We start from the raw sequence: 137,493 nt of genomic DNA on the forward strand, positions 1-137,493 counted from the left end.
CATTGAGGGGTGAGGAGCCAGGAACAAACAGCAGACATTTGGGACATTTGCCTCTTTAACGCTGACATTTGCTTCTTTTGAAAAGGCCCGATCACCTTGTTAAGAAAGGGGCGGATAGTGGGAAGGATGGGAAGTGGTTGGGATCCAAAGTCACTGACATCGTTCGGGGAGACTGAAGCAGAGGGTTTTTGATTCTGAGACCGAAGTGAAAGCTAGAAGTTGAGTCTACTAAAGAAAAGTGTCAAGAGTTGAGACCGGGGTTAGAGTCTTATATATTCTTCTTTCTAAATCTTAGCTTTCCTAAATCTGTCCAGACTAAAAACCTGCTCTGCCACCCCAGCCAGTGTCTCCATTCAGTTTCTCCAGCTCACAACACCTTGTTTCCCACGTCATAATTCCGTCCGTTCCCACGTTCTAAGCGACGCGACAGGTCTTGGTAATTGTTGTCTTCTGCACAGTGCAGAACGTTGAGACGATACTCCTCCAATTCCCGACCATTCCCCCTCACACCCACCATGGAATGCGCTGGGGATCTGGAAATGTGATGGGGAGTCTGGATGTGAATCTATAGTGAGATTGAAAGTGGGTCCACTTGAAGGAAAGTCAGACAGAAGAACCTTCATGCAGAAGCAGCAACAGAACTAGCAGAACCAAGAACTGAAACTTCAAAAGAAACACTTAGAAGTTAGCAAACCTACCTACTTCCTGCCTTTTGGTGGGGGGTGTGGTGGCCACTGGGACTGCAGCTGGCTTTCATGGGATCCATTTGAGCTATGTGGGTGAGACTATGTATATCTTAAAGACACCTCTTCTGTATAGAAAGACACTTTTCTGCCTTGACATATAGCTGATCTGCCAGTAGTTAAGTCAAAACTGGCGGACATGGTTAACATGAGATTTAGCGTCTGGGAGAAAATCAGTATGTCATCCAGACAACAAAATCTGATTCCCACAGATTACCTCATTCACATTCACACAAAAAACAACAAAAGCATGTGCATTGCAAAAATGCAAAACAAGTACCAATTACTATAGTGACATTTCAGTGTACCTTCCAGTCTCCCCTTGTTTTCCAACCTTTCTTCCTTTTGGCCTCTAAATCCAATTCAATAGCAATTGATATGTTCAAAAGAAAAGCAGTTCAAATGAGGTGATGTTTGAAGCAGTTCAAAGCAGATGACATAGTAGCAGAGGATAGTTCTCTCAGTTCTATGTCACCCGTTGGAGAAGTAGTTTAAGAGCTCATCTCAGAGAGACGCTGAAGGTCAAGAAGAGGAGATTCCCGGCTGGAGAAGGCTAAGGACGTCTAATCCCCTGATCTGAGAGAGTAAAAATCCCTAAGGGGGCCCTGCTGGAATGGGAGATCAATAAGAAGTCAATCCAGTCGAGGAGATGGGACAAGGAAGGAGACAAACAGACAGTCAAATTTCTTTAGTCTTTAGTGAGGGGGTAAATAGGTCATTTGGACTCTTAGTGATCTATAATGATCTTCTAGAGTCTGGATGTACTAGATTCTGTTCAGGCATTACAAGGTTCTTTACACACACCTCTCCCCCTTTAACTCTCCCTCTGAGGCCAGTCTCTATTTGTGGATTGTCCCTCAGCCAAACCCCAAAATAATCCACAAAAATGAATCGATCAAAAATATGAAAATAAATAATCGTATGGTCCTTATTTATATAAAATACCGGGAAATCAGTGCAATGTGGGTAACCACATGGGGGTACCGCCTAAGGCAAAAGTGCAAAATAACTACTTGGCGTAACAGGGATTTTATTTATTTTGGCAGTTTAGGCCCCAGTCTATAAGGCTTAAGGACTCCCTTGTTTGTCAAACACACTGTCTACAACCTGGTTATCATTAGCCCACAAATTACACTGATCAACCTGAGGTCGAGGAGTGGGTTGAATACAAATGTCTACTTGACTAACAGGCCCTGACTGGAAAGAACGATAACTTGCTCCTTAGTAGGCCATGAACGAGTTGATGACCCGCACTTTCCGCCGGCATGAGAACTCCGAACAAATTAGTGTTAAATTGGAATGATTGCTGGATAGCGGGTATGTGCCTTTAGAAATGAATCACACTAATCCATACGGCAGACATATGAATCTCCTATTATAACCCATAACACATGATATAGTTTATCCTTCCACAGAAAATATTATTCACAGTAAAGTCATGTTCTGTTTGTGTGTGTGTGTGTGCGGGGGGGGGGGGGGGGGAGGTTGTGTGTGTGTGTCTCTGTGTGTATATGTGTGCGCGCGTATACAAATTACTCATCGGTGATGATACGGGAGATGACGTCACTTACAAGAGCCAAACTGACAATTCAGACTATAAATCACTGGACTGGATAGCCTGATGAGGATGACATCACACAATAGGACAATCTGGTCCTTTATGAAAAAATGACGAATGCAAACCATATACTTTGTCACGTCATGCATGTTCTTTCGTTCCTATTGGTAAAGTTTTGAGGAAATGCTTTTCTGAAATTCATCCTAAACATCCTACTGTTGCACCATTTCATTTTAAAATGTCAGAATCTAATTGTAGGTGTCTGATAGCAGGATTTCCAAGTGTGTCTGTCCTTGGCAAACAGTGGCAAACCTGCAGGGCTATATTGTGAGGATGATATTATTTCGGATAATCCGCTGATGACGTTGTGATTCCGTCCTTTTCCAGTTGAGGATATGGCTGCCGCCGCTGGTGCTGTGTAACAGCCCTGTGTACGGGAGCCATCCTTATGAGAGAGGAGGGAGGGAGAGAGAGAGAGAGAGAGAGAGAGAGGGGCGTGGTAGAGATGCAAGCAATAGGGGGAGGGGTGGAAAAAAGAGAGGAGTGTGATCGTGTGTGTGTGGATGTATGAATAGTAGCCTACCACCGGGCTGTGCCGACGAGAGTGCGCGCACACACACACACACACACACATCCCCCCCCCCCCCCCCCCCCACACACACGCACACACACTCGGGAGGTATAGTGTGTGAGCCAGCCAGTCAGTCAGTGTGAGTGTGTAAGCCATGTTGAATATGAATGAACGGGAGGAGAGATGCTGCTGCCGCGCCGCTCCTAACGCTCAGACCTCCAGCTCCACTGACCACAGCGGATAGATGCCAACTCTCCAGGCCGACGGAGAGACGGGGGAGCCTGGGGGAAGGTGTCGGGCGGTGCCGGCGGTCCGAGGGAGAGAGAAGTAACGGAGAGAAGGGAAGACGCACTCGAGAGAGAGAGAGAGAAGGAGAGAATAGGAAGTGGTGGAAGAGGGAGAGAACGAGAAAGGAAGAGACTAAATGGCTGCACCGCTACCGGGCTTCACCCCGCTCCTGCTTTCTTCTCTGGCACTCCACCTGCTTCTCCTCGGCCCTTTGTTCGCCCTAACCCCGGGGACTGGGAATACAGGAAGGGCTTCTAACCGATGGACCCCCGGTCTCTGTTACCGAGAAGCCGGTAAAGTGAGCCAGCAGCAACAGCAGCGCGAGGAAGCAGGGGAGTCGCCGAGGGGCAGCTGGAATATACGCCCAAGCAGGTGGACCGTAGAGCGGATACAGACCGAGGGATGCTCTGGAGTGCAGCGCACAGGGGGGACGCTGGGAAGACATCACCAGAATGTGGCGAGGGGGACACGGAAGGAGAGAGTCAAAGGAGTCGGGACGTTTTGGAGGTGTGAAAACGGCCCTCCGGCACCATCATCACCCCCTCCTCCTCTCAACCCAGGTATTAGGAGCAGGTCGAGCTCTGATGGCGTCGGCGCAGGACAGGGGGTGGATAGAAGGAGGATGATGAGGAAGGGCGTTGTTTCTCCTCCCGCTTCACCTGCTTTCACCTCCTCGCCGGTTCAAAACGACAAAAAACGGGCAGTACAAAGGACTAGAGCATGCGCGCAACGGTGGCCGGCATCGAGACCACACCTCACCAAACGTGGCGCCGCCGGAGCCTTTGTGCACGCCTCTGGCCTGAGCATGGCACCCGGAAGTGGAGATACGAGAGAGAGAGGGGCGTGCGAGAGGGCTCGTGAGGTGAGGAGGCTATTTACATGTTGCTCCATGACACCCGGTTATCTTTACCGGTCAAGCCCCGACAAACAAGCAATCTTCCCGGCCAACAACCCATCTCTTGGCCCCTTGCCAACCGGTTGCTCTTGTTGCATGTGTCCTCTTTCTGGATACAATTCACCACACAGTAAGGCTTTAAACTACACTTTCAAATTTCATCCCCGTTTCACCAAGAATTCAAACTATATCGAGGGCTCACATTTGGACTACGTTTGTCCTTTTTTAACTTATTCCTCAGCGAACGGCCACACAGATCAAATTCAGCCGCATCTTTACGGAAACAGCAACAATGCCTGGGGTGCTGATGGGGGCTCATCCAGCGTGGACAGGGGGGTTGTTAATTGTTTTCATTTGGGAAGGCACAATGTTAGCGATCTCAGCAGCAACAGAGAGGGGGGTGATGATAGCTGTTGGACTGGGTGCAATAGGTGCAGGGAGAGGGGGGCGAGGAGTGGGGGAGATGATAAGGGGGGGAAGGAAGCTTACAGATGTAGCGCACCGGTCGTGATTAACCCTTGCACCTGGGCGCACCTAAAGCAGTGTGGACCCCCTGTTCGTGAGGAGAAAGCAAGGTATTACCAAATCAGAATTATGGATAAGAAGGGGCAGAGGGCTGAGAGGAGAGAGGGAAACAACAGACGAGGGGTGAACCGAGGCAACAAATACATTAATTTATCTAATTATCCGGATAATGATTTGGTGTGTCCGATTCTGACGCTCCTATGTAGGGCTGATAATAAGCCTCCGCAGGGGAAATCAGCAACAGCAACCGGAGGGCAGGGCAGCCAAACCCGGGAAGTAAGCAGAGAGGTTCCAGGCGGTCGCTTTGGTTGTTTGGACAGAATAGAAATGGGGGATGGATATAGAGTAGAGTTTATGATCCCTGAGGGAGACATAGCTCTGAGGAAGCCCCCTCTCCAATATACCCCCAGCAGCATCACAGTGATGCCCGACCAACGTTTTCTATCCAGCAAAAGCGCATCAATTGCATCAAGGCATCCCGGCCTGGTGCTCAATACGCCCCCTCAAACACAAACAGGCGGTTATGCAGAAAGTGAAAAGCTATTCAAACCGATCTGTTTATCTGCTGAGAAACGAAATGAAACTTCAGAGACAGAGTCTGCCAGTGACTCAGGCTTTTTCTCGCCTGCAAAGTTCCCTGTTAAATCTCCAGGCGGTGTGTCAGACACGTCTCGCTCTGCAACAACGATCAATTCACGTCTCCTCAATCAGCCCGATGACACCCACCGCTCGTTCTTCTCAGAAATAAAGCTGCCCACGTGGCAGAATTACTCTGGGCATTCACTTCACTCACCCTCCGTAAAGGACGACATTTTAGCACCACGGACAGCTCCCCGAGACTCCCAGCATGTGTTTTTGTGGAGACAATGCAACAGTAACAGTAATAACAACAACAACAACAACAATGAGGGGGGAAGCAAGGACATGAATGGATATAGTCCTGACTCTGAAATAGAAAACCCGCCTCGGCATGCTCAGACACAGGAACAGGACTTATGGGAGACCGCACTGCAAGAGATGGTCAAGGCAGGGTGCGCTGACAGTATTTCCACTGACTGTTCAGCCACCGAGCAGGGCGACCATGCACACATGCAATTAAAATCCGGTAAGCAAGTGCCATTAGAGCCCGAAGGTTTCAGACAGTCAGATAGGTGGCAGATGGGGGCTGAGGGAGAAAGGGAGAGGGATGAAGAGAGGGAGGGAGAGGGGTCTGCTGCTGTTGCTGCCGCTGTTGGGGGAGGAAAATTACAGGTGGGGGAGGGCGAGAGAGAGGCACGGCTGATGGGAGGGAGAGAACCAGGGAGAGAAGAGCAAGAGGAGGAGTGGGAGTGGGAGAGGGAAATAAAAATAACAAAGGCAAGCCAGGCAGAGGAGAGAGAGGCAAAGGGAGGAAAGGGTCAGAATAGGGGCAGTAGCACCACCACCATCACACGGCCCAAAAGCAAAAGAGGGAAGAGAGAGAGGGAGGCAGATGAAAGCCATGAGGTTGGAGAGGGGAATGAGAGGGGGGAAGGTGAGGAGCAGGAGAGGCACAGTGCAAGGGGAGAGAGGAGCCTGGAACGGCTGATAATAGCAGATGATGAAATCTCAAAGGGAGAAAGGGGGAGGAAGATGTTGATGCCCTGGCCTCGCTCTCGACGGGCTGCCAACCGACATCCCCATTTCCCCCAGTATAACTTCCAGGTTCAAGTAGCCGAGAACCAGCCACCCGCCACCTCAGTCATTATCATGTCCGCCTCAGACCCAGACGCAGGGGATGCAGGCAGGGTGAGCTACACCATGGCCCCGTTGATGAACAGCCGATCATCTGACTACTTCCACATCCACCCAGACACAGGTCTCATCAGCACCACTCAGATCCTAGACAGAGAACACATGGATTTGCATTACTTCCGGGTCACTGCGACCGATCACGCCTCCTCTCGCCTCTCTGGCACCACAATGGTGGCCATTACCATTTCAGACCGGAACGATCATTCTCCTATATTTGAGCAGACGGAGTACAGAGAGGCGATCAGGGAGAACGTAGAGGAGGGGTATCCCATCTTACAGCTGAGAGCGACAGACTTAGACTCCCCATCCAATGCCAATATCCGTTACCGCTTTGTCGGTGACTCGGCTGCAATTGCACGAGGAGCCTTTGAGATTGACCCGCGCTCTGGGCTCATCACAACCCGTGGAGCGGTGGACCGGGAAATCAACGAGCACTACACTCTACAGGTGGACGCCAGTGACCAGGGGAAGGAGCCGGGGCCCCGCTCCGCGACTGTTAAAGTTTTCATCGCTGTTCTGGATGAAAATGACAATGTGCCACAGTTCAGCAAAAAGCGCTATGTTGTAGCAGTGAAGGAGGATGTACGGCCTCACTCTGAGATCCTCCGTGTGAGCGCCACAGACCGGGACAAGGACAGCAACGCTGCTGTTCACTATAACATCATCAGTGGTAACAGCCGAGGACAATTTTCCATCGACAGTGTCACTGGGGAGATCCATGTTGTGGCACCGCTAGACTATGAGTCTGAACGGGAGTATACGCTCCGTGTTCGTGCACAGGACAATGGCCGGCCGCCTCTCTCCAACAACACCGGTATTGTAAGTGTACAAGTGACGGATGTCAATGACAACCCACCGATCTTTGTCTCCACGCCCTTCCAGGCGTCTGTGCTCGAGAGTGCACCAGTTGGTAGTTCCATCCTCCACATTCAGGCCATAGATACCGATTCTAGTGATAATGCTCGTCTGGAGTACAGGTTAACTGGCACCAGCTCTGACACACCGTTTGTTATCAATTCTGCTACAGGCTGGGTCACAGTAAGCTCAATTCTTGACCGAGAATCTGTGGAGCACTATTTCTTTGGCGTGGAGGCCAGGGATTATGGCATGCCGCCTCTTTCTGTGACAGCCAGCATTACAATAACTGTAATGGATGTGAATGACAACCGCCCGGAGTTCCTCCAAAAGGAGTACTACTCTCGCTTGAATGAGGATGCGGCAGTTGGTACCAGTGTAGGGACCGTCACGGCTGTGGACCGAGATGTCAACAGTGCTGTGACCTATCAGATAACAGGAGGAAACACCCGAAACCGCTTTTCCATCAGCACAGCAGGAGGGTCTGGAATGCTTTCATTAGCTCTCCCTTTGGACTACAAACAGGAGCGCCGCTACGTACTAACAGTCACTGCCTCAGACCGCACACTCCACGACACCTGTCAGGTGCACATCAACATCACGGATGCCAACACTCATCGGCCTGTTTTCCAGAGCGCCCACTACTCTATTAGCGTGAATGAGGATCAACCACCTGGAAGCACTGTCGTTGTGATCAGTGCCACAGATGACGACGTCGGTGAGAATGCTCGAATCACGTACTTCCTCGAGGACAATATCCCACAATTCCGCATCGACACTGCCACGGGGGCTATAACACTCCAGGCAGAGCTCGACTATGAGGACCAGATGACCTACACTTTGGCTATAACAGCTAAAGACAACGGCATACCACAGAAAGCAGACACCACATATGTTGAGGTGAACGTGAATGATGTGAATGACAATGCCCCTCAGTTCGTCAGCCCCAGATATCAGGGGACAGTGAGCGAAGACGCCCCTCCCTTTACCAGTGTCCTCCAAATCTCAGCCACTGACCGTGACTCACACGCCAACGGCCGCGTTCAGTACACCTTCCAAAATGGCGAGGACGGGGATGGAGACTTTACCATTGAACCTACATCTGGCATTGTCCGAACTGTACGCCGTTTGGACCGTGAGAGCGTGCCATTCTATGAGCTGACGGCCTATGCCGTTGATCGAGGCGTTCCCCCTCAGCGAACCCCCGTCCACATCCAGGTGACAGTCTTGGATGTCAACGACAATGCCCCTGTTTTCCCCGCTGATGACTTTGAGGTTCTCGTGAAGGAAAACAGCGCAGTGGGCTCTGCGGTAGCCCAGATCACAGCCACCGACCCGGACGAGGGCGCCAACGCTCAGATCATGTACCAAATCGTGGAGGGCAACATTCCTGAGATCTTCCAGATGGACATCTTTTCAGGGGAGCTCACTTCACTCATTGATCTTGATTATGAGGCCCATAATGAGTATGTCATCGTAGTCCAGGCCACCTCGGCACCTCTAGTCAGCCGGGCAACTGTTCGCATCCGACTGTTGGACCAGAATGACAACCGGCCCACTCTGCAGGACTTTCAAATCATTTTCAACAACTTTGTATCCAATCGGTCCAACAGTTTCCCCAGCGGCGTAATTGGTAGAGTACCCGCTCACGACCCTGATGTGTCAGACAGGCTGTACTACACCATCGACCGAGGGAACGAGCTCCACCTGCTGCTCTTGAATCACACCAGCGGGGAGATCCGACTGAGCCGAAAACTGGATAACAACCGGCCGCTGGTGGCTCCCATGCTGATCACCGTGACAGGTAAGAGAGCATGCAGGGCAAAATGGGAGGGAGGGTGTGCGTGTGTGTGGGTGTGTGTGTGTGTGTGTGTGTGTGTGTGTGTGTGTGTGTGTGTGGGGGGGGGGGTAGTCAGTTTAGATTTCCCTGAAGCTTTCTTAACTGTAACAAATCCTGTAAAGATAAGGACCCAGACTCAACAGGTTTAAATGTGAGTGTGAAAGCGGAGTGATAAGACTGGGTAACATTTGGTTGAGTTTTGAGCATTGCTTCTCCCTTTTTCTTTTGTCTCTTTGTCTGGACTTGTGTGCATGGTGGGCTGAGGAAATAACTGAAATCCACAGCTGTGGATTAAACATGTGGGAGGGGGAGAAAGCAAGAAAAGTAGATGTGTCACATGTGTCTCAGGCATCTGCCACATGTACCCAAGTCCCTGAGGGAAAAGGCTGTGGGGAGAAAGTGTGTGTTTGTGAGAGAAACACAGACAATGACAGAGCTAGATTTACCGGAGAGCATGGGAGGTAAACATTTAGCAGATTGACGCTAGTCGGTTTAGCAGAGTTTCCCTTTCGTGGAAGAGGTGAGCAGTGTGACAGAAAAGGATGACGAGAGAAAAAGTGTGTGCGATGCCGAGTGTGGAATTTGTGTGAGGAGACGAGGAAGCAGATATCGCGGAAGGGAGAAAATGTGTGTGAAGGGATAAATATTTGAAGGCACTCCTGTCAATGTGAGATAACTATAGACTATAATTATTAGTAAGCTACTCACATCAACTTGCATCAGTCTGGATGTTGTCAGTTTATGAGATATGCTATGCTATGCAAGCAACTGGTGTAAGGCAGGTTTATTGCTAGCATGGTGGGACATTTTTGCTGTTGGATATATAACTGTGTTATGAGTTATGATCAGTGATCAGTTTACCTAAGTTGTTTGATTAAAAAGTGATTTTAGTGCAGTCCAAGTAAAATTAAAGAATATGTAGTCGGGAAACAAGGAAGCAGACACGTCTGACTGGCAAAGACAAATGCGGCCACTTGCTGTTAAATGGTATCAATACTTTTTTAATTTGAGTTATCAATTGATGAAATAGGACAGTGAGTGGTCAATCTTCAGAGTAAACCCACGGTCTATTAGTTTAAAAAGAAACACGTTTCGATTTCCCAGGAAAATAGCCACTTAACTGACAGGCTTTCTGACCATCCCTTATGCTGCTCACATCATGCAGTCAGTACTTATGTTTACAGTACGGATATTGCTTTATTGAATTACTATTTTTAACTGCTTTGTCTAACACACAGTAATAATCATATTTGGTTGAAATCCCATGGATACAGTATATTATTAGAGAAAAAAGTCAATTTTATTCAAATGTGTTTATATTTTTGATGTTTGTTATTGGTTTGCCTTTCTAAAGATAAAAGCGAGGCACAGGCTTCTTTGCTGCCAGTGATCAAAGCTACAGAAACCGAATAAGGAAAAGAAACGAGAGCGATGTCTTCGCTTTGACGGCCTGTCTAGTACTGTGTTTGTATTCTGGCTTGGGAGTGTGTGTGACCTGCTACCCTATTTACAAAGCAGGCTTGTACGTATTCCGTTTGGAGTCATTTGTGAGTGAGTGAGCAAATGTTTACCTTTGTGACCGAATGAGTAACCTGCGAGTGAGTTGTTTGAGACCATTATCAAGGGAGTAAATGAGTGAATGAAAGCACTGGTGACTGATAATGTGAGTGAGTAAGTGAGTGGGTGAATGATAGAGGAAGTGACTTAGTAAATGAGCAAAATGAAGAGTTACTGAGTAATTGAATGGATTGAGAAAATGAGTGGGGTTAAATATTAGAGTGTACAATGAGCGAGCGAGTGAGTGAGCGAGTGAGTGAGAGAGTGAGTGAGCGGGTGAGTGAAGGAAAGAGCAATCAGGCACTAGTATGTGTGTTCAACAAGCGGTTTGTATGTATGTGCCAGCCTTCAATGTGCATTCAGTTCGATTCAACCAGACGTGAATATTAATGTCCAATTTTCTCGCTGTTTCATTCTCACTATGAAAGTATTCTTCTCTCTCTCTCTCTCTCCCTCTCTCTCTCCATCGCTCCAGGATTTTACAGTTATGAGATTATAATGAAACAACAGCCAACCAGAGTCATGCTCGGAGCAGAGCTGTCACTTTCTTTGTGTGCTTCGTGTTATCTGTGACTACCCGTCCCTCCTCTTCCCATCACTTTCTTCCTCTCCTTTATTCTCACCATCCTTAAATGTATGGATGGATTCTTGGCAGTCATTTTCACTCCTTGTGTTTCTCACTCTTCTTTTTCATCATGCTTCTTTCCATTTGTTTCTTTCCCCTTCTACTATTTCTGGTCCCGTAGCTCATTTTCCACTTACTTCTTCCCTCTTCTTCTTTTCTCCAGCTCCTCAGTTTTTACCGTTGTGGAGGCTATTATTTCTCTATGCTGTGTCTCTACTCTCTCCCTCTCTTTTCTCTTCTTTCCCTTCTTCTGTATTCAGTAATTCCATCCTCCTGTCCTCCAACTCTCCACTTTCTCCTCACCCCTTTACTTTAATCCTCACATAACTCGCATGGGGTGTGTCTCTTCCATGGCATATTCTTTTCAACTCTGCTCCTCCTCTCCTCTTTTTCTGCTTTCTTCCATCCTTGTTTTCTGTGTGTGTGTGTATATATATATATATATATATATATATATATATATATATATATATATATACACACATATATATGTCTGCTCCAGTGCCTGAATGTATTATGTGGGTTTGGTCCTGATTTTCACTCATGTGCGTGTTTGAACAATATTTGTGTGTGTTTGTGTGTGTACATATATGTGTGTGTGTGTGTGTGTGTATGTGTGTACTTTCAGGTGGCTCAAAGCATTGCACTTGAGAGTGTATTCATGCCTTTTCAATGAATAATATCTACGCATGCCAGAGAGTGCCGGGACTACACTTCTTTATGTCTTGCTTACTTACTCGATCTTTCACACTTTGTCGTCTCTCTTTCTCTTCTCTCCCATTTCCCTCCCTCTCTCCTACTCTCTATTTCTTTCCTATTCTCGACGCTCCAGCCTATTGGTTCTCAGGATAGTTCCCATGTTCATGGTGCACAGAGATTAGTTCATCCATGCTTGTGTTGCCAGCAGTTTAAGCAGGCACACACATTTGTATCAATGAAACTGGGTTTAGGGTCAGTTGGTTGAGGAAAGTGATGAAAGAAATCTAATTTCAGCTTGGCACCCCGAACAGCATCAGTTCAAAGTGCCCTCGAGCAAAGCAACCCCCAACTGATCTGGTGGCCAGCAGCATAGACTGGTTTGACTTGGCAGACTCCCAGTTGTGAATGTATGTAGCGGGTTAAATGAGGAGCAGGGCTTCGCTGGGAAAGAAATTACTAGCAACACTAACATGACCCGAAACTGCAATTTCGAACACAGTGTTAAATTGGCCTTTTCTAACAGCGGACATATTGACGTGACAGCAGGAGAAGTGCAGGTGTGAATGATAAAAGGAACGATGGCTGATATACAATGAGCTGCTTTCGTTTCAGGGTCCTGGTATTGTGCACACTGTCAAGACTTACTGGGACACAATCATTATTGTTAGTAGCAACTGTGTGTTGTGAAAAAAAGTCCTGTGTCGTTTGAAAGAAAAACGTATTCGGTGTCAAGACTTTTGTTTGCCGTTTGAAAAAAAAGGATTTATCGTTGAGAGTAGCTAAATAATCTATGCTACACATCCCAGTCATATTAGTTTTGAATACTATAAATGTCCACCACAAATACAATTCAACCTGTGTGGATCTCTGCTCAAGCAGAAGAACCCTTTGACTTGTGACAGATACACCTAATTAGTCATTATCCTGATGGGACACACCTGTGTAGCAGTGCGTCCTGATTATGACGAGGTGGATGTTTTAGTTAAAGATGCTTAACTTACATGTTTGGACCACATGGGAGAAGAAGATATGGAGCAACATTTGGATGAATTAATGAAAATGTTTTTTTTCTCCATTTCTCTCTGGTTTGGTCATCACTAAATCCTTCGAACAATATCTATAAAATGTTTCACGTTGTTCAACTTCCTGCTGTATGTTGGTGGCCAGGAAGGGTACAGTGGGTTCATTAGAGCTTGTTTTCGTTGAAAAGTGCTGTGTCGGAAACAAGGTTGATGAGAGCTCTGAAACAAAACCAAGCGCTGACCACTCTGCAAGGAATAAAACAATGTAGTTAGTGAAAGAGGCTATAAAGCTCCGTAGAGCTGCATAGTTGGTGATACATGTTTGTGTTTTTGTCGCCGTGAGCTGAACCAGATGTATTAACTTTGGCAAAATTAAAAATGCGGCAGCTTTTTCCTTCACTGACCTAGGTTTAATGGCTTCTCGTGTTGAGAAAAAGGACACATCAGCAATACATTAACACACCGGGTTACTGAATGCTGTAAGTTTTGAGGCTTACTCTGACTTAGGTCAGTGCACCATAAATACACTTACAGTGCATATAGGTCACTGCACTGATGTTAACCAGAACCCCTGCATTATGGGTGAGTACGCTGATGCTGTGTGTGCGTCAGGCAGCTAAAGCCTTTACATTTGGAACAGCTCAGAAAGGGCAACACCCGAGAGCACAATGCTCTGAATTATTTCAGACAATAACCTTTTTATTTTACCCAATATTGTGTGTTAATTTCTGGTTTTATGGCCACAGCCGATGTCATGCTGAGAAACAATCGTTTGTGTTTTTCTATTTATTTATTCCCTTTATTTTAAATTCCCATGTATTTATTGTCTACAGAAAAGAAAGAGATAAAAAAGATGCAGAAAAAGAAAATACAGCTAAACATGTATGTCAAGAACCACTTTTAATGGTTCGCCACCTGAACCCTCAGGAAGCCTCACAGGCTTCAATACCAAAACAATGTGGTTTTTACATAATTGCACACTAAAATGTGCCATCTGTTTTTACCACCCGTCTACTATTGATTGGACTTGTCAGAGGTTAGAAAGCTTGTCTCAGCTTTAGAGAGAGAGAGAGAGACAAATAACTTCAGTCTTTTTAGCCAGTGGTGATGATACAAATTAATTCACACATTTTACAGGCCACAACACAATGCTTAGCATTCTACAGCCTGTATATTGTTTGGTCTAATGAATATATGCCTTATTATCTAACAACATCTACAACTAACTTTTGCATCATCTCTATAATGTTTCTACAGCTATTACATACATCCAACAATTAACATAACTTTCCAAACCTGACAAACTGACATTGTTTGTGGAGGTGAGAAAGAAAAAAAGGCTTGAACCTGTCTAGCTTTTTTTTGTTCTTCTTTACAGACATTTGTAGGTCACTATTCACATGTACAACTAAGTGTTACCCTATGAATGCCTTCCAGGAACATCTGTCTGAAAATGCGTGGCAATTTTAAACAATTATCGCCTCTTGCTCATGTCTCTATCTGGACTGGATTTGCCCTAGAGTCAGGGGTTTTGTAACAGCTCTAAGCGATTTGAGGGGGAATGAGGAGGGATGCTATACTCCGTCTTAGCAAAATGATCAAAATGCAACCCCTCTCGTTAGCCTGCCAATCTCTCCTCTCAATCCCCCTCGTAGCAGAGAGCGTGTGCAGAGGCATGAGGGGTGGATGAGTTGTCTGACTGAGCTTGGTGGCTTGGTGCGAGTTATCATCTTAGGCCTTGACCACTGCTCTGAAATATGAGAAGCCGACCTGTGCTGTGTGTTGATAAATCCATTGCACCGTCTGTGGTGCTGAAGTAGCAGACGGATTTGCGCTTACAACTTTGTTGGCTTCCAATGTGGTTTTCTAGCATAACCCGAACCTTACTACTTCCTCTATGGACATTCCCGAGAATGCAACGCACTTTATTTAGCAACCACGATGACCTACACAGTACATACTGGCCAACCACAATGTATTGAAACTTTTACCCGGCCATTAGAATCCATTACACATACTCTCTACATCTTCGGCCAGTCAGAGTCACAATGCATCTACCACCCGTCAGGAGCTAAATGGTTTAGAATCGAGCAGAGAAGGTTGTGGAGTTTGACACAGTTGGACACAGACAGCCAGACAGCGGGTTCCTTTATTGGGTGTCCTGCCATTACACCGATTCTGGGAGCCAACCTGTGACTTGCAAAGGTGCTAACCAGTTATTGTCATCTTTTTATGTTTTAAAAGGTATCTGTGTAGCAGATAATGAGCAACAAAGGGTTTGTATTATATTTAAATGTTGTATGTCACCAGACCCAGTGTCTGTTCAAAGCGATCTGTTCAAGGACGTTCATCTGATTTTCTTCAGAGGATTTTAGCTCACCGAAGGCCAGAGATGTTAGGTGGTGAATGGTTTGGGGGCCATGTCTGTCTAATACTGTAACGCCATCACATCGTTAAGTGCTTGACAAGTCAAAGCTTGTGTTAAAAGGAAAGTGGTTCCTCCCCACAGCTTAAGTACATGGCTTCTGATATTTCATGCAAATCTGAAAGGCAATTATCTTTTTTTTCTGGGACTTATAGAGAGGAATTAGATTGACAGCTTCGGATAAAGTGTCTGTTTCCCAGCTTCCATTAATCCAAGTTTTGTTGGATTCGCACTCAGGTCTCTTTTTACTGCACATGCTAAGTTACCTTGCATTCACACAGCGGTGCACATCCCCTGTAAAATACGGTCCTTTTGACATGTCTCAAGAAGGTGTGGTTTGAGTGGCAGGATAACTGCTTTCAGCATTATGCACAGGTCAAAGCCATAACGGGGAAAATTCAGACATGGTGGGCTCCTATGAGTGAACTTAGTTGTGTTTAAAAAGCTGAATACGGTATTTGATGTGATGATATATAATGCAATAAACTCAGGGGGAGGTTCAAGAAGTCAAACTCTTGACAGCAGGAAGTTACAGAGTTTCAATACGATTTATCTCTGTACCATTTGCTGGAATAGTCCCCTTTAATGAATTTGTGTTAGGAAATAAAAACTGAATAATTAAATGTCACAATGAATGCATCTTTCCCTCCACTGTCTACCTCTGCTACGCTCCAGCACCTTGAATGTCTTTGTACTTTGCCCGTGTCTTTAATTAGGAAAGGCTGACAGCTTTTCAAAGGGTAAAATTCAAAATTCAAACAGACACAACGACACCAAATGTGGAGAAATCCTTCTTCTGCAACACACTCATGCAATTAGGCATTATGACACAAGGACATTATTCACATTTAATACAAATAAAAGTCAGTTTTTATCTTTAATTATCAAAACAGCCTGGGGACAACGAGGGACATTTGATCAAAATTCAGCACAACTTTATCTGCAGGCAAAACTTATTGTATCATGTCATAGTAATATGAATTGCTTTACAGTAATCCAAAAGAAGAAAAGAAACACATTACAATATCTCCTAACCTTTCAGACATCAAAGAGACTGATGCTGAATGGCAAACGGAAATATAAGTGTTCATAAATAGCATTTCAGTGCTTTGTTTGTGAGAGTCTGAAGCTAAATGAAAATGGATTTTGTCCAAATTAGCCACCAGGGAGGACTGAGAGGCACAAGGTATGAACATGAGGAAAGATCTTCAACAGACTGGAACTTCCCTGCTATGTTTATCGCTGTGTCATCGATAAATCTTTACAACATTAACATGATTACTGTAAACCCCGGAGTCCTTTTGACTTCACGTCTCATGGGGTCATCGGACCCTATGAGACGGCATAGATCCTATCTGCCTGATGGATCATCGAGGTCTGGGTCGTGGAATTCCTGCTACCGACGACGCCACTGTCCTGTTGAGACTCCGCCCACTGTTGAGACTCCGTCCACTCTGCCTCCCCACCGCCATCTGCCTGATGGATCGTGGAGGTCTCCATCGTGGAATAAGCCTACTATGAACTATTCATACACTCTGTCATATTCATTGAATGTATTTTAACTCTAAATCTGTCCTTCTGGACACATTACATCTATTGCATCTGTCCATCCTGGAGAGGGATCCTCCTCTGTTGCTCTCCTGAAGGTTTCTTCCCTTTTTCCCCCTGAAGGGTTATTTGGGAGTTTTTACTGATCCGTCTCTCTTTAGGTCAACCCGGGTCGACTATATTTGGGGTCGGGTCTAATTATCCTCAGACTTTTTTGGATCGGATCTGACTCATTTTTGCTACTTTTCTTTTTCTTGTTTTGAATTGGGCCCAAACGTCCCTATTGTGGAAAAAACGGTTTACTTTACTTTACTGCTGCGCTATTATACTGCCCCACAGGAGCAATTATGAGTACCCAATCTTTTCAGGGGCCCTCGCAGTGATAGGAGCGATGCAAACATCTACACAGCCTGCCTCAGGTGCTAGAGTGTGAATGATGTACAACAGAGAATGATCAGCCCACAATATAATGCCCCAGAATGCCAAATTATTTAAATGAAAAACAACGTCCGCAGAAAAGGTGGAGCCCTATTTATGGTGCCTTTTGGCCAAAAGCATTTCTTTTTATGCATGAAAAATAAGTAAAAGTGTAGCTCTGCTTTTATCCCCTCACAAACATAATGTCTCTGCGGTTGTACATTTGAGAGAAAATGCTCAAAGCAGCAACAGCACAAACAAAGACGGATGCAAGATGGAGGAGCATAGCTGCTGCTGCTGCACACAGCGCAAACAGATGTCAAACAGGACAGAGTGTGGATTTGGGTTATTTATCCGTACAATAGACATGAGGGTGTGTTTAAATGTGATACGAGTCTTTGCATGAGAGTATGCTTCTTTTGTTCAGTGTGTGCGTGGAAGTTATCTGGTTTAACGTAAAGGATTAGTGCTTCTGTAAAAGAGTGGTTTAAACCATTATGTTGCTCTGGCTGCTGCTGCTGTGTGTGTGTGTGTTTGTGTGTGTGTATGTGTGTGTGTGTGTGTGTGTGTGTGTGTGTGTGTGACAGAGCTTTTTTTTAACTCTGTTCTCCTTTTACACTGAGTATAATGAGTGTCCAGTCCTCAGGGGTGGAAAGGCTTTAAAAAACAAACTGAGCACAGCAATCAGCTGGGCCTGGGTTGTGTGTGTATCTGTGTGTATGTGTAGGTGTGTGTATGTGTGTGTGTATGTGTCTGTGCTTTGCAATGATTCATTCACATAATTGTTAATGCTTGTGTTATTCTCCTGGGATTAATTAATGGCCTGCCTCTCTCTGCAGTTATCCTTTTATTCACTTACTCGTACTATTTTTTTTAAAGGGCAACGTTTGTTCAGGTCTCTACTGTACCGATTGGTTTTCCTGACCCGCGGGCAATTTACACTACTGGAAACGTAAAACTCATCAAACTTTTTGTTCCTGTTATTTGGAAATCCAACATGCTCATGTATCTTATGAGGGCTTTTAGAGCACGATGAACACAGAGGAGAAGCAAGAAAAAGGCCAAACAAAAGGGTGTGAAAAGGGATTTAAAACCATGTGATTGTGGCAGCACGGAGTGTGAGCTAATGGGCTAAAGGCACCATGACGGTCTTTAGTGTGTTTCAGAGTAGCAACATACAGCTTTTGTCCAGTCTAAATCCATTTAGACTGTTTGGGGTTTTTGCATGCTAGTTGAAATATATCTCCCCCTTTGGGCTTAAAAAACACATACAGTTTAAAGTTTTTTTTTTTACCCATGTCAAGACCATGTGTGAATTCCTGAACTCTTTAGGGATTTTAGCCACTGACCACAGCAGTGTACACAGAGATGATAATAATAATAATAGAAAATACATGCCCAAATGATGCTCATACAAAACACATTTTAAATCGACAAGAATCCCTTGTGTTAAGATATGAACTGTGATTAATGCAACACTTTCTCAGTGGATATTCAAGCTTTTCCTCCCACAGTAACAGTGTAAGGAATTTTAACATGGGAGACATTTGAAAGATATACTTGAATGGATTAAAGAGCAGGTTCATTTTACTTTAACAGCAAGCTGCACATCCTCTGAGGCCTCGAGTCGAATGTCTTGTGACTGACTCGGATAGTTTTATCTAAGTCTGAATCTGAAACATTATGTTATTGATGACACGATAGAACATCTTAAAACCCCAGATGTGTTGCTACAGCTATGGTGGGCAATTTATTTTAGAAACATTTGTTGACAATCTCTTCACATCCGGACAGCAAATAACTCAAATGCTCTGGAAAAAAAAGATCTGGAATCTGTGGCTGCCCAGCTTTAAGTCCGTCCTCTTTCCAAACTCAATGTCAGCCAACAGGCTACAGTATGACCGACACAATAATTAGGATAGTATACTGCTGCTTTATCATTTCGTACCAACAGAAAATAATACAATATGCGCACCAAACTGCAACAATGGAAAGCCACTGCCAATCAAACTTCAGAAAGGAAAAGTTTTTCTTAAAAAATCCTTTTCTTAAAGCTTCACGAATATGGAGCCTAATCCAGGCCAATAGTTTTGTTTGTTTGAAAAAAAGATTTCAACCTGAAAATTCAAGTTTTATTCTTGAACTTTGAAAAATTCAACAATGTATTCGAAACAAAAATAAGTGAATGAAAAATGTTGTTCGTTAAAATATAATTTGGATTCCGTTATGTTTTTTTCCCAACAAAACAATTTTTCCAACAAAACTATAGGCCTGGATTTGGCTCCCTATGGATTTGGCTTCATACACTAACCACCTGAGCAGTATCTCCAGACTTTGCTTGCTTTGCTTTGTGACTTTATTCCTTAAAGGAAAATGCCGGGGCTCTGCCCCGTGACCCCTCCTCCTGCCCTGTATTGCAGCTTTTAAAATGTTTCTGGGGCTGTTTTCAGCTCCAGCTGTGGGCTCGTTGTACGCCGCTTTGCAGACTATTTCTGTCTGGATTATCAGGAAGCGAGCTTGGGATGCTCTGACATTCAAGAAGCTTTGAGTGTGCTATTAGTCAGGCTACCTGGCGCAGGGAGATAGCACTGAACTCCTACAACCCTTTGAAACGCTGGGGACCGTGTACCCACAAAGCATCTTAGAGCCGGAGCACTGATCTGAGGCCAGCCTCTCTCTCAGGGCGTGCTGATGTTCACGCGGCCATGGGACCTCGCTGATGATTCCAGACCAGTGTGTTTATTCTTAGAGGCTTCATGCACGCCAGCTTCGAGTTCTCCTTCGTCTTTGAAGTGCGGACACAGAAAGGAGGAAAATGTTGGCTCGAGGCCCACAGGAGCCGTGAAAGCTCCTCTCCAAATTGTTATTTACGAAAACGCTTTGTTTTCCCGTGGTGCTGAAGACCCGAAAATAACCTTCCATTCGTGGGGTGTGGAGTTTGGAGGTTATTAATGTTTTATTGTTTCCATGCACGCTGAAGCAGAGTGCCATCGAGAAAGGGAGATGAATTAGTTATGACTTCCTGGCTTATTGGGAAGTTACGGACAAGATCATGGTTACTCACCTCTCACCAGCATTCAAAAAGTAATTCACAATTGCTCCACGTCTTTATATTCAACTAAGATAAACCTGCTGTATCTTGATTTAGTTCTTGAGTGAAGGCTTTGTATCCAAAATGATGGCTCAGACGTTTTATAGGTGTGATATATTGTCAAACAAAAAAGATTGACACCTGAGAATCCAATAAACTGGTAGGGATTTATAAGATAGTTAGTGAGTCCAGTCCTTTCACTCTCTTTATTCAGTGTCAGGATTAGACCTCGGCTTAACCCTATTTAGATCAATATCTTATTAGAAGTCTTATTTTACTCCTGTGAAATGGCGAGTGAGGGTCTACATGTATTCATTCATTAAATACAAATTTCTTCAACTGGTGAATTATTTGACTTATTTTCCATAAAATACAGGGATGCAGGCTGACCGGTCGTCTGACTTTTTGTTGCAAAAGTCTTTGGGTGGAAGAGGGTCAGAAGCATCGTTTTTAGTTAAAGATGGGAATCTGATACAACAACTAAAGGTTAGATCTAAAAATGACATCATGTGTCCAGGCAAATCACAATGCCTTTGTTTTAGTGCTGTGACGTCAAACTTAAGTGGAAGTAAGGAATCCCTTCATACCGTTTCTAACCAAGATGTGCTTTTTAACACAGCAGGAAACATTATAATTAGGCCGGATCTTTCCTGAGAACTAATGCTGCAACGACAATCTTCTGTTGGCTAACTTATAATAAAAAAGGTAAAAAGCTACTGTGCAGAAATTTGGTGAAAAGGGCCTTTATATTTTTGCAGACTTATTGGTTATGGCTTTCCTGTTTTCAGCAGAGCTGTTAATAGTATGTCCGGGCATGTGCTTGTGTTAGATGTGTAGCTGTTCTCACAGGAGGAGGTGGGTGAGTCATCGACCCGCTCACAGGGAGTGGACAAACTTTGGTGGTTCTAATTGCTGAAATGGCCTTTTTCTTCTTTTCTATTTCAATCCACCAATTGACCTCATATATGGAGGCATGAGTGAAAAGCCCCGTGCCGATGCTGGTTGGCCAAATTAGCTGGATAGTAAAGGGAAATCCAATGAAGATATTTTACCTGTGTGTGCCAGGTTTACTGAAAGAATTGAATGGCTGCTTGGGGCGAGAATTTCCCTGAAGGCCGATGAAATCGTATAAACTGTCAGGCCCTGATACTTACACCATTTTTTTATTTTAGCCTTTTAAATATTTTGTCGAGTTGTTATATATTCTTTTTGGAAATGTCAATGTTGTTCCACCAGAGAGGATTTCTGAGAGCCTGTGACTCAGACAGAAAACGTTCAGTGGGCTTTGCAGAGGAAACAAAAATAGTTACGCCCAGTCTGGAGGAGTCCAACATGACAATTGCACACAAGACCTTATCAACAAAACAATACATTACGTTGGTGCAGACGGATTTGTTGGAGGCAAATTGGAGAACAACAGCACCATCTTCCAGCAATTGGAACAAAGCGTGTATGAATGTGTTGGAGTGGAGTGGAGTGGTTTACCATCCTTCTGAAAATAAACCTCTTAGACACACTGCACACATGCAGTGTGTACTTGCCAATACGATGAAAAGAAAGTCACAAGTGTGTTTAAATTTTTTTATTATATGGTATTGGTCTACTCATCTCACTCTTGACAAGAAAGCAAATAAGCGTATGTCCTAAAATGTCTGACTACTCCTTTAATGCTTCTAAATCTAAATGTTCGAGATAGGGGCCAGGGAACGCTTTGTGTCAATGGTGGCTGTATATAAGGGAATACATGGATGTGCAAACTTTAATGGATGTGTGTGTGTGTGTGTGTGTGTGCGCGCGTGAGTGTGTGTGTGTGTAAAAGAGATTGGGTCCGACTACAGCAGATTATGGGGTCTTTTCATAGATCTCTGTCTCATTTGAATGACAATGGGAGATCAGCGTCAATTACTGCTCCGTCTTTGCATCATGATCCAGAGAGCTGATAATAAAGGTGGCTTTTAGCCCCAGAAGAAGAGGTAACATTTAATACTGCTATTTATATCTATCTATCTATCTATTTATATATATATATATCTATATATATATCTATTTATATATCTATCTATATATCTATCTACCTACCCATCTGTCTACCTATCTATTTGTTTATGATTTGTATGCATCTATTTCTACAAATTACTATATTAATATGTTCCTTGTTCCTTCCTCTGTCCCTTCATGATGCCACTCCTCTCTCTGTCTATTCATTTATTACGAAGGACTCTGGATTTTGGTGTGTGTGTGTGTGTGTGTGTGTGTTCGAGGTCAGTAGGGAGTCTCCTCATAATCCGGTAATCAAACCAGCTGCCGCCCAACCCAACCCCCATCCCCTCCACCACTCTCTCTTCTGCCTCTCCATCTCTCTCTATCTCTTTCTCTATTTATTCAGGTTTTCTTGCTGATTTGTTTTGTCTTTATATTTTTGTCTACATCGTGCACTTTTTCTGGAGTGTTTTTGTGTGTACCCTTCCTTCTCTAAAAGGACTTATTTTCTCTCTCTTTCCCTTCATGCCTTCATTTTTTTTTAGCTTCCTTCCTTTCTGTCTGTTTGTGTCAACAACAAATGAGGTTGACATTTTTTAAATTCACTTAAAACTCCCTTTTATTCACAACAACTTTTACCAATTAACCAATTCAATAACCTTTCAAATGATATTTTACAGTATTGTCAAAGGGAAAGAAGTAAACAATCGATAATTAATCAATTATTTACAGCAATTGTAAATCAGTATTGATTGTGGGTTACCACAATAATAATAATAATAATAATCAAGTGCCCAAGCTCTTTTCTTTTCATGAATAAAAGCCCTCGTTCCCTTTCTCATTTCTCTTCTCTTGCCCTCCTCCATCATCTCCTTTGCTTCCTCCAGTTTTTAATAAACCTCCTTCACGCTCCGTCGCCTCTGTATGTCAACATCCTCCCTCTCTCTCTCTCTCTCTCTCTCTCTGTCTCTCTCTTTCAAGCCTCTCGCTCACTCCATTGCACTCTTTGCTTTCCTTTTGACTTCTCACCACTTGCCTTGTCCTTTCTGCAACGAGACCCCTCAGGTTTTGCTTCCTTACCCGTTTCGTCCTGTCTTACCTCCGCAGCGCAGCACAGAAGATTGCCTCCACATACCGGTGTGGTCATGTGCATTTGTGTTCTTTTGCAGCCTATTAGCCGGCTTGTCGAACCAAATTGGTTTAGGATACACAATGCAGCACAGCGCTGGATTGTGTCGGTATCCAGTGTAGATGAAATGTGTCGTGTCAGCTGTTGAAACAGGTATAGCTGTAAGAGGTTGTGACCTGCTGTGATTCGTATGAGCTCATCGCTTTCAGAGGAAAGGAGCGATCTCTCTCTCTCTTGGCAGCTTGTTTAATTAAGGCTTCAAACCAACTCCCTGGCTCACAAGGAAGTGTAGAATTCAGAGGATCGGTTTTCTCTCTCATACTAGAACATAAGGTCAAATAATGTAATTATCTTTGCTGACAATGACCATGCATGACCATGCCCATAAATAGCATATCATGACTCTCCACTGGATAAACAGCTTCTTGAATAGTTTGACATAAATAATATCAAACCATGGTTTTTTTCGGCACGAAGAATACTGAAAGTCATTCAATACAATAAATAAACTGATACATGTTAATGTCCTATATTTAGAGTGTGCCTAACATCATCTAATAAAGAAAGAGCCACTGAGTCTATATATATATATATATACAGGACTGTCTCAGAAAATTAGAATATTGTGATAAAGTTCTTTATTTTCTGTAATGCAATTAAAAAAACAAAAATGTCATGCATTCTGGATTCATTACAAATCAACTGAAATATTGCAAGCCTTTTATTCTTTTAATATTGCTGATTATGGCTTACAGCTTAAGAAAACTCTAAAATCCTATCTCATAAAATTTTAATATTTCCTCAGACCAAGTAAAAAAAAAAGATTTATAACAGCTGAGTGTTTGTCAAGGCTCAGGAAACCCTTGCAGGTGTTTCGAGTTAATTAGACAATTCAAGTGATTTGTTTAATACCCTACTAGTATACTTTTTCATGATATTCTAATATTTAGAGATAGGATATTTGAGTTTTCTTAAGCTGTAAACCATAATCAGCAATAAATCAGAATAAAAGGCTTGCAATATTTCAGTTGATTTGTAATGAATCCAGAATGCATGACATTTTTGTTTTTTTAATTGCATTACAGAAAATAAAGAACTTCATCACAATATTCTAATTTTCTGAGACAGTCCTGTATATATATATATGTAAGAATCCGGGGAAAAGAGTCAGAGTATGTCCATTCCTTGTATGTGCAAGCTGTGAAACATGTCTCTCTCGAAAATGAAATGTAAAATAATTTTGTTCACTTCAGCAGCAAAATAATGATTTATTTATTTCCCCAAAGAACAGGTTAACATTGGGTGATGATCCCAGTCAGCAAGCCAGTTTACCATCACCACCCAGGTCAAGATCAAAGAACAGGTTTTACCACAACAGCTTAGACTCACAGTCAGTGTTTCCCCTACCATTATAACAGGGTGGTGCCCCGCCACCCTGAAATTTTCTCTATTGATCGTCTACCTACTATTGAAGTCACCTTACCCCCCGTCAACACTGCTCGCCGTCTCAGGGGGGGCATCGTGAAGGAGTTAAGCTTAGGGCACCAACATGGCTAGCAGTGGCACTAGTCCCGCCCTCCTGGAGCTGTAAACCTAGGGGAAACACTGACAGTCATGTAGCACATGCAGACACAATATACTTTGGAGTCAGCTTATTATTAATGTATTACACTCTCTATCCATGATAGGTCCCATTTACAGTAAAATGTCATGATCACAAAGCATATTTTGAAAATTACCCTGAATCTATTCATCTCTAACGGTATCTTTATGGTTCTTGTATGTGTGTAGATGTGAATGTGCTTGTACGATGCATCATAACATATGAGACAGAGTCATGTGGTCCAAGCTGCATATATCCTGATATTGTTGTGACCTCCTCACCTTTTTCTCTTCCCCTTTGTCATCCTTCCTCTCTGACTCCAAATAATTTATCTCTGTCTCTTTACCTCTGTCTCTCCGCTCTTTGCTGTTTATCCCTGTCGCCCCCGACCCGTCTCCCTCGTGCCTCCCCCTTCATCTATCTCTCTCTTCTTACTCCTCCACCTGTTCACACCGATATATCACTCTGTCTTCCAACCCTCTCCGTCTTTATCTTGCTTTATCTCCTGCTCCGTCACCTCATAACCCTGTTGTCCATCCTCTGTACACCTCATGAATAAGCACATTCATTCACCTTTCCTGTTTCTTTCCCTACTCTGGTCTCCTCTTATCTCTTCAGATGGCGTCCACAGCATTTCTGCCCAGTGTATTCTCCGCGTCCTCATCATCACCGAGGACATGCTGGGCAGCAGCGTCACCGTCCGCCTCCAGAACATGTCCCAGGAGCATTTCCTGTCGCCGCTGCTGGGTAACTTCCTGGAGGGCGTGTCAGCGGTGCTCTCGGTGCCTGTCGAGGATGTTTTCATCTTCAACATCCAACCGGACCTGGATGCGGCGCCGGGAGGGATCCTGAATGTCAGCTTCTCTGCTGCGTTGCCCGGTGGACTCTTCTTCCCTTCCGAGACGCTGGAGGAACAGCTGTACCTGAACAGGCCGAGGCTGACGTCACTTACACAGATGGAGGTCAATACCCATTTACAAATACAAGTTCAAACATAAGAAGCTGCATTTAAAAAAAAAATTCTATGTAAGAAAAGTTGGTTGCATGCAGCAGCAACTTGAAATCAGGGTTACCTGCAGTAAGTGGTGAGACCCATTGTGCCAAACAGATGCATCTCGAGACACTTCAGCATATTGCATGTGACTGATAATAATAGCATACAGATGCCAAGCCAGCACAGACATATGGCTTCATCAGCAATACGCTGACATGTCCACTAAACGCTTTCATGCATGAAATCACACACACAGCATGCACACCAGTTACACAGAAGCACACACTGCCTCAGAGCATAGCTGTACATGAGAGAGATGTTTCGACAGAAAGAAGAACAAGTTAAACACAAAGGAGTAAAGATTTATGATGGGAAAAGAGAGATAGTTTAAGGCTGAACGTATACAACATTCTCTCAACAGGCACAGTCTCACAAACACACATCAACACATACCAACCGAATTAACACTATATCCTCTCACTGTCTAAGAAGACACACTCTCGCGGTGGCAGCTGTTCCTCTGCAAAGTAAATGGTACAACACAGCAGAATCAGAATCAATATATTAACTTCAAGTCGTAAAAAAATAAAATAAAAGAAGACACGTAGTGTTAGTGTGATCGGGCTTGTACGCCAATTCTTAAGGCAAACCATTTTGAGAGAATTTAACTTCATAATGACTGACACCTAAGACGTTTTTGATCCAAGAACATGTGGCAAGACAAAGGGAAGAGTAAATTCCAACAAATAATTACATTGTATCAAATGAGATTAGGGTCATCTTGACGTGCTCTTTAATATATATATACAGGACTGTATATATATATATATATATATATATATATATATATATATATATATATATATATAGACTGTTATATGCATATTTATATATAGACTGTATATAAATTGTATTTCATATATATATATTACAGATTATGTGCCTATCAGAATATATCAGAATATATATGAAGGATTTGAAGGAGAGTGATTTGAAAGCTTTGATTTTAAAAGTATAAAATAGAGTTTGGGCTCTTTGTAGCCTGAGAGACACAACCCAGGGCAGAGCATGAGCAGCCTATCACTATTGTAATCACTCAGCTTCTTTCATGTGACTAATGGCGGCTTGAGAGTTTCTAGAGAGATTGAAATAAGTAAATCAAAATTGATGATTGAACGTACCCTGAGGGATATGACGTCCAAGGTAACTGGTATTTTAGTATTGACACGATGACACCCAGCTAACCTAATTACCGTAACTGAGGTGTAACGTGACAACGCCTGCCAACATGAGCGCGACAACATTCGCGCTAAATGAGGATAGTTAGCGGTTCAGATCATTGCAGTGACTTTTGTTTCATTAAGTTACAGAGAGCTGTAATATCGTATTGTTACTAATCCACTCAGTTTCCTTCGGTTTCACCAGTCTCACTGTTTTTTTTCTAAAAAAGTGAAATATTTCTATTCATGTTATAATTTAACCTAGTGTTAAATAGGTGACTAAAGTTACATGTTATTTAAACTTGAACAACTTCTCAATGTAACAGATAAAGACTATCGGTTAATTAATTTGTTAACATTATATTTACACCCCCCACCGACTGTGGAGATCTCTCAGATCCCGACTCCAAATCTCTGTCCATTACACTTTTCTTCTTCAGCACAGCTCTGCTGCATATCGTTTACTTTATTTCATGGCGGACATTTTGACATGAAAAGGGAAGGACTGGTGTAATCAATAACCTGAATTTAGGTTGCTGTCAAGTGAGGTGCTCCACTTTCACGGCTCTGCATTCTGGCAAACAAGTAGCCTACATTTATTCATTGTACATTTCATTTGAGGCTACTTTACACTTGTCCTTACCTACATTTAAGAGAGAAACATTACACTTTTTACTATTACTATTTTTATCTGACAGCTAAAGTTCCTGGTTACTTTTTACATTTTACCTTCAAAGGAATCGTGAATAAAGAGGTGTCGTTGTGGATTGAAACTTAAAAGTATATAAAGTAGTTAAAACAAGCTCAGTTTGAACAGCTGCCACATCACTCATGGTCCACTTTTACTTGGATACTTGAAGTACATTATGGTGATGATACTTATGGACTTTCACTGAGGTAGTATATTTATTGATGGAATTTGACAAGTAATGGAGAATATATGTTCATTGTTGAATTAGTACTTGAGTTTAATACATTTCCACTACTGTTTGAATGGCTTACTAGAACACCTACATTGAAGAGAGACAACTTTAGTGAGGGTAGTTGCACATGTACTTTTACTTCTATTATGAGTCAGACTGTGCGTGGTAAGAAAAAGCTTATTGTGTGTTTCAGCGAGGTTGAAAGAATGATAAAAAGAAAGCATGATCAGCAGTGAAACCCAGTGTAACAGAAGCTAATCTGAATTGGGACACCATCTGGAACATCTGCAGCAGCAAACTGCTTTTCACTTGTTAACACAGCAATAACGTTCCAACATCTTTCCTCTCCCATCACTCCAGGTTCTCCCGTTCGATGACAACGTGTGTCTGCGTGAGCCGTGCCAGAACTACATGAAGTGTATCTCAGTGCTGCGTTTCAACAGCTCCGCTCCCTTCATCTCGTCCCCGTCCATCTTGTTCCGGCCCATCCACCCCATCGCTGGCCTGCGCTGCCGCTGCCCTGTTGGCTTCACGGGGGATTACTGCGAGACGGAGATCAACCTGTGTTACTCCAACCCCTGCCTGAACGGAGGGGTGTGCGCCCGCAGAGAGGGAGGGTACACCTGCATCTGCCGTGAAGACTACACCGGTAAGTGTGGTGTGCTGTAAGTGATGAGGGATCGTACTTGTGCTGCTGTGGCTAGGGTGAGGTTATGAAACATGTCTTTAATTTAGCTGATTTTGTTGGTTCTTTATAAGTATGTGTGTTTTTGCGCTCATAGGATACACAAGTAAGAGTTGAAATGTGTTTGGATGTGGTCGGGATAGTAGTGGTATAGACATGTTGATTAGGAATTGTAGTACAAGTATGTTCACTTATGTTTGTTTAAAGTAAGTGGAAAATAAACCCAACTTTTTTCATCCAAGTAAAAAAAATAAAAAATGTAACAATTGAATTAATGCTAATGCCCTAAGTGTACAGTTTAAACTCAACTGTAACCATTTGATCTGATATTATAGCTTTAATTAAGGTTAATTCAGTTCAAAATAAAGAGAGCAAAATAACAATGGTGCAAGTAAAACAAGAATATAAAGTTCTACAAGAAAGAACACACAAGACACGCAATACTACGCTTCACACAATAGCACATCCCAAAGGAATGTTTGTCATAAAGTAGGATCAAATTCAAGGTCAGTGACTGCAGAGCTGAGTCGCTTTCAACATGCTTTTTAGGTTGATTTAGTTAAAGTTCAAAAGAATCTCAAGCTGCCCGTGCTTGGAAGAAGAAGTCCCGAATCCAGAGATATATAAGATTATATATATATATATATATATATATATATATATATATATATATATATATATATAATAATAATATAAAGGATCATATGAAGGATCATAAGTGTATATTTAGTCCTGGCCGGGCGTGCTCACGTGGTTACAAGGCCACAGTCTACAAGCAGCTCTCTGCTGTTTGTCGTATCCCCGTGAGAGAACCATCTCGTGCTTTACAAAGGGATTTATTCTCAATTCAAACACTGAGTTTATGACTTCCAATAGTTTTTTACGATGTCCAAGGGAAACCTCCCAATTTAACTATGGCTCCCATAATCAATACATTTCATTCATACCTGAGTCATAATAGTTATAATAACCATAAGCTTGTTATAATCAGTACACAGTTACAATAATAATACTCATACAGTGATCATACTTATACAGTGACAGTGACTTTCTCCTATGTTACATTCTTCAGAATATCCCTTATTAATAATCATATCTTTCTTATGTATTAATTTAAAACATAGACTTTCTTATTTACATGTGCAAGTATTTATTAAAAAAAGTTCAACTCTACAATTTGGAAAGTGCTGATGTAGCTGCAGCTCCTCACATCATCAGCGGTGTGCCACTGATTTTTCAGAAAATGCTGATTGCCCAATACACAACATACATCAGTTCCTCATGTATTCTTTAATTTGGTACAGTTTACAGTGCATCGCTTGAATGTGAAACAAATGTCACTAATTTAGTTGATAGTATGAAGAGTAGTGTGTTTGTTTGTGTGTATGCTGTGCCTTGGTGTAGTCTTCAACTCTAGACTGGTAAAACTAAAACTGACTGTCTGTGTCTTTGTTCATGTCCCACGTTGGCTTCCTTTTTGATAACTCTGTTGTCGTGTTGAGCTGAACAACATGAACACAGGCCCTCTGCCGCCTGGGAGAACACCCACACACCCACACCCCCACACAACCACACACCCACACCCACACACGCAGACACACACACACACACACACACACAAACAGAGTGACATTAAATAATGTATTATCTTTTAGACTAATTTAGGTTCTAGGACTCTCTCTCTTTCTCTCCCTCTCTGCCTCCCTTCCATACTGCTGCATTGCCTAAGTCTCCGAGCCTCTGAGTAGAAAGATGCTATGAATGTCAGTGTGTGTGTCAGGAGGATATTTTACAGTGGCTTTTATTTCAAATGAAAAGGAGAGCTGGGGGAGTGAAGCAACACTTTTCTTTGATAAGAGAGACTGAGTGTTTTCCAGCGAGATGGAAAGGGGAAAGAAGCAAAGGAGAAATGAAGGTAGAAAGGGACAAAGAGCGAGGGGGTGGGCGAGAGAAAGATAGAGAATAGAGTATGATGGAAATAAAATGAAAGAGAGATGGAGAGAGTTGGCAAATTTTGACAAATGGAGAAAAAGACGGAAAGTAGCAAGGTAACATGAAGGAGAAGAGGAAATCACTTTTTGATTTTGGGCGATACCAGTGAAGAGTTGATAATCAAGAAAGAAAGTGGTTGGCTAGGTTGACTTCTTTGGCACCACCGCACAGAACTTATCCTAAAAGACAATGTGGCACTTTTCTGGTGGTTCATCTGGTGGTTTGACAGTTGAGTTTCCATGAAAACAAAATGATGACTGGTGTGTTAAAATGCATGCCAAAGGAAGCAGGGCACACAGGACTAAGTTACCTCCAAAGTAATCATATGGAATATGGAATTTTTTAGGAAATTCTCTAAAAGTAGTCCACATAAAATGTACTTCCCAGAAGACAATTAGGGCCAAACGGCATGACAGATGATCGAGCTCAGGCCGAAACACCAAAACTATCAGCCCATTTGGTTGGTTTGTAGTGTGACATGCAATTGACATGCAAGATAGCTGCTCGCACAGGATGTGTCAGGGCCCGAGGACGGAGACAGAGTAGGCAGAGCGGATAAAAGATAGTGGTGATGGAAGTTGTAAAGGAGGACAGAAAAACTGTGAGAATAGGAGGGCAGAAGAGGGAAAAATAGAAAGAAAGTTAAAGATGGGACAGAACAAGGAGAGAGTGCAAAGAGCAGAGCATGAGAGATGAAGGAGAGGACAGAGAAGAGGCGGGCCTGACAGCATTATGGGAGACGAGGGATGAATTCACAGAGAATAACATGAAAAGAAGGGCTTCAGGGGGGGAAGTGGGGCAAGATACTTCTGGGAGCAATGAGTAAGAGAGAGCGAGAGAATGAGAGAGGGGATGGAAATCAGATGGGTTCTGGGTAGCCAGTGTTGTGCCTTTCCTGCGTAGGCGTCGGGTGTTGCGGTTTCTTGTCTATGCCCAGGGCTAGTGGGAGGAAGAGGACAAGGAGGAGGACTAAACTGGGACGAATTGATTCTGCAACACACAGGAATCTCCAGACATCTCCCAACCAAGTTTGCTCTCTACAACATTCCTTTTATTTTTCATTTCTCCAGCCAATCTGCCTTCATCCATCCTCTCAATTGCTTTTTTCCTGAAACTCTATGGATTTCTCTCACAGGCGTGAGCTTTTTCACTGAGGGAAATATATTTCTGACACTAGATGTATGAGGTGTGATTTGTTAACAAATCTCTTTGGTGTTTCTTCACTCAAGCCAGATGTTTATGTCAAAATAGTTTCATCTCCTTAAATCAGAAAATGTGAAATGGGCAGTACAATCTCCTTTGACTGGGAGTGAAGTCCGGTCTTGCTGGCTCAAATTAATATGGTTTAGTGAGCTGGTAGCATTTTTGTAAAAACTTTTTTTTACAACATTTAAAAATAAAAATCCTAATGACTTCATTGAAAGCTATAAATGAAAACCAACAATAATTAAATCAAATGGAAAACCTTAGAAAACATGACCAGATAAGAAATAAAATGAAGTAAAATGGACAAATTGTATCTAAGATCAAATATAAAACTAAATATAATAATACAAGAATATTTATTAATAAAGAGAAAATGCTGATACTGACTCAACCAGCTTGATTTCTGTTCAGCTTTGGGGCTCAGTGCCAAGCAGCAGGTTCATCCAGATACAACTCGACTTTTTGAGGAGCCTCTTCCCTTCTTCCGCCAAACAGAGACAAAGACAAAAGATTAAAAAACAGAGATTCCACAATACATGTAGCCTCAGGCTAACCCATCTCTAAACCACACTGGGATAAGACAGGTTTGACACTGAACAAGGTTTACGAATACTTTGTACACACTATGAGCTTGCTGTGAAGAAAGAGTTACTCCCTTTATGGTGACAACCCCAGAGATGTGGAATCGTGTGAAACACTGCATCAGCAGGGTTCATACATCGTCTGCACTGAATACCCAACCTGAGCCCATGCATGTTTAAATGAAACTGAGATGTTGTCACAAAACAAGGGCTAACATTACGATTCTACTTAATTTAAGTGTGACAACTGTGTTATTGGACCTCTAAAGTTCTCAAATCCATGAATTGAATTCAATAAATAATTGACTGAGTACAGTGCAGCTTTGATCTGCTGGTTCTGCTTTCAGGCTATTATTTGAAAATGATATTCTCTCTTGCCGTTGCAGTGAAAGCACTGGTGTTACTACGTAATAACAATAACACATCAGATGTGAGTTATCTCAAATATCGAATGACTCTTTTGAGTAATTTTGGTAATATTAATGGTGCAAATAAATAATAATAATTTTAAACGAAGACAGCTGTATTTTTTCTTCAAATCTCAAACAGTTGAGTGACTAATGAAATACATTTCCTTTGAAATCCAACTGTTAGATATGGACTTGTTTATTAGGCTCAGGTTATCCCTTTTAGACTTGAAATGATTAATCAGAACTCTTAAACTTGTCTGTGAATCAAGTATAGTTTTAGGACATGTAATAAAAGGGCCAATCTATATTAAGTATGGATTAATAAACTGCTGCTGCTCTATTACACCTCTCTATTTCTAGGGTGCGTGAAATTTATAGTATATTGTTTTATCAATTGGATGGAAGCTACAGTCACAACTCCTGCAGCTACAATTGCTTAAACTCAGCTGAAGCTCTGCAATTTGCATTCATACGAATTAAAATATTTCTAACCTCAAGCGCTTATTTATCTCGGAAGCATGTTAAGCTTGCAGCGCTGACGCGAATGTGTAACAGTCATTACCCGTGGAAAAAAAAGAGAAGGAAAATACCTCAGCAGTAGAAAGAGAAGTTATCAGTGGCCAGTACACATGGAGATAACATTAGATACAGAAAGGCTGATCGGTTTTACAAACTGAAAGAACATAGACACAGAAGTGATGAATAGAGATGTACATTATGCATATTACAGTAACATATAATATGAGGGATACATCTTGGAGAGCCAAGAGATGCAAAGAGGAGATTAGAGAGAAAGAGATGAGGATGAGAAAGAGAGAGAGAGACTAAATTAGTTTGTGAGAAGATAATATGGGGAGCCGGGAGGACAGGTAGAAATCAAATGGCTTTGTTGCGTGAAGCAAGAGAACGACACGGAGAAGACATGCGGTAGGCAGAGAGGTGAGATTAGTTTAGGATGTGATAAAGCAGATATGCATGTTACACTGAGAAATTTAATCCAGCGGATCTAGAGGGAAACAGATCACACATGCAGAGCAAATTAGCTGGAGGAGGCTAGACTATGTGAGGCGTTTGAGAAATAATGCTAAGCGAGTTCTAACCTTCTGAGGATGGTGTTGACTGCGAGGAGTAATGAGCCACAGAGAAGGAGAGAATTCAGAAATGTAGTTGAGGTGAGATGGAAGTGAAGACTGTGAGACTGAATTAGTTTGGTAAATGCAAGATGGAGAGAACGAAGTTAGAAGTGTATTAACTGGGGTGGGGGTGGGGGGGGGGGTAAAGGAGTGAGGTGGGTGATGAATGCAGAGTAAGAGGAGACTAAATTATGCCTGGCAAGATAAATTGGGATGTATAGAGGTGGTATAGAGGGAACATGAATAAGGAACTGGCAGGAACAGTGTGTGTGTGTGTGTGTGTGTGTGTGTGTGTGTGTGTGTGTGTGTGTGTGTGTGTGTGTCTGTGACTGAGTGACGTTATCACCCACAAGGAAGTTGTGCATGAACATAATATTTGACACAAATAAAAATGTGCAGGAATCGAACAACTAGAATCTCAGTCCACAGCCTTCATGGTTAATTGTTCCCTCAGTGGTGCTCACCTCGAAGGTCTGTGATAAAGCAGAAATAATGTTCAGCGTATTTAATACATGCACAATGGCAAAACTGAGTCATGAAATCAGAGCTAATTATTAAGATAATCCGTGCCAATTATGTACGTAGCAATTTACAACTCTCACATGAAGCCAATACAATTCATGTTTTGGAGTTTTAGATTCACTGTTGGATTTTAACTGCATGTTTCCATTTTATTTTATTCATTTATACATTTGTTAATTAACCAAAGCTCTTCGTTGTACAAAAGATTTGACCAAAAATGCCTCATTATTGCTGGTGGCATTTAAAATAGCATAAGGATCATTCAAGATAACAGTTGTATTTTTTTTTAATCATGAATTTGAGTATTGAGCAGGTGGACTCAAGTGCAGAGACACAGCAACTCTTTCATCAATAGCCAGGATGCAAGATTCAACAAAGGAGACTCCTGTCCTCCCATAAGATAATAAACAATTAACTGTAGATTAGAAAGAGTATGAAATACATCAACAGACTGAGTACAAGTTTATTTATGGGCAACATTGAATATAAATATCTGATATAAAAATTTATTATTTAGACTTCTTATTTCCACTTTGTTGAGATATACATGCAAAGTGAGCCTCCCTTTAATTTAAAGTTGAAATTGGACTTAAATTCAAACAATTTCAAAAAGTAGGTATAGAAAACAAGATCAAGCAAATGCAACAAAATAAAGAATAAAGAAATAGAGAGAGAGAGAGAGAGAGAGAGAGAGAGAGAGAACGAAAGAAAGGCTGCAGGGTGAATAGAGAGAGCCAAAAAGAATTGAAAATAAATGTTGAAGGTGAGTTCTTATTAATATCTGAGATCTGATCTTTTGGAAGAGGCAACAAAAAAAAGCAGAAGACGATCGTGAGGGAGGTCGAGGAAGATTAAAGTGGAGATGGGGTAAAGTGCATATCAAGAATTAGGAAAGTGTGAGCAAAAGGAAAAAGAGGCAGGAGATGGGAAAAACGGTAGAGAGTCTTTGAAGCAAAAAAAGAGACTTGAATGGACGAAAAATACAGCGAAAATGAAACGGCTGTGTAGAAAGGAAACTTAGCAGACAGGAGATACACAAGAAAAGTGTGTTGGAGATATAAATAAATGACATAATGCCACAACTAGAGCTGATTGATTAAGATGAGGTGTAAAGAGAGCTCTGGAAGGAGAAAATAAACAAAAGGGGAGTACCGGTAATATAAAAGGGAGAGGAGGGAAGAGAGGGAAAATAAGCAAAGAAGGAAAGGAAAAAAAATTAAAGGGGAAGTTTAAACAGAGTGCTGCACGGACAGCACAAAATATAGAAAGCAAGACGAGGGAGCAGTACAAAAGGTTAAAATACAAGTGAATAAGTCAAGAACTAACAGTAAAGAAATAACAGAAAAAAGGGAATCCAATTACTGCATCATGCTGAAATGGATAGATCATCATTAAAAAGTAGAATGGGAGCCAGAGCCTTTAGTTATCAAGCTCCTCTTTTATGGAACCAGCGTAGACTTAAGACCTTCCTCGCTTATAGCTACCGGGGACGTTTTAGGATGCAATTGAGTACCCTCTCCTTTTTTTCTCTTGATGAATTTTCATCTCTCAATCACACGTTACTAACTCTGCTTTTCTCCCCGAGTTTTTTTGACTTTTCGTCATGGGGGTCGGGACCCTATGGACATAATAGATCCTATCTGCCTGATGGATCGTCTGGGTCGTGGAATTCCTGCTCATGACTACGCCACTGTTCAAGATTCAAGATTCAAGATGTTTTATTTGTCACATACACACACAGGGTGTGCAGTGAAATGAAAGTGGCAATGCTCAGCAGGAATGTGCAAGGGCAACAAGTACACACTATTTACAATAAAAAACAACACAATATTTACAGTAAGTGTGTGTGTGTGTGTGTGTGTGTGTGTGTGTGTGTGTGTGCCTAAGAGGGGCAGTTGTGTGGGTCTATGTGGGGTCCTGGTGAGGTCGGAGTTCACAGTCCTGATGGCCTGAGGAAAGAAACTCCGCTCAGTCTCTCTGTTCAAACAGTCTGTTGTTGGGGTGGTGAGGATCCTTCATGATCCTGCCGCTCTGGTTCTGCACCTCCTGGTGTACAAGTCCTGCAGGGTGGGAGTGTAGTTCATAGTCGCTCAGCCGAACGCACTTTCTCTCTCTGCCTTCCTGTCCTGAGCGGAGCAGTTGCCAACCAGGCTGTGATGCTTCCTGTCAGGACGCCTCTACAGCTCCAGAGTAAGGACTGAAGGATCCTCTGGGAAACTTTAAATTTCCTCAGCTGCCTGAGGTGGTAGAGGCGCTGCTGCCTTTCTCACCAGAGTGTCTGTGTTTGTTGACCATGTCAGATCCTCGGTGATGTGGACTCCCAGTGGTGAGTACGTGCTCTGTTGTTGTACCCTCCTAAAGTCCACAATCAGCTCCTTAGTTTTGGTGACATTCATGATGAGGCTGTTGTCCTGGCACCAGAGTGACAGATCAGCAACTTCCTCCAGGTAGGCCTTTGTTCTGCGGGTTGTGGAGATCAGGCCCACCACCACTGTGTCATCCGCAAACTTGATGATGGTGTTGAGCTGAACCTGGCCACACAGTCATGTGTGTACAGGGAGTACAGTAGGGGCTGAGGACGCACAGGGGATCCTGTGTTCAGGGTGAGGGATTTCCTGACCACCTGTGGCCTGGCGGTCAGGGAGTCCAGGCTCCAAGCACACAGGGGTGTTCAGACCCAGCTCAATCAGCATGGCGGCCAGTCAGCAGTGGACTCTGGAGTTGAAAGCAGAACTATAATCAATGAACAGCAGTCTCACATAGCCCTCCCTCTGGCTGTCCAGATGAGAGAGTGTGGTGTGCAGTACCTGGGAGACAGCATCATCTGTGGATCTGTTTGGGCGATAAGCAAACTGCAGCGGGTCCATGGAGGAAGGGAGGAAGGCGCAGATGTAGTCCTTTATCAGCCTCTCAAAGCATTTCATGACCACCGAGGTGAGTCATTCATACATGCTGGAGAAGCATTCTTGGGCACAGGGACAATAGTGGATCTCTTGAAGCAGGCGGGGACCACGGACTCAGCCAGGAGAGGTTGAATATTGTGGTGAACACTGGAGCTAGCTGGTTTTCAGTACTCGCCCAGATATGCCATCTGGACCTGCAGCTTTCCTGGTGTTCACCTCAACAGAGCCCTCCTCACACTGTGCTCGGTCACAGAGAGTGTGTGTTCATCCCCAGCGGTAGAACTCACTCGGCTACGCTTACGTGTTGTTGTTAGCCGCGAGCTAGCGCTGTTGTTGCTAGCCTCAAACCGTGCATAAAATGAGTTCAGGTCGTCCGCTAGGGATCTGCGCACCATAGCGGGGTCTGCTCTGGTAGTCTGTGATAGTGCGTAGCGCCTGCCATAGGGGCCTGCTGTCGCGCTGCTCCATCTGTGATTCCCTCCTCAGTCCATAGACCGCTGCCTTGTACTCATGTTGCGGATACAAGACCGGAGTTATAGGCAGCAGTGGCAGCTCACAGCTTCACGGATGGATCTATGAACCCACGGCTTTTGGTTAGGAAGGAGCCTAACTTTTACCATGGGGACGATGGTGTCCCGTAGCGTTGCTTGAGGCTCATTGCTACTTCCGCCAAACGCGCTGGAACTGGATTGGATCATGTCCCAGTCGGCGAACGCAGAGCGCGCTGTAGCTCAGCCTCTGATTGGTCAGACCACCGCTTCCGTTCTCGTCACTACCGCTTCCCGCGATCTTTTTTTTGCCCGGAAGCAGAAAAATGGCGGCATGGTCTGATTTTCGAGCGGAGAGAGACAGCCTTGTAGCCTCTCTTGAATGGCGTATAGCAGTGGTCCAACGTTCTTTCCCTCTGGTAGCACCACGTAATGTGCTGGTGAAAATCGGCATGACTTTTTAGGTTAGCCTATTTAAAACCCCAGCCACCACCACAGCCGCCGGGGGGATGTTCTGATGCCGACATAACACATCATGTAGGTCCGATAGTGCTACGGTGTCCGCTTGTGGTGGTATGTAGGCGGCTGTGGTGATGTCCGGGCTGAACTCCCGCTGCAGGTAGAATGGAGGGCATCGGATCGGGAGATGTTACAGGTTCAAGCAGCAGGAACGAAAGAGTCTTAATGTTCTTCATGTTGTTAGTTATCTCCACCCTTAGATTTACCAGACTCTTCCGTTCTGTCTGCACGGAAAACAGAGAAGGACTCGTTGGGCATATGACTCGATCCGCACCAGCGGGCAGCCATGTTTCCATCAGACAAAAGATATTACAGTCCTCATGTCCCGTTGGAATCTGATCCTTGCCTAACATCATCCATCTTATTTTCCAGAGACTGGACGTTAGCAAGAAGGATGCTGGGCAGAGGTGGGCTTGAACTCTCAGTCTGTTCCGAATCGCGCGTTTCCCTCGATGTTTCGTCGTCTCCCGTAGTAGCGGCTCCACTGTTGTTGATGTGGTTCGCTCGTCGATCTCTGCCGCCACGCTGGATCGATGGAAAAAGTGGACAAAAACCCTTGTTTTGCGCAAAGTTTATGTCCAAAAGTGTGCTGTGCTGTTAGTGCCGATGTGTTTGTGGCAAAAACATTAAAATAAACACAAAAACTAAAAGAGCGACAATCTCCGGCGAACTACCTCGTGCTCGGTCTGGACACAGCCAACACTGTCCTGTTGAGACTCCTCCTCCCCACCGCCATCTGCCTGATGGATCCTACTATGAACTATTCATACACTCTGTCATATTCATTGAATGTATTTTAACTCTAAATCTGTCCTTCTGTACACATTACATCTATTGCATCTGTCCATCCTAGGAGAGGGAGCCTCCTCTGTTGCTCTCCTCCAGGTTTCTTCCCTTTTTTTCCCCCTGAAGGGTTATTTGGGAGTTTTTCCTGGTCCGATGTGAGGTTTTGGGGCAGGGATGTCTATGTGTACAGATTGTAAAGCACTGCGAGAAAATTTGTAAAATAAACTGAATTGAATCACATCACACTTTAAAGCTGTAATCTACTCCAGAATCAAACACATCAAACTCAAAGTAGAGCCCTTGAAGCCACTTCTGCACCAAAAAGCGTGAGCGAGACCTAGCGAGGGAGGAGAAGAGGTAAGCAACTGGGAGTGGAGTGGCTTCTAGGGATGTACCATGGGTTGGTGGTGGAGGAGAGGGGCGATGGGGTGGGTGGTAGGGCGGAGCAAACTAAGATGCTGGAGGAGGGGGGTGTTGAAGAATCCTAGCTTTGATGAATACAATATTCGCAGAAATGAAGGGGTGGTGTGAATGCATCAAGCCACTCATAGAAGAGGAAGACCGGATGAAAAGAGAGAATGAATTGGCAAGATATGAGAGGAAGGAGATGAGAACAGTAGAGTGTGGAGCTTTTTATATCTAGAGATGTTACTTGGGGGGTAGGAAAGGAAGGAAGGATGTAGGGGTGAATGGAAAAAGCATGTCTCCTTTAAAAAAAAGTGTGAACCGAAAAAAGTTGTCTGTGTGTGTGTGCTTCTTTGTTTGACTGTGTCGATGCAGCACTGTCTTGTGTGTTTGCATACGTGTGTGTGTGTGTTTCCATTCTGGTGAGTTTATTTATAAACATCTGTGTTTGTGTGTTTGTGAGGAATTTTAAAGTGCTGTCTTGCAAACAAACTCTCAGCGTTTAGTAATAGCTTGACCTTTGCGTCTCCACGTGAGTCCAGATGCTGAGCAGAATGAGGACGCTCACCGTCCGAGCCTCACCGTCCCGCTCGATGTGTGAGTGTGTGTGTTTATTCCCATCACTGCTGGTCAGTGTAAGTCTCCTCGTTGAGTCGCTCAGAGGCTCTGCTTGGCTTTATTTTTTCAAATTATTGCCCGTAGTGTTTCTGTTTGCAGTTTTTCATGCTGTACGGGTGCAAATATTGTGTTTTCTGTTTAGTCTTGTCGGTCATCGTTCAATTTATTTCCTGCCCGTCTGTCTAACTGTGAGCAACTGGGTGTGTGCAGAATGAACAACCGTGTGTTTAAGTCTCATAATTCATGAGTATTAATGTCTATTTATTTTCCTTTTAATATTAATGAGGAGGGTCTGTACGGATGAATGGGCGCAACAGCAGAGGCGGGGACATTGTGCCGTGTTAGAGTGCATGTGTGTGTGTGTATGTGTGTTTCCCTATCTAATTGGTTCCCTGTTGTGTTCATTTACATTACGGTATATATAAGTTTTAATGTGAGAGGGGATAGGAGGATGAAAGAAAGCTAAACAAGGACAGAAACATGTGATCATTCCAATGTCCTTGGGCTATTGTTAGCTGAGCTGGGTGTGTGACCGGGTCTCTCTCTTTCTCTCTATGTGTGTGTGTGTGTGTGTGTGTGTGTGTGTGTGTGTGTGTGTGCGACCTCAGGGTTATTCAGTGTTGTGAAAGCGTATGTCTGTCAGACAATAACTGGCAGATATGAGCTGCCCGGTGGCGAAATGGAGTGGGGAAGACTGACGAATGAATAAACAGTTGCAGAGAGAACAATTGATTGATGCAAAGGAAAGAAAAAAAAAGGAGACAATAACATTGATCAGGAAAACTGTATTGCTCAAGCACATAACACGAAAGCACCAAGCAATCAGCCACGAAAGGTGTTGTGCAGTGACACACTTGTAGCAGCGGATGAAATAAAAAAACATTGTTGTCAGTTTGCAGCCTGACAGGAGGTAATACAAGCAGTTCATACCTTTGATTCTCCGACAAGCTCTAAGTGTGTCACCACTAAATGCATCATTCCGCGGGGCTCAGTCTATGTTGCATGTGTCACAGATAGTCAGGGTCAGAGTGTGAGCTTGTGTGTTTTGACCGTGTGTTGGAGAAATTGTCTGTGTGTATCCACGTCTGGTGTATGTCCGATTATATTTGTGTACAAACGAATGTGAGGAAATGAGAAGGTTTTATTGACTTATAGACTTGACAGAAGTGCTGTGTGTGCATGTGTGTGTGTGTGTGTGTGTGTGTGTGTGCGCGTGTGTGTGTTGATTAGGATGTGTGGACTCTCTGCCCGTGGGTACTTTGGCAACTAAAAGCAGCACAAACAAAGTACCAACAGAAACAGCTCCATGATAAAAACCCAACAACCTCGAGGGCAGTGATCTGTGTGTGTGTGTGTGTGTGTGTGTGTGTGTGAGAAAAAGAGAGAGAAGAAGAAGATGAAGAAGAACATGATAAATATGAGAGGAAGATTGATTTAAGAAAAATAAACTCTATTATTATATAGTATTCAGTTTATTTGTATAGCCCAATTTCACAAATTACAAATTTTTCTCGGAGTGCTTTACACATAGACATCCCTGCCCCAAAACCTCACATCGGATCAGGAAAAACTCCCAAATAACCCTTCAGGGGGATAAAAGGGAAGAAACCTTCAGGAGAGCAACAGAGGAGGATCCCTCTCCAGGATGGACAGGTGCAATAGATGTAATGTGTACAGAAGGACAGATTTAGAGTTAAAACACATTCAATGAATATGACAGAGTGTATGAATAGTTCATAGTAGGCATATTCCACGATGGAGACCTCCACGATCCATCAGGCAGATGGAGGTAGAGAGGAGGAGTGGGCGGAGTCTCAACAGGGCAGTGGCGTAGTTGGTAGCAGGAATTCCACGACCCAGACCTCGATGATCCATCAGGCAGATAGGATCTATGCCGTTTCATAGGGTCCGATGACCCCATGAGACGTGAAGTCAAAAGGACTCCGGGGAGAAAGCAGAGTTAGTAACGTGTGATTGAGAGATGAAAATTCATCCCTAAGGAGAGAAAAAAGAGGAGATAGGTGCTCAGTGCATCCTAAAATGTCCCCTGGCAGCTATAAGCCTATAGCAGCATATCAAGGGGCTGGACCAGGTGAACCTGATTCAGCCCTAACTATAAGCTCTGTCAAAGAGGAAAGTCTTCAGTCTAATCTTAAGCGAGGTGACTGTGTCTGCCTCCCGGACTGAAAGTGGAAGCTGGTTCCATAAAAGAGGAGCTTGATAACTAAAGGCTCTGGCTCCCATTCTACTTTTTAAGACTCTGGGAACTACAAGTAGTCCCGCATTTAGTGATCGTAGCTCTCTAGTGGGGCAATATGGTACTACAAGCTCCTTAAGATATGATGGTGCATCACTAATCAAGATTTTGTACGTTAAGAGAAGAATTTTACTGGGAGCCAGTGCAGAGCAGCTAGTGCAGGAGTGATGTGATCTCTTTTCTTAGTTTTAGTGAGAATACGAGCTGCAGCATTCTGGATCAACTGGAGGGACCTAAGAGACTTATTAGAGCAGCCTGATAATAAGGAGTTGCAGTAATCCAGTCTCGAAGTAACGAACGCGTGAACCAATTTTTCTGCATCTTTTTGAGACGAGATGTGCCTGATTACATCTATTATTATAGATAATTATATTATTTTAATCTGTGTTATTATATATATTATAGATAGATTTATATTACATCTATTATGGATGTGTATGCGCTTTGTTTGTTTATTTTGTATTTGTATTTTTTGCTCAAGTGCGTGGGCCAGCCAGCAGGTTCTAAAATGGGTCCTGAAGGAGCCGTCTGTCTTCAGGCTACTTCCAACCCCTGTCTGCTCTGTTTAGTTGGAGGGCGCTGGACGTGGGTGTTTTTGTGTGCGGCTGCTAAATGTCAGACAGTGTGTATGTGTGTGGGATTATGTCCAAATATGCTCAAGGTAAGGTGAAAACCAAAGGGAAAGAGCTAACTCTTCCCTCATACCTTTTGATTGTGTGTATACGTGTGTGTATTGTGTGGGTGTCCCTGCTTCTTGAGACTCTACAGACCGGTGTTTGTTTGACTGGCAGTGACATCTGTGTTTAATCTCGTCTGCAGATTTGTTTGTGTTGTTTTTTGGGGGCGTTTACGACCCCCACACACACCTTTTCTCCTGCAGACATACACTTTGAAATACCATACACTGAGTATTTCATTTCAGCTCTAATTTGGTTGTAGTCTTTATTGTGTTCATATGACGGTTGGTAAAGGGTTAGTCCTATAGCTGTTGCTCTTTCTCCTGCTCCTCAGGAATCAGCACCCTGCTGCTTCCACCGTTTATTCAAGTACTGATTTACATCTAAAGCGGCTGGCGAATGCAGTTCACTGCCAGAAAGAAAAGCAGCAGCACTCCGTTGAGCTGTTGACACGGAAAAAGACCCACAGTTATATAAATTGGGGCAATTTCAAGACTCTCGTGTCAAGTATCCTTCGTCGAAACCTACAGAAGGCTCTCAAGTGACACAACACAACCTTTCAATGTCTGATGAATAGCTGATTGCATTGTATAACTTCTGTTTCAAAATAAGTGAAAAGGAATGGCCAACTTCTCTGCTTGTTTTATGCATTGCCCATTTCACAATGCTCTTTGTGAACACATTGAATCGCTCCTTTTCCTTGAGGGTCTTCCTTTCGAGTTCTTGTCAGGGCTTGACTCAATTATAAATGAATTCACATAAATTCAGTAGTTAAGCTCAACTGCTGTAAGCTCGTTCAGCAGTTATCAGGACAGAGTTTTGAGCCTCTATTCATTTAATAATATTCAGCTACAATGAGGAGATTAGGGAAGCAATGCCAGAGAGGAAGATAATATAAACATTCATGAAATATACTATAAATACAGTATACGCTTCTTCTAAGTTAACTAAAAGTATGTCATGCACGTAGCGTATTGAGTACAATAATAAAATCATGACAATATCTTCGTTCAACCGTAGTTCAAACTCATGATGAACCTCTGGACCTCGAGTGGGATTCAAAGTAAAGTACTGTGGGGTTGCACAGCGCATGGGATGGACGAGTGAAGTGAGGTCAGAGCTTATGAAACGTAATTACCTGAAGTCTCAGTGGAACAAGCAACACAATGGTAAAGCTGTCCACACACTGATGGGGAAAATCTGCCTTTTTTAGTTTGTTATCCTTTTATATTTATACAATAAAGATTCCTGGAAATGTTAGCTCCAAACATGTATCTTTCTGTTAATCTGTTGCATGGCAAGTGTACATCATATCCGAAGACTGTGACTGTAATGACACCATGTGATTTAGAAATGTTCGTTGCGACAGAGTGTCCTTGAAACAAAATTTTTCGTCTTTCATCTCGACAGTGCTGTTGCAATTCCCACTGACGTTCAACTATAGGTTGAGATAATAAATGACTTTCCTTGTTAATCCCCAGGTGACCGGTGTGAGTTTGACCGGCGGCAGGGCAGGTGTGTGCCGGGTTTGTGTCGAAATGGAGGGACGTGTCGGGAGCTTTCAGGGGGCGGATTCCGCTGCGAGTGTCCTGCAGGAGGCTACGAGCGTCCATACTGCACAGTCACTGCCCGATCCTTCCCACCAAAGTCCTTCGCCATGTTCCGGGGCCTCAGACAGAGGTTTCACCTGTCCATCTCGTTAACGTGAGTAGATTGAGTGAATTAGATTTTTTCTTTTGCTATCTTCCTTGCTTCCTTTTTTATCAGCTTCCATCTCTCGCCTTCCAGCAGCACTCAGACAGAGATCCATAACAACTCCTCTTTGATTCTCAGTTATCTGCCTCTTACAGAGTCTCTCTTCTCTTTGCTTTAATCTATTTATTTCATCTCCGCGATCGATCCTATTATTCATGGTTTCTCTCTCTGCTGGCTCCACTTTCCTCCAAACTAAGAAGGTGAAGTTCTTCCTCTCTCTCCTCTTTCATCCATCAATTTACTGGTTTTAGTAACATCTTCTTTGCTTTCTCTTCCTCTCTCATATCTTACATCTTATCACCCCTGTGCGCTCCTCTTTCACTCTTTTCTGTTTCAGCAAAGGCTCCAATGGAAAATGCTGCACTTCTGGTGACCCTATGCTCTTTGTGTGAAGGGCTAAAAACTCTTAGGTTTTCAAGAAATTCAATCTCCCAGTTAGATAAAAAATTGTCTGCAGCTTTTTCAATTAAAAAGAAGAAAATAATTGAAGTGATTGAGTTGTACAGTTGTTGCCTGCCAAACAATGTTGGCTCTCAGACCTTTTGTCAAGACTTTTAACATTCTCTGACTATTTGATCATTTGATGGGTCTGACCTACATCTAACCTGCAGAGCCACGTGAGTGAGATCAGTTATGCATATGTGTCTTTTAAACTTTGCTTGGTGCACTACACAGTTGGTGGATTTCACATGTATCAGTATGATTCCGCAGAGGTCAGTGATCGCCTCCTCCTTGAGGTCCTTTGTCTTTTTCCTGCTCGCCCACCATCACCGTTTCCCCGCTGCTTCCTTCGACTCTCGACATATGAGTGGTTGTCTTTGGGAGATCTGAAGTGGTTCTTAAGAGTGGTGAGGCAGGGTTACGAATTGGTTTCCATAGGTGATGTCGTCTAATGATTGTTGCTAAGGTGACATTGCCCATGGGGTTGTAGCCAGGTGGATGTGGCCTCCCACTGTGTAGTGGTTGCGAAAAGACATTTTGATCATAATATTGCTGCTAAATGAGGTTTTGTGCCTTATTGGGGCTTCACGGCATGTGAATTGTTTCATTGATTTGTGACCACCAGTTGGGCAGTGATAAGTGGTAAGTCAAGGAATAAAATGTAATGTTGCTTTATGAGCATTGAAGAGCTGTGCAGCAGATAGCCTTCCTCCACTGATGTTGGTTGTTTTAGTTAGTGTTGTGTTTGCTGTCAGCTGTTTCACACCAGCGCAACAGAACTCAACCATTATTCATGCCACTCAATGTCTCCCACTTCCAACGTATTATTTCACCCCTGCAAGATATATTTTTCACTGTTCACCCAAAAGCTGCTTCCTCAAAAGCTGTGATGGTACAGATGTCAGCATAGACCTGTCCCAACTGCAAAATGATAATGTTTGTCAATCATGTAGTGGAGAATTTGTGAATGAGAGTGCTGCGGCTTTGTTTGAAGTTGTCCGTAGCTGCTGAGCTGAAAGAATTGGAGTAATAATAATGCCTTTATGAGGTTTACTGCTTTGAAGAGAAACAATCATCATATTGTAAATGTATGGTATTTATTCACCAAATGCAGATATTTGGTCTTTCAAATAGTCAATTTCACAAACATCCCACTTATTTATGCCTTCATCCTTTATTCATGTTAGCTTCACTGATTCCTCTTACAGTCGTGAAATGTAGATTAATTAGTAAGAATAAGGAGGCAGTAATATTGTTCGTCAAGGGAACATGAGTTTAAGACACCACTTATTAAAAAAAAAAGTTTAAGACGAGATGAAAGCCGTGGTAATCGTTCTGCAATCTTGTTACCAGGGGGGAAGATTTGACATCTGTGCTGTAGTATCAAAAGCCTAAACAGTTCTTTTGATCAGGATGGGTTAACATGGCAGCGCTGGCCACTGCTCTGGAAAATAGACTGAGCAGCTGGAGGGACTGGAGTTTGCAGCAATATGGTTTTAAACAGCAACAGTTGTTTTGGTTTTGACAAGTGAAATTAGGTGTCTTATAGCTCGCTGCTTTAGGACACGTCTTGCATTAACCAGAGTTAAATATCTAATCTAAAAATGTGTGTCATACAGAATTGCTTGATTTATTTGAGCTGCATATTTTCCGGATAAAAAAACATGCAAGATATACTGTAGAACTATAATACAACTGCACACACTATATTCATTAATAAACATATTAAGGACGTGGTTTTCTATGTGTGTGCCTTTTTCTAGTTTTGCCACCCTGGAGAACAGTGGCCTTCTCTTCTACAATGGACGCTTCAATGAGAAACATGACTTCATTGCCTTGGAGATCCAAGAAGGACAAGTGGTGCTCAAATATTCCACAGGTACGATATGTCTTTATGTGTGAGTGGGCTTTTTGAATTATAGTATTTCCCTATTTATACACATACTATATATCTCCAAGGGGAAAGAGAGATGTAGTTTGGTTCTCAAAGGTCAGTATGGGATTTATTTAGGTGTAGGATTAGAATCAGGATTAGATTAGGATACAGATTTGACATAAATATGGTTGGTTTTACAAAATATTCGAGGTCAGACAAGCACTATCGACAAAGTTACATTTGGTGCTGTGAGAAAACCTCACTGGGATGTGAGGTATTTTACACACTGCAGACATGGAGAATCACCACCACCATTTAAGATGTTTAAAAAAAAATATATTGTTTCCAATACAAAGTGACACTGATCCCGCTTTAGGAGAAGTTTTTGTTTTCTTTTATGTTGTCAAAAAACTTTACATCTAACCATTGACACTTGGTCTCAGGGAGTCAAAACCTCTTAAACTAAATGATAAGTTGCAGTTATTTACACATTCATTACCTTCGCATTGAAAATGCGGAAGGTAATGTTTTGATCGCCGTGTATTTATTTATTTATTTGTATGCGTGTTATTCGCATAAGTAAAAAAGTATTAAACCGAATTGCATGAAATTTGGTGGGATGATTGGTTATTATCCGGGGACCATTTGATTCGATTTTGGGATCGATCGGGTCAAAGGTCATGGTCAAGGTCATGAAAAGGTCAACATCTTCTTTTTACCATAGCGCGGTCAATTTATATCCAATTGGCATGCAAATAATGCCAAAATGTTCATAATTCAATACCCAATCTTGTGATATGCGAAGTATGCGCTCTACCGAGTGCCCATCCATTCTAGTTTCAATTGATCTCGTATCGTCCAAAATAATAAATCACGAATTTGCCTCAGAACGCTTAACAATTTGTACTACAATAGATGTCATACATACAGAATGAACAACAAAACAGAGTTTATTCAATAATCCAGTCACAATATGTCATGTTACAACCTGCTGATGTTTTGACACAAACTTCATTTGACTACCTTCAGGTGAATCGTCCACTCAGGTGAGTCCGTTCCTACCCGGCGGTGTGAGTGACGGCAACTGGCATACTGTTCACATTCACTACTACAATAAGGTGCGTTCACTTCCGTAACATTTCACTGATGGTTGTTTGTGCCGTACTGCTGCTGCGTCGGCAGAATAGTTTCTTAGCCTCCTTGTTGACAAAGCACTTGGAACTGAGATGACGCGTTTGTGTGTGAGGCCGTTCGCTTGTCACCATTTCATTCATGCATATTCGCCACACATCTTCTTTAATTTTCCTCATGTTCTTTAATTTTCCTCAGCCAGCTACACGCTATGTGAGTATGAGTGTCAGGGTGCACATACATTCCTTCTTCTCCTACTTCTTTTCCTTTCTTCTGTTCCTTCCTCTGTCTTTTTTCATTCACTGGGAGACAGTAAATGAAGAGTGAATGTGTCTATCTGCATTTACGCCATTATTTTCCCACCCATATACAGTGTCTGTTGGTTCCTCCTCTTACTAACTCGAGTGTTTCCCTTTTCCTTCGAACACGGAGTACAGTAGCGGGGTAGATACTGAATACAGTCGGATGTGTTGTAACTAGGGCTGTCAGCGTTAACGCGTTAATCTATGCGATTAATTTGGCCGCGTTAACGCACTAAAATATTTTAACGCAATTTATTTTTTATTTTTTATTTTTTAAAACCGCGGCAGTACGGTTTGACACTGTTTCCGTTTTTAAAACAATCATTTCTCCGCGAAAATAAGGAGCAGAAATCAGTTTAACTCGTGGATGAATCAGTCTGGTTTCCTCCTGCTCCTCCTTCCTCCCGTCTCCCCCTCTGATACACAGAGGAACGAAGGGGCGACGTGTCGGGTGACGCGGCGCGGAAAGAACGCGACACACGAAACCTTCAACGTGATTGGTCAATCCGTTTGTCTGTCAACATTTCGGGGAAAAAAAAACCAATGAACACACAGTAAATCACAAAGGACCTCCCACCTCACAGGTCAGGCTCATTGAGCAGCCTGTCAGTCAGAGAACCAGAGCACACGGCGCGAGGACAATGAGGCTCATTTCAGAGCTGAGATTGTTCTGGAATGTTTGATGTATAACACGTGGGGGTGTGTCACATGCAAAAGACTTTAAACGGTGAATTTAATTTATTTTGTAAAATGTATAAAATGAGCCCAGCCTCCAGAGGGTTAACGTGACATATTTGAATGTCAGTCAGTTACCAAGGCCACTGGTTCTGCTGCTGTTCAATGTTAAAGATGACAGGACCAATGGGGTCTCAATATACTTTTTTTTTTTTACTAATCTGATGTTTCACTGAAGAAACAATTTATCATCCACGATATTAAATACCTCGCTGGCACTGTATACAGGACTGTCTCAGAAAATTAGAATATTGTGATAAAGTTCTTTATTTTCTGTAATGCAATTAAAAAAACAAAAATGTCATGCATTCTGGATTCATTACAAATCAACTGAAATATTGCAAGCCTTTTATTTTTTTAAATATTGCTGATTATGGCTTACAGTTTAAGAAAACTCTAAAATCCTATCTCATAACATTTTAATATTTCCTCAGACCAAGTAAAAAAAAGATTTATAACAGCTGAGTGTTTGTCAAGGCTCAGGAAACCCTTGCAGGTGTTTCGAGTTAATTAGACAATTCAAGTGATTTGTTTAATACCCTACTAGTATACTTTTTCATGATATTCTAATATTTAGAGATAGGATATTTGAGTTTTCTTAAGCTGTAAGCCATAATCAGCAATAAATCAGAATAAAAGGCGTGCAATATTTCAGTTGATTTGTAATGAATCCAGAATGCATGACATTTTTGTTTTTTAATTGCATTACAGAAAATAAAGAACTTCATCACAATATTCTAATTTTCTGAGACAGTCCTGTATGTAGGAGCCTCTTTGAAAACACAGCTCTGTGTGAAGTTTTGTCTTTAAAAAGAAGGGAAACACTTTTAACCCTTGTGTTGCCTTCGGGTCATTTTGACCCGATTAAATATTTAACCCTCCCCCGCCTTTGGGTCATTTTGACCCGATTCAATGTTTCACCCTCCTGTTACCTTTATATTTACTAACATATTTTACCCTTTGGGTTCAATTTGACGCCAGCAATTAAAACCTCCAGAAAATTATTAGAATTAATATTGTTTTCCAAGTTTAAGTGTGAGGCACTTTATGTTTGTTTGTTGACTACCGAAGAACACCGACATTAAACATTGAATGGGGTCAAATTAACCCGAAGGCGGCAGGAGGGTGTAATATTGATTCGGGTCAAAATGACCCGAAGGCAACACAAGGGTTAAACGGTGAATTTAATTTTTTTTGTAAAATGTATAAAATGAGCCCAGCCTCCAGAGGGTTAACGTGACATATTTGAATGTCAGTCAGTTACCAAGGCCACTGGTTCTGCTGTGTTCAATGTTAAAGATGACAGGACCAATGGGGTCTCAATATATATTTTTTTTACTAATCTGATGTTTCACTGAAGAAACAATTTATCATCCACGATATTAAATACCTCGCTGGCACTGTATATGTAGGAGCCTCTTTGAAAACACAGCTCTGTGTGAAGTTTTGTCTTTAAAAAGAATGAACTTTTAACTTTTAACTTTTAATTGCAATTAATCGCGATTAATTAATCGCAATTTCAAAATGTGCGATTAATTAGTTAATTTTTTTTAATCGATTGACAGCCCTAGTTGTAACTGTTATTTTGTAGTCTACGACTGCAGCGATATAAACTCTAGATTTAATCAATGATGTTGTTTTTCTTGCACGTTGTCGATTGTCATGGTGTCTCTTGTTTTTTGTATCCTTGGGACTCTATTTTCAATCTTGTGTGTGTGTGTGTGTGTGTGTGTGTGTGTGTGTGTGTGTTCAGCCCAAACGCAGTATGAGTGGCGAGGCCCAGGGTCCCTCAGATGAGAAGATTGCTGTTGTGAGCGTTGACAACTGTGATACAGCGTTGTCGCTTCGCTTTGGTACACAGCTCGGAAATTACAGCTGTGCTGCGCAGGGCAAACAGACCAGCAGCAAGAAGTGAGTTCACCTTTTTTTTTTTACAGCTCTCCATCTTTTGTTTTTATGTATTTAAACTAGTTGTTTCCTTACATTTGGTAACTTGAAGGCATTTAAAAGATGATTCCCATAAATAAAGAAGATAGCATGAAAGGCAATGTTATACTGTGTAATATATATATATATATATATATAAAGTATATATATGTATATATAATATATGTAAGATAACACAATCGAGTCATAGCTATCATAGCACTGTGTGTGTAATTCATCATTAAATGAAATCCCGTAGTCTCATTTTTGACATTTATGAAAAAAAGATGACTCAATATTCAGCTAAATTCTTCCATCCCTATACCTCCAGCACAGCAACTGATTGACTCTGAATAGTCATTGACCCTGAGCGGTGGGTGGTGTTTGCACAGGATGTGCCAGCTCCTTTGCAAAGACAACTTTCATTAAACATCATCTGTGACTGATTGGAGGCTTAGCAGATATTCAAAGGCCATTTTCACTTAGTAGAAAACCAATGAAGTTGTCAGTGTGAGTCGTGGCACACCGGCCAGCTGGCAGGTGTTGGTACGCCGTTTGCTGGATTACAGGTATTAAAAGGAAAATAATGTTACATTACATTACATTTAGCTGACACTTTTATCCAAAGCGACTTACAATCATGATACATTTATACACCGTAGATACAGCTACAGGGAGCAATTCAGGTCTAAGTGTTTTACTCAAGGACACATCAACAAGGGCCAACTCCCTGATTGAAAGACGGACCTGCATTTTGTTTACCACACACAATTCTCAAGATGAGACAGTATACATATGTATAAAAACAGTTGCTTGCCATTGCGTACTAATACATTAGTATTAATGTGGACCAAAGAGAAAGTTCTGTTCTAATTATTGAAACTTGTTTTAAATACTTAGATTCACAGATTCATAATATGACAGCTTCAGCGTGGTTCAAAAAAACGTATAAACTGATCACAATTTTGCAATGAAAAGAAGGCATTTGGGAGTTTTTCCTGATCCAATGTGAGGTCCTGGGAAAGGGATGTTGTATGTGTACAGATTGTAAAGCCCTCTGAGGCAAATTTGTAATTTGTGATAATGGGCTATACAAAATAAACTGAATTGAATTGAATTGAAAAAGGCGTAACACACCATTTAATGCAGATTTGAGCAGTTTGATCTGTTAAACTCAACCCTTTTAAAAGTCTCCCGTTCTCTTTGACCTTGTCAACGTGTTTTAGTGTTCTTGTGGTGTGTGTGTGCGTATCTACCAAACTAAATGTCTACATGTGCGTCACCAACACGGGCATATTCACACATGCACTCAAGAAGCAGCCTGTCATGGTGTTGATGTCTGGCCTTGCCTCTGTAAGCTGACATCAAGGTGGTGTGTGTTCTGTCAGCGCTCTGTGAGGCTAAGGAAAGAGAAGGCAGATCAGAGAGGAAGGCCAAAGCCGAGCGCTTCGACTCTTTTCCTTCTCCATTACCAGCTCGTCCTCCTCTTACACTATCTCAGCATCCTCTTCTAATCACGCTCTCTGTTAATATTTGCTAGAACTCGCACTTAATCTCTTGTTTGTTTGACTCCGGCGCCTTCTGTCTCTCTGGGTTCACTCATATTTCCCTGCAATTATTCGTTTAGCATGTGACGCGTCGCCTTTGCCAGCTTAAAAGAAGAAGAAAAAAAATTTGAAAGCAGAATGTCTCTTCACATTTTTTTTCCAGCTCACGCGTTTCCCTAAGTGCGGTTGTGCCCTACATCGTCCTCTTTACATATACCCCAAATTTTTTCCTCCACCAGCCTTCCATCTGTCTTGGCATCATCTCTCTTGATATTTACTATTACTCACACGTAATCTCTTTTTTGTTCATAGCAGTCGTTGACGTCCCCTCACATCCACCTCTGTTCTACCTCCTTTGGTGCCTCTTGTCTCTGTTCCCCCTCTGCCTTGTCATACAGCTCTACCTTTTCTCTCTTGATATTTGCTGTATATTAGATTTAATCTCCTGTTAGATCACTGCCTCCCCCTTTTCTTTCTCATCTTTTCAGTTTCTCTCATCCCCCGCTGTTCCCACTTTTACCCTCAACAACATCATTGTCATCTCCTTTCTCCTCAACACCAACTGTTTTTTTTTTGTGGACATTTACCTCTGATGACACATTTAATCTCTGTTTAAAAAAACCAACGAGTTTTTCCTCTCTCATAGCGTCTTTTCATGTTTTTCCCTTTCTTACCCTCACTTCATACATCCCTCCCCTCACCTCCATCCTTAAGGGGATAATCCACCATCCCTTTCTTATTCCCATTTCCTCGCCACCTTATTTACTGGTCGTCCTCTTTATTCTCTCCTCTCTCAGGTCTCTGGACCTGACTGGTCCATTGTTTCTGGGCGGAGTTCCCAACGTACCAGACAACTTCCCATTTGGCACCAGGGAGTTTATCGGCTGCATGAAGGAGCTGCACATTGACAGCAAGCCACTGGACTTGGCTGGGTTTATCGCTAACAATGGAACTCTCCCCGGTCAGCACGGCTAAGCTTTCCTCTTTTAATAAGCATGAGCAATGGCACATTTACAATGTCCATGAATGACATCTGGCACTTGTTTTTTTTATTTATAAATGGATCCAAATCATTAAAATTGACACACAAGTGTAATTGTGTTGATTTATTGTTGGATTAACAGAAAATGACAAAACTTTAATATCCTATCTTTGCTTATTGTTATGTACTCAAGGTTGTGTGTGATATACTATTTAAAAATTTAGAATGTGGATTTCAAAAAATCCATTTGAATCTTGAGATCCCACGACAGAATGCATTTGGAAAAGATTAACTCTAAATATGCACATTGGTTAATGAAAATACTTTCATTGAGCTAAAAATGTGAGGCCTTTTATTTCATGCAGGCACATTTTTGTGATGCCTTTTTAGAAACTTGATTGGTTATGTAGTGTCTTTATTGCCTTTCATAGGCTGCAGCGCCAAGCTTCCCTTCTGTAAGTCCAACCCCTGTCAGAACGGAGGAACCTGCAGGGTGAGCTGGGAGACTTTTTCCTGCGACTGTCCCCTCGGGTACGGAGGGAAGGACTGCAGCCACGGTGAGGGGATACTAGAGTTTATTTTTCATTCCAACATTTTCAACCATCAGCAAAGAAATATTTGGTGATAAATAATGAGACATAATTGCTAGTTTTTGTCTGACCTTTAGTGGACTTTAAATGTCAGCAGTAGTTATACTAACGCCACTTTAATTTGTGAATAATTTTTTTATGTTAAAATAAGGTTTTCTGGAAATCGCAGCGATTAGAATGTGAGCTGGTTTTATATATAGATGTAAATGTCTGGCTTTATTTCCTGTATATAATTGGACCTAGATAAACCTGGTGTGGTTTCCAACATTTAAGTGGACCTTCTGTAGCCCAGGTGGACTCAAGATGAGAGCTTTATCATTCATATCTGTCTTAGATGAGCACAGACTGTTAGCCCCAAGAGGAAATCATGTTGCAAAATTCTCTTGTGGGAAGACATTAGGTTTTGTATCTGTAATCTCAAGTGTTCAAGTTATTAGACTTATTTTGTGCTTGTCAACACAATCAGCTGCCTAAATTTGTGGGGCATTGTATGCTTTCATTTAGTCATAGACAGCAGACAGTCACAGAAATATGAGGGAGAGAGATTCGAAATGCCTGGGACTCTGGTGCCGCCAACGGAGTCAAGAATTTCTCCTCAGCGGCAATTGTTTAGAGTGCAGTTAGCAATTTGAGATGTGAGAATGGAGTTGGAGTCATGTACAGCTGGATTATTTCACAAGTAACCAGTTTACAGACTAATTTAAAACAAATGAAAAACAAAACAATAGCCCCAGAGGGTTCTCAGATTGTATCTCGACCAATGGTTTCCATCTCTTTTGCTCAACCAAAGCCTACTTGAGTGCGATTGGGCATTACTACTCGCACCACAAACGGAACCAGATTGCTTCCAATACCAAAAAGGTTGTCCCTTTGCTGACATAAACTGAACATGAATACTCAATAGAGATCATTCAGCTCCTGATCAATGACATCTTGAGGCTGTTCTAAGTTAACAGAGTAGTTCCGCGACACTTTTTATTCACTGTCTTTCTCTCAACCGCTATGCCAGTGATGCCACACCCCCATCGCTTCCTGGGTAACAGCGCCCTCTGGTGGGACCTGAAGAACGACGTAACTATCTCGACGCCCTGGTACCTCGGCCTGGTGTTCAGGACCCGAGCGCGAGAGGGGACGCTGCTGCAGGCTCAGGCTGGCCAGTACACCAGTCTGCTGTTCCAGGTGTGTGTGCACACAGACACACCCTGACTCTCCATTTCCCTTATTGTTAATCTGTACTAGAACATATTTCAACATTGAAATATCCCTGAAAATAATATTGTTTTGTTTTAATTTTTACCATAATTGTTGACTTCCAATGTCACGTCAGGCTTGAGAAAACAAGACCACATTTCCCAACCTGTTTATTCCTGTAGTAAAGCAGTTTCTGGCTGGAGGTTTTTCGTTCTGGCTCTGCTGAAGAGGATAAATAGATGTTTTTTCCTTTTACCGTTGGCAGAAGTTCCGAAAGGTTTAGCTGCATTTTTGCTAAAACCGAAATGGCGGCAGCATCATTTCCCACTTTTATTATTGTGGGATATTGTGTTTTAAATCAATGCTACATTTCCTACATTTCTACACCCCAAGACAGTATTGAACGAGCAGCCTCTTGGCAGGAGAGCAGCCAAGAGGCTGGATTTCAATTTCACACACGCTCGCTCGCACACACACACGCACACGCAGGGATGGATTAACCAACGGGCCTACCGGGCCCAGGCCCAGGGGCCCATGAGCTCAGGGGGCCCCTAAACCAGAGCCTCCGCGCGTGACGTCGCTGTTATTAACATTGTATTGATATGAATATGATGATATGACACGATGCGCCGTAGCCGGTATATGCTAGGCTTAAGTCATTCATGTCATGGTCATATAATTCGCGTTATGTTGTCTGCTCAGCTCCGGTATCGTTGTTCCATACGGACTGTTTTGTTAGCGATGTTTTAAAAAAAAGTAAAAAAATGTTGTTGCTTTTCTAACCCTTTTTTGCGGGGGGGCCTTGATACGTCCAGGCCCAGGGGCCCGTGGTTTCTTAATCCGTCCATGCGCACACACACACATATTCCATTCAATTCAGTTGATTTTGTATAGCCCAATATCACAAATTACAAATTTGTCTCAGAGGTCTTTACAATCTGTACACATACGACATCCCTGTCCCAGGACCTCACATCGGATCAGAAAAAACTCCCGAAAAATAGAAAAAACCCTTTCACGGAAGAAAAAAACAACAAAAAAACAAATATATGCAAACAGTCCTCTCTCAGTCTCCTCTATGGTATTCCTTTACGGTCTTTTCCTTTTTTCTTCTGGCCTTTGACTCTCTGTGTGTGTGTGTGTGTGTGTGTGTGTGCTCCCAGGTTATAAATGGTCAGTTGGTGTTCTCAGTGTCCCGTGGATCGACCAGACTGGTGCGTTTGCGGTTGGATCAGGTCCAGGTCTCAGATGGCCGGTGGCACGACCTCCAACTGGAGCTGCGAGACGTTCGCAGCGGCCGCGAGACGCGCTACGTTGCGACGCTACGGCTCGACTTTGGACTCTATCAGGTAATAAACAGGATTCAATCATTGAATGGAAGATTTTCAGGACAAACTGATTGTTCCAGCAACTTCGGATGAATAGATTTTATTTTTAGCCTTGAAAAGTATAAAATACTGTGAATGCAGTTACACAGTTTTCCTTATTCCTACTTCACTAAATCAAAAGGGTTTAATTTCCCATGACGATACATTTTGTGGTGCCTTTTTTTATTATGTCTATACTTAATGGATTCACAACCTTAATTGACTGTTAATTTGTAAATAGGCATTTTTTCCCCGGCTCTAATTCTTTGATTGATAAAAAAGAACGTGTCTAATGCATGTCTAATACATAAAAAACTCTCATTGGAATTATGAAGCATTTAATAGAAAGGAAGACAACAAATCTTTTTAATATCCTTTAATCAAAAATATCTCCATATTTTTCTCACTTCCTGTTATGGGCCAATACAGTGCAGGATTACACTGCTAAATATATTAGGAACACCTTTACATTTGATCTCAGTCTTAAAATCAAAGCAGGAAAGATTAAATAATTTCTCAGCATGGTTTTCAGAAATGTTCCATACATTTATTGAAACAAGATCAATCTTGCACAAAATAAACCTGTTGTCCTTTGCAGTTGTCTTGTACACAAATAATGTATCTTTACTCAGACGCTCTCACCTGTGATAGAAGTAGACTGGAATGTTGCGAAAAAAGAGACGACAAGGTTTACTGCACGTCCACGCTTTATCAACCTTTTCTATTTACAGTCGTTGATCAAGTTATCTCAGAACCTTTTTTCATTTATCATGCCCCACCCACCATGTATACACACACACACACACACGTACACACACGTACACACACACACACACACACACACGTACACATATTTTCTAACCCTGGATGGCCTCAGTCTCTCTGAAATATGAGTTGATGATCCTAGTTTCCCTAATTTGTCGTGGATTAATATGTCAAACTGTCTGTTTGATCACACGCATCTGTGTTTATTTATATGAGGTTTGTACATATGTGACAGACGCATTAACACTGAAAAGCAAACCCACTGTACTATTGTCATCTTTTGCTTTGTTTACACAAAGCGACAAGTTCTGTTTTTATGGGGATTTGATTCTTAAATGATTCAACAAATTATGCCGTTCATCTTTTCTTACTGTCGTCCACCAGGCTATTCTTCAAAGTGCATCAAGTGATGCACAGAGTAAATGGTGCAGAAAACATTTTAAAATAGGAAATTATTCAATATTGACGCTGCCAATTAAACAGCAATTGCCTTTGAAAGCTTTTGGCATGTGTGCAGCTATTACCTGCCAGATCTCACACTCTATTTTACCAAATTCCACTGCAGCTGAAACAGTAATAAATGGGGCTCATTGATTATTTTTAAATGATTATTGCCCGTCAACATTGCTTCACACCACTGTCTGTGTTATCAGTTGGATATTGACCTTATCCACAGCAGCTTTATTTACTGCCTCAATATTTTCATCTTGGAATATTACATTGTAAGGTAATAGTATTCAAATGATAACTTAATACTGAGTTGTATTCAGCTATTAAAAGCAATACTCTTTTCCCTTGCTGTCCACATCAGTCCTCTTACATCTCTTGCCTTTTTTCTCCCCATTAGGGAACAGTAATTTTGGGAAATGAAATTCATGGTTTGAAGGTGAAACATCTGCATGTGGGAGGAGTGTTGGGCTCTGGAGAGGTTCAAAACGGGATAAAAGGATGCATACAGGTAAGGATGGATGAATTGAATTGTTAATAAGGGAAGGAAATGTGCAAAGATATGAGTGTGGAATAGACTGATTTCAATAAATTAATGATGCAAAGATTCTATTTGTTTAAACTCTCTAAACATTGACCTCGCTCTCTTTCAACAGGGCGTTCGGTTGGGTGTGCGGCCTGACTCCCCTCCCCTGCCACGGCCGTCAAGGTCTGTCAAAGTAGAGATTGGCTGTAATGTCGGCAACCCTTGCGTCTCGTCTCCTTGCCCCTCCCACAGCCGCTGTTCCGACCAATGGGAGCGGCACACCTGTATCTGCGAACCTGGTGAGAGAACCGAGAGATGATTCTGATGCTGTCCTTGAGGAAGGGGCCTCAACATGAACACTGACAACTCCCAAACCGGACAACACTGTCGTAGCGTCCTGTCAATTACCAGGGAGCCCTAAAGCATATTCTGCTTTATGTTTTTTTGTTTACTCTAACTGGGATTATGATTTACTTAATGAACATCATGCTGTATTGAAGAAAACTCTCAGTATGATTGAGACCATAAACTTATGTTTACAATGTTTACTGAGGTAATAAATCAAGTGAGAAGGACTTCTTAGTGCAACTAGAGTAGTTATCCCCTGGTGGCTATGAGAAAGAATAAAGGTTAAAGGCACTGGTGCATTGGCAACATTTCAAATAATTAATTCATGGTTTTTAATCGTTAATATGAAGGCTAAAAAAATTATACCATCAACATTTTTGTTGCTGCTTTTCTCTTCCTTATTTTCAATTGGTTACTATTTAAAAAATATGTTATGATCCACATTTTTCACAATTTCTTTAAAAAAATGAATTGACTAATATTAAATTATGGGATTCATTGAAAACACAAAAGGCTTCTCAAGTATATGATTTTCCAACTGACATTTTGGCAAATCTACCTCATTTGACGTGAGATAAACTGGCATAGGTACTTGCGCCCGAGCTCACCTCTGTGCCATGAGAATGGTCATTATAAGTGCACATTCTGGACATTGGATGTGAATGAGATGTGTGAGAGCGGAAGATGAAAGAAGCCAGCTGACTTAGAGACACAGACAAATTGAATTATTATAATGCGGCCGTAAGTGCGTAGGTGTTTGCCAATGCTCTAACTGGGTTAAACAGATATTTGGGAATGCATAATGAGTTCTCCTTCACCTTCGACCGAGAGTAAGAGACTGACTGCGGGCTAAGTTTCCATATGTACTTAGTCAGGTGAATATAATGAGGCAGAATTAATGTGGAGGGCAAAACCTGATTATAAGGGAGGGAGAGAGTGGAGATGTAAAGGAAAAGAAGAAGGAAAACATATATTCTATGGAGAAAACTGGTAAGAGGAAAGAGCCGAAAGAGATGTGTGCAGAGGAGGAACAGAGAAACTGAACGTATGAATGATTAATGAAGAGTAAGGGTGGGTGCCAGAAATAGTGTAAAACAAACACCAAAAGTTTTGAGGTCAGAGGAGAGAAGAAGACAAGAAAGAGTGCCAGAGAAATCAAACAGCCTGAAAACACTGATGACACAATTGGGAATAGATCCACACACAGCTGGCATAAATGCATAAAGTGGCATATGAATCATAGAACTAAGGGAAATTAACATTACAGATGTGCACTCAGCAGAGAAAAGTGAAAGTGAAGGAGAGGATGAAGAATGGATATTTGATATTTATTTGACTGCTAATGATAAACCAGCTGCAGTTCAGTTCGATGGGTATTGACTAAACAGACTACACCTACCAAGCATAGATGATGAGAGGACATTACTTCATGATGAAAGGAGAAACGAGATACAATATTGAATAGCAAACTTGAAAATGCATTTCCTGCTGAAAATGCGTTGGAATGCGAACATTTGACATTTTGAAGCTGAAATAAAAAAGACAATAGCTGAACATAGCTGAACATAGCTAATAGCATGGCAACCCATTAATGGTTGAAAATAGCTGAAAACAGCGGAACAACTACAAACAACCGCTCATACAAACAACCTCACACTCCACATTGCGCTTCCTCGGGTCCTCAGCACTACACACTTAGTGGCCTCACACAAATAAAATATGATTTATTCATTGTAATTGAAAGCTGCAGTCTCGAACAGAAATTAAGTAAATTCAAGTACATGTTGCTAATAATTTCTCTCTTTCACTCTTCACTGGATGTCAACTTTTGAATGCATTAATTTTACAATGCGGTATTAATAGATAATGGTTTTATGTCAGGAACAAAGTTTTGAATAGGCCACAAACAGTCCTATTTTAATGAATAAAAAATAAATCAAGACAATGTTTGTCTGGGAACCTGGACTCCTTTAATCCAGCCCTGAAAACAAGTCGTGGTTATATGCAGTCAGAAACATTCGAGAAGTACACTAAGAGGAGGTACTTTCTAAATGGGCATATCAGTCACTTGCTTTGATATTATAAGATTATAAAGTAGAGCATGCATTCAATTGATGGAGACATTTTGCTGGTAACATTCTCAATGTTGTAAATTAGTAATTCAAGTCCTTCAGATATATTGAGTCTTACCCACAGCTTTATTTATTGCCAAATTGATTTAATTGACTTTTGTTCTGCACTTTGTGACACTGTGATAAGTGCAATATAACACTTTACTTACTTACTCACGCATTATCATTTTAAAATGACAAATAGCTTCGAAACAATAGGAGCGTTATATTGAACAACCCTCCACTCTCGTGTTGCATTTTTGTGATAGGTGGTGTCCCTTACATATATATATATATATATATATATATATATATTATATTACTATATTATTTGTGGCCAGACCACATTTCAATTTAAAGTTTTTTTGAGGAAGGGTTAAAGAAGAGAATTGGGGTTATAATTCTTGGTTATGTTGTTTGTTCATGTTGACTCTGGACTTGACTGAAGGTTGTGTCTGGTGGAGCAAAATAGTATAATATGATGGTATGTTGTGCGTTTCAGCTGAAAATGTCTGCATTACTAAGGTTAGACAACCTCTGCACCGAAGTGGACTTTGTCACACCTCTGTGACCAAACGGCCAAAGCGAACGTGTCCTGCTGACACCGGCTGTTTTCACACAAGAAGAGACATCTTCTGAGAGTTTTACAAGAAAGAAAAGTTTGGAAATGAGAGCACGAGAGTTGAGGGTGGGGTTGGGTGAAGGAGTGTGTGTTTCGCGGAGGATATAGTTTGTTAAAGTGAGAATGCCTCAGGCCTGACAACATGGGAGAGGAAGCAGAGAGGCGCCGCTATCCCTGTAGCATCCTGCACAGCCCGCGAGCTCATGCTAACACCATGACTTGTTCACATGGAACACACACACACACATCCACACACACATCCACACACACACACACGAAGCATATGCACAAACTTTATGTCCGTGGAATTATTTACTGTTAACACACACACAGACACTCTCTCATTATCATTATCTTTTCATCAGCACAATGAGCATTACAAATGGAGACTGTTAAACAATGGATGGGGCTTCGAGACAAATGAAATCAAAGTTTAATAAGCAGAAAGAAACAAAATAAATAGAGGTGTGCTCTGAATAATTCTCTTTTATGTTTGTGTTACTGTGTGCGCGGGGGCGTTTGTGTGTACGTGTGTTTTTAGCCTGGTGCTGAAACTCGCCCTGTGGCTCTCTCATGCATCTGCTTTGTAGCACCTCTGATTTGTCCAATACACACACATGACAAAGCACAGAGACATCTGGCCTTATGTTTGTTTCAGAGTACGTATGCATTACGTAAGCTTGTGCTTGTATGTATTTCCGTGACATTTGCTGCCAGTTGCTAAGTTGCTACAGGCTAAATCACTGTGGTGAAAAGTTGAATAATATCATATAAATTACAGTCATCTTGATTAATGTCTGCTTGAGTTCCTTGAGCTGTTTAAAAACCCATATAGAATAGATACGTTCAGGGTTTGACAACAGGAACTCTCATAACCGCTGCTTTAGTAATGAGCCATTTATCAATGTTCTTGTTTAATAGTGATTGAGAACAACACATGCCAATTGCTTCAGATGGAGTATGTCAGAGAAGTGCTTGATGTTGTTGTTTGTGGGTGTGGTGAGCAGCTGCAGTATATTAAGCTGGGACCCCCTGGGTGAAAGAGATTTATGAGTTTCAAGCTGTATTTCCTGTTTTCCAACCTACAGTAGATGCCAGATCCTCAAGGTGCTGAATCAGTTGTTCTCTGTGATGAAAGACTCCTCACCGAGGAATGTCATTTATCGATTAAGTTTGATATTAAAACCGAAAAAAGTACAGGTACGTGGCACTGTTGTACAGCTAAATGAATGGTACGTCTGAGAAACAGTATAGTGAGTTTTTTCTTCATCTTAGTAATCAGCTATTGGAAGAAAGTTTGACTTTACCTTGTATGATAATTTAGAGTATAGTTTCTTTCTCTTTTTTTCCACTGAAACCCATCTGCTCTCTTTTCAAATTTAAGGTCCCTTTTTTCCAGTTTTTTTTTTCTCCAGTCAAACCCACATACTCACGCTCTGGTTGATATCTGAGATTTTAACATAAATACACTACCGTTCAAAAGTTTGGGATCACCCAGACAATTTCGTGTTTTCCAGGAAAACTCACACTTTTATTTATCAAATGAGTTGCAAAATGTATAGAAAATATAGTCAAGACATTGACAAGGTTAGAAATAATGATTTGTATTTGAAGTATTAATTTTTTTCTTCAAACTTTGCTTTCGTCAAAGAATGCTCCTTTTGCAGCAATTACAGCATTGCAGACCTTTGGCATTCTAGCTGTTAATTTGTTGAGGTAATCTATTGAAATTTCACCCCACGCTTCCTGAAGCACCTGCCACAAGTTGGATTGGCTTGATGGGCACTTCTTGCGGACCATACGGTCAAGCTGCTCCCACAACAGCTCAATGGGGTTGAGATCTGGTGACTGTGTTGGCCACTCCATTACAGACAGCATACCAGCTGCCTGCTTCTTCCCTAAATAGTTCTTGCACAATGTGGAGGTGTGCTTTGGGTCATTGTCCTGTTGGAGGAGGAAATTGGCTCCAATCAAGCGCTGCCCACAGGGTATGGCATGGCATTGCAAAATGGAGTGATAGCCTTCCTTATTTAAAATCCCTTTTACCTGGTACAAATCTCCCACTTTACCAGCACCAAAGCAGCCCCAGACCATCACATTACCTCCACCATGCTTGACAGATGGTGTCAGGCACTCTTCCAGCATCTTTTCACCTGTTCTGCGTCTCACAAATGTTCTTCTGTGTGATCCAAACACCTCAAACTTGGATTCATCTGTCCATAACACCTTTTTCCAATCTTCCTCTGTCCAATGCCTGTGTTCTTTTGCCCATACCAATCTTTTCTTTTATTGGCCAGTCTCAGATATGGCTTTTCTTTGCCACTCTGCCTAGAAGGTCAGCATCCCGGAGTCGCCTCTTCACTGTCGACGTTGACACTGGCGTTTTGCGGTTACCATTTAAAGAAGCTGCCAGTTGATGACCTGTGAGGCATCTATTTCTCAAACTAGAGACTCTAATGTACTTGTCTTCTTGCTGAGTTGTGCACCGGGCCTCCCACTTCTCTTTCTGCTCTGGTTAGAGCCCGTTTGTGCTGTTCTCTGAAGGAGTAGTACACACCGCTGTAGGAAATTTTCAGTTTCTTTGCAATTTCGCATGGAATAGCCTTCATTTCTAAGAACAAGAATAGACTGGCGAGTTTCACAGGAAACTTCTTTTTCTGGCCATTTTGAGAGTCTTATCGAACCCACAAATGTGATGCTCCAGATAATCAACTAGCTCAAAGGAAGGCCAGTTTTATAGCTTCTCTCATCAGCAAAACAGTTTTCAGCTGTGCTAACATAATTGCACGAGGGTTTTCAAGGGTTTTCTAATCATCCATTAGTCTTCTAAGGCGATTAGCAAACACAATGTACCATTAGAACACTGGAGTGATAGTTGCTGGAAATGGGCCTCTATACACCTATGGAGATATTTCATTAGAAACCAGACGTTTCCACGTTTCCACCTAGAATAGTCATTTACCACATTAACAATGTATAGAGTGTATTTCCGATTGATTTAATGTTATCTTCATTGAAAAAAACAATGCTTTTCTTTGAGAAACAAGGACATTTCTAAGTGATCCCAAACTTTTGAACGGTAGTGTATATCTACCTTGTTTTTCAGTAATTCAACGTACATTAATAGTACTGCTCATAAATCACAGTATTATACATTTTGAAACTGTCTTCTAGAAAAATGACATCGTCACCCTGAAGTGCCCCATTCGACGTGTGACAAAGCAAAGGAGAAAGTAAGGTGGCATTATTAGCGAGCAACAAAGTCAATGTAGAGAGGATGTCGGGGTGGATTGATGGTTCTACAAAACATCTCACTTAAGAAGGCTGCGGTTCGTTTCCAACCGACAGTCAGTGTTTTTTTTAAAGCATGAACACGCTTTCCCGACCTTTAACCACATATTGTTTCCTGTAACTATAATGACAAAGTTCTCCTAACCTTAACCAAGCGGTTATTTTAACACAAACCATAATATGTCCTGACCTAATCAAATCTTTTTTTGTGTGCCTTAGTCAAATTTAAATCCCTTTAAAGATACCTTTAACTGGATCTTTATGGATTGTTTCCAACCATTTTCTTCCACTTCCAATATTTACAAGGGTACTAAAATGGATGCTTATAATTTCATATGTGAGCAATCACGTTCACACAGCACATATTCATTGGCCTCAATGTTCACTGGTGTTATTTTGTTTTCCCACCAACACAGTTTTGTTAGATGTTTCTGAAATCCACCATCTTCCACTGTCAGAGAGAAGACAGTAGGATACACAGAAGATGAATGGAGGTTTCAGTGACCGTGTTTACATGCATTCGAATAACTGGCTTAGTCGGACTGAAATCGAATTATCCGTTTCATGTAAACACCTTTGTTCGACTATGTGCGGTCCGACTACGATCCGATTAACACCCCTGGATAACTCGATCCGATCCGGTTGATAATTCGACTATCGCGGCATGTAACGGTGAATTGGATTAGGAACTGGACTTTGCGTCTTTGCGCATGCTTGAGATCCCGCCGCCCTCCTCCCTCCCTCCCTCCCATGTCGTGACCCGGAAGTCGAAAGAGACGATAAGTTGTCACTGCCAGCCTGGCCGGCAGAAAACAAACAAACAACGCCAATAGCGCCATTTGCATTCGCTGTACTCCTATTAACATCATGCAAGAATAGTAGAGGGATGTAGCTTCGCCTTGCTCTCTGTTCGCCATCTTTCTCGAAATGTTGATGTTGTTGTTGTTGGTTGTTGTTGGTCGTGGTGAAGAGGTCAAGCGGAAATGGCTGTATCACCACGAGTTGTAATGAAAACAGCGCCACCTATCGTATCGGATATGACATGCTTTCGGCCAATGATTCGAATTACTCACTGCCATGTATATTGGGATAATAGCAGATCCCCCAAAAGATAGCATAGTCCGACTAAAGCAAGATTCGAATTATACCATCATGTAAACACACTGATTGAACGGATGATTCATTTTCTCCTGATTCTGGTGGTGAGGAGAAGTCAAGCTAATGCTCTGCACAATAAAGGGCCTAAAACCAGATGTGTACAGCTCGAGAGCCATAACTTTCCAAAGAAGCTCCTGGACCCTGGCTGTGAAAGACAAAAACGCACATACACACAAATGATTTACATCTCTTTGTTCTTACAGACTCTCTCTCTCTCTCTTTCTCTCTCTCTCTCGTTCTCTCTCTCTTCCATATTGGTGTGCCAAGGCCAGTGTCATTATAAGCGTCTGAAAACAGCTAATGCTGTCGTTGCCTTCGTCAGTTGCCATGGTGAAAGTGTAAGGATGTAAAGGGCGAATATAAGTTGATTTTGTGTGTGTATGTGTGTTCAAGCGGCAGAGTTGGAGAACAACGCGAAACAAATGAGAGAGAGAGAGAGAATCATTTGAAACCTTGCATGTGTCTAAAGCTGCAATCAAGGCCACAGGCCTCACCTACACACACACACACACACACACGCACATACACACACACACACACTTGTCAGCTCTAGAGGGAGGAATTCAGACCACAACGAGCTTCACACACACTTTAGTCTAGAGAGACGACCTTCTGTTCAGTGCTGTCAAATTAAAACGGCGCCCTGAAAGCAGAAGTCTCCTGCTGACGGAGGCGAAGTGATTGTACGTGAGGCAGAGATCTGTGCTGGAGAGAAAGTCGGAGGGATCAGCACAACATTCAAGGCAACATGTAATATCTGACTTTTTAAGGTTGCAATGTTTTGTGCTTTTCGCAAAATGGTTAGTATTAATATGAATATTAACGTGAGTATTTGGTTTTGGAGTAGTTGAGAGGCTTTTAGAGGCTAAGAAGAACGTTCCTTTTTGGTCTCTAAAAGACAAAATATATATGGTCATAAAATTATAGTATGCATATGTATTCGTAAGTCTCGAAATGACAACAAACAAACAGCCGGGAAGTCCGAATCTGTGAATATCTTTTCAACTTTACCGAACTTAGTTTTGCCGTGTCCCTGACGTCTACGGGTTTTTACCACGCTAACAGAAGCATTGTTTGCTGACGTGAACACACGCAAAATCTACCATTATTTTTATTTTGAGTGCGCACTGATATGGAGCGCTCAGATAAATGTAAAGAGCTGTCGGACAATATGGCTGTAGAGTACACCTCATGACTCGCTTTCAACCAATCAGAATGCTTGATTTCATCTACCCGTAGAGGCTCTGTGTCTAGGGATCGCGTTGAAGTGTCTGACGGCTTCATTCACTGCGCTGCACAGTCGCACACTGAAGTGCATTGTGGGAAGTAGTGTGTGGTTCGTTGTGGCTCGCAGAAGTGCCGTCTTTGCTTTCCCTGAGGCAAAATCATTGTGTTTTTATGGTTGAGAGGTTGGCTCCTGCTTCCCGTTCACGGTGTTTAAACATGTTTAGTCTTTTATGGAGAGGACACAATATATTACTAAAGTCAATGTTTTTCTCTGTCAATGACGGCATGGCTTATTTGATGTATTGTTTTTCATTTCTGTTTCATCTTCATTTATGTCACAATGATACAACAGACATAATACAATTTTGAAGATCTGAAACCAGGATATTTTTGCTACAGGTAGCTTTTAGTTCTAGAAGATGTCATTACCGCTGAGCATTATAGCTCGAACAGCTACTGAAAGGCTGCAACACATCTAACGCCTCCTTGATTTCAGGTGAATCCTCAAATTATCATTTCAATAAATGGCAGCATAAGAGCCTCCTTTTGCATAGTTCCCAAAGATAAGTGTAATATTTGCTTCATGCTTGGAGTGTAATCGTTTGTGTTATTTGCTGCTGAACCGGAACGTTTTTTAATGACTTTTCTAGAGCAGTGGTGGTCATTTCCTTTCACAGGCAGCGTTACTTTGTTTCATTCTGAGTGACTGACAGCTCTGTAATGCAGCTGTGGATGGTTTTCCATGAGTTGGCCCAGCCAGAGTGAGTCGGAAAAGGGTTGTGTGTGATAATCCCTGTTTGATGTTTGAGACGTGTACTTGTGAACTGACAGGTTATTATTTCTGGTGCATTGATTGGAAATAGAGTGTAACACCCTGTTCTGTTTCTCCTGTGTTCTGTGTCTCCTATGTCTCCTCTGTGTCTTCTCTGTCTTAATTGTTTAATTCCCTGCACCTGCCCTCAGCCACTCTTGTCTCGTTACTGTCTGATGTCGTACACCTGTTTCCCCCCCCCCCCCCTATATATTGTGTCAGTCTTTCACTTGTCTGCTGTTGGATTGTCGTCTCTAGTTCCATGTCCTTTTCCCGTCGTCCTGTCCGTGTTCCTGGTTCTGCCCGTTGACCCTGCCTGCCCTGAACCTGGATTCTCTGCCTGCCCCTTTTGGACCTTGTGTTTTTGTAAACTGTTTTGCCTCATTAAAGAGTGCTTTTTTTGTTATTTATATTGCGTCCAGCCTGTCACAAGAACCTGACATAGAGGGACATTCTGCATCTTTAGATTTCAATAGTCGTTGTGCACAGACAAGGGAAGTCTTCACGGACATGGGGAAAGCCTGAGCCTCTGTCGTATTTCCTGTGTCATTATTTTGATTTTCAAAATAAGCCAATTATTTAATGCGTTGCTTTCAGTGGTAAAAGACCAGAATATCAATCCGATTTACTTCACTGATATTTTAATAAAAATGTACTTACAGTGAAGCCCCAAGTATTTTAGTAAGTTACCTTGAACTGAAAAATGTATGTTATTAGTTGTCCTCTCAATGTTTTTCCCAGGCATCCATAGCAGATGTGTTCTGTTTAGGCAACTCAAAGCATTTGGTAAAGGTTATGGAAAGATTGTGGTTTTTGGAAACACTTTTCGAACATTTAACCCCAAAAATAGCGAATTTGTTCTATATAAATGCATTTTATAAAAGACAGCATTGCATATTTTCCGAGGTGGTGTTTGTATTTGACTTGTAAGGAGACCGTGATTGTCAAATTTAGACAGGCGCCGATACCACTATCGGGTATCGGGTCTGATACTGTTCTCATGTTCCCGTATACTCATACCACTACTCTGATTCAACCACACCCAATACGGCAACATGACGTTAACCTCTCGTCCGCTAAGCCTCATAAGCCGCCGAGCTGCGACGATAACCCGGCACACACCCGTCCTGGAGAGTTAGCACAATGTTGCGTGCATTGTCGTGGACACGTGCAGCCACTTCAGTCCCCGCCGCACCAATTAGTTCAGCTGCGAGGTTTTCAGCTGTGTCCTCCTGGCTTGCTCTCCCTGTACCGTAACGTTAGGGTGGATTCGCTCTGTTTGTATCTGAAAAAACTCAAGTTTAATGCTACAGCATTGGAAATAAAACAGGATTTCAAAGGTATGACTGCAACTGTAATGGTATTATTCAGTACTCAAATGTAAGTACTTGTACTTGGTTATGTAAAAATGTGAAGTTATTCCTTCCTCTCTTTTATCGCGGAAATTGTCTTCAAACACATAGCACACATTCAATAATCTTCAGAGGGAAGGACATCTCTCACAAGAGAAGAATACAGTTCACTCTTATACTGCCCCAAAGTCAAAGAAACCACGAACGAAAAGCGCCTGTGCTGCTTATACAAGACGGTCAACGGGTCCGTTGCTCCAACCATGACTAATGGGAACTCTCTCTCTCTCTCTCCCTCTCCCCAAGGTTACTATGGGAGAGGCTGCACTGACGCTTGCCATCTGAATCCATGTGAAAACGAGGCGCAGTGCCACAGGAAGCCCAGCTCTTCTCATGGATACATCTGTGACTGTGGAGATAACAACTACGGGCAGTACTGCCAACACAGGTACACACACGATTGACTCAACATTTGAGCTCCGGTTTACCTGCGGGATGTCAGTAGGGTCTAAACATATCGATGCCGCTTGTAGCTCAGATACGGTCTGTTCCAGTGTGTGGGTGTGTGTGTGTGTGTTTGTGTTTGTGTGTGGGTGTGTTTAGTTCTGCCTTGTTGTCCCCCATCTCCTGTAATCCACAGTGGAATGAGTGTGGGTTTACCGTAATAACACACACACACACACCAATGTTATCTGTGTGTGTGTGTGTGTGTGTGTGTGTGTGTGTAACACTGCATGAAGCGAGCGTGACCCTGACCTCACCCCATGCTCCCTTCTTTCCTGGCCCTGCAGCTATGCTGTCGTCACATGATCTGTTCTTTGTGTGTGTCTCTTCTTTGAATCTGGTTGGTGTGTGTTTTCACAAAGACACACACAGTCCTATTGTCATCGGCTGATGAAAAATATGCCTCTACTCTCTCTTTTTATTTCCCTTGATGTGCCTCCCTCTCTCCCCATGCTTCTTCTTCTTCTTCTTCTTCTTCTTCTTCTTCTTCTTCTTCTTCTTCTTCAATGAAGACGACCCAATTTAAAAGTTTGGTTCATTTATCATATCTTCCTTCTAACTCTCTTTAATTACATGATATGTTATTAGATGATAATATTGATACTGTATTAATTATCCTTTTTTAAGTTAAAGTACCGAAAATGTCCAATATTGTTTTTGAAAATCTGTGCTTTTAAGAAAATAATATACAGACAATAGTATACTGTCTACCTGTAACAATAACAAGCAATCATTAGCTGCAGCCCTGCCATGCCCAGGTGACTAAACTAAGATCACGTTAGCTATGGTGATACATAATCTTAATAATCAATTTGAACTAATTTCATGAGAGCACAGGTTCCTGTTTAGACGCAGCCTATGTTTCCTCAGTTCTGATTGGACGAAGCATTTGTCTCTCTGGATGTGTTTGTGTTGCCCGTAGAGTGTTTTAAAAGACAAGAACACACAGCGTGGAGAGACGCTTCATTTGGAAAGGTGTGGAGACGGAACAGAACATCTCTGGAGAAATGCAGTCAATCCTAATATTCTATTGAGATTACCTCTGCTAAACTCCCCATAAGGAGCAATAAAGACACAGGTGTGAGAATCTGCATCAGCTGTGAAAAGTGATCATCTCCTCAGTGATCCTTTTGACACAGAGAACACACATTATAGTAAATGAGATGTGAGCAAAGAGAATGGATGAGAGTAATACAATCTGAGGTGTGTTTTAAATCCAGCAGTTTAGAAAAAGACGGGTTTAAGATGAATTATTAGCTACCTTTTTCTAAAACATCATTTTTCATATCTTCGCTTGTCATGGTTACTATGACTCAACATATGCTAAATGCATATTCTTTCAAGTCTTGTCTTACTGGCCTTTTCAATGGCCAAAGCTTATTATCTTTAGTTTCTCCCTGCACTTTTCAATCTCAATATTTTATCACCTTGATCCCTCTCTTTGCTTCCTCTGTTTCTCTTTTAATTCTGTTTCAAACTCACAAGTTAGTTTTTAGTTAGAAGTCAGAATGAAAGCTGGTTCAAATAAAGGTTTTGATTCGCTCTATTACTTATGTATTTTTCCGTACTGATTCTCTGTCTGTCTGTGTGTGTGTTTTGTGTGTGTGTGTGTGTGTGTGTGTGTAGGATTGATCACCAGTGTCCCCGGGGCTGGTGGGGATCTCCGACCTGTGGGCCTTGTCACTGTGACGCCAATCAGGGCTTCGACCCAGACTGCAACAAGACCAGTGGACACTGTCACTGCAAGGTAACCAAGAGACATGAACACACTCACGCACATGCACGTGCTTGTGGATCGAATGCTGATTTTGCTCAAGTGATATGTATAGTGTATAAAAGGGCTGTTGGAAACAGTGATTATCAACAAGCATAGTAGAGCACCTGCCTTCATTTCTTCAGCAAATTGTCCCCATTTTTAGTTGATTATTATTAACTAGAGAGTTATTCGTCATATTACAGAGCTTTTGGACAGTAGCTGTTCTAATCTCTTTTGAATGGTTACAGACCAGCTAGTATAAATTTGTTTTATACCATCATCACATTGAATGCTGTTAGGATTAGAAGGACTTTGGGGGTGTAACTCCACAGCTCACTTTGGCTTTGGTTTAAGCCAGACAGTAATCATCTCAGTCTGATGGTCTGACGGACTAAGCCAGACACACAAACTACATCAAAAACATGATACACACATCATTCCTACATATTGATTTATCTGCCTTGTGTGAATACGCGAGTCTGTATATTGATATGTTTGTTTTGCCAGGAAGTTTAACCCTGTTTTATCCCGTCCTTAATCTGATTTTTTGACCCTAATCTTTAATCTCTGATATTGCCCCTGAACAAAGTGCTTAACCTCATGGTGCCCTGTTGTCTTTTAGCTCCTTGTTCTTGATTCTTTGAAAAGTTAAGCTTGAAATAAAACACACAACTCTGTATTAAGTGTTACAGTGACTCTGTGTTTCACGTGAGAAATTCAACTTTAAATAGATAATAATGTGTTTTGTAATTAGTTAAAGAACCCCTCCAGACGCATTTAAAGACATAAAAGAAATACTCTGAATTCTGAGAATAATACATTTCGGCCCGATATGTTTTTTATTCAAAAATCTTCAATTATCTATTTTAATTTAAATGATATTGTCCTTCTTCCTGCAGAACCCAGAGTCTACGAATATGTACATATTTTTTCTATTCAGAGTTCGAACTACTAAGCTTAAGATGTGTCCCACATCTCCGTGTATGTGAGCGTGAGGTTTGAAGTTGACACATCACACACGTCTGTTAGTTGTCTCTTGGAACACGTTGGCCTCCAAACTTGTTGCATATCATGCTTTTAGGTGCGCGCCTTAAATTACGCTTTAAGGACACACTGAGAAACCTTTCTACCTCCAGCAGATTTTTTTTTTTTTAAACACACAGTGGTGATACACCAAAGTGAATTTAAATTTAAAACAAGTTTTTTAATAAAACAGTGATGGTAGCACCATCATTCTGTTTTCAAAATGCAGTGCTGAAAATATATATTCTCAATCAAATTTAGCAGACTAAATAATGTACTTCTTTCCTTCTCTGGCTCTTCTGCGCATCCTACATGGCTTGATAGTATTGTATTCATGTCTCTGTTCAAGCCATTATACATATCTGGCCCTCATGCATGTAATGATACAATTGTTGACACTATTCTTGGCCTTGTGATATTTTCCATGTGTTTGACTGAGTTTGATCTGTGTGCCAAATAAATAAGTAATGCATAACCTGTGTGTGTGTGTGTGTATGTGTGTGTGTACACATTCAGGAGTTTCACTATCGTGAGCGAGGCTCTGACACCTGCCTGCCTTGTGACTGCTACCCGGTGGGTTCCTTCTCGCGGTCATGTGACCCAGAGACGGGCCAGTGCCAGTGCAGGCCTGGCGTGATTGGTCGCCAGTGCAATTTATGCGACAGCCCTTTCGCTGAAGTCACTAATTCAGGCTGTGGCGGTGAGAATGCTTCTATTCTTTGATTCAGATATTTTCAGAAGGCAACTTAATTATTAATAACAAACAGCAAGTTGGCTCGTAGAAGGTGAGCCAACACATTATTGTTTTGACTAGAGGACCGCAATGTATGTGAAATTACTATTTCCACCAACCACTTTATTGTAATGAATAAAAACATCTCGCAGTGCCTATGTGGGTCATTGAAAAAAAGAACCAAATGATTGACAAAATGTATCTGCTTTTGACAATAGTTTGCCAAGTTCAATTTGAACGCTTTGTTCTCCAACAATAGCCGACATTATGTGTAACCTTCTGTCGTAGAATTTTCCCTTTGACAGTGGTGCAGAAAACTGTCAATTTTCAAGATGGATTTCAAACCAGTAAATAATCTATATATACAAACAGATGTGAAAGGTAAATAATGATGCAATACTGAATGTCCACCATAATTATTCATAACTGTGTAATCATAGCATTTTGGCTTCTTCTTTTGTTCTGTCTTTAAAAAATTGGCATTCTTGTCATACAAACCTGTCCAAGCATACAATAACGAAGAAACTATTAAGTTTAGTGATATTCATCTTCCAGTTAATTCGATCTATCTGTTTTTCTCTATTTTGCTGGTATTTTAGTCTCTCGCATTCATTTACCTCCCTGCCTGTGCCAAGTTAAAATAAAAAAGTCCACATTATTACTACATTCTTATTATGTTTTCAATCAAAAAGTTCATCAAATGATAAGCATCATTTTAAATAATGTTCTTTCTCTCTACAGTTATTTATGATGGTTGTCCGAAGACCATCACTCAGGGGATCTGGTGGCCTCGGACCAAGTTCAACCTTCCTGCAGCAGTGCCCTGTCCCAAAGGCTCTGTCGGTCCGTACACACTCAGACACATTGGCATGACGATGTTATATACTCATATGCCATCTAGTCCTTGTGAAAAGTCTTCCTGTTCTTCCCCCCACAGGTGCTGCCATCAGACACTGCGATGTGGAGAGAGGGTGGCTGGAGCCAGACCTTTACAACTGCACCTCACCTCCATTTGTGGAGCTCAATGCTGCTGTATGTAGAGTAAAACCACGAATACATTTAAATACAGTATATATGTAAATGTCTCCATGGGTCCCAAAACTAACCTGGAAAAGTGCTGAATCCTAGGATGTTCTGTTCAAATCAAATCTTTCAGTTTGCTTGAACACCGTTACCTCATTTTGTTTCAAATTGTTACGGGAACCCATCTGTTGATAGTTGGATGTCAACTTGGAAAATCAAAACTCCAATTACGGGAGTCTAATGTTCCTTTATTTATAACAATAGGATCAGTGCACAGACAAGTTCAAGTTAAAGTCAGAAGTAGACCAGCTTTAAACTTGTGTATAAAAATATCAACACGATTGGGTAGGACATAATACGCTAATTCCAACAAAGTACTTGCAAGTAACTGCAGATATTTTATGAGAAACTTTGAAAGCAACAATACCTCTTATAGACATGCTATCGTGTTGCTTTGCATATTAATATCGTTAAATGCCAGTAATTCTAAAATACATGTCAAAAAGTTGTTTTGCTTCACATTTTCATGTGTGGTTGCTGTCTGCATATTCAGCTTGATTCTCTGGAGCGGAATGAGACCGAACTGAACACCATCATGGAAAAGAAACTTGCCCACCAGCTCCGTGACGTCACCGAGGCAACCTCCCGACTCTACGGCAATGACTTGCAGATTGCTGAACGGCTGCTGTCCCGCCTCCTGAGCTTTGAGACTCAACAGAGTGGCTTCGGGCTCACGGCTACCCAGGATGCACATTTCAATGAGGTAAGGAGGAGAACACATGACTCCAATGATCCTTTTCACTCATTTTCAGACTCTCTGTGTGCTTTTACTCTGGTGTTTGCTGATGCGTTTCTGAAGAAGGGTGAGAGCAGGGAGAAGTTGGGGCAGGTGTAACGTTTTACAGAAATGGCATACAGTTGAAGACATGGGGATACACAGTGGTTTCCATTAACAAGGGTTGTTTTTCTGTTATGATTCACTTCAAGAAACACCTTCGGGTAAAGAGCAGCACTCTCATTTTGACAGGAGATAGAGCTGCGAGTCAATAGTTTTTTTTTTTTCTTCTTCCTACCTGAGTTAAATAACTCAGAAGGATTAAAGTGACAGCCACGATAAGAACTAGTGGTATTCTCTGAATGTGAATAGAAAGGTGCTTCTATGCTTTCTGGACCAGAGCTAACTGGACCATCCTTTATGAAATGATTGCGGCAGCAACATTTTAAGCAACACCAATAACGTTGCAACCTTTGAAGCCTCACTTTAATTGTACCGCATCGAGGTTGTCACTGGATTCAGTTCTGATGCGTTTTTAAGTTGCTTAAAAACCAAACATCTGTAGCCTTGTGCAAATGCAGATACTCTAAGCACTGCGCTGGTCCTTGTGAAATCTAACACTCTTTCTGTTACTTCATGAAGTCTTCTTTTGAAGTAAAGGAAAAAGTGGTTCGGAAAAGATGTAGGGCGTATTTTCCTTGACTTTTATGACCACAGCCAGAAATTATTGGGGAAATTATTTGACACAACAAACACTACTAAGAGTCAGAGAAAGATGTCAGGAATTGTCAAATAGTTTTGATGATTATATATGATCACATTTAAACTACAACTATTAGTAAGAGGGCATGTTGTGAAAGATTGTTTGAAAGATGGACAAAATAGTCAAGTGTGAAGCTAATAATCAGTTGGTGCTGTTGATTTTAATGAAACTCTAAACATGTTATGAAACGCATCACTGCCACCGTACCAGCTCTGTTCGGAACCAACTTTATCGGCATTCTTAATAAAAAAGAATCCAAACTAATGACAAATTGATATTTGATTTGTTAATATGACATTTAACTTATTTTAAGAACTAAACCAGATTTCCACTCAACAGTGTATTACTTCCAACTCTGCAGAGAATCTGCCAGAAAACAATAATATCAGCCGTTATTTAAAACAGCAGATATGATTGATATAGTGAACTTTTATGGGGTACAGACCTGGCGACGAGATGGTACAAAGTGATGTATTTTCTCTGAAATGGGAGGTAACATTGCTATGGCAATGCAGTGACAGTAGCTCATGAAATACTGCAACGTGTCATCTCCCCATATTAACTGACAGAGTCTCATTTTACCTGATACGAGTGTTTCAGCTTAAGATGCAGGAGCGGAGACAGAGTTATTTTAGCTGGTTGCCGTTTTGACATAAAGGCACCAGCAGACTTCTCCTTATAATTGTTATATAAATATTTAGCTTACACTTGTCAGCCAACACACAATTTTGTCTGACAAGAAATATGTTGACCATACAACATAAAGTAAAACCCATGTTTTAGCTGTTAAACTACTCAATTTACTGGCTCTTGTTTCAGTAATTGGCACATGGCATGTCACTATGGAAACACTTATGCAAAATTGACATGTTGACGATAGTATATTTATTTTCATTCATTCAGTTTTAATAACCTATCTTAGTCAGTGAAAAAAGCATCCGCGCACAAAAATCTGCGCAAAATTCTATTTCATACTTTGTTTTTTGATCAGAGACCTTCTACAAGTCAAGATTCACGCAGGTGAATGTAGCAGCACTCAAGGTTAAAGAAGCATCACTTGATTGGCCTTAATGCAGAGAACGGGCATCAATCAGGTGAACTTATGCAGCTACACATTCAGGGTATTTCTTGATAATCAGTGTGCCACATGAACATCAGAGTTTAATTATGGCACCATATCAGAATATAACTGCCAATGGCTGTGGAATAAGTCATTTGGCATGTGGATGAGAGGGCACTGCCAGACTGCCATTGGTTAAGCTGCTACACATGCCTTAGGTTGCTTTTCACTGGTCTGTAGAAACCCTCAAGGAAAACTAAACACATTGAATATATAAAAAATGTACAACATATACAACAAGATAGAATATGCAAAAATGGAGATAAATGGCAAGTAAATATCAGCCATAACTAAACATAGAACATATTGATCCCCTGAGTGATGGTCTTTGGACAACCATCATAATTAACTGCAGAGAGAAATAAATTAAAATTATGCTTATCATTTGATGACATTTTTAATTGAAAACATAATAAAAACGTTCTACCAATGTGAAAATGTTTTAAGTAAATTTACATGAATGCGAGAGACTAAAATGCCAGCAACGTATGAAAGGTGGTAATTTAAAAGTGGAAACTGGAAAGTGGCAAAGCTCCACAGAAGAGAACAGATACATCATGTTGAAATTATCATTCAGACCCAGTCTTCAAATCACATACAATATAATATATGTAGTGTCTTTGAGAATCAATCAATACACTATCACGAAACATAATACCACGATCCTCAAGTGTATAGGATGTATTGGTACACCTCTATAGTAGCAGTAGCATTAGAAGCAGTGATGAGCTCCAGCTCGTTTATGATTAATTAAAAAAGGGTAGTTTTACCTTCTCTCTTTTTAATTATTTTTTTTACAATTGCCCCAGAGAAGCATTTCACAATGTATGATAACATAGATAATTTAGCCACCTGATGACAACTGTAGCCACACCGTGCAGTGCTGAAACCATCCATGCTGCTGTTACAACTAAGCACAGTTGCTATAGAAACTGAGTGAATGTGATAGTAGCATGCCATCGTTCGATTCAAAGATTGTCTTTTTGTAATTATTGTCACACATTTTTTAAGACTTTGCTGCATAAACCTTTTTTTTTCTTTTTCCAAAACACAGAATTAATGGTCATTTACATTTTTGGGATTCTTGCATCTGGTTTATGGCATGAGGTGTAACCACCACGTAATATCTTTTCTGCTATAATTTCAGTGGGTAGACAAGTGTATCTTTTCCCTCTGAGGTGAACAATAACATAAAAAGCACACACCTTTATCTGGTTTAATACACACTTGTTGCAGATGCTGAATTCCCACATACACAGTGGCACCAGTTATCTCACTGAAGAAAGGAGAAAAGATGCCATCCTGTATGATATTCACTTCCTCTTCTTACAGCAGTAAGGGGATGACTCCTTAATCACAAAATCAAAAGAATAACCAATATTGATTTAGTTTTAGTTTTCCAAGTCCTTCATTGGCAATGTCAAATGAACATGAGCATTTTGTTGGGGCACTAAAAAGCATCACAGTCGGATACCATACGCATAATACAGTACACCGCTTCATGTGATCAATATATCATCTTTGGCTAAACAGGACAGTTGCTATAGCAACTGTTGTGGCTGGATTTCTTCCTTTTTGGTCCATTCTGACTAATCTCTTAACCTGATGCATATAAACTTGTATCTCTCTCCTATCTGACTGCTGGTGAGACGCCACAGAATACTCACTCACTGGACCTCAGTAATCAAACACCCACAGGACACAGAAAGTTTGGATCAGAGTTCAATTCACGTAGATTTATTTGTAACCAACAGTTTCACAAATAAACCTGGTCTGGGTCCGGTATTAAAGACAACGACCTCCCTCCACATCTGTCTTTTCCAATCCTCGAACAAACACATTGACATACTATTTATTAGGGCTGTGAAACGATTACAATTTTTAATCAGGTTAATCACAGGTTTCTGTGGATTAATCATGATTAATCCCATATATACATTCAGGGTTTTTCCTGGGTCAAAATGGGTCTTCGGTGCTCCGAAAAATTGTTTTGGTGCGCTGCGAGCGCACCGTCTGTTCGTGGAGTGAGTGATCAGCAGCTGGCCGCTCGGTCCATTCGCGCACCTCACAGTTGCGTATTGATCAGACAAGAAGACACGCTTATCAACTCCAGTGTTTCCCCTCCTATTATAACGGGGAAATCTCCACCCGTCACCCTGTAATTTTCGTCTACCCCCCCCCGTCAACAATTCTCGGCTCGCGCGACAGAGCGATGCGCGCGCCGGCATCGAAGCTCTGCGGCGACCGCGATCGACATATTGAGCACCCCTGCATTAAAACATTAAAGAGCCGAGAGTTTTTTTCAGCGTGAGAAATACGATGTGTGGCGGGAGTGCGTGAGTTAAGACCGAAATGCGTGAGTCTCACGCTCAATGAGAGCCCTGCATTGCTCACCAGTGCGCGCGCCAGCATCGGAGCTCTGCCGCGCCGCGAGCCGAGAGAAAGGGGGTGGGGGGGGGTGCAAGTGACTTTTTTTCGTCCCGATGTGCACGCACACGCCGGCATCCGAGCTCTGCGGCGCGCGAGACGGAGATCGGAGTCGTGTTAACGCGACACTAGAGACAGAATGACATGCTGCTGGTTAGAGACGACCAACAACAGACGGATTGGAAGCTCATTCTGCGCATGCGTTAAATGCGTTAAAAATAAATAACTAGTTAAACCTGTAATTTAATTAACTGAGTTAACGCGTTATTTTTCACAGCACTACTATTTATACATCAGACTCAATGCAGGTGCCGCCTCCGTCCACTCCCTCATTACATATTAGTTCTCGTCACTCAGTGTGACCTCTGTCCCAGTCCAAGCCGGTTACTTTAAGGAATGTGGAGGTTTCTTGCTGACGTCTCCCCCTCGTTACTCCTCTTATCGTTATTGTGTCTGAGCCTCCTGGTCCTCGCTCTGCAGTCTCCTCTCTACCGGTTAAGATTGGAGCAGCCCAAGGCCGCTGGGTCTATCTCTGTCTGGCATTGTTGACCCTTGTCTGAGAGAGAGCTGTGTGTGCCCTCTTAATCATCTTTGTAGATGTATTTTAAGTCTAATATAACACAATGTAAAAGTTTAATACACCCTATGTATATATGTTGTGGAAACACCCAATTTGAAACATTTTACCCTCCACACAACACAGCAGGAGCATTAATGGCATCCTATAGTGAGTGAAATGAAAACCTTTTTCCTTTCATGTCATCAAATTTCACTTTCCCACTTCACCTGACAGTAAATCAGAAACACGGCCGTAGGTGTGTATTTGGTCGTCAGCGTAAAACAGCTATCTGTTGTCACAATAGTGCAATGCAGATTTTTATTATTACCATCTTGTAGTTTCCGGAGAACAAAAAGATTAATTCACCTGAATTCCTCAACCTCTGGCTCTAAATTCACCATCATGTAGAGTTAATGAGGCGGCGGTGGTTTTACCCTAGCACCACTGAATGTGGAGCTGCAGGCAGACTATTTCTTTTCTCACCATTAACAAAAATATATACAATATATCTGGAAATACTTGACACCTCAAATTAAAACCACAGTTATTAACCCAGACGAACAGGTAACGTCGAACACAGTTACTATAGTAACAGGGCCAGTGGCTGCAGTAGAAACAAAGGGAGGGCAGAAGAGTTTTCACTCCAGGAATGAAGCGGTGAGTGGAGGAAGACATCTGTCATGTCTCTTAAAATAAGGCGGAGAAATTTGAATCTGATATGTTCTATCCATGTGTTCGTTAAAAACATCTGATATTCATTATGGCACCAATGCACAAATGACCAATGTTCCTAATTGCCCATAATTCTTCCTCTGCAGCATAAATGACTGTTCAGAAGAGAAGGGAATTCATTTGAAAGAACACTTTTAATATTGAATGTTTGGGATGGCATTATGTTCCAACATGTTCTCCATGCTGCCTCCTTCTCTTTCTATAATCCTATCATCTGCTGCATCTTTAAAACTCTTCACGTCTCTGTCCTTTTGTCAACCTCCATTGTTTCCCCCCCTTTTCTTTTCAACAGATAAATTCAGACCGTATGAACTCTTGTGGAACTTAAGATTCCACCGTCACATTTGCCATGAATAAATATTGTAATTAGTAATGTATTTCAGTTTCTGATTGTCTCTAAACACGACCAATGGAAACTGGACTGCACATGTTTAGTGGTCTTTTTAAGACCTCAGAAGCAAGGTGTTTTCCTTGTTTGTCTGAAGGTTTTCTTGTGTATTCTTCATCCCCAGAGCATTCTGGGAGGCTACTGTTCCTTATTGTGTCTGGTGTAGTCAGACTGCAGGGAAACATATTTAGCACTCTCCCTCTCTCTCGCTCTCTCTCTCTCTCTTTTGCTCTCTCTCTCTTGATCTTTGATATGTCTGCAAGGCTGTGTAGTCTAGACTATATAAATATATCTTTATACATTTATATATATATATATGTACACTACCGTTCAAAAGTTTGGGGTCACTTAGAAATGTCTTTATTTTTCAATGAAAAGCACTGTTTTTTCAATAAAGATAACATTAATCAAAAATACACACTATACATTGTTAATGTGGTAAATGACTATTCTAGGTGGAAATGTCTGGTTTCTAATGAAATATCTCCATTGGTGTATAGAGGCCCATTTCCATCAACGATCACTCCAGTGTTCTAATGGTACATTGTGTTTGCTAATCGCCTTAGAAGACTAATATCTGATTAGAAAACCCTTGTGCAATTATGTTAGCACAGCTGAAAACAGTTATGCTGGTGATATAAGCTATACAACTGGCCTTCCTTTGAGCTTGAAGTTTGAAGAACAAAATTAATACTTCAAATATTAATCATTATTTCTAACCTTGTCAATGTCTTGACTATATTTTCTATTCAATTTTCAATTCATTTGATAAATAAAAGTGAGTTTTCATGGAAGACACAAAATTCTCTGGATGACCCCAAACTTTTGAACGGTAGTGTATATATATATATTTATATATTTTTATAGTCTAGACTACACGGCCTTGCAGACATTTAACAGGTTTCCATCCAGAGACACAAACAATTATATGTAAATCAAGGAAAACATAACTATAATTGAAGTCTAGACTTGTTTGGATGCTATTTTTAAGTCCCGTTCATACTTTTTGACCATGTTGTCATAGTCCTGGTCACAGCAGCCCGTCAAAAGGCTTGACAAGGAGGCGTACATCCAATGTTTTGTTTCCTCGACCAGAATTAGTAACGCACTTAAGTTCTGTCTTTCTCCTGTTTCACTGCCTCTGTTCATGCTGGATGCTCCAGGTAACATGGCCAACCGTAGCTGACATAAAAGAATAATTAAAATGATCCCAACTGAAACAAATACCTGAAGACCTCATTATTTCCTCTTGTAGATGGATTAAAAACAGAACATTTTCTACAGCAATGCGTAGCCTATAGTTTCATCCTCTAAACTACACTCCTGTTTATTGGCTCCAAATCAGTTGATGGAAATGGGCACACATGTCATATCTTCAAATCATCCATCTCTCTTTCCTTTTCCTGATCCAGGATGTTGACACGTTTTTCTATCCAGTATCTTATTGTTTTCTTTCGTTGTTTCTAATAAATACGCCCATGTGTTTACTTTCTTCTCAGAAATTGTCAAAAGAAGCGGACTCTGCAAAGCCAAACTCAGTTTATTTCCTTTTTTATTTCACTGATTGTGCCTCCTTCTACTGCTTGCAGAACATTGTGCGGGGCTGCAGTGTGCTGTTGGGTCCCGGTACATCTGGGCTCTGGCGGGCCCTCGCTCAGAGTCAGAACCACATCCCGGGTGGCGGTCCGGCCGAGCTGACGGAGCTGCTGGAGCAGTACGCCCAGATTCTGGCCCGGAACATGAAGCTCACCTACCTCAACCCTGTGGCACTGGTTGCTCCAAACATAGGTGAGTTAAGAAGGATTACAGACACACGCGCACACACACTCGGGCACAACACAAAAGCTAATCCTTTCTCAGGCCCAATACAAGAGACTAAGGCAGTATTCAAATCAAAATCTTTACAGATGACTTACAGCAGTGTTCTCATAATGTAAATCGCTGCTGTGAAATCAGCTTTAGAATGACTCGGTGTAAAAAAGGAGATGAACAGCACGAATGCAAATGATGATGGCAGCAGGACAGAGAGATGAATTTCACACTCCCACACACACACACACACACACACACAAACACACACCCATACACATACACACACCATTTAAAGCTTATTGCACACACACATACACACACCATTTAAAGCTTATAGCACACACACACACACAAACCCCGAAGCACTGTAGCACTTTCCGGCACACATCATTTAGATTTACAGAGGAAACATGCACATGATCATACACATTGAGTAACAGACATTAACACACACACACACACCCACACACACACAGGTTTGGCCATGTGCCCTGTGTCATTTAGTTTCTGGCACCCTTGTGCATCTTTCTCTTTTCCACATTTTTCTGTCACTTTTGCAGTGTTAAAAATACCATTAGAATAAATCTGTGCCGCATACAACAACCCGGTGTTGAAATAGCAACAGCAACAGCTCTGGCAGGGATGAAGCCAGACAATGAATTTCACACTCAGGTATTGCTCTCAGCTACACACTCAGATTGGATTCCTATAAATCACCACCTATCCAAAACTCATGAAACTCATCAAAGTTACCAGCTAATGAATCTTGCCTCACCAGCTTCTTCCTGATTAGTTTGGTAAGTCGTTTGGTTAATCCCAGACCTGAAGAAAATATTAGAAAGGTTTGCCTCCCTTGGCCAGTCTGAATTTCCTGCTGTATGTAACTCTCATCTCTCATCTCTCTTCACTATTTATGCTTCCCCTTTGGATTACAACCAAAACTCTGTTAGAAAAACTAGAACTGACAGCATGATGCATATTCCCAGACGGCGATCATAGATTTAACGGCATTGAAAGCAGAAGGAATAAGAAATACAGCCGACGTTCACACTCCTACACACACAAACACAGACAGTTGATGCTCTCAGCCAAATGGGATGGAATGGATAGCGTTTACAAAGATATGGATTGACCTGACACACCCATCTGTTTTCTTGTTGTTTGTGATCATTAATATGCCAAATCTGCAATTTTATTTTGATAATAAACCATTTGTTTCACCATCAAAAATATTTAATCTGAAAAACAGACACTCTATCGTCTCACACACACACACACACACACACAACACCTATACACACACATATATACACACACACCGATATAACACACGTCTCTTATATTGAGTAGCGTCTCTTCTCCTTCTCTCTCAGTATTGAGTGCTATTCCATATCTGATTGGTTGGTCAAGTGTTCCCACATTATTGAATGCTCCACATTGACTATGTACTTCCTGTTTCCCACCTGATTTCCCATAATACAACAGTTCCTCTGGTCCTGTGTGTGTGTGTGTGTGTGTGTGTGTGTGTGTGTGTGTGTGTGTGTGTGTGTGTGTGTGTGTGTGTGTGTGTGTGTGTGTGTGTGTGTGTGTGTGTGTGTGTGTGTGTGTGTGTGTGTGCGTGCGCGTTTATGGACCCTGTATTAGGTTTACACATTCCCAAGTCCACAGAGATTCAATTGGTGTATTGAAACGGTTGAAGCGGTTCCGTTTTAAGGTTTTCAGAGAAATTACCTAATTTGAGTAAAGCTAGCAAATCTACTTTTACATATTTTTCATGGTTTCCAGCTGTCAGAAAGCTGAAAGGACACATTTTTGCTTTTGTCGGTTTGGACCAATTCAAACATGACGAGTATTGAATGGTTAATGTCCAACTTTTGTATCAACTGTTGATTTAGAGAGGTTTCAAATGTGCGTTAGAGCTGCAGATTTAGCAACAATACACTTGTAACACTTTAATTTTGAGACATACAGGTCAGCATAAAACAGGATAAAGGATGTTGCTCTTCCAGTGGACATAGGCCTATAATCACCCTTTCACAGTTCCTCACAATGTCAGATGGTGGGAGTCATGAATGCGTGATGTAAAAGTAACTTTCAACTTGCTAACCTGTATTTAGCAAATAAGCTCAATATGAGAAATAACTCAGCAGTGCTGACTGTTTTGTTGGAAGAGCCTGCACTTTATTCAATAAAGGTCTTTGTCATCTTCCGCAGGCATTTAGGGAATCATTGATTGGAGGTTTATGCACACTGCACATTAACAAACACTTGCCACCCGATTGTTTCCAAATGTGTGTGTTTATTGCTCCTGTTTGTTTTGTCAGTCATGAACCTAGACCGTCTGGAGAATCAGACCCATGTACGCCGGCGTTTCCCACGTTACCACACCTCCCTGTTCCGAGGCCAAGCTTTGTGGGATCCTAACACTCATGTGATACTGCCCCCTGCTGCCCTGGTGCCACAACGACAGCAACAACTACACAACTGGAAAGAGAAGGAGCGCACCGAGAAAGAGCGTAAGAACAGACGCACACCTGTAATTAAAAGCTTGATTGTGTAAGTGGGCAAAACTAAGAGAAAATACTCACCAGACTTCTCCATTTCAGTCTTGGCCCCTCAGAACGCTGCTCTGGCCCCCATCAGTATCTCAGCCAATCAGACAGGAGAATACACTGCAGCCCGACGCACTGTTTCAATGCCAGAGCCGCCCATCACCATCGTTATCTTGCTGATCTATCGAAGTCTGGGCGGCGCCCTCCCTCCCAAGTACCACACAGACCGACGAGGAGTGAGGTGGGAATCAATCACACTCGGAAAAATACAAATCAGATTACAGGAGAAAGCAAGGAGACATTTCCCGTGTGTCCTTTATTCAGCAGCAAGCAGCAAACCAGAATTACTTTTATATAGCAGGAGGATGACAGAAACACAGTCTGCACAGCTATATGTATCTTTAACTTGCCAGAAATTTATACCAAAAAAATACATCTCCAAATGATGGAAAAAAGGTGATATCTGCAAATTGTCTGACCATACACAAAGATATTTGATTTTCAATGTAACAGAATGACACAGGCAAAAAAGGAGCAACTCCTTGGATCTGAGAAGCTGTTCCCAGTATACTCCTCTAGTGAGTTTATAGTTCACTCCAACTTTCAGTTGATGTCAATAAACAGTCATTTAAGTCTAGCATATCGTCTGCGCTCCCCTTGAATTTGCCTTTATTTTTACTGTCATTACCAGGACATCAAACTTTGCTTTCGGTTTGATTAAGTATATGTACAGTAACTGCTCTCTCTCTCTCTCTCTCTCTCTCTCTCTCTCTCTCTCTCTCTCTCTCTCTCTCTCAGGCTTCCCAGACACCCGGTAATGAACTCCCCAGTAGTCAGTATCTCTGTCTACAACAACCAGACGTTTGTGGGTGGGCACTTGGACCAGCCCATCCTGCTTGAGTTCAAGCTGCTGGAGACAGCCAATCGCAGCAAGCCACTGTGTGTGCAGTGGAACCACAGCAATCAGTGAGTCCTGATTACGCTTACTCTGGTTCATATATTCCTACACACACACACACACACACACACACACACAGAAACACGACAACTGAATACAATGATGTTACACTATACATATATTGATAATATGATATATTCTTCATCTTTATACAATGTGTTGTGGAATTACAGTATTTTTTTACCTAAAAATATAATCTTAATTGGTTGAGTTTGGGTTTTGCTTTTCAGTATGAAATATATTCAATATCTGCCTTTAAACTTTCTTGCACCAGACTTATGGCAGCCACTAGGAAAAGCAGAGGTGTAACCAATAACAACAAAGATGGTTCATTTGCATGGCGTTTGCCGTGTCAGACAGCCGGCATGCACAATATTTATTATAAGTACGGAAGTAGCGCTGTGAAACACAATCTGCTGTCAATCCAAACCTATACATATTTTAATTCACATAGGGGTTCCATTGACCACATCAGGGCCTGCACCTAAATCACAAAACAAAATGAAATTGCAATATAGCATGTTACCTTGTTACTCAGTGCCACATACACCAGTAACACACACGTATCTGCTCACCGACAGGAGAGAGCATGAAGTCCTTGCCTCACACACAAGCAGCAACATTTTTGTTCTTGTATTGTTACTCGTCCTGTTAATGATGATACATCATAAACTTGCATAAAACATATTGTTTTGGCACAGAGGATACAGATAGTGTGATCATGTATTTGTGTCTGCCCTTTTGTTAAAATTGACCTTTTACTAATAACCATCTGTCTCTCCCTGCAGGTATGAGATAGGAGGCTGTTGGACTGTTAGGGACTGCATGGTGGTGTACAGGAACACCTCCCATGTCCGCTGTCAGTGCCAGAGACTGGGCACCTTCGGGGTGCTGATGGACAGTTCCCATAGAGAGGTTAGCTGTCACTATTCACTTATACTGTATGTGCGCTACATATCTTCTATTTAACTCACGTGCCTCGCTATCATAATGAGGCATGTCGTGGATTAATTGTACATTTCCTATCAGTGATCATGCAGTGTGTGACAACGCACATCTGGTTTATCCAGTGTCTCTCAGAGTTCTTCTTTTGAACCGCCGTTAATTGCTTGCATTGTAGTCGGTGTAACAGTTTGAAATCCCAGCGAGTTAATCCTGCCTGACATTCTGAGGGCTAAAGGAAGTCTTGTTACAGCTGTAGACGGTTTAATGAAAGCCCCCTGCTCGTCCCAGCATACTAAGTGATGGTGCCTTTGAGATGGGGATCTTGTGGAATCAGAAACCTCTTGCCTTGTGCTGAATTTAAAGAATGGTTTACATTGAATATTGCACTTCAATGAGATGTGTATTAATCATCATAAATCCAGAACAATGGGGGGGGGGGGGGTACTGGTGATGTGCTCAATTTGCCAAAATGCAATTCTGAGGGTGTTTTTGTGTTTAGTTGGAGCAAATGCTCTCTGTGCATGCAAAGGCAGCTATCAGAATGTATTTCATGCTTTTGAGATAAATAGGGCGGCAAGTTTTTTTCCGGCGGTTGTTGGAGTCGTTTGCTTGTTTTTATTATGTCTTTCAAATGCCTCGACAATTGCTCATAATAAAGACATTAATTACTTTAAATAGTTTAAACACAGAGATACTTTGCCTCTCTCAATCCTTTTAAAACCTTTAATACTCAGCATTACAAAGCAGCCAGTGTTGTGTGCAGTTAAACAGCGTTGCATATCATAATTAACAATAATTTATTAACTAACCCTATTGATTTTTTTATGAATCTTAAACAACTGGAGGGCTGGTGCAGAGACTTCATTTTAATTACTCGCTTTCCAAATATTTGAATATTTCTGCCATAAATATTGTCAGCTCACACTCAGTGAGGCCAGACAGATAAAGGCATTTACCCAGACTCAAGTAGCAGCATTTCACCCAATTAAAATGATTCATTTTCAGCTTTGCCTTATTTCCCCTTTTTAATCTTTGTTCTCAATCTTACTTTTCTCTTACCTATGTCTTCCTCGCCGTCACATTTTACACTTTTTATCTCTCTTACTACTCCCCTTCTTTCCTCTGCCCATCCTTTCCATCTACTCTTACCAAAATAATATACATTTTATAATTCCCTCTCTCCCTTCGATTTGAGCAGCAGTTGGAGGGGGATCTGGAGACGCTGGCCATGGTCACATATTCCTCCCTGTGCCTCTCCATGCTGGCCCTCCTCCTCACTGTCCTGGTGCTCTCCTGCCTCCGAGGCCTTAAGTCCAACATCAGGAGCATCCATTCCAACACAGCGGCAGCCATGTTTTTGTCGGAGCTGGTGTTTCTGCTCGGGGTCAATCAGACGGAGCAACAGGTAGCTACTGGTGGGGGGTTGTGTGTGCTTGTTTTTCTGCTTTCTAGCCTTCTTCTTTTTCAATGCTGTCCCTCCCGTTCCCAACTTAGGTCACATAAGTTTGCTCTTGGCCTCACAACTGTCTCATTTTCTTTACCCACGTATTGCAGATTTAAAGGCTGAGCAATATGGAGATAATCAAATATCCCAATATCTTTCACCAATTCAATTCAATTCAGTTTATTTTTTATAGCCCATTCTCACAAATTACAAATTTGCCTCGAGTGCTTTACAATCTGTACACATAGACATCCCTGTCCCAGAACCTCACATCGGATCAAGAAAAACTCCCAAATAACCCTTCACGGGGAAAAAAGGGAAGAAACCTTCAGGAGAGCGACAGAGGAGGATCCCTCTCCAGGATGGACAGGTGTAATAGATGTAATGTGTACAGAAGGACAGATTAGAGTTAAAACACATTCAATGAATATGACAGAGTGTATGAATAGTTGGTATGGACCACGATCCAGACCTCCATGATCCATCAGGCAGATAGAGGTAGAGAGGAGTGGGCGGAGCATCAACAGGGCCATGGCATCAGACCCAGCCAGGTCCAATGGACCCTATGAAACGTGAAGTCACAAGGAGAGAAAGCAGAGTTAATAATGTGCGATGGAGAGATGAAAATGCATCCATAAGTAGAAAAAGAAGAGGATACAGGTGCTCAGTGCATCCTAAAACGTCCCCCAGCAGCTATAAGCCTATACGCAGCATATCTAGGAGCTGGACCAGGGAAAACCTGATTCAGCCCTAAATATAAGCGCTATCGAAGAGGAAAGTCTTAAGTCGACTCTTAAATGAGGTGACTGTGTCTGCCTCCCGGACTGATGGTGGAAGCTGGTTCCATAAAAGAGGAGCTTGATAACTAAAGGCTCTGGCTCCCATTCTACTTTTTAAGACTCTAGGAACCACAAGTAGTCCCTCATCTAGTGAGCGCAGCTCTCTAATGGGGCAATATGGTACTACAAGCTCCTTAAGATATGATGGAGCATCACCAATCAAGTCTTTGTAGGTGAGGAGAAGAATTGTAAATGTGATTCTTGATTTTACGGGGAGCCATTGCAGAGCAGCTAATGCAGGAGTGATGTGATCGCATCGTTCCATTCTGCTAACTCTGTGCCTCTCAACGTCATATGTGTTATTTTGTTGTAAGTCCTCTTACTACTCTGCGCAGTACTTCCTACCTTTCTCCTCAACCCTCTTTCTCTTGTTTTCTCCCTCTCTCTTTCTTTTTTGCTACATCACAAGTGTGTGTGTGTGTGTGTGTGTGTGCGTGTCTGTGTGTGTGTGTAAAAGGCTTACAAAGAAAATATGTGCTCACTCAGCATGAAATCCAATTAATTAAGCCGTATCCCCCACAAAGTCGACTGTACGGCTCTTAGCGGTGGGACTGGTGAACAATATGTTCTGTTATTCATGTACATCATGCTTGGGAGAGCATGTTAGTGCTCGCAGCGGTTGTGTGTGTTTGTGTGCACATTTGTTTTGACATGCTTTAGTGTGTGTGTGTGTGTTTTTGTGTCGTTTGGAATATGTACTGAGCTTCTTTTATCCTCATCTGGGAAGGACGAGTTTGCTTTCCTTAACTTAACGATGTAGAGCGCTCAGCTGTAAAATCATTAATACCTATACGCTCATAATAAGGTGTCTGTCTGTATGTATGGCATAACCATTTGTATACTCCTGTGTAAATTAGATACTTCACAAATTAACATGTTTTTGAGAAAGACTTTACCTTATCTAACAAGGGGGACAGCAAACGCAGTTGATAAATGCATTGTACAGGACCAGTGGCAGACATTAAGGCCCATAATGATTCATACATAAACATCTTAGTCTCAATCAACTGCATTTAAGGTGTGCATATCCTTCATAACCTCACTGATTATTACGTCATTGGTTGTAATAACCGAGGATAGATCATGGCAATGTACGAGTTATGGAAACTTAGTGTGATGAGAGTCAAACATTCATCTACATTTAATTGATTAATATTGTTGGTTTTATCTGGTGCACGGCTTCTCCATAGATTTTTATTTACGTGGCCGTTCAGTCCCACATGTAGTTTTTCCTGATCTGATGTAACGTCCAGGGACAGGAATGTCGTATGTGTACAAATTGTAAAGCCCACTGAGGCAAATTCGTAATTTATGATATTGGGCTATACAAAATAAACTGAATTTAATTGAAGTTAATTGAAATTGAAATCCGAATGTAAAGTCACGTCCAACTCACTGAAATATTGTCGTACCGCAGTTTTCTCTGCATTTGTTTCAACATTGCAATAGATACAATTTATAAAAAGATAAACAATGAACACTTTTGTATTGTCAGACAGTATATCTCTCAGCCTTATTGTGTCAGTTTCCATTGTTTACTTGTGAAAAACAGCACGATGACGTGCACTTTAAGATGTGTTCAATTGGGAGACACTTGAGTTCAATTGGCATTCTCCTCATCTTGTTAAACAAACAAAACAGACCGAATCCCCCAGAGTTCAAATAAACCACTTTAGACGAGCTTGAATGCGGCCTGAGGGTAATTTCTCAGAAAAGTATTCATGGAGAAGTTACTGCCAAAACAAACAGCAGCACTTGACTGACAAAAGGGATTTGAACGTTTATCTCCGGCCCCGACAAAACATGCTCAAATTCATTCCTGAAAATATGCATCTAAACCATTGGTCAGATACTTATGTTGTAGCATCTCTAAAAAAAACGGATTTGACATCCTCTCTTGCGCCTCGACGCTGTTTCAAAAGATGAAAATCAATCAATCAGTAACGTACCAAATGTATGGTATATTTATAATTCATATTACTTACACAGAAATGTTGTTGCAGACCAGTTAAATGATCTGAATGCATTGCTGTTTTTACTGTTGGTGCTTTCCTTCGTAAACATAATCATCGTATACGCACTCCTGGGTGTTATTATTTCAACTCATGAATTCATAAAGACATTAATCTATATTTATATAGATTAATGTAACATATGTAACATACTGATATTAACTAACTGTTCATTAGTCGCATTAGCAATTAAATGATGAGTGTCAATTACTTCATCGCTTGCACCTGCTGTGTTTTATCAGAAGTGTTGGTTACCAAGATGTCCGCTCTGCACCTGTCAATCAATGCAAATGTTGATATTTTGTAATGGCTCGCCATCTTTTTCTTCCTCACCTCTCCTTTCCTTTTCTCTTTCTCCAACTATCTCCATCTAACCTCTCCTGTTTCCCTTGCTTTAATTTGTCTCTCTCTCCTCCTCCAGTTCCTGTGTACAGTCGTGGCCATTCTCCTGCATTACTTCTTCATGTCCACCTTTGCCTGGATGTTCATGGAAGGCCTTCATATCTACCGCATGCAGACTGAGCAACGCAACATCAACTACGGTGCGATGAGGTTCTACTACGCCATTGGCTGGGGCGTCCCCGCCATCATTACAGGTAAAACACGCACACACACACACGTAGGATCTGAAATTTGTCGGGAAGCATCCACATCCTCGTTTATCCACCGCAACACACTGTCATGCATATGTGCACAGACAGACACACACATACACACACAAACACACACAGATTCACAATAAGTCTCTGTAGATAAGGTTAATGTGACATTTTAATATAGAGATAGCAGAACACACTAACACCCCCCCCCCCCCCACACACACACACACACATACATACATGCATACACACTCAGAGGCAAGCAATTTCTTTCCCGACACATATGGTAAGTAAGTCATTTCTGTCTGCTGTCTCCTGCCTCACCTGGATACATGCTGTCAACTCCCCTCTATCTGTTGCTCGTTCTGTCACACACACACACACAAACACACACACCACACACACACACACCGACCGCTGTTTCACCTTGCCTCAAGAATGGATCTGTCTCCCACCACACACAAATACACACACACACACACACACACGTTGGCTCATGTCTTTTTCCTCCAGCTCAGAGGTGCATTTAAATCTGTCTGTCCCTTTTTATTCATGCTCTTCATGTCTCTCTTACTTTTGCAATTCAATTTAAAAATATGCCATTCCCATAAATGTGAAAACCTTGACAGTTGTCCAAACAAGGAATTAAGACTTCACAGTTCACGTCAGAAATCTCCCAGCGACCAAATATAGCAACATCACAGAGGTCTGAAGGCACTATCGTACATTGACAACCACTGTTTCCGGTCTGCAGATTTTCTTCAACATTATGTTTTGTGGCCTAAAATTATTATTTTGAAAAATAGCTACGGATTAAAAGGCCTTTCCTGCCAAAGCCATTCAGTCACATCCTGTACTGCCTCTCTCTTCCTGTCTGATCTGACTGGCTGGTGTTTTCGATGCAGGCCTGGCGGTGGGCCTGGACCCAGAGGGATACGGGAACCCGGACTTTTGTTGGATCTCCATCTATGACAAACTGATATGGAGCTTTGCTGGTCCTATAGCCATCGTCATTCTGGTATCAGTCCCTTGTCTATTATTCTGATATGCGTACACAAACTTATAGTGAACCCTAACCTTTCATTTACTTTTTTCACTTCTTCTGTACGAATTCTGTTTTTTTCTTTACTCACTTCTTTGTGTATATTCTTATACTGTCTGAGCAAAAGGAACCAGAATAGAATAAAAGAGCATTTCATAGACTCAAATGACTATTTTGTCCACTTTCCATTTGATTCTCCTCATCACTGATATTGCTAACGGCAGTATTGGATGAGCTGGAACGCCTTAATAAAGTTGCCTTACCGTTCGTATTGATTTCCCTTTATCCAGATGAACGGAGGGATTTTCATGATTGTAGCCAAGATGTCCTGCAACCCCTCTCAGAAGGAGACTAAGAAGCTCCCTGTCATGTGAGTACCCGCTCACTCTGGTTAAATGGCGTTTAGCACTTTCTAAAAGGGACTTTGTTGGCCGTTTTTGATCATGGTATGCAAATGTGTATAAAGATAGTACCTTATGAAAATTAGGAAATGTATGTAAATAATTCTTTTTTTCAAAAAGCATTTCCTGAAACCAGCTTTAGCATGACAAATACAAATGTAAGCACTATACAACATAAATTACAAATATTTGCAAACAAGTTTTCAAACTTGTATTTTGTATTTGTTTTTTTTATTACAAAACAGTTGTGGATGTAGTTTTGGAAATGGTTTGTCACTGGTGAACTAACAGGGAGCAGAGGAGAATACATCTGTCTCACTCAGTAAATGCTGATCTAATCAACAATGATCTTATTGATCAGATCACATGCGCATAAACGGCAGAAGGAAATCACTCTCAGTTCAACATCTGTGTCAGCATTCATCCTACGGGTTCTTTACCACGCCTTTTTGCTAATGGTTCTTGCTACTTTAGTTTTTTCTGTCTCGAAATTTCTCCATTATCCTAGTCATCAATAATGAACTAATTACTTAACTAGCCATCAGGGAAATGAAACAAAGTAATTTATAAGTAGTTATTATAAACATGTGCTGGTGCCACTAAAAGCTGAACAATGTCATTCTATTGTGCATCCAAGTTGTAAAGATGCAACATGTTGATGTCGTTTGTCTCGTCCTGAATCCGACCTTCTGACCTCTGGGTTTCTCTCTCCAGTGCGACTATTCGCAATGCCTTCCTGCTGTTGCTGGTAGCAACCTCGTGCTGGCTGTGTGGTCTGATGTCAGTGAACAACAGCATCCTGGCGTTCTACTACATATTTGATGTCCTCTGCCTCGTGCAGGTATGAACAAAGTGTATGCCTGAATATAGAAACGTTGGTGTACTCTGGCGTGGATTCCCCTTTCATCCGGTTCCTTACAGCTTTTACATTTACGCATATGGTACGTCAAAATGACTGGCCAAATAATAGTTGCTGGGATGAAAAGAAGAACACGGTGGTGCTTTCCCAAAGTACGAGACATCGTGAAAAGTCAGCGCGGATCTTGCAGATCAGCGCCTTAAACTTAAAGGGGACATATTATGAAAATGCCACTTTTTTAGTGGTTATATAAGTTAATTTGGGTATCTGGCATGTCTCCCAACACAAAAACGCTGGGGGAAAAAACCTCACGCGGCTTGTTGTGGTTCCTCTATATCAGAAACGATATGCTTGAGTGCGTCAAATGGGATCACCACCAACGTCTACGTAGATTTTGAAGCACGCCCATGTAGGGAGTCTGGCTACATGGCCTTGGACCGCCCCCGAGCCAGTGTTGCCAGGTCCGCGGTTTTCCCGCGGAATTGGGCTACTTTTGAAATGTTGCCGCGGGTTGAATTTTTTGTCCGCTGGTTCGGGTAGACCTATTTTGCATGCAAATTACATGAATATCTTTAAATTAAAAAGCCATATTTTAAATGAAATAATTTATTCATACCCAAATCCTACCGTAAACTGCTGTTAATGCTGGCATACAAAACATTTGGTGTTACTTTGTAGATATTACAATACATTTGGCAATGATAGCAATGCTGTTGGACTTTAAAAGCAGTGTATATGGTTTAGCACGCGCATATTTTGAGTTCTGATATTGGGCTGGTTTTTGGGCTGATTTTATTTGGCCATTGGGCTGGTTTTGGGCTGGTTTTGTCACACAAACCTGGCAACCCTGCCCCCACCACCACTTTGCAGGTAAAGTTTATTTGAAAGTTGTGTTCATAATACAGACATAAGTCATAAGTCATAAAATACAAAGATTTAATAAGTAAACAAGGTTTAAACGCTAATTAATGGAGGTAAAAACGTTACCCCCGCCCCTGCTTGGTCACTTACTGTTGTCAGATAACACTTTAGTTTACAGATGGAACTTTACTCATGTAGCATTTATATCTTTATGGCGTTCCCGTTACTTGCATTTACACAAACACTTTCACAAACAGTAACTTACATAAACACACTGTATTTGCTACATACTCATACATGCACAAACTATTCACGTACTCTAATCTCGAGCACCACTACGCTCTCAAAACCGCTAACAAGACTGTGAGACCTTAGCCAATGTACAAACAAAAACAATGTAGAAGTGACAATCAGAAACGTCCTGTTGAGCCCTAACTTCTCGAACTTGTTCAGGGTCTGACTCTGGTTCAAAACCATATGGTTGCACGACGCTATCTTCATCTGCAGTAGCCATATTTCTACAAAGGTAATGGCTAGCGGGGCAGGCAGCAGCTAGGCGAGCGCATCTCGTGGAGGAGGGGGGAGGGGGGAGCTGGCTCATTAGCATTTAAAGGAACAGGCACTCAAAACAGGTTAATAGATAGATAGATAGATATAGATAGATAGATATATACTTTATTAATCCCCAAGGGGAAATTTGTCGAGTCAGTAGCAGCAACACACAAGAATAAAAAAAAACAAAACACAAAAAAAACACACAAAAAACAAAACACAAAATATAAGAAGGGTTAGGGTGATCTGGCAAGAGATTAACTGTTGTAGAGCCTCATAGCCGTCGGCTAATCTGTGGGGAGGTGTTTTTGACAGGGTAAAAAGGGTGCTGTTTGAAATGATTATTGTGGTATTTTGACCAAAATATGTTACAAACATTTCATTCAGACCCCAAGGAACCATATCAACTTGTGGAAAAATGGGCATAATATGGGCCCTTTAAAGTGTTCCCTTCTGCCGCTCGCTCTCTCAGGGTCTGTCGGTGATGCTGGTCTTTACGGTGTTCAACTCGGAGGTAAAGGAGGCCTGGAGTGTAGCCTGTTTGGGTAAGAAGAGCCCCGTAGAAGACCAACCAAGACCACCGCAGAACAATGTGAGTTACACACAACCTCCCATTGGGTGGGGGTTTTGCTGCAGCTTGTGTCTGCCTCACGTAAAAAGTTGATATGTTGTCAGATATCTTAGTTTAAATTGACATTACTATGCAATCATTTATATATCAGTATGAGTTATACTATCATAATGTGATGGTCATTGTTGCAGGTTGAATCTAAGACCGTGATGCCACACTACATGATCCTAAAGCCATTGATTATGTTTTATTCTGTTCTACAGTATTGTCTTTTCTCAATGCACATTCTTTCTGTATCCATTACTACAACGGCACAAATGACCTCCTGCCTTTCATTCCTCCTTCCCTCTATCCACCCATACATTGTTCCTGTCCTCCCTCTCCTGCCTTCAGGGCTTGTCGCTGACCCAGATAGAAAATAATACTGACCAGTGGGGGTCTGCTCAGTCTCAGGTCCACTTCTACAAAAGCACTGTGCAGTGTGTGTGTGTGTGTGTGTATATGTGGTGTGTGTGGCCCTTTCTGCCTTCACATTTTTTCTTCACTCTCTTCCATCTTGAATGTGTGTTTTAGCTCAATGCATTCACTTTTCTTTAGTCTTTCTCATTATCCCAACCTCTATCCAGTAAACTTCATATGCAGCCTCAGTGTGTGTGTGTGTGTGCGTGTGCAAGTGAGAGAATATGCAGCCTCAGTGTGTGTGTGTGTGTGCGTGTGCAAGTGAGAGAATATGCAGCCTCAGTGTGTGTGTGTGTGTGCGTGCACGTGTGCAAGTGGGAGAGAGAAGGTGTGTATGCATGTTCACAATCTAATCTACTTTTTATCCCCACTTCTAGCAGTGTGTGTTTCTGTGTGTTTGTGTGTGTGAAGGTGTGTTAGTATATACGTAGTTCATTTCACCCTTTTAACCCCCATTTTCTCTTGAGAGCTCTTTCTCTCCATCACTGAGACATGGAGGGCAAAAATAAGTGATCCTTTCCAGAAGTATTATAAGACACAAATGACCCACTATTCGCATCGTTTCTGACTCGACTGCTCCTGTGTGATACGTTATTTATGACCACGGTGGTCTATTAGAGTATGGAAAGCTGAAAAATATTGACCCCATTTCCAGTCTAGTAGCTTCTGCTTATTAGCTTAGCCTCCTTTTCTTTTCTTTTTTCGGTCAGCATTCGGTCACGATAATAGCTCCGACAATTCCCGGGGCACTGTTGTAAAATATCGCGGTTGGTTGCTTTCGAATGCTTTCCAAAAGAAAGATGCCTTGACATGGTTCTTAAATTGTAGCCATCGATAATAGTACTCAGTGATATGGATAGAGAACATCAGTATCAGACAGAAGTCCTTTATGGGAATATGAATTATAAAAACATAGCGGAGGCTATTGGTGCACAGCGTAGCTTATAGCGAGAAGAGGAGCATTCCGACTCTCGATACGGGAAGTATGTTGTAACTCCAGACAATTGTTCAAAAAACGTCATGAGGGAGAAAATGTGTTTTTATTTGTCACAAGAAAATATGTTTTGTAGTTTTGTACCACTCAGTGTCATGGTTAAAGTAACCATGTTGTGTGTGTGTGTGTGTGTTTGTGTGCATTCAGATTCAGAACCCCTATCACAATGCATCTCTGTTGGAGCAGAGTGGGCTGCACCGCATCACCCTGGGGAACTCCACCATCTCCTCCGTCAGCTCCGCCAGGTATATACATTTAAAAAGGTTCACGCACACAAACACACACACACACAGAATGCACGAACACCTCACAAACTTTTCCTGACAAACTGGAAATAAATTTAGAAGGAAAGCGTCCAGCCCCTTTGCTTGTAGATTAGGACCGGCCTAATTCCTCCTATAGTTCAAGAGAAAATGGTTTAATACCCATAATGTACCTAGAAGTTATGAATTATCATTCAAATATAAATTTAAGTTTGACTGATTCTCTGTGTGTTGGAGAGACAGTTGTTTCAGGGAGGACATTCCCTTGCGAACAAAAACCCTGTCGTGCTTTTTGTGGGTCAGTGGGGTAAAGATGAAGAAGATTGGATGGAACAATGTACTGTAGTGTATGTAGAGCAAAACTAATGTACTCTGAGAAGGGTGATTGGTGTATTTATGCCTGAGTGTGTGTGTGTGTGTGTGCGTACAGTACATACTTTATATGTGTGTGTGGATGCCCTCTATTTTATATCTGTACTAGCCTGCGTGGCTGCATATACAATATACTATGTATATTCTGTGTGTGTGTGTGTGTGTGTGTTCTCACTTCTCCCCTCTTTCCCTGCTAGAGAAAATCTCTTAGCTCGACAGACGCTGGAACAAAACATTGTCCAGACCGGAGCGACAGACCTGGATGTAGCCATGTTCCACAGAGACGGAGGTGAACGCACAAACACAACCATGGAAACAAACACACACTCTCAACAAGCAGCAGTGAAACCTTCTCCATTTCTTCATCCATGTTTTTTTTTTCATTTACTTTCTCATCACGTTCTCCTTCCTTATAAATTTAAAGGTTTAAGCTCCCATCACAATGGAGAATAGCAACCTGTCAACGCTTTTTCACTCATCTGCTCTCTCCTTCTTCTCCCAGGTGAGGATTCGGACTCAGACTCAGACCTCTCCATGGAGGAAGAGCGCAGTCTCTCCATCCCGTCCTCTGAGAGCGAGGATAACGTCAGGCTCCGTGGGCGCATCCAGCGGCGATTCAAACGCTCCAATCACAGCGAGCGTCTGCTCACAGAGCCCGCCCACAACGGTACCAAAGGTAGACGAGCGTCTTAAGCAAACGATATTGATTAAATCAAAGATATTGGGTTCCAAGTTTTTTTTGATGGAGTGTTGCCCCCATCTATCATCTCTACCTGCTTAACCTGTGGAGGGTCGCTGGGGCTGGAGTGTATACAATCTCACTTCATGTGATAAACAGGATTCCCCATGGACAGGTCGCCAGTCTATCACAGGAATAACACATTTAGACTCACAATACCGGCTTTGCTTTCATTAAGAGTCTCCAGGTAACGGACCTGCATGTCTTGGGCTGCTGGGCGAAACCCACAGTCAAACAAGTTAGGACCCTGTTTCAAAAACAGTCCGCTCTTTGATCTCATATATGTAGAAACAAACAAAATGTGTGCCACAAAAACATACTCGACACGCCTTCAGCAAGAGAAAATGTCAGCGATAGTCATGCATAACACATGAGCTGATGGACTTCAAAGTATGTGATATGAATGCGATTCATATGAAAAGGCCAGATGTGCAAATCTATAAATCCAGACAAGAAATCCATTCTTAGCTTAATTAGCCATCTGGATCAATGAGCTCTATTCAGAGTAAAACGTATGAACGGATGGAGGAGGACAGGATCCAGATGGCCAGTACAGTCCAATCAATTCATCAAGGTGGTCGAACTGAAGGCTCAGTCTTTTTAACGGGTCGATTCAGTAGAGCAGTCGACTGGCCAGTGTGAGAGGACTGATGAAAAACACAGAAATAAAACAATACATCAAATATTTATTGTTATTTCATTGTTTAAAACATGTTGCAGAGAAGGAAAAAGCCTATCTGTATTTCAATTCAATTCAATTCAGTTTATTTGTATAGCCCATTCTCACAAATTACAAATTTGCCTCAGAGGCTTTACAATCTGTACACATAGACATCCCTGTCCCAGGACCTCACATCGGATCAGGAAAAACTCCCAAACAACCCTTTCACGGGGAAAAAGGGAAGAACCCTTCAGTAGAGCAACAGAGGAGGATCCCTCTCCAAGATGGACACGTGCAATAGATGCCATGTGTACAGAAGGAATCATTACACACAAATTAAAACACAGTAAGAACACAATCAATGAATATGACAGAGTGTATGAACAGTATTCTAACGATGGGAAAAATATGTGGTTGTTAAAGTAGGCTCCGAACATCAACGGTGCCACGATGTCATATGTTTTGCAGCTGGAAGGAAAAATTATTATTCAATTTGTTGATGGGAACAAACTATTTCATGAGTAATCTGAAAGTGATTGCTTCTTTTTGTGTGCTACAGATCTGGATGGCAATGACCTTTTGTCCTACTGGCCGGCTTTGGAGGAGTGCGAAACTCACAGCCTTCAGAAGTGGGGCTCAGAGCGCCCCCTGGGGTCAGATTACAGCAAGGACGCTGCCAACAACAACCAGACGGACGCAGCCCAGACTAGTGGGGATGAGAACGGCCTCACCCAGACCAACAGGCACCGCAAGGGTGAGAGAAACACACGAACATACAAGCTCAGGGCTCACTGACGTTTTGGATTTGCTTTTAACTGGGCGATGTAGTGCGAGTAAATATTGTCATGAAACAAATGATCATGTATAGGTCTATATTTATTAATCAGAGCCCTCACATAAGAATAAAACACAATGATACCTTTAAAAATAAAAAAAAAGTCTAAATTCAACTCTGGGAGGTGCGTAGACGCAGTTGGTTGCGACACATATAACATCTGTCTGCGGTGTGCGTCTCACCCTCGTTGACTGTCCCTTTGCTTTCCTGTTGCCTCCTTTCTGTCTGTTTATTGCTACTATAAGGGAAATGAAATCAGGACAGAAAGATAATTTACAAGCACAAAAAGCAAGCAAGATAAAAGACCGTGTCTACCGAGGTTTGCTGCGGACAGCGTCTTAATGGGACATACACATACACCCTAAAACCTATAGTGCTACCATCTAAGTGTTAGTAACATGAATCTCGGGATAATATTGTAAAATCATGTTGTTCTTTTTCGTATTTTCTATAGATAAAATAAGATAAGACATGTACTTTATTCATCTGGGGGAATTTCGGGAATAAAATACATCATCTTATCTTTTCTCTTATCTTATTTTATCTATAGAAAATATTTTAAATTTAAAAAAAACAAGCTTAAACCAAGGAGCAACGGTCAGTCGACTGTAGGCTAGACTAAACCAATCAGAATATGTACATTCTCAGTCGGGGCACTCCTGCTTATAAAACTCCAATCTTTGAATTGTCCCGTATGTATAATGCATAAAGAAATGGTCCATAAATGAAATGTTAATTAAGATAATGTCACATGTATATTGAATATGAAACATACCATCATAAAGTTGGAAACTTCAAAGTCTGAAACAATGTTTTTAACATTGATTCAAAGACTAAATTAGAAATAAGAAAGAAATCATATATTTGTATTTGCTTCTCTCTTTTACTTCTTGTTGCTTTAAATATCTAAAAAGTCATGTGATTCTCCAAATATATTAGTTTTTTTCAATCGCTAACAAGCGCTTACCCATACTTCAGATACTTTTTCTAAACTCTTAACACAGACTCACACCTACAAAGCACAATTGGCCAAATGGATAGTTTTCTTGTCAAAAGCACATTTTGTTAAATATATACTAACTCTTCATTTCAAAATAGAACACATCTTTTTCTGCAGACACTAACTTTACCAAAACACTGGAAATCTGACTCAAAATGAAATGATTCTGTCAAAGAATAACTCTTGTTTTCACTTCACAAGCTCCTTCCAGTCAATCAAAGTACACCAGGTTTCAAAACACTGGCTGTTGTTGACATTACAAAAACTGCATAGACTTTTATGTTTCAGTTTTTCAGGTATTTGCATGCAAAACATGCAATCCACTGTCTTTACACTACATTTATTGGCTGGGAACTGTATGTCCACATGTAATGTTCACATTCAAAAGCATTCCAGTAAAAAACAAATCAGTTTTTTCTCTGTGCTGTTTACTACAGGAGGTACAGTATAAATACTGTTTACAGTATGATGGAACAGAACAGGTTTTACAGTGTTGCTTACAGTGAACAAAATATCCAAGAAACACACAAGAGCATTCTGAACAAAAACACAACGGCAACAAGCCCAGATAAAAGGAGGGGGGGGGGACGGGGGACTATTGTTCCTTTACTGTAAAAAAGTTCAATCCAAACTGTTTTTCTTTTTTTCTTTTATTGTTTACAAATAAACTATGTTTTGGGGCAACGGCTGCAATAGATGATTGAACAACATTCGGTTAGTCAATGTAGGCGGTGTCTGTGTGATCAACATCTCAACCGGTCATAATCAAAATGTACATAAATTCTAATCCAAAACTTGTTAAAACATATTTCTCAAAAACATTCCAAACTCTGACCTACCATCAGGAGATGGGGAATCAATTGTTTGTTTATTATCAGCTGAGATATATTGTTTTATTACTGATATCATTGCAGAACAGGTTTTGAGACTGTATCTAAGGTTTGGAATATTGTGTTTGCCATTGTGGGATGTTGTGTTAACATTCGTAAATAATACAAGAACAATCCATCATTTTGTTGGAAGGTATAGCTTGTCTGTTAAGAAAATGTAAGCATTGTGGAAATGTGTTCACTGACTGCATATTGTTTGAAAACGACATGAAATGTGTGAATGGTACGGCCACAAAAGACCGTTGCTGTGCTAATTGTGTTTAGAGTTTTGAAAATGTGACCACTGATTGGACAAACGCTTGGTCGCGCTTGAAAAAAACTGTAATACATAGCCCATGAACACCTATTTTCCTGTTTCAGGTATCCTGAAGAATCGTATCGGCTGTCCCCCAGCACTCCAGGGTCTTTCCACCATGGGCCGCGCACCCAGTGAGCTCAACTGGTACCGGACCTCTACTCTGGGCCACCGGGGAGTCCCTGCAGCCTCGTACGGTCGCATGTACTCTGGCACAGCTGGTTCCCCTGGAGGTTCAGGTTCTCTTTCTCAACCTGCTTCCCGCTACTCCTCCAGGGAACAGCTGGACTCGCTGTCCCGGAGGCAGTTGTCCAGGGAAACACTAGGGAGGCAGACAGTAGGGGGGTCGAGGGACCGACTGGACTCCCGGGGTTCCAGGGACAACCTGGATCTCCTACCCAGGAGGAGAGAGGTGGGGCAGGGAGCGGGGCTGGACCACCAGCGAGTCTCATCATCCAGGGAGAACTTGACAGGATCAAGGGACAGACTGGACAACCACCACGCAGGTAGCCTTCACGCCTCGAGGGAGGACTTGAGTGGAAACGGGGGATTGGGAATTGATGGATACCTCAGCGGATCGAGGTCGCAGCTGAACTCGCTAACTCGGCGGCAGGCCTCATCCCGGGAGAACCTCGGAGGGGCGCTGATAAGCAGCAGGTCGAGGGAGCAGCTGGAGACCAACGGAGGCGGCTCCCAGGCCCAGCCGTGTCGGGAGTGGCTCCGGACTCTGCCTCCCCGACAGCCGTCGCACCCCGACCAGCCGCCCTCCTCCTCCCCTCCTCCCCCTATCTCTGAGGAACCCCAGCATGACCAGCTCCCAGCTCACGTCAGAGGACGACTGGACTCAGCACCTTCATGTAGGTACCCAGGTCAGACTGTTCCCCATGTCGCAGGTTCAAATCCAAACCCTCTGGGTCGACAGCCGTCAAGTGAACACCTGGATATTCTGTCCTCCATCCTAGCATCCTTCAGTTCCTCCGTCCTCACTCCTCCCTCCGCTGCATCGAACCCTGGGCCTAATGGCTCCGCCCTTGGGCCCTCCCCGCCCCAGTCAGCCACCTCCCACGGCATATCTGAAGTCTCCCCCAACTCCGAGTAAGTCCTTCTATGTTCATAAATAGTCTTTTTAGTCCCTTTTCCATTTTATGTCGTGTGTTTCGTCTTCAACTCTTCATTGTCTTTGATCCTGTGTAAAAACATGTTTGGGCTTTTACTTTCCTGCACCTTCTCCCTTTTCTGTCCCCCTAACTGATTTCTTCTTCCTCGGCAGCTCCATAGGAATCATGTCCACTCTTCCACTCTTCTTTTCACCTCTCATATTGTTCCTTTTCTGTCTCGCTTATCGTTTTAGCTCGGCTTTACTCAGCTGCCTCTGCTCCACTTCCTACTTTTCCGCTTGTGTATCTTCTCGTCCTTTATGTTTTATTCGGTCTCTCTTTGTCCTTTTGCCTTTCACAGCTCATTTCCATTTTGCTCCTGTATTGTATGTTTATATTGTATCTTGTCATCATTATGTGAAAGTAAAATTACAAACGGTATAGAAGTTCCTGTCTCAACGTATTGATGACTCATTTTCCTTTCCTTCACCTCAGAGCCAACCGAAGTGAAGGGCAGTCTTGATGGCCGCCTCCAAATCCCTTTATGCATTGCGACGGTGCTTGGAAAAGCAGGGACAAGTTCAAAGGTCATGGGTGGTCCTGAACCACTGGAGCACGCTGGGACGTCTGGCGCCTAGAAACAAACTTGAGTGAGAGGAGACAGAGTTGGAAAGAAAGTAGGGCAGAGAGCGTCCATTAGGTCGAAAGAGGGCTTGTGTATAAATTACATTTGTTTCAAGTCCCACCACCTCTACTACCTAAAAACTGTTAAAGAAAAAACACAAACTCCTCAGATTTCAACGTCAAGTTAACTTGATCAAGACAACATAGTTCTAAAAGAAGAAGAAAAAAGAAATGACTGTAAATAACATTTTTATACATTTTGTATCTTTTTCATTGGAGATGAAGAAGAAAATCTTTTGTGACGTTTTTTTTTTTTTTTTTTTTTTTAATGATTGTGTCCGTGTGTGAGTGAGGTTGGAGCGAGTGCCGCCTTGTTCGTTCCTGAGGGAGAGATTTCCCCCCGAACAAAGAAAAAAAAATCCCCAAATTTCTCCTGGAAAACAGTTTTCCTCAGAAACTTTTCCTCACACTCATCAATTCCGTGTATAGCGACGACAGGGCTCCGGCAATAGCATCTGACGAGATTATTTAAACCGCGGCACGTAACCACGTGGGGGAAAAATAGGGGGAAAAATTCAAAGTGGCGAAAAGTGATTGTAAATAGAGGAACGGGGTTATTATAGGAGAAGAGATGTGATGGAAGATGATTGTGAAGAGAAAGATGGCAAACGTTAAGCTAAAGCACCACATGAAGGTTCAGAGTCGGTAGTTCCGCTGTCAAAGCTCAGTCACAAGGGCCAAAGTATCGACTCTTTCAGGAGATTGGGGCGTTTTTTTTCGATCCACTGTATATGAATTTGACCTCGTCCTCTGTCTGTGTTTCCGGTGCTGTCTGAACCAGACCATATCAGTCGATCTATATTCAGGAGATCTGGCGGGTGGCGGTAGCTATCGGCCTCTGCATGAGGCTTTATCATTCAACAACCACATAAAGACCCTCAAGGTGTTTTGCATCTTTGATGCATGCACTCGAGCTGCCTCAAGATACGCCACAGGAGCCACAGGAACCGCCCAATCTCCCTCAGGCAGCATCCAGGAGACTAGTTTAAAAAAAAGCATCTCATCCTTAAATTCTGTGCAAATCCAAGCCAAAGGGAATCAGTATCAGTATACATTGCATCCAGCGTGGTGTCAACCAGAATATATGAGCTCATATCTGTAGCACATGAATCCCATGTCAGATTCGTTTTTTCTCTTTTTAATTGCTTGCCTTAACACAGTTGCTGGGGAATAACTTCAGGATATCTTTTATACCTGAGAAATTTCCTCCGACTTTTGCTAATAGGTTAAAAAAAAGAAGAGGTTCACACCAGAACACATTAACGCAGATTTGCTCTCATTGCTTCTGCTGCTGTACAAAAGACGATGATCTCATGATCCGGCGTACCCTCCGCTGCACCGTACCGGTTCATTGAGGAGGAGGGATGTCAGCTGTGTCGGCACTAAAAGCCTCCAAGTGTTTTTTCTTCCTCAACAACGTCTCCTTTCTCACAGCTGATGCCAGGCCTCTAGCTAACAACACACTGTAAGCACCGGAGACAGGAGGGCCGTGTCCACCAGCCTGCTGAGGAGTCAGGGGATTGTGGCTTTTTGTAATGAAAAAGAAAATGTGGCTCACTGATACCTGAAGGTAAATGAGGTCTGTGCATTGCCAACATGAGTTGTCTGAATGTCCTCTGTGACATTCAAACACAGTAACGACACTAGAACACACACACAACAAATAACACAGTCGGGATTAGATTAAATCATGAGGTACTAAACTAAGGTTGGAAAAGATTGAGTCAGAAACTGTGAAAGATGTACCTCCAGGACGAGGGCCTGGACGTTACTCATCTAAACAATGCTGACAGTGGGGCTACAAACACACACCTCACAAATGCATATCTCCCTGTTCTCACTGCTGCGCCGTCACCCCTACGTCCTTCAGAGTTGACAAGTAAACCAAGAGTTATAGTAGTATTTGCCAAAAAGTGCTCCTGCAGGGGAACACTGCCCACTATTTCTCCTCACTCCTTTCATTCAGCTGCTCCGTTGACCCATTTCTCCATTTACTCTTATCATAGATCCATTTGTTATCTTCAACTGACAGTACCTTTAACTTGTACAGACATGAGATTTATTTTATTTATTGACATTGTATTGATTATTTATATTGCAACTTTGTATGAGGTTGATTTATTTATTTTTTTGGTTGGGTCAAATGTTCCCCTCTTGTCCGTTTCTTATGATCCGAATCTCTCACTGCAACACATTCACAGATGAAGGACAAGACGAGAATGTGAAGATGGAAATGTGTTGCAAGGGGCTTTTGCTTTTCAGCGTTTCATTTGGTTTCTTGAATCAAATCGTGGGGGTAAAATCTGGAAAACAAATTCAATCCCATTTCGGTGCATTTATCCTCCCCAGACGGAAAGCCCTCATATCTGAACTAGTTTAATACTGGGTGTAAATAGAGCAGATATGTCTCAAAATGAAACCTTTTCTTCCCTGCTCATTGTAATAGATCCAAGGCGGAAGCTTCACATGCAAACCATCGGATCATTTACTGGTAACCTTCAGACAGCGACAGTGAAACAACTGAAACCTTCAGCTTCAGGTCAATCTGGCCTGGACCGACACGAGGGGAGACAAAAGGGACAAAGTTGAGACTAAAGTGTGGTGTGCTCTAAAAAAAAGAGAAGAAGATACAAGTGGGGAAGCGACGTTAGGAAAGAAACAGAGTGAGACATCGTCAGGCAGAGGAAGAGGAGGCATGGGAGATTGTCTTTGTTAGCTTGTGTGTTCATTATGGGATGCCTTCTATCCCGCCGTTGGTAAGGGGACGGCGGCATGGAAACAAATGAGATGTTGGGACAATAAAATAAAAAAACGTATTCCTACTAGGCTGTGTCTATATTTAGTGTGTGTGTGTGTGTGTTCATATGTGTGTGTTCATATTCATGAGAGGGAACATGCTGACGGGTATACTCTTTCTAGGCTCTCTGACTTTTCAAAGTGTCCTGTCACATTCAGTCATCGGAGGCGTTCAGCTGCTACCTTGATTCCCAGAAAAAACAGTAGCACCCAGCTGAGGCAGAATATAACAAGCCACCAAATGTATTTTTTCATTTCGGGGGACAAGTGGACATTTAGTTTATTCACTCTAATGCCAAGAGATCAATACCACTTGTGGCCATTAGCTTAGTTTAGCCTAACGACTGGAGGCCGGGGGAAGCAGCTCATCTGCCTGTGCCCAAAGCTACAAAGAAAAGCTTTCCAGCACCGTTACGATCAAGGCAGCGAATGCTCGAGTGTCTGAATAATCTGCTGGCAAGTCCCAAAATCATCACAGGCTGTAATAGCAGCGTAATAATGGCGCAAGGGCCACAAACTGTCGGCATACTACTGGCCATGTCGAGAATGTTTCTCTTCTCATTTTCTTTTTTTCTTCTTTGATTCGTCACTTGTCTGTAGTCAACTCCAACTTTGAGCCAAATACAAATTTATTTTTAAAGCAAAGACTGATAATTGAAGCGTACATACTCATGTTAGCATGCAAAAGAAGCTATGTAGGTCAAAATCTACACCTGCAGTGATTGGATGTAATCGCAATACATTCTTTAAAATGACATGTTTTCCTCAGAAATGGCCGATGACCTTTACAGATACCACCAAACTTAAAAACCAATGAAAATCTCGTTTTGAATACTGAAGAACATCTGATTAAATGACAGATAAAACTAAACAGGTACATTGTGATTTTGATCTCAACCCTTTTTCTATGTGCTTTACAAAGTTTTTAGCATTTCCGTGTACGGATTCTGTGTATAAGTCTGTTATTACCACATCTTGAAGGAAGTGTTGTCCTGAACTCATTTGGTTAATGTTGAATATCTTTTTTAAATGTTTTTAAAAGCTTATTTAAACAGAAACGGTGGTGGTTTGATCATTTGGAATAATGTAACATTCTTCAAAGAGCTACAGTTGTACTTTTGAGTCGTCTGTAATTCAAGTAATGTCACTTGTGCTTTCAACCACACCCAAACCGGAGAATTTTTACACGGGGAAAGTACATTTCTCCCTCTCTTTGCGTATTTAATTCAAATAGATGATGTGTAAAAAAATAGCATGGCACACAGACGGGAAAATCCAAGAAGTAACAAATGTGGAGCAGTTCATCCCGACGGTCCATACGTCTTTGCCTCTTCGTCACTGCTGCTGCTGGAAGACGCCGGCACGTCCTCGCCCATCCTCTTTAGCTTGGCTCTGTAGTAGCTCTTCTTCATCCGGAAGGCCTTCATCTTTTGCCGTGCCGCTCGCCTCTTCTCCCTCACCAGCTCCTGCTCCCACGCCAGGACCTTCATCCGGTTCTCCCACTCCAGGATCTTCATCTGCTGCTGCTGCTCCAGAGCGTCCGCTCTCTGCTGGTGCTCCTGTCTCGACAGGTCTGCGGGGTCGTGCTGAGACGACCGGCGGGTCGCTCCCTCTGCCTTGCCGCCCGCCGGCAGGTGCAGACGCTGGCTGATGACCTGGGAGGTGCCTGAAAGGTCAGAGGTCAACACAAAAACAAAGGTCAGTGAGGTAAACCCTGTTTTCTGTCCAAAACCTAGTGCTGAATGCATTTAACTGTCTACAAACAACACATCGCTGGTAGCTCAGAGGGTGTTTATAGCGCAGGAGCTTTCACAGGTAAACAGTCATTCAAAAGGTCACTAATCTCTGCCAACAGAAAGTTCACTGAGCAAGTGTCTTGAGGAAACTAATGCTGTGGCAGCTTGCGGAGCTTTATCGACCTGGGACTGTCAAGTAGGCGGTGGGAAATGTCACATCCTGGAGCTCTGCAGCATTGTGGGAGGCGGAGTTTATCGTGGGTCTGTGGTTCAGATTGGACCAGTCGCTGCCCGTTATTCTGTCCAAGGTGTCCCGCTGGAGGCAGAGGGCCACTTGCTCCTTGCTGTCCTCAGTCTGAGACGGAGAGAAGAAAATGTGTGTTGGAGTCAGTGATTCACAAGCTCTTAAAGGTGAAGGACCCCAATGAATTTAAACAAATGAGTCCACGGGCCCTTCATCAGATACTTTTGTCCCAGGATCTGATAGGAATTTAGCTTCTAGATGTTTTGTCACAGAAAGCATATGACCATGACCAAAAATATTTACCAGCTCCATGCTGCCGTTGGTCTGCCCAGCGGCATTTATCAGCATCACATCTTCTGCTGAGAAGAGAAAAGAAGAAAAAACACTGCAGGTAAATGTATTTCAGGAAAATATGCAGAGATTGCCTCCCTCTGGTGAAGACGGGTACCACAAAATCCTCCTCACCCACTATTGTTATTGATTGTATCAGGTGATGAAGCATGATGGCAAAATCAATTTGGGGATTTGGGGACTTGACTTATTAAAAAAAGTCAACAAAGTCCCCCTCAAATATTTCAGACAGTTTCAGGTTGAGTGCTGTTTGCAATTTCTAAAGCGATAACAACAATAAATGTAATCAGTTACCAGATGAGTCTTTAAAATGGAGGACATTTAGTCGACTCTTTTATCCAAAGCGACTTATAATCATGTTACATTCATACACCATAGACAAAGCTACAGGGAGCAATTCAGGGTTCCGTGTCTCGCTTCAGGACACATCGACTAGGGCGGGGATTGAAACACCAACCCCCTGATTGAAAGAGAGACCGGCTAACCACTGACCCACAGTCGCAGATTCTCAATGCTCACACTAGAGAGACAAGAGACACAAAGAAGTTTAAATGTTCTGTGAGAGGTCAAGAAAGTACATAAAGAACACCTAAACTACAGTTTATAAAAGCTGGAAAAGTCGAGATTTAATTCACGAATGAACAAGATTAACCAAAACACTTTGGGAATTAGAAAAAAAAGAAGTGCAACATTTGGGGGGGGGGGGGGGGTAATGGAAAAGGCTGATTTTATATTTATTTTGAAAAACTAATAGAAGTGCTGTCAGTCTCAGTTCACACATCTCATAACTAGATGCAGATGGTCTGATGAAAATGTGTTTTTGCAATTTGGGTCAACTTTATAGATCCCAAATTGGTCATTAAACCGATAACATACATACAGGGTTTTGATTCAATTCAATTCAATTCAGTTTATTTGTATAGCCCAATTTCACAAATTACTAATTTGTCTCGGAGTGCTTTACAATCTGTACACATAGACATCCCTGCCCCAAAACCTCGCATCGGATCAGGTAAAACTCCCAAATAACCCTTCAGGGGGGAAAAAAGGGAAGAAACCTTCAGGAGAGCAACAGAGAAGGATCCCTCTCCAGGATGGACAGGTGTAATAGATGTAATGTGTACAGAAGGACAGATTTAGAGTTAAAATACATTCAATGAATATGACAGAGTGTATGAATAGTTCGTAGTTGGCATATTCCACGATGGAGGCCTCCACGATCCATCAGGCAGATGGAGGTAGAGAGGAGTGGGTGGGTGTTTTAGTAAAGTTGAAGAACTGTTCAATTGGAAAACGGAATCCAAATAAATGTTACACCAGAATTGTTAATTGAGACATACTTTTATTTCCACAATAATGGAATGTAATAGGTTGTATGATACATTTACTGATTACCTCATATACTTCACAACTAGAGCTGCACACTTTTTAACTATTAAATGAACGGACAACTATTTTCATAATCAACTAATCGGTTGGAGTGAACTCAGAATGCTGTGATTAGCTTCTGGAAGTGTCTTTACTCTGTGATCGTAAACTGAGTGACTCTGAGTGGACAAAACAAGACCTTTGAGGACACGTCATCGTGGGCTCTGATGGACTATGTCAACAGTTTATAGACTAAACGAATACTTGATTAATCGAGAAAATAATCGCCATCAAATAGAAAACAGCGCTGATGAACATGTTCCACTTGCTCAAGGACACTTTCTGCAGGCTGCAGATGTTCAACTCCAGCAGCTCCTCGTCTCCACTGCAGAGACGCGCTGACTTTTGTGTTTGCAAAGCTCTGAAAATCCAGCCTACGACTCATACGGAAGTTTAGGAAAAGCTTGCGAGGTTATGACGGATTACAACTCCCGAAAGCAACTCTCTCTCTCTGCCTCATCCAAGCGAGACAGAAGACTCGACCCGAGGGGGAAGCAGCGGGTGATGACCTGGGACAGATGTTTCTCCACACGACGTGTACACTGTTGTTGCAGCCAAAACCATACATACCAACAACAACAATAACATCAATAAAACTGCCACACTACGACCCGCAATCCAACCACCTGAGCGAACAATGGCCGGTCCCTGTCGCCAACAGAACCCGCGTACCTTCCCTCAGCTTGCGGACTGCCGCTTTGTGGCCAGCTCCTCCTGCGTGGCTGGTGAGAGCAGCCTCGCCCATCGTCTGAAGTTTGATGGATCTACAGCAGGCCCTGCATCGGGCGCAGTGAATGTCCTGGAATTCCTTCACCAACCAGTCTTTGTAAATCACCTTCGAAAGCCAGGAGTCCTGGAATTTACATTTTCCAGGCATGGTTAGCGATGAAAGTGAGCTGGACCGATACCTTAAGGTTGGGGGCAGGCGGAGCCTCTTGCCACTGTCTCCTGGTGCGTTCAGGGGCTACTCGGAATAGCAAAGGGTATCTGCGTCGTTGCGCATATTAATTGATATTAAGCCATGTATTGTTGACATACAGACAGCTAGAATGTGTACTTCTACCTTATGTAACTGCATGTGATATTCCTCGGTCTGAAATAACTGAAAGTATCACAAAGAAAGTGAAGCACAAGTGTTGGTGTAGTCAATACAAAGTATGTATTTGTGTAAATACGAGTCAACAAAAGTTAAACAAAAGAACAAATACATATTGAATAAATAGCATATGATTCATTTTTAAAGGGGAGCAACAATACTTTTAACTCGCGCTAAACAACATAGTTTCCCAAAAAACACATAAAGATAGCACAACTTTATGGGGTCGGTCACGTGTCGTTTTCTCCAATAGAAATACGACTATGCCTTTCCTATAACCAATCAGCGTTTAGAAAGCTAGCAGTGTACCCTGATAGGTTTAAATGCGACACGGAAATACAGGAACACATGGGTACTAGGGCGCTATTAAATATGTTTTAATACAGATTTGAGGCACGCTTATTCTCCGTTTGAGTGTTTTTATAAGTGAACTATGTTGCGGCACAAGAGGGACCGATAAAAGTGGCTTTTCATGATCTGTACACACCACATAACACAAGGAGTGCTCTTGCTTTTAGCTTCTTTTGCTAACTTGGAAGGCTAAAAGTGTTCCAATATAGAATGTTTTTCACCATTTTAAGATTTGAAATGCCGATCATACACGATGCCTGTCTGCCACCTTTTCTAACCACCGTCTTTAACAAGTGTGCCTTGTCACTTTATATGTTTCAGACCCCATTGTTGATGTGTCTCCGATGAAAGTTAGACGATCATCAAAGAATGGAGACCGCAGCCCTTGTGGCTCCAGTCACAGCACTGGAGTTCCTTCAGGATGCTTTTCTACTGACGGGTAGGAAGTCGTGACGTGAGATCATATGAACGTGTTATGCACAAATATGGATTTTAAAAGACAAACACAAATGTTCCAACTATGATGCATTTATAATTATACATGTTTGAGCTACTCTTACTACATATCCATGGGTAAATGTGGCCATATGTGTTAAGCCTAGTGGTGGAGAGTGTGTCTCTTATTTTGAGCTTATTTTGAAAGAGGAATGAACTCTGAAGGATCACACAACACACATTCTTCTCTTACCCTTTCATGACAGGCGAGGGTCCAGTCTTGACGGTGTTCAATCTGCATCCTCGCCCCAAAGCCTGTGCATCGCTGAGTGTGCTCCAACACTACAGAATCCACGGGATACGGCCTCGAAGTCTGAAGGTTGTCCCAGCACAGAGATCTGCGACAGGAACATCTGGGAAGAATAGAGATGGTGAGCACAAGCAGATGTTTGTTTTCACTGTTCTCTTGATCATTTATTCTGTTGCGTCCAGGGAGAGATGCATCCAAACTTGACACGCTAATTTGAGTGAAATCAGAGGGACAGATGAATCTTAATTGTCCTAAGTGTTGGTAAAGAGTTTGCACTCTAGTTATTCTTTACAGATATTTTTAAATGTATTCCCTCTCAAAAATTCACAAAATATATTAATTTTTTTCAGAGCCGAGTGCCACGTCGGAGCCCACGTTCTATGACCTTGCGGTGTTTGGAGGCAAAGCCGTGAGGCTGGTGAGGCTCCATGTGGATCTCCAGGATGGGGAGCATCTGCGCTTTGAGATTCTGGGCCCCCTCGCCAAGCTACAGGACTGGGCCCTGGATGTCCGTTGGCTCTGTGGACACAAGCGCTCACTGCTCTGTGTGGCTGTAGCTCACAATAGCGCTCTTCTTCTGGACATCGTCACAGGAAATATCATGTTTCAGCGCTCCTGTCTGGAGGGATGTCTGCTGTACTCTTCCCTCCTTCTGGTGCACGAATCCTGGGAGGATACCGTCTTGTTAGGAGGGACTGTTTTCAACCAACTGGTTCTCTGGAAGCCTGGGGGAGGTGGAGACAAAAGTGTTGATTCCAAGCATAAAGCTCCAGTTGAGAGACGGCTGCTAGGCCACAGTGGGGTCATCTTCGGCATCTCTTACCTCCAGGAGAAAGGGTGGCTGGCTTCGGCCTCCGATGACCGCAGTGTAAGGATCTGGCGTGTTGGTGCTTTAGGGGGCCCCGAGGGGAAATGTGGAGACGTCAACCCGGCTTGTTTAAGGGTCCTGTACGGACACCAGGCTAGAGTTTTCTCGGTGCGTCTCTCCCCGGGGAATGTGTTTAGTGCTGGTGAAGACGGGGCCTGTTTAGTCTGGGACTGGGCTGGAGGTGGCAAGGTGGTTCGGACCTTAAAAGGACACAGAGCAGGGGGGGTTCGTGCACTCGCAGTCAGCGAGGGAACCGGAGATGAAGAGAGATGGGTGGCTTCAGGGGGGGCAGATGGAGGGGTGAGGTTGTGGAGGGTAAAAGGGAGTGAGGAAGGGAAGGAGAAAATGGAGGACGCAGTAACAGAGAAGATTACTGACCTGAAATTCCCTGGCCACAGCTTGCCTAAAGTAGTTTGCATGTCAGAAAAAGAGGATGCAAATGCAAGTTGGAGTGAGAGTATGTTTGTTGTCTGCACTGACCAGGGAACAGTTTACCAATACAGCGATGGCCAGTGGGAGATGCTATGGCAGGGGACTCCCGAATTCCAATCTTATTGTGTGATGGAAACGGTCACTGTCCATGTGAAAGGCTCAACAGCAAAAGTTAATTTGTGTGCTGTGGGAAACCTCAGCGGATCCATACAGGTCTTCCCCATCTCTCATCCTCAGTGTGGGTTTCCCCTCACAGGTGCATCAGGGAAGATCCATAGTCTTATTTGGCAAGCGGTAAAAGACAACATTTATTTGCTGGCATCAGGCTCTGAAGGAATCGTCTATCGCTGGTGTCTAGAGGTAGATTCAGGGGAAAACTCCTCCTTGGCTCTTCGTGTTCATCCCCTTCCTTCTTTCCGTCTTCCCGCCTGTGGCAAGTGCTGGCTGACAGCCGCAGTGCGCCTCCACTCCGCGTCACGGGGGTTGCTCTGGGTGTGCGGAGACAGGAGGGGGTCCCTGCTCTTGTTTCAGGAGGGAGCAACGCAGGAGCAAAAGATTGGAGACAACAAACGGATGGATGAAGGCTGGCTGACCGGCAACAAACAAACGGATGAGGAAGGGGTTGAGGGAAGCGGCATCGGTTGGGAGAGAAAAAGTGAAATGAAGGAGGAGAGGGAAAGAAAAGAAGTGGATGACCTAACGCTGCGCCCACTGAGCTGCCTGTTCGGGGTGCATGGAAAACAGGGTGTCACTTCAGTGCGTGAATACCAGGGGCTGCTCTACAGCACTGGCAGGGACGGCTGTGTGAGGGTCTTCAGAGTGCTCCATCTCGTAGCACCGGAAAAGCTTGAAGAAAAAAGTAATGGAAAGGGTGTAGAGAACAAAGTGGGGCTTCAGCTGGAGGTTCTCCGAGTCCAGCGGGCATGCAAGGGTATGGAGTGGCTGGAGAGGGTTTTGATCCTTGAATCTGACATTCCAGAGGAGCGGGGGGAGGAGGAGAGGGGCGAGGAAGAGCTGGGAGGGGAATGTGAGAACTACACGACGAAGAAACAACATTCGACAGGAAGGCTGGAGGTTCCAGAGGAGAGGGAGGAGAAGGGGAGCTTTAGAGGAGAGGAAGGAAAGATAGAAAACAAGGGACGAGAAGCCAGGTTTGCTATTATTGGCTTCCATGCTGCCCACTTTGTGGTTTGGGACCCAGTGAGGCAGGAGAGGCTCTTGGCGGTGCCTTGTGGTGGGGGCCATCGCTCTTGGCGTCTCTGGCCGTCCCACAAAGGAGTCTGGCCCGGTTATGGAGCGCTGGTCTTCATCAGGCAAGGGGCTGTCATGGCTTCACAACCCCCTGGAGCGGCACCGAGCTGGGCTGGGAAGTTGGGAAGGAGCGGAGGGTGGGGTCTGAGAGAGGGCGTCCACGGGAAGGGCATCGGGTGCGTGTGCCGGCTGGGGACAATCAGAGGAACGAGGAATGAGATGCCAACAAACAACACGAGAGATTTCACAAATACTGAGGGAAGAGGCGACGCAGAGGAGGTGGCGAGAGAGGAAGAGCATTGGGAGATAGTGGTGACGGGAGGAGAGGACACGAGCTTAACCGTCCTCGCGGTACGTCCCGACTCCGGCAGCGTCAAAGTCCTCTCGGTCATCACTGACCACATCTCGAGCATTCGCACGGTGACGGCAGTGACGCGTCCGGAGGGAGGAGGCGACAACCGGACGCCGTCTCTCTCCGCCCTGCTCGTGTCGGCCGGCGGGCGAGCTCAGATGCAGTGTTACCGGCTGTTGGTCGGCTGGGACAGGCAGAGACTGGTTCCCACCTGCCAGGTGATCCAGGTGGCCGGTCACCGATTGGACGAACAGTGGGAGAGGAAGCGGAACCGGCACAAGACGGTGAAAGCGGACCCAGAAACCAGGCGAGTTAAGGGTTGTTTTCTGAGCACATGTGAAGGCAGTTTCAGCCATAGAGAGAGGGACTTTCTCTTCACTACCTAACGCCTCGGCCCTTTGAAGTGCTTTTTTCCTCTTCCCTTTTCATCCTCAAGAAAGGTTTACAAGTTTTTTAAGTGCTCAAGAAAATCAGCAACTGGACTTCAGCTTGAAGCTAAATTTCCCTCCATGCTGTTGTCCTTTAAATTTCTCATCTATTCTCACCAGCTGTCTGTGTGTTTCAGGTACATGTCTCTCGTGGCGGTGGATGACAAGACGGACGGGTGTCTTCTGGCTGTGGCCTGCAGCGACGGAGCACTCAGGTTGGTGTCCGTCCCGGAATCATTAATCACAGTTATGTTTCAGGCAGCTGGAGAAACCAGAATGTCTTCAGACTGTCGCTCTCAAATGAGTATTTGGCTCAGTGAAGTGGCCGTAACTGAAGGTAGGAGAAAGTGTTGCAATGTGAGTTGAATGTGGCCAAAGACATTTGCTTTATTTCGTGTGTTCTGTCGCCCCCCTTGAACAGCTGCATGCTCGACCTTAAACGCTCTTGTTGTCTCACTTAATTTCATTTTAAATTGCACTATTTGCCTTGTAATGCTGCACTTGTTCTCTCCTTTTTTTCTGTTATTCTCGCCTCCATCACTTTCCAGGTTGTTCTCAGTCAATGAAGTAAAACATCAGATCGAGTTGATGTGGGAGACGTTTCACCACCATCGCTGTGTTCTCAGTGTCGCCGCCTGCAGCCTGGAGGACAGAAGAGGCAACAGGTGAGCCCATGTTTGCTTATGGTTTTGTGTTATGGTTAAGTCAGTCCTTCGTATGAGCCCAATCTAAACCTGACTTTTGACTGTTTTTTTAATATACATTTAATATTCTTAATCATGTCATTTAACCCTCCTGTTACCTTAGGGTCAATTTGACCCCATTCAATGTTTAACCCTCCTGTTACCTTTATATTTACTGACATATTTTACCCTTGACCCCAGCAATTAAAACCTCCAGAAAATTATTAGAATTAATATTTTTTTCCAAGTTTAAGTGTGAGGTACTTTATATTTGTTTGTTGACTACCTAAATAGCCCTTTAAATATATAAAAAAGTTGATATTTCTTATATGTTTGACACAGTAAAAAACAGCCTGTGGTCAAATTGACCCGAAAGAACACCGACATTAAACATTGAATGGGGTCAAATTGACCCTAAGGTAACAGGAGGGTTAAGAAAATAGGAATTATAGGAAAAATAAGAATTCAATATTTGGAGCTCAGTTAATTTAGCTTCACTTTGACTTTTTGTTTTTGGATAACATGAAGAAATCTCTCATACACATGTTTGCATCTGTCGCAGGTGTACGCTGCTGTTCAGTGCTGCAACAGATGGCAAAATTGCAGTGTGGGATTTAACTGGTGCTTCTTCCTTACCGGCCGGCACTTCGAGCCGTAGTCCAACTACACCAATCCACCGGCTCGATGTTCACGCCCACCAGAGCGGCATCAATTCATTGGCTGTTTGGGCAGAGGATCTTGGACATCAAGAGGGCGGTTGCCTGGTAACTGTTGCTAGCGGAGGGGATGATGGGCAGCTGACAGTGTCCACGATAAGGGTGCAGTACCCCGAGGACCGAGAGATTTCTCTGATATCTCTAGAAACCCAGTTACAATCCCTAAACCAGCTTCACCTTCACCTCTACTCTCAGTTCTGCGTTGCGCTGGCTCACGCTGCCCCTCTGACCGCCCTGAAGCTCCTGAGCCCGGACCTGGTGGTCTCCACCTCTCCAGATCAGAGGGTTTGCCTGTGGAGGGTTGGCAGTACCGACATCCATCACATCGGGGCGCTCTTCTGCCATGTTGCAGATGCTGCAGGACTTGCAGTGTGGGAGGGGACGATGACAGAGGAGGAGGAGGGAGATGAAAATAAGAAAACAAGATTTGAGTCTGAGCAGGAGATTGCTATTTGGAGAGGGAGTCAGACAGGATTAAAAGTGATGTGTCAGACAGCTGCACAGTTCAATAAGGACAATAAAACGGCTGATGAGGCCAAAGATGGAGAACCTGTTGGAGCCGCGAGCGAGACAGGTGACCCAGTTTGTTGTCAAACCAGTAATGAGAAGGGAGGTGAGACAGCTGGCGAATGCAGAAATCAAACAGAGGCTAACAGCTTGGGTGAGACAGAGAGTGATGTAAATACTGAGGCGGATTTGAAGGCTTCCTGTGAGAGCGAGAAGAGGAGAGGAAAGACGGGATGGGTGCTGGTCTGCGGCCAGGGCTTCCAGCTGCTACGAGTCCCAAATATGGAGAAGGATGCAGAGATGTGGACCACCAGGAGAGGAAAGGAGTTGAAGTGACTTCATGAGAAAAGTCAACTTAAGTGGAATCAATATCTATCAATATCTGTGGTCCAAACAATGCTCTGCTGAATGGACACCTTAAACAACAACAAAAGTATGAACTACTTGTTAAATTTCTTATACAGGATTTGATATCAAATGGATTTTACGTTGGTCATTTCCAAATTACATTTTAAATAAAGTTTATTTATTCTCAAGCGTTGTCATTTTTTACAGGGCACCTTGTACTTGCATAAGGCATTCATTACGTATGCGTTTGGTGAAGATTTAATAAAAGCAAATCCAAAAATATTGATTGTATTTCTGAAATAATTTCAGCAGGAATGTCACTGTGAAGAGAACTATAAGGGACTTCTCTTTTGGAGGGGTTGGACTGATTAAAGTTTTTTTTAACTTCTCTGAAAACTAATGCCTGTCATACATTTCTTTTCGAGACTGAAAATGCTTCTCTGGAATCTGGCCACATTTCTGCTTGTACCAATCAGAAAGTAAAACATCTTCAAAGGTATAATGTGTTGAGTTATTTTTGATCCAGCATGTTGCGCATCTCAACCAACCAGGAAATAAAGCTGTGTTTTTGAAGAGAGCCTTGGGACTCAGAGGTCGGAGCAAGGCCAAATCAAAAGTGGGCCTTTCATAAAATGTCTCCAAAATAAATAACAAAAATAGATAAAATGTCACCCTCTTGTCCGGTACTCACTTCTTCAAAGGCTTTCTTGGAGTTAAGACTTAGTGTTCTGTTTAGAGCTACAATTTAACTTAGATTATGGTTTGGCAGTTAGGAGGGTAGTAATAAATTCGTCAGTGACCATGTATCTGCTTTTATAGTCCCGTTCTGCATTAATTATGAAGAACATAACTGTTTGGTGTTTCCATGTATAACCGTGCCCACCCGTACCCTACGATTGTGTTGTGCACGTGCTCTGATATGCTAATTTAGCACTGTTGAAGCAGAAATGTGTTGTGATATGAATTGCTAATACGACTTAGGTGGCAGGGTGACATGGGTCTGTGCACAATGTTTGTGTGTGTGTGTGTGTGTGCATGTATCAGAGTGTCTGTCTGGTATGCAAATATAGCCGAGTGAGATGAAGTGTGAGAGGACTAGCAGCATGTTACCTTGTGCCACTTTAAATGTCATACAGAGCGTGTTGATTCACAATCATCGGCCTGGAATTTAAATGTAAAAGTGTGTCTGTGTGTGTGTGTGTGTGTGTGTGTAGCCTGCAAAACCTTTTGTCAATCTGTGTGTGTGTGTGTGTCTGTGTGGAGGGCAAGGTGGGGTCAGAGCCCATGAAGGGGCCCGACTACAGGTATCCATGAATATTTTAATATTTTAGCCTCGTCTCACATTGCCTTTTGTCAAGCGCCCATCTCACCACCTGCCACTCACAACGGGGAGGAAAAGGGAAAGAACGGCTAATGTCACCGTGAAAATGAACAGTGAAGGGGGAGAAAGAGAGTGAAGGAAAAGAACATGGGGGGGAAAGAAGGGAATAGGGGATGAAAGTGCATGAGAGAAAATATGTAACTATCACTTACAGGTGGGGGAGAAAAGAGTGGAGAGTGGAGGGAGAGAGATAGCACAGTCACTGTGTGTGTGTGTGTGTGTGTGTGTGTGTGTGTGTGTGTGTGTGTGTGTGTGTGTGTGTGTGTGTGTGTGTGTGTGTGTGTGTGTGTGTGTGTGTGTGTGTGTGTGTGTGTGTGTGTGTGTGTGTGTGTTTGCGGGGGGGGGGGCAGTAATGGAGAAGGCCTGCCTGAGCGTTGCTGCCGATGTTCATTGGGTCACAGGGAGGAGAAAGCAGGTGGAAGACAGACGAGAGGAGAGGAGAGTCGGGACGGGGCAGAAAAATGAAGCAGAGGACTGATTGATGGTTGAGGGAGCATAAGGTGAGACCCGGGGAGGAAGACGCTCGACACAGGGACAGGATGCGTGTCACGGATGCATTCGCTTTTTTAAGGGGAGGCTGTGCCGACGGAGGGCCGCTATGGTAATTGTCCCTGCAGGCCTTTGGCGACCATTGCGTGCGAGTGTTCTTGCGGTACAGGCCCGCTTTGCTTGACCCAGGAGAACGAGGAATAAGTGTCGGTCTGTCAAAGTTCCAACCATCAAAGAGGTACACACACACACACACGCTCGGCTGTCATCACTACTCCTGACGAATGGCCATTTGCTGGATTTATTTCCTGTCTTTTTGACTCATGCGCACTTCTAAAATGTTCACTTGTTATGAGCTCGGTGTCCAGAAGATTTATTTTTCTCTTTACCAGCATGTTTGGCGCAAGGACAGAGCATTTATGTTTCTTTATCCCCATTTCAAACTGCCACTCATACTCGCAGAAAGCCTCCATGTTGCATTTGACACCAATCTTGACAGACTTTGATCCAGATCTCTGAGACGCTAAAGCACACGTATACATGCTTGAGTATTTAACCTCTGCACATATTAGTCACACAGAGAGCTGTTTCCTTCCAGTTTTACACACATCCAACATTCATTGTGACCTCTGCCAAGTGGTTGTTTTCACTCTTGTTATCAGGATATCTCTTATTAAGGTCACAGTTGCAATATTCTGTGGATAGTTCAAGGAACACGTGTTTAGTTTGGTGTTTTGGAAATGGATTTTTTTACATTTTAGAGTGGAGAATAAAGAAACAAGGCTCAGGGTCTACCGGCGTGCTCTGTGAGGCTGCATTAAGCAAATATATTTAAAGGCTCTTTATATCTGTAGGTTCTGTTGAGATAGAGTGGTGCGGGGAGGACGTGTTCTGAGGCCAACCCGGAAGTTCCTTCGACAAAAAGCCAGAGAAATGTTAATTATTGCAAGAGCTGAGCTTTGTAATAAACAAACATTCCCAATCCTTAGAGCCACGCTGACTTATCATCAAAAATTACTTCATGTTTGTTTTAAACTGTTCCTCTGACGAATGACTGTAAACATGTTTCCTACATGTGTGAGGATTTGAACAATTCTTATTTCTGCTCAGAATCCCGGACCGGTGATGTCACGTGACCGGCTCCCTCTCATTGGCTCACCTGGAAGCAAAACAACAGGTGATCCAGTCAAGAAGCACGTAACTCTTTATTTAGGCTATTATGCAGCTGATTATGCAGAAGTATAATTTGGGCCTACGTGTTATATTAAAATAATAATATCTCACCTGATGTTAATTTTAGTTTTATTGTTCAGGTCATATCGCAAAGTGCAAAGTGTCTCTTGTGAGACGACTATCGGTGTCAATCCAAATACAAGTGACGCGTTAATGTCACATAAATTAAATTACTTTTGAAACCGTCATTTACTGAAGGTTTTTAAATATATATAACTCCCAATTATCTTGATAATTATTTTTTTAATTATGTGTTATATGATAATATGTAACCATAATGGACCAGCAGGCAAACATTCTAAATATAATAAAGTAGTTTATTCCTCTCTTATTTGCTCTTGTTGGCCTTTGATATCACATAACACTTTTCTACAGAAGGGGATTGCCTGTGCCGCAGTTTCTTGAATTACAGGAAAAGCTCCATGGCCAGTAAATTACTTTCTGGTTGAGCAATCTGTTTATTGTCATGTAAATAAACATTAATATTTCATCATATTTACCCAAACTGCTGCTGCAGTTTTTTTAAATTAATATTATACAAACATAATTAAGTTTCTACAAAAAAAGGTCTCCTAGCTGCAATATCCTGGCAAGATACATGCAGTGGGAGTAAAATGTTTGAGGGGACAAGGAAATAGAGCGCCAGGAGCAGATATGTGCAAGTGTAATATGTCCACCGGGTAAAGGACTCATACAGGCCACGATGACCTGCAGCAGGAACCAAAGGAAGACGGGTTGGCAGGCAACTGGTAATCCATCAGTTCTGGAGGCTAGAGGTATGCAGGAGCCCCAAGGTCTCCCGGATGAAGTTAGGTCACCCAGACCCAGGCCAAAGCAGAGCTACAAAGGGATGTATTTCTACTGTGTAGTTAGTTGATCCTGGGAGAACTCGGTTTGTTTGTGTGATGCAAATAAACAACGTGATGCGAGTAAAGAGAGTCCGATCTCTCTTGTGTTCTGTGCGCGTTGGTTCCTGAGAGTGAGGTCCTGGGATTAGAGTAGGCAGTAAGACATAACGATTTTGAGACACGATTATAATCAACCACTACGAGGGGGGTTTGAACCAGGCCACTTTAGTTAATCTACTTTGTATCTTTACCTTCGCATTGAAAATGCGGAAGGTTATGTTTTGATCGCCGTATTTATTTATTTGTATGCGTGTTATTCGCGTAACAAAAAAAGTTGTAAACCGAATCGCATGAAATTTGGTGGGATGATTGGTTATTATCCGGGGACCATTTGATTAGACTTTGGGATCGATCGGGTCAAAGGTCAAGGTCATGAAAAGGTTAAAATCGTCTTTTTACCATAGCACGGTCAATTTTTATCCAATTGGCAACTAATGCCAACATGTTCATAATTCAATGCCCAATCTTGTGATATGCGAAGGTATGCGCTCTACCGAGTGCCCATTCTAGTTTTATATGTTGTCACGTACTCCCCTTCTCCAAACAGCCAAGCCATCGCTCTCCTCCCCGGCTCTCCTGCGCCCCCATCAGGTCAGCCAACGAAAACGCAGCCATCAGCAGCCATCATCGTCCGCCGCCTCGGCCAGCGCTCACCCTCACCCAGGCCCTCCCTCCATCCTCGTCTCAGACACCACCATGACACCGTGGGGAGGTTTGGCTCTCTCTGAATCCTCCTTTGACTCAATCCCGCCGCCTCCCCCTCCACGAGCCCCTCCACTTCCACCTCCACCCCCTCCTCCTCAGCCCACGCCGTCCACTCCTCATCATGAGAGACTGAACGAAGAGGAGGAAGTTTCAAGTTCAAGTTTTAATTCCGAGACTCCATCTCCACCCGGTGCCGTGCCCCAGGACAGTGCAGGTTTGTCTGGAACAATTAGTTTGGAAGGAAGTGTGTTCAGGTACAAAGATAAACCAAACTTTAAAAACAATGTCATTTACTGCCTCTGAAATAACACTAAAGACACTTTGGCCATAACACAAGCTGCATAAGCTAGCGAACCATTAGCGACAGCTAACTCATTTTAGCTAGGTAACATTGGATATAAATGGTTATGTTTTTATTTTTAATGCTGAATGGCGGATCTAATGTAAGCTGACAAACCCAGTATTACAAGTAACTCTTAAATGGACTTTTCCAGAAAAACATTAGCTCAAGCTAATTTAGCTGGATTTGTTTCACTGAAGACATTTGACAGGTAACGATACTAAAGGCACAGGTGTTAATTAAATAATTCATGGTGGTGTAGGAGTAAACTAACTTTGTCCGCAGCGTTCATTCCCGCGCTCCTACAGTGGCTGAATTCAATGAAGCTGCTTCAGTGTCCTGTTGGATGCAATGTTGTAGGTGGTGCCCCCTTCATTCCTTTGACAGTCGCTTAGTGGGACATGATGCTAAAACAAGTTTGACTTCAGAGTATAGCTCAGTATAGTTCAGCTAAAATTACTTTTGATCTTCCACATCCATGGGCCCAAAGAGCAAGCGCACTTGCGTTTGTTTTGACCCTACCTCCCAGCCCTCTGCCCAGTCTCAGGCTCATTCGCATGAACAGAGAAAAATGAATCTACAACTTTTTATAGGACTTAAACAAGGGCTATTCAAGTGTTCATATTGGTAAGTTGATCAGCCTTGAAAACAGATGTTTCTTTCCCAATGTAAGTCGATATGGAAAAGCCTGTTTGGGCCCCATTGCATCATAGGACGGGCCCACTGTGTGGCCACTTCATTTAAAGCATGCTAAGCTTCCTGGCAGCTGGATCCTGACTTGCTCTGGAGTCATGCACTCATCGCTAATGATAAACTACTGCAGTTTTTAGAGCCAAGGGCCACAGTTGCTCTCCAACGACACACATACACACAATATCTATCTATATATGTATCTATCTACACTTCCGTTCAAAAGTTTGGGGTCACTTAGAAATGTCTTTATTTTTCAAAGAAAAGCACTGTTTTTTCAATAAAGTTAACATTAATCAAAAATACACACTATACATCGTTAATGTGGTAAATGACTCTTCTAGGTGGAAACGTCTGGTTTCTAATGAAATATCTCCATAGGTGTATAGAGGCCCATTTCCATCAACTATCACTCCAGTGTTCTAATGGTACATTGTGTTTGCTAATCGCCTTAGAAGACTAATATCTGATTAGAAAACCCGTGCAATTATGCTAGCACAGCTGAAAACAGTTATGCTGGTGATATAAGCTATACAACTGGCCTTCTTTTGAGCTTGAAGTTTGAAGAACAAAATTAATACTTCAAATATTAATCATTATTTCTAACCGTGTCAATGTCTTGACTATATTTTCTATTCAATTTTCAATTCATTTGATAAATAAAAGTGAGTTTTCATGGAAGACACGAAATTGTCTGGATGACCCCAAACTTTTGAACGGTAGTGTATATATCTATCTATCTATCTATTATCGATCTATCTATCTATATTTACAATGAAATATAAATAAATCTGACTGGTCTACAAACTTCAGGTAGTTCCCAGATTGGGTCGAACAGGATGTAATGTAGCTATTTCTGTAACTTCCTGTATATTCTTTGAAGGCTTCTGGAAACTGTCCGACAACTGCAGCTTTTTCAATGCCTCCTGCTGCAGCAGCCTGATCTCCACTTTCCATGCTCGGCACAATCTTGAATGAGCCTGTTATACTCTGAACAATTCCAACTGACACTTAACAGGCCATTAATGTCTAAGTTAAGTCCTTAGATAAGGTCCAATCAGACACATTAAAACATTAAGCCTGTTGATGGTTACGGGTCCTGTCCGCCTTTCATAGTTGTGTGACCAATTCCCTTTCACTTGGTCCCCTTCTGTCTCTGCAGGTGGAGGGGTGAGAGGGTTAAGAGCGAGACGGAGGTCTATGGCCCAGCGTCGAGTGCCTCGTCCTCCACGTCTCCCGCCACTGCGTCCCGTCACCAACCTCAGTTTCTCTCGCAGCTTCACCTTTTCCTTCTTCGAGCTGCCACTGCACCAGTCGCCCCGTTGCCGTGCCGAGCGAGTCAGAAACCTCCTGCTGCTTTTGAGACAGATCCACTACTGAAGAGTCTTGAATACTTCTGTATTTTAAACACCGACTTTCATCATTGTAAAATCTGATTGTCAAAAGACTGATGTAGAAAGATAGACATAGGCTACGGTATATTTAATGGGAACAAATGCTTGTTAGACCAAAATGTCGGTCTATGATTTTTGAAATAATGCTTTTTTGGTTTGAACTTTTTAAACTTTACTTAAATAATTATGCCCTGTATGATGCCTTGCAGCTAGAGAGGAATTGAGGACTGCTGGATTTGCCTATTACTTCTATTGGTAAAAGTGGGATCTAGTAGGCCTATGTGTGACACATTACGGTTCACATGACGTGTTCTGTGTAGGAAGTCAAATGGCAACAGCAAAACAGTCCAATGTCTTCTCTACTCTCCTTCAAGGTACAGGGTTCACCTACACAAAAGACATAACTACATCACATGGTGGAATGTGAAATATGATTTAAGGAGCCTCTCAGCCTGAGGAAGCTGCTCTGTAGTCTTGAGGTACTGCAACAGGTGGTGTATGGAGTTATGGTATAGTGTTTTCACATCCTTTTGATGTTATCTATTTCTATGTTGCTGACACCTGGAGCGAGAAAGATGGAGAAGAGACGTACACATTGCAGGGAGAGTCTGTAACTCCTTTTCAGGACATTCGACACCGGCTTAAGAGACTCTGCTTCAACTGGGGGCTTTGTCAGGATGGGAACGGGACGTTGTAGTTCTTTGTTTTGGTGATTGTTTTCACAGTCTGAATAGGAGTGTTTTTAAGAAAGAACAATTGTGTTAAAGGATTAGATCCATTTATTTTGTGCTTGTATGTTGTTGTAAAAGTGAAGAGAATGAAATAAGATCTGCTCAAAACTACATTTGACCTGGTTATTATCTTTATTTTTAGGTTATTCCTTAGAATTGTCTTTCCAACCTTAATTCATGTTAGCGTGGCTGAATAAATAATATATCTAATCTTTCATTTAAGTATTCAATGGTAAAATAAACAAGTTATATGTTAATGGTTAATCATCGGAAAAATGACGTTTGTATTTGTAAGCGTACGTCAATACTGTGGGCAGATGTTAAACTTCTCTCTCTCTCTTGAATTTTTGACAAAGTTTCTGTTGAAGTTTTTATTTATTTTAAATGACCTGAGGATCTTCAGCCTTTTCTCTTTGTACAATTAATTTGTATAACAGTTGGCTGTTCCAATTGCTTATTGTGGTGAGATTAAAAGAACATTAGAAACTATGTGGCAATTAATTAGTTTTCTGTCTATTCATTCAGTTTTTTTTATATATACAGGACTGTCTCAGAAAATTAGAATATTGTGATGAAGTTCTTTATTTTCTGTAATGCAATTAAAAAAACAAAAATGTCATGCATTCTGGATTCATTACAAATCAACTGAAATATTGCAAGCCTTTTATTCTGATTTATTGCTGATTATGGCTTACAGCTTAAGAAAACTCAAATATCCTATCTCTAAATATTAGAATATCATGAAAAAGTATACTAGTAGGGTATTAAACAAATCACTTGAATTGTCTAATTAACTCGAAACACCTGCAAGGGTTTCCTGAGCCTTGACAAACACTCAGCTGTTATAAATCTTTTTTTTTACTTGGTCTGAGGAAATATTAAAATTTTATGAGATAGGATTTGAGAGTTTTCTTAAGCTGTAAGCCATAATCAGCAATATTAAAAGAATAAAAGGCTTGCAATATTTCAGTTGATTTGTAATGAATCCAGAATGCATGACATTTTTGTTTTTTTAATTGCATTACAGAAAATAAAGAACTTTATCACAATATTCTAATTTTCTGAGACAGTCCTGTATAACATGTGCCTGTCATTCTTCATACCCTCTCATTTAATATTTTCCCAGTTGGAATAGCTTTTAAAAATGTATCTTTCTCATTTGGTCCCTTTCTCTCAGGCTTTCTCTTTCTCTTACACACACACACACACAGTCATACCATGAGTCTTTGAAAGCTGCGCTGTGATTGAAAATGGGTTGTAAAAATGGGTTGTAACTCACTGTATTGTGCAAAGTTCAAGGCTGTTCTCAACCTTTCCCAACTCATATGTGTGTGTGTGTGTGTTTTGCGTGTTATCCTCATACATGCACAGTCGCACATGTCAACTCTTTGTCCTCGTGGAGCTTCGTGGTGGTACAGATTTGGTCCGCTGTTCTCTCTCTCTCTGCCGTGGTTTGTTTTGTATCTACATAGTTACTGACGCCTGTTGTCTTTGTCATGTGACGTCATACACACATTTTACACACAAAGAAAAAGGGCATGAGACTCATTTAGGACACACACAGTATCGTGACGATAGCAAAGTGAAACATGACTGTACTGCCGGTACTCTTTGACATTGTTTGCAGATGGACAGCGTTGAGCAAATTGGCCTTCTTCCCTTCAGGCGACCTTATCTCGCTGTTGCCCTGGACGAGGCACAGCTGGATGTTCTTGGGCAAAGGGTAGAAAAGCACTCGCTGTCCTTTTTGGAGAGGCTGAAGGCACAATGTTGGTAAATCAAAGGAGGATTATTTTTTTGGCCCTCCTCTGTGTGTCAGATTGGGTCCTAAAACAGTTTTTAGGGCTAACAGGGTTAGGGTTAGGGTTAGGGACCCTTGATATGAAGCTGTCTGTGTGTGTGTGTGTGTGTGTGTGTGTGTGTGTGTGTGTGTGTGTGTGTGTGTGTGTGTGTGTGTGTGTGTGTGTGTGTGTGTGTGTGTGTGTGTGTGTGTGTGTGTGTGTGTGTGTGCGCGTGCGTGCGTGCGCCCCTTCAGTTGTTCCGGTCCCAGGTTGAAGAGCTCACTGCTTGTTTTTTTTCCTGTCATGGCTGCCTCGCTACACCATTAGAGAAAAAGTCGTCAAGGACCTGGCGTCTGGAATCAGTGTTGGGATCCTACAGCTGCCACAGGGTGAGGGTGGTAATCACACTATGAGCATTAAAGTACAAGCTGCCAAAAAAACTTCAACTGCAGGTAGAAGGAAGGTAGAGTTCACATCATGTATTTAAACAAGGAACTTCTGCCATGTTGGAGCCTACTTTTCAGTAATATTTTCCCAATTCTTTTATTTGCCAAAGAACAGTTCATGAGAGCAAATACCACCTAAAACTCATAAAAACCTCTCTGACAAGAAAGTTAGGTTTTCAGGGTTTTTCTTAGTGTTGAGTAACACACTCTCTCTGCTCATTCAAGTCACACTTTTCCCCTCCCCCTCTCTTGTTCTTCCCCATGTATGGCCAATGCCATGTTGACGGGAGTTCCTCCGACGTTTGGTCTCTAGAGCTCTCTCTATCATCTGATCATTAACTCCACCTTCAGCACCTCCAGCAGACACCTCTCCATCGGTGACTGTCTACCTTTATATTTCTGGATGGACATCCACATCTAGCAAATGCCTGATGCACAAATTACAAACTTACTAACAAAGATAATAATCTGATCTATTTTTCCTTTTATTGTCGCTGTTTAATCAATACAACATAATGTGGTACTCACAGTTTGAGTCATTATAATACTCTAGAGGCCAACACTCTAGTATTAAGGGAGTTATAGTTCTGTGTAACGTTTGTGTGTGTGACAGGTATTTTTAGACTTTATTCATCCCCAGGGGAAAATTTCTTGAAGCAGCAGCAAAACATTTTTTACAAATATACAATACAATAAAATTAGCAAAAAATTTAAATAATAAAGGAAATAAAATGTAAATTAAAAATTAAAGTGCATTCAGTGTATCTAAAGCTGCCCTGCCCCTGCAGTAGGTGTAGGTGGTGGAGAGGGTGGTCCGGGTCATGACAGCCAACGTGGAGTTGCCCAGCGATGGTGGTGAAGAAAGTCAGATAGATGTGGAAGCGGACAAAGTGAACCTGGCTGTATAGCTCACCTTCCTCTGTGGCCTCATGCAGCTACATTATGAATTCAGGTGGCGAGATTCTGTGAACAACTCTCCCCTGGAAAATGTTGCTCATTTGTGGATCATTGAGCCAAGTCATGGATGCTTCACCAGCGCAAGAACATCTAACCCTGTCTTCAATCAAGTCGGTAGCCTGGTGGACTAGAAAAAGAAATATTGAGTGTTTAAAGAATGTAATTGGGCTCTGTTAAGTGACACTGTGATGTCACTAGTATAATTCTGAGTTTGGGCAAGACAAAGACACACACACAGATTCTCATTCCTAATAGGTACTGAGGTCATCGCTGTGGAGGAGAGATAGAGAACTGTGTCTCTTTGTCCACTGATACACACACAGGAAGGAAGGGAAGGAAAGAAGGATGGACGAGGGGGAAGGGAGGAAGGAAGCCAGGCAAGCAGGCAATTAAGGAAGGAAGGACCACCTCATCCTGCGCTCTCTGTATGTCTCCACCCCTCTCCTACGCAGGCAGGAGCAAACTGACCTTATTAACACATCTCACTCACGGTAATGTTATACATGTATATAAACTAGTGCTGTGAAAAATAACGCGTTAACTCAGTTAATTCAATTACAGGTTTAACTAGTTTTTTTTATTTAACGCATTTAACGCATGCGCAGAATGAGCTTCCAATCTGTCTGTTGTTGGTCGTCGGGACGAAAAAAAAGTCACTTGCAAAATGAGCTTCCAATACACCACTTCAATCTGAACTATGTCCGCTCTCATGCAGACGGTCGTGCTGTTCATCGGTAATGATCCTTCCGCAGGTTCACCTACGGAAACCTTGTTACGACTTTTACTTCCTGTAGATCAGGGGTCTCAACACGTCGATCGCGACCTGCCAGTCGATCGCGGCGTAGTGTTGGTAGATCGCATGACATTAAAAAGATTGGCCCGCCCCCTGACATGTTCTCTATAGCACGTCTTTGTTCTTTTATTAAACTAAACGTCTGTTGTTGATCGTATCTCCACAGCAGCATGTCATTTCTGTCGCTTCGCGTTGCGTTAACACTTATCGATCTCCGTCTCGCGCGCCACAGAGCTCCGTGCGCGCGCATCGGGACCGAGCAAAAAAAAAGTCACTTGTCAATTCTGTCCACCTTTAGATTGTATCATGGTGGAGTTAATGGTTGACAAACAAGAGAAAAATGCTCTGTTTAACCCTCCTGTTACCTTTACATTTACGAACATATTTTACCCTCGGGTCAATTTGACCCCAGCAATTAAAACCTCCAGAAAATTATTAGAATTAATATTGCTTCCCAAGTTTAAGTGTGAGGTACTTTATGTTTGTTTGTTGACTACCTAAATAGCCCTTTAAATAAATAAAAGTTGATATTTCTGATATGTTTGACACAGTGAAAAACAGCCTGGGGTCAAATTGACCCCAAAGAACACCGACATTAAACATTGAATGGGATCAAATTGACCCGAAAGGTAACAGGAGGGTTAAACATTCTGTTTAGGATGAAGATGTATTTATGTTCCATATGGAAGAAAACTGCTAAATAACTGCTGAGTTGCAGCACCATTGTATAGAAGAATGTATAAATGTATATATCCGTCTTTTGTCATAAATCTCTATGTTCTCACAAAATATACCGAGAATATCGGTAATATGTGATTAATCATGATTAATCCACAAAAACCTGTGATTAATCCGATTAAAAATTTTAATCGTTTCACAGCCCTAATATAAACACCTCTCGGTAGTAGCCACACCATCGAAATTTCTTGTGAAATTTTCTAGTTTTGAGCTGGTCTCTCTGGATTTGCTCATTTGGTTTTAAGGCATCAATGTGCCTGTAAAGCTGAAACATGTTCTTGAGGATTTCTGTCATTATATTAGCTGATTGGAAAGTAATGCGTATTTGAGTTCATGGACAGAGCTTCAGGGTAAAGAGCTGGTTCACTGTTCTCTCGGGTCACCAGGAATAGGAAGTCTGGTATTCCCTGACTAGCCTGCTGCCGGCCCCAAATAAGCCAGAAGGTTCACAGTTACAAGCATTATGTAAACTGCAGGCCAGAAACTGACTATAATGATAACTTGTGGTTGTTTTATTAGACCGGAGGTCACATCCGGGGCCGATACTGGCAAACCCAAAGCGTGCCTTCTCACCTTTTTATTATTTCATCAAATTATCTTGGCACAGTGTTTTCTTGGAAATAAAAGTGCCTTTCTGACTGCTCTGGGGTCTGCTGCTGTGAGTCAACGATAGCTTTGTATTTATTTTTGGCACTTCAGAAGGTAAATTCACAGTTGGCATCAAACTCTTCCGAGGGTACACCTTGTCACCTCGACACAGACAGTTTTTCAAAAGGGATTTGGTTGATAATCAGCTATTTGCAGGTGCCTGTTTTCTTCCAGCTCCAGTCTGCACTAGCGCAGTTTTCATCTAAAACGATCACATAGTCTTCACTAAAAATAGTGCTATGTTTCTAGTTTATTCGTGTGTTCTCCTCCAGACATTAAATGATGTTCTGCACGGAGTGACCAGTGCTGTGCTAGGAGCGCTGTCAGTCTCCATGGTTTCCATGGTGATACTCATTGGAGGCAAAATGCTGAATGAACACTTTGAGGACAAGCTACCTGTCGCCAACTTATATAGTAAGGGATGCACACACACACACAAACACACACACACACACTCACTCACTGACTCAGTAGACTCATGCATATAACACGCACCCAGATGGATGGATGCCACAGTGATGAACTGATGAATGACTCACAGTTATATAAAAATCAGTTCATATCACCAAAAGTCATCATTATGTCTTCTCATGGTGTTTTGCTTTATTTAATATATTATACATGTGTGTATGTATACATAAAAGTATAGGTAAATGATACTATAAAAACTATATAAATTGATTTGGTAAACTTTTGGCATGTTCTATAAAAAAGTTGAAATAACTTTTATCCTTTATGTCTTGACAGTCCATATTGTGTACTTTGTCAGAAAGTGTTTTTTTAATAGTAACCTACGTTTTTGATGAAATTTAGTCTGTTATGGGAAAATGTCTTCAATCCAGACAAAAGAGATTAGTGCTGATACCAGAATGAATACTCCAAAGGCGTTGGAAGCCATGGGAAATTATCAATAGCGAAGGAAATGTCCCCTTTACAGTGAAAACACAGTTTGGATGGTTGGCCGATGCTCTGCTTCATGGTTCCCCTGCTTTGGTTGATGAACGTCATGCGGCATTAGTGGACCAAATATAAATTGTTACCTTTGAGAACCTTCTAAAAAGATGACTGTGCAAACATCAAAAGAGCTCAAACTGGAGAAGTATGGTATAAACCAGGAGTCACCAAGCTTTTTGAACCTGAGAGCTACTTCAAGGGTGAAAAATAATACAAAGGGCTATTTGTTTGATATAAACTTCCCGAATATCAAATTTGCACAGATCACCTTTTAATAATGAGTCGCCACACAACATCCACGTCGTTACCTGAAACCTGAAGCTTTCATAACTATGGTATTTTGATTGTTTTGACCAACATCTTAAACTGATCTGATTAAGATAATAGATTGTGCTGAAACACATACAGTAATAAAAAACATTTTAAGAACAATAGGTCCTCCGCTCCGACTGTCAGTGTTCGGTCCCTCATAATAATACTAAGCAGCACGGCTATGTTTTTGAGGCCCCGGATATCCATTGTTAGAGACAGGATTTCAGGTTCATAGTGATATGTTATGCTCATTTGGACACTATCACAGAGATAAAGATGAATTAGTTTAATGACAAATATACCATTCAATGGAAAAAAATATAATAATAATATATATTAATACAAAGAATATAGATAAGTTGATAGTTATTTCTTGCATTTCTAATTCGCCTGTGCACTCTCGCTCAATGGAGACAGTTTCTAAGTTCCCTTTCATTTGCCTCAAGTAAAGCTAAATGTAAGCAGATAACACTTGTTAACAACTACCGATATACACTACCGTTCAAAGGTTTGGGATCACCCAGACAATTTCGTGTTTTCCATGAAAACTCACACTTTTATTTATCAAATGAGTTGCAAAATGTATAGAAAATATAGTCAAGACATTGACAAGGTTAGAAATAATGATTTGTATTTGAAGTATTCATTTTTTTCTTCAAACTTTGCTTTCGTCAAAGAATGCTCCTTTTGCAGCAATTACAGCATTGCAGACCTTTGGCATTCTAGCTGTTAATTTGTTGAGGTAATCTGTTGAAATTTCACCCCACGCTTCCTGAAGCACCTGCCACAAGTTGGATTGGCTTGATGGGCACTTCTTGCGGACCATACGGTCAAGCTGCTCCCACAACAGCTCAATGGGGTTGAGATCTGGTGACTGTGCTGGCCACTCCATTACAGACAGCATACCAGCTGCCTGCTTCTTCCCTAAATAGTTCTTGCACAATGTGGAGGTGTGCTTTGGGTCATTGTCCTGTTGGAGGAGGAAATTGGCTCCAATCAAGCGCTGCCCACAGGGTATGGCATGGCGTTGCAAAATGGAGTGATAGCCTTCCTTATTTAAAATCCCTTTTACCTGGTACAAATCTCCCACTTTACCAGCACCAAAGCAGCCCCAGACCATCACATTACCTCCACCATGCTTGACAGATGGTGTCAGGCACTCTTCCAGCATCTTTTCACCTGTTCTGCTTCTCACAAATGTTCTTCTGTGTGAGCCAAACACCTCAAACTTGGATTACTCTGTCCATAACACCTTTTTCCAATCTTCCTCTGTCCAATGCCTGTGTTCTTTTGCCCATACCAATCTTTTCTTTTTATTGGCCAGTCTCAGATATGGCTTTTTCTTTGCCACTCTGCCTAAAAGGCCAGCATCCCGGAGTCGCCTCTTCACTGTCGACGTTGACACTGGCGTTTTGCGGGTACCATTTAAAGAAGCTGCCAGTTGAGGACCTGTGAGGCGTCTATTTCTCAAACTAGAGACTCTAATGTACTTGTCTTCTTGCTGAGTTGTGCACCGGGGCCTCCCACTTCTCTTTCTGCTCTGGTTAGAGCCCGTTTGTGCTGTTCTCTGAAGGGAGTAGTACACACCGCTGTAGGAAATTTTCAGTTTCTTTGCAATTTCTCGCATGGAATAGCCTTCATTTCTAAGAACAAGAATAGTCTGGCAAATTTCACATGAAAGTTCTTTTTTTCTGGCCATTTTGATAGTCTTATCGAACCCACAAATGTGATGCTCCAGATAATCAACTAGCTCAAAGGAAGGCCAGTTGTATAGCTTATATCTCCAGCATAACTGTTTTCAGCTGTGCTAACATAATTGCACAAGGGTTTTCAAGGGTTTTCTAATCATCCATTAGTCTTCTAAGGCGATTAGCAAACACAATGTACCATTAGAACACTGGAGTGATAGTTGCTGGAAATGGGCCTCTATACACCTATGGAGATATTTCATTAGAAACCAGACGTTTCCACCTAGAATAGTCATTTACCACATTAACAATGTATAGAGTGTATTTCTGATTGATTTAATGTTATCTTCATTGGAAAAAACAATGCTTTTCTTTGAAAAATAAGGACATTTCTAAGTGATCCCAAACTTTTGAACGGTAGTGTATATATATATATTATATTATATATTATACATATATAGTCAAATTCTGTAACTACTCAGACTTACAAGTCCACTCCGTGCATCATTTACTTTGAGCTAAATTCCTTGATATAATTCTGGCGGTCTTTGAGAGAGACGTTACTTGCAGAGTGAGAAAGCCAGCGCAGCAGCCTCCTTAAGGTCCTGTGTTGGCTATCTCTGGTATGAACCCACCAGAGAGACTACCATATACGTAAAAACAAACAAATCACTTGGCAAACCCGCTTAATGTTCCACTCAGGTTCCTTCAAGAAGCCCGTTGCCATCCTGGTATACATTGTTTCAATAAGTGTGTGTTAACGAAGAGCCCATCAGGTGAACCAGATTCCTCTGGTGCCCAGAAGGAGACACTGACAACAATCAGGAGGAATACCTTGTGAGGGGTCGTCTCCTCTCCAGCTTTGTGTTGCAAGAGACAACCGTGACAAGTGTGATGGAGAAGCTGCTTACATGGTCGATTCAAACTAATTAAAGGGGTTAGTCTGAGTCCAGCTGTACTGGCTTCCATCGCTGATAAAGACACTTGGCAGAACTTGGATCTGTACAGGAAGACGTTGCCTAATGAGAGCATACAATCTCCATTACCGCACCACCACTGAGAGCTGAAAAACTACCTACGTCAGTGGAAGAACATAATCTGATTATGAAAACGTGTGTGTTTGTGTACTTCCATGTGCATTGATCACACAATACACAGTGATGGATTTGACAATGAGTATTTTATGTTGTTTTCCAAACTGGACATTCTGTGCAGAAAGTGTTACAGCCATTGTTTCTCTCCCCCAGAGCTGCACGATATCTACTTGGACAGCACTCAGTCCAGGTGTTGGGACACACACCCAGTCGGTCAGTAGAACTGTGTCATTGTCTGCTTTCATTTGTCATTCAATTCTTTTTTAAATATATTTTTTTGTCTTGATTTGTATCTTATCGAAGCCCTGTGAGCCTTTCGGAGATGTTTTATTGTAAATGTATTCATGGCCGACTGTGACTTTTAAAAGAATTATTAAAT

At 42.2% G+C, this 137,493-nt stretch overlaps 3 protein-coding genes across 5 annotated transcripts; 2 read left to right on the forward strand and 1 right to left on the reverse strand.

Moving 5' to 3' along the window:
• The first annotated feature begins 3,296 nt into the window (after positions 1-3,296).
• Positions 3,297-108,325, forward strand: celsr3 (cadherin, EGF LAG seven-pass G-type receptor 3). The gene is made up of 37 exons (XM_056422351.1): positions 3,297-9,012; positions 25,763-26,106; positions 28,642-28,930; positions 44,945-45,167; positions 47,423-47,538; positions 48,565-48,653; positions 48,865-48,879; positions 51,457-51,614; positions 53,974-54,137; positions 54,590-54,715; positions 55,758-55,927; positions 57,103-57,288; positions 58,919-59,029; positions 59,175-59,343; positions 70,268-70,409; positions 72,092-72,212; positions 73,761-73,944; positions 74,719-74,820; positions 74,915-75,009; positions 75,554-75,763; positions 83,354-83,552; positions 85,901-86,092; positions 86,183-86,369; positions 86,927-87,094; positions 87,875-88,001; positions 89,230-89,436; positions 92,748-92,922; positions 93,831-93,943; positions 94,258-94,337; positions 95,083-95,209; positions 97,113-97,232; positions 98,812-98,909; positions 99,497-99,588; positions 99,802-99,975; positions 101,259-101,453; positions 103,785-104,814; positions 105,312-108,325. Exons 1-37 carry the CDS (start codon positions 3,297-3,299, stop codon positions 105,337-105,339), a joined length of 12,042 nt encoding a protein of 4,013 aa, XP_056278326.1. The 3' UTR covers positions 105,340-108,325.
• A 582-nt stretch (positions 108,326-108,907) lies between these two features.
• LOC130199131 (uncharacterized) lies at positions 108,908-114,273 on the reverse strand. Of its 3 annotated transcripts, none has more exons than XM_056422354.1 (6): positions 114,191-114,238; positions 113,119-113,157; positions 112,728-112,908; positions 110,580-110,632; positions 110,216-110,387; positions 108,908-109,962 (listed from the first exon to the last, which is right to left on the reverse strand). In XM_056422354.1, exons 1-6 carry the CDS (start codon positions 114,236-114,238, stop codon positions 109,598-109,600), a joined length of 858 nt encoding a protein of 285 aa, XP_056278329.1. In that variant the 3' UTR covers positions 108,908-109,597. The 3 variants fall into 3 exon arrangements, with proteins under 3 accessions (XP_056278329.1, XP_056278328.1, XP_056278330.1); XM_056422353.1 differs by having other exon boundaries at positions 110,580-110,635; XM_056422355.1 differs by lacking the exon at positions 113,119-113,157 and having other exon boundaries at positions 110,580-110,635; positions 114,191-114,273.
• On the forward strand, positions 113,483-120,020 carry wdr6 (WD repeat domain 6). The gene is made up of 7 exons (XM_056422352.1): positions 113,483-113,503; positions 113,824-113,941; positions 114,204-114,368; positions 114,598-117,457; positions 117,716-117,793; positions 118,127-118,243; positions 118,824-120,020. The coding sequence occupies exons 2-7, from the start codon at positions 113,872-113,874 to the stop codon at positions 119,818-119,820; spliced, it is 4,287 nt and encodes a 1,428-aa protein (XP_056278327.1). The 5' UTR covers positions 113,483-113,503; positions 113,824-113,871; the 3' UTR covers positions 119,821-120,020.
• Positions 120,021-137,493: the final 17,473 nt, after the last annotated feature.

Source organism: Pseudoliparis swirei, chromosome 9, assembly GCF_029220125.1.
Source record: "Pseudoliparis swirei isolate HS2019 ecotype Mariana Trench chromosome 9, NWPU_hadal_v1, whole genome shotgun sequence".
NCBI classification, from domain to species: Eukaryota; Metazoa; Chordata; class Actinopteri; order Perciformes; family Liparidae; genus Pseudoliparis; species Pseudoliparis swirei.

Bases quoted from the DNA above. Each gene is read 5' to 3' on its own strand.
- LOC130199131 (XM_056422353.1), bottom strand. From the start codon at position 114,238: ATGCAGATTGAACACCGTCAAGACTGGACCCTCGCCTGTCATGAAAGG. The intron at 112,909-113,118 runs GTAGAAGTACAC...TGTAAATTCCAG, and splicing joins ATCACATGCAGTTACATAAG to GACTCCTGGCTTTCGAAGGT. The intron at 110,636-112,727 runs GTACGCGGGTTC...TTCTCTTCTCAG, and splicing joins AGTCCGCAAGCTGAGGGAAG to CAGAAGATGTGATGCTGATA.
- celsr3 (XM_056422351.1), top strand. From the start codon at position 3,297: ATGGCTGCACCGCTACCGGGCTTCACCCCGCTCCTGCTTTCTTCTCTG. The intron at 26,107-28,641 runs GTCAATACCCAT...CCATCACTCCAG, and splicing joins CGTCACTTACACAGATGGAG to GTTCTCCCGTTCGATGACAA. The intron at 51,615-53,973 runs GTGAGTTCACCT...CTCCTCTCTCAG, and splicing joins AAACAGACCAGCAGCAAGAA to GTCTCTGGACCTGACTGGTC.
- wdr6 (XM_056422352.1), top strand. From the start codon at position 113,872: ATGGAGACCGCAGCCCTTGTGGCTCCAGTCACAGCACTGGAGTTCCTT. The intron at 114,369-114,597 runs GTGAGCACAAGC...AATTTTTTTCAG, and splicing joins ATCTGGGAAGAATAGAGATG to AGCCGAGTGCCACGTCGGAG. The intron at 117,458-117,715 runs GCGAGTTAAGGG...TGTGTGTTTCAG, and splicing joins AAAGCGGACCCAGAAACCAG to GTACATGTCTCTCGTGGCGG.